Source organism: Boeremia exigua, assembly GCF_020726555.1.
Source record: "Boeremia exigua strain MPI-SDFR-AT-0100 chromosome Unknown C7974scaffold_14, whole genome shotgun sequence".
NCBI lineage: Eukaryota > Fungi > Ascomycota > Dothideomycetes > Pleosporales > Didymellaceae > Boeremia > Boeremia exigua.
Window position 1 is genome coordinate 438,412 of NW_025763531.1, and position 136,883 is coordinate 575,294.

The 136,883-nt window shown below is 49.4% G+C and overlaps 28 protein-coding genes across 28 annotated transcripts; 15 read left to right on the forward strand and 13 right to left on the reverse strand.

Moving 5' to 3' along the window:
* The first annotated feature begins 4,370 nt into the window (after positions 1-4,370).
* On the forward strand, positions 4,371-5,885 carry C7974DRAFT_405121 (uncharacterized protein). The gene is made up of 2 exons (XM_046143018.1): positions 4,371-4,778; positions 4,837-5,885. The coding sequence occupies exons 1-2, from the start codon at positions 4,397-4,399 to the stop codon at positions 5,574-5,576; spliced, it is 1,122 nt and encodes a 373-aa protein (XP_045991754.1). The 5' UTR covers positions 4,371-4,396; the 3' UTR covers positions 5,577-5,885.
* Positions 5,842-7,076, reverse strand: C7974DRAFT_444630 (O-methyltransferase-domain-containing protein; the record flags this gene model as incomplete). The annotated part of the gene is made up of 2 exons (XM_046145517.1): positions 5,842-6,731; positions 6,788-7,076. 2 exons carry the CDS (start codon positions 7,074-7,076, stop codon positions 5,842-5,844), a joined length of 1,179 nt encoding a protein of 392 aa, XP_045991755.1.
* Positions 7,077-7,877: 801 nt separating this feature from the next.
* C7974DRAFT_444635 (uncharacterized protein) lies at positions 7,878-8,453 on the reverse strand (the record flags this gene model as incomplete). Its single annotated transcript, XM_046145518.1, has 2 exons — positions 8,138-8,453; positions 7,878-8,078 (listed from the first exon to the last, which is right to left on the reverse strand). The coding sequence occupies exons 1-2, from the start codon at positions 8,339-8,341 to the stop codon at positions 7,878-7,880; spliced, it is 405 nt and encodes a 134-aa protein (XP_045991756.1). The 5' UTR covers positions 8,342-8,453.
* A 1,806-nt stretch (positions 8,454-10,259) lies between these two features.
* C7974DRAFT_428796 (uncharacterized protein) lies at positions 10,260-12,679 on the reverse strand. The gene is made up of 2 exons (XM_046144610.1): positions 11,589-12,679; positions 10,260-11,539 (listed from the first exon to the last, which is right to left on the reverse strand). Exons 1-2 carry the CDS (start codon positions 12,220-12,222, stop codon positions 10,638-10,640), a joined length of 1,536 nt encoding a protein of 511 aa, XP_045991757.1. The 5' UTR covers positions 12,223-12,679; the 3' UTR covers positions 10,260-10,637.
* Positions 12,680-15,977: 3,298 nt separating this feature from the next.
* Positions 15,978-16,724, reverse strand: C7974DRAFT_418170 (uncharacterized protein; the record flags this gene model as incomplete). Its single annotated transcript, XM_046144134.1, has 2 exons — positions 15,978-16,109; positions 16,158-16,724. 2 exons carry the CDS (start codon positions 16,722-16,724, stop codon positions 15,978-15,980), a joined length of 699 nt encoding a protein of 232 aa, XP_045991758.1.
* An 843-nt stretch (positions 16,725-17,567) lies between these two features.
* C7974DRAFT_380788 (uncharacterized protein) lies at positions 17,568-18,164 on the reverse strand (the record flags this gene model as incomplete). Its single annotated transcript, XM_046140536.1, has 1 exon — positions 17,568-18,164. One exon carries the CDS (start codon positions 18,162-18,164, stop codon positions 17,568-17,570), a length of 597 nt encoding a protein of 198 aa, XP_045991759.1.
* A 2,775-nt stretch (positions 18,165-20,939) lies between these two features.
* Positions 20,940-22,409, reverse strand: C7974DRAFT_418171 (uncharacterized protein; the record flags this gene model as incomplete). Its single annotated transcript, XM_046144135.1, has 3 exons — positions 20,940-21,068; positions 21,136-22,202; positions 22,268-22,409. The coding sequence occupies 3 exons, from the start codon at positions 22,407-22,409 to the stop codon at positions 20,940-20,942; spliced, it is 1,338 nt and encodes a 445-aa protein (XP_045991760.1).
* A 707-nt stretch (positions 22,410-23,116) lies between these two features.
* On the reverse strand, positions 23,117-24,896 carry C7974DRAFT_444655 (cytochrome P450; the record flags this gene model as incomplete). Its single annotated transcript, XM_046145519.1, has 4 exons — positions 23,117-23,227; positions 23,278-24,105; positions 24,155-24,520; positions 24,675-24,896. The coding sequence occupies 4 exons, from the start codon at positions 24,894-24,896 to the stop codon at positions 23,117-23,119; spliced, it is 1,527 nt and encodes a 508-aa protein (XP_045991761.1).
* A 1,292-nt stretch (positions 24,897-26,188) lies between these two features.
* C7974DRAFT_75468 (O-methyltransferase-like protein) lies at positions 26,189-27,432 on the reverse strand. The gene is made up of 2 exons (XM_046147221.1): positions 27,114-27,432; positions 26,189-27,065 (listed from the first exon to the last, which is right to left on the reverse strand). The coding sequence occupies exons 1-2, from the start codon at positions 27,322-27,324 to the stop codon at positions 26,518-26,520; spliced, it is 759 nt and encodes a 252-aa protein (XP_045991762.1). The 5' UTR covers positions 27,325-27,432; the 3' UTR covers positions 26,189-26,517.
* Positions 27,433-28,241: 809 nt separating this feature from the next.
* Positions 28,242-29,978, forward strand: C7974DRAFT_405132 (MFS multidrug transporter-like protein). The gene is made up of 3 exons (XM_046143019.1): positions 28,242-28,516; positions 28,568-28,951; positions 28,999-29,978. Exons 1-3 carry the CDS (start codon positions 28,263-28,265, stop codon positions 29,906-29,908), a joined length of 1,548 nt encoding a protein of 515 aa, XP_045991763.1. The 5' UTR covers positions 28,242-28,262; the 3' UTR covers positions 29,909-29,978.
* A 7,341-nt stretch (positions 29,979-37,319) lies between these two features.
* Positions 37,320-39,020, forward strand: C7974DRAFT_405140 (uncharacterized protein). The gene is made up of 3 exons (XM_046143020.1): positions 37,320-37,770; positions 37,819-38,213; positions 38,269-39,020. Exons 1-3 carry the CDS (start codon positions 37,715-37,717, stop codon positions 38,817-38,819), a joined length of 1,002 nt encoding a protein of 333 aa, XP_045991764.1. The 5' UTR covers positions 37,320-37,714; the 3' UTR covers positions 38,820-39,020.
* Positions 39,021-40,123: 1,103 nt separating this feature from the next.
* On the reverse strand, positions 40,124-41,697 carry C7974DRAFT_75516 (uncharacterized protein). Its single transcript, XM_046147222.1, has 2 exons — positions 41,066-41,697; positions 40,124-41,017 (listed from the first exon to the last, which is right to left on the reverse strand). The coding sequence occupies exons 1-2, from the start codon at positions 41,472-41,474 to the stop codon at positions 40,173-40,175; spliced, it is 1,254 nt and encodes a 417-aa protein (XP_045991765.1). The 5' UTR covers positions 41,475-41,697; the 3' UTR covers positions 40,124-40,172.
* A 2,584-nt stretch (positions 41,698-44,281) lies between these two features.
* C7974DRAFT_75525 (heterokaryon incompatibility protein-domain-containing protein) lies at positions 44,282-47,152 on the reverse strand. Its single transcript, XM_046147223.1, has 2 exons — positions 46,239-47,152; positions 44,282-46,132 (listed from the first exon to the last, which is right to left on the reverse strand). The coding sequence occupies exons 1-2, from the start codon at positions 47,026-47,028 to the stop codon at positions 44,433-44,435; spliced, it is 2,490 nt and encodes an 829-aa protein (XP_045991766.1). The 5' UTR covers positions 47,029-47,152; the 3' UTR covers positions 44,282-44,432.
* An 816-nt stretch (positions 47,153-47,968) lies between these two features.
* On the reverse strand, positions 47,969-49,952 carry C7974DRAFT_322140 (uncharacterized protein; the record flags this gene model as incomplete). The annotated part of the gene is made up of 3 exons (XM_046138841.1): positions 47,969-49,436; positions 49,492-49,624; positions 49,673-49,952. 3 exons carry the CDS (start codon positions 49,950-49,952, stop codon positions 47,969-47,971), a joined length of 1,881 nt encoding a protein of 626 aa, XP_045991767.1.
* A 6,398-nt stretch (positions 49,953-56,350) lies between these two features.
* Positions 56,351-58,109, forward strand: C7974DRAFT_368878 (cytochrome P450; the record flags this gene model as incomplete). The annotated part of the gene is made up of 1 exon (XM_046139916.1): positions 56,351-58,109. Exon 1 carries the CDS (start codon positions 56,466-56,468, stop codon positions 58,107-58,109), a length of 1,644 nt encoding a protein of 547 aa, XP_045991768.1. The 5' UTR covers positions 56,351-56,465.
* A 2,480-nt stretch (positions 58,110-60,589) lies between these two features.
* C7974DRAFT_380799 (uncharacterized protein) lies at positions 60,590-61,155 on the forward strand (the record flags this gene model as incomplete). Its single annotated transcript, XM_046140537.1, has 3 exons — positions 60,590-60,905; positions 60,983-61,084; positions 61,136-61,155. 3 exons carry the CDS (start codon positions 60,590-60,592, stop codon positions 61,153-61,155), a joined length of 438 nt encoding a protein of 145 aa, XP_045991769.1.
* A 1,279-nt stretch (positions 61,156-62,434) lies between these two features.
* Positions 62,435-63,857, reverse strand: C7974DRAFT_368881 (putative short-chain dehydrogenase). Its single transcript, XM_046139917.1, has 3 exons — positions 63,083-63,857; positions 62,920-63,024; positions 62,435-62,870 (listed from the first exon to the last, which is right to left on the reverse strand). Exons 1-3 carry the CDS (start codon positions 63,828-63,830, stop codon positions 62,740-62,742), a joined length of 984 nt encoding a protein of 327 aa, XP_045991770.1. The 5' UTR covers positions 63,831-63,857; the 3' UTR covers positions 62,435-62,739.
* A 3,387-nt stretch (positions 63,858-67,244) lies between these two features.
* Positions 67,245-69,201, forward strand: C7974DRAFT_418181 (uncharacterized protein; the record flags this gene model as incomplete). Its single annotated transcript, XM_046144136.1, has 4 exons — positions 67,245-67,314; positions 67,374-67,580; positions 68,502-68,882; positions 68,939-69,201. The coding sequence occupies 4 exons, from the start codon at positions 67,245-67,247 to the stop codon at positions 69,199-69,201; spliced, it is 921 nt and encodes a 306-aa protein (XP_045991771.1).
* Positions 69,202-75,294: 6,093 nt separating this feature from the next.
* On the forward strand, positions 75,295-76,664 carry C7974DRAFT_466744 (short-chain dehydrogenase). Its single transcript, XM_046146338.1, has 3 exons — positions 75,295-75,550; positions 75,640-76,380; positions 76,439-76,664. The coding sequence occupies exons 1-3, from the start codon at positions 75,475-75,477 to the stop codon at positions 76,564-76,566; spliced, it is 945 nt and encodes a 314-aa protein (XP_045991772.1). The 5' UTR covers positions 75,295-75,474; the 3' UTR covers positions 76,567-76,664.
* Positions 76,665-82,701: 6,037 nt separating this feature from the next.
* Positions 82,702-83,769, reverse strand: C7974DRAFT_380805 (uncharacterized protein; the record flags this gene model as incomplete). The annotated part of the gene is made up of 3 exons (XM_046140538.1): positions 82,702-83,040; positions 83,348-83,698; positions 83,755-83,769. The coding sequence occupies 3 exons, from the start codon at positions 83,767-83,769 to the stop codon at positions 82,702-82,704; spliced, it is 705 nt and encodes a 234-aa protein (XP_045991773.1).
* Positions 83,770-84,747: 978 nt separating this feature from the next.
* On the forward strand, positions 84,748-86,710 carry C7974DRAFT_444679 (uncharacterized protein; the record flags this gene model as incomplete). Its single annotated transcript, XM_046145520.1, has 2 exons — positions 84,748-85,359; positions 86,132-86,710. 2 exons carry the CDS (start codon positions 84,748-84,750, stop codon positions 86,546-86,548), a joined length of 1,029 nt encoding a protein of 342 aa, XP_045991774.1. The 3' UTR covers positions 86,549-86,710.
* Positions 86,711-96,359: 9,649 nt separating this feature from the next.
* On the forward strand, positions 96,360-97,575 carry C7974DRAFT_476186 (uncharacterized protein). The gene is made up of 2 exons (XM_046146672.1): positions 96,360-96,743; positions 96,798-97,575. The coding sequence occupies exons 1-2, from the start codon at positions 96,379-96,381 to the stop codon at positions 97,504-97,506; spliced, it is 1,074 nt and encodes a 357-aa protein (XP_045991775.1). The 5' UTR covers positions 96,360-96,378; the 3' UTR covers positions 97,507-97,575.
* A 3,252-nt stretch (positions 97,576-100,827) lies between these two features.
* Positions 100,828-103,734, forward strand: C7974DRAFT_466745 (cytochrome P450 3A17; the record flags this gene model as incomplete). Its single annotated transcript, XM_046146339.1, has 5 exons — positions 100,828-101,327; positions 101,377-101,907; positions 101,960-102,573; positions 102,629-102,858; positions 103,712-103,734. Exons 1-5 carry the CDS (start codon positions 101,268-101,270, stop codon positions 103,732-103,734), a joined length of 1,458 nt encoding a protein of 485 aa, XP_045991776.1. The 5' UTR covers positions 100,828-101,267.
* A 1,036-nt stretch (positions 103,735-104,770) lies between these two features.
* Positions 104,771-106,460, forward strand: C7974DRAFT_418186 (uncharacterized protein; the record flags this gene model as incomplete). Its single annotated transcript, XM_046144137.1, has 2 exons — positions 104,771-105,097; positions 105,144-106,460. The coding sequence occupies 2 exons, from the start codon at positions 104,771-104,773 to the stop codon at positions 106,458-106,460; spliced, it is 1,644 nt and encodes a 547-aa protein (XP_045991777.1).
* Positions 106,461-112,539: 6,079 nt separating this feature from the next.
* On the forward strand, positions 112,540-112,947 carry C7974DRAFT_380810 (uncharacterized protein; the record flags this gene model as incomplete). The annotated part of the gene is made up of 1 exon (XM_046140539.1): positions 112,540-112,947. One exon carries the CDS (start codon positions 112,540-112,542, stop codon positions 112,945-112,947), a length of 408 nt encoding a protein of 135 aa, XP_045991778.1.
* Positions 112,948-114,711: 1,764 nt separating this feature from the next.
* C7974DRAFT_368889 (kinase-like domain-containing protein) lies at positions 114,712-116,193 on the forward strand (the record flags this gene model as incomplete). The annotated part of the gene is made up of 2 exons (XM_046139918.1): positions 114,712-115,371; positions 115,396-116,193. The coding sequence occupies 2 exons, from the start codon at positions 114,712-114,714 to the stop codon at positions 116,191-116,193; spliced, it is 1,458 nt and encodes a 485-aa protein (XP_045991779.1).
* A 3,666-nt stretch (positions 116,194-119,859) lies between these two features.
* On the forward strand, positions 119,860-120,572 carry C7974DRAFT_418188 (uncharacterized protein; the record flags this gene model as incomplete). Its single annotated transcript, XM_046144138.1, has 4 exons — positions 119,860-120,013; positions 120,071-120,169; positions 120,220-120,257; positions 120,402-120,572. 4 exons carry the CDS (start codon positions 119,860-119,862, stop codon positions 120,570-120,572), a joined length of 462 nt encoding a protein of 153 aa, XP_045991780.1.
* Positions 120,573-136,432: 15,860 nt separating this feature from the next.
* Positions 136,433-136,820, forward strand: C7974DRAFT_405157 (uncharacterized protein). Its single transcript, XM_046143021.1, has one exon. It carries the CDS (start codon positions 136,439-136,441, stop codon positions 136,646-136,648), a length of 210 nt encoding a protein of 69 aa, XP_045991781.1. The 5' UTR covers positions 136,433-136,438; the 3' UTR covers positions 136,649-136,820.
* The last annotated feature ends 63 nt before the right edge of the window (positions 136,821-136,883 follow it).

Genomic DNA, 136,883 nt, shown 5'->3' on the forward strand with positions numbered 1-136,883 from the left:
CTTAAAGCACACTAAGTAACTAGCGCACTAGATAACCTTTATGCGCTAATTCTATAGCTAACTTATAGAAGCTAGATAATAATAAGGAGGAGGTAATTATTAAACATGTTCTTAAGCTAGATGCATAAGGGTTTTCCCCTTAGCTCTTAGATATAGCTACTATAGCTAATTCTTTGTATACTAAGTATAATCTAGGTTCTATTAGTATAAACTAGCCTAGTATATTTATTAAGTAATATCTAGAACTTAAAGTTAAGTTTAATTATAAGTATAACTATAAGAGAGCTCTCTATAAGGATCCTAAGGTTCTATAGGGCTAGTTTAGCCTAGTAGCTAATACTAAAGCTAAGTATAGCATCTAGAATAAAGATATATATAACTTTAATAAGATAGGCTTTATAATAGGCTAGATCTCCCTAGGAGCAGTTATTATAGCTTTAGAATAATAAGGTTAGCTAAAAGCTATCTAGCTAGGTAACTAGGAGTAGGCTATAGCTATAGTAGGTATTAATGCTAAAGAATAGGCTATTCCTATCTTCCTTATCTTTAAGGCCTACTACTACCTCTCTGCCTAGTATAAGGAGGAAGAACTGCCTTAAGACTAGGTTATTAGAGTCTCTAATAATAGCTAGACTACTAATAAGCTTAGTATAGACTAGATAAACTACTTTAATAGGTATATAAAGGAGTATACTATTAGCACCTACTATTTACTTATTATTAATAGTTATAAGAGCTATAACTCTCTTAAATTCTAGTAATACTATAAGGATAATAAGATTATTACTCTTTGCTTGCCTTCTTACTTATTGCACCTTATATAGCCTCTTAATATAGCTTATTTTACTACTTTAAAGAAGGTATATAGATACTAAGCTAAAATACTTATATATAACTAGATTAACTATATTATAAAGATAGAGTTGCTACTATACTTTATATGCGCCTATAATGCTATAATTACTTCTAGTAATATTTAGAGAGGGTTCTAAGGCGCTAGACTAGTCCTGTTTAATCTATAATAGGTTATAAGCAGCCTTAATATAAAGCTATGCATGCTATTACTACTACTACCTATTAATAATAAGCTCTAGTAGTTATAAACTCTAAGCAATACTCTTAAACTTAGGTTATAATTAATGCTTATAAAGATAAGGATTTAGAGGTATATAGATAGCTTGCCTACCTCTATAGTTAAGGCGTTTAAGAAGGTAGTAAAGAGAGTAGTAATAATTGCGCATAAGCTAGTATTAGTATAATAGGAGATTACTTAGCTTTAAGCTACTAATAAGGTAGCTATATAATAAAAATTATATAAAAGATAGTAAGTTAAGAAAGAAGGTACTCTAGTAGTTAAAGAGGGCTAGTAATTAATAGCTCTAAAAGAGTTTAGGGCGCATAGTAATAGTAAGAAGGCAAAGAAGCAGGTATGCGCTAAAGTAGGTAAGCCCTCTTAAAGGCGCTATAGATAGTATAATTAGACAGGATATAATGCGTAAATATATAAGAAAGAGATAGAAGTAGTTTCTAAATAGTATTATAGACTATACTATATATTATAGTACTAAACTAGGTTATTTTATATTATAATAGGGTAGAGTTTAGTAGGGGCTTAGTAAAAGTATCTAACTTGCCTATTATCTAACTTGCCTATAGGGTATATTAAAGAGTAAACTATCTAGCTTAAAAGTTAAGTTAAAATCTAATATTATAGATTAATACTTAGGTTAAATATAAACTATAAGAGTTATATTTCTACTTACTATATACTTAAAGATATTCTATAGTTATTCTAGTATTCCATAATATACTAATATTGAAATACTTTAAGATATTATAGAATTCTTAGAATAATATATAATAGATTTTATAGTAGCGTTCTACTAAGGCTTTTAAAATAGAAGAAGTTATATTATTATTAGTTTAAAATACTAACCTTTTTAAAAACTTTTAAAGTACTTTTAAGTATTATTACTTCTTCTATCTCTTATCTTCTACTATACCTCTTTATTAAGGTTATACTTTAAGCAAAGCTTATAAGCACTATTTAATTAGTTCTTAGAGAATAATACTATTAGAGAAACTAAAGAGGTCTTATACTAAGGAGTATAGATATAATCTATCTATCTTAAAGGCAAGAGGTAATAATAAGTAGTATAGAGTAGACTATCTAGCTTAAAGGTTAGGTTAAGATCTAATATTATAGATTAATACTTAGGTTAAACATAAACTATAAAGGTTATATTTCTACTTGCTATATACTAATACTAAGGCTTGCTTATTAATAAGTATTTAATAAGTATTTAATAAAAGGTAATAAGAGTACTTATTAATTAGTAGAGTTATACTATACTTATTAATAAGTAGTAGTCTATATGCTTACTTATTAATAAGTAAGTTATATAACTATAATTGTAAGTCTTACTTGCTATGCCCCTATAACCTAGAAGAAACCTAGTTAGTTACTTATTATACTGTGCTATACTCCTTTGCAGGATTATAACACTCTTCTAAGGTTTATAGCAGCCTATAATAACTTAGAAATAGAGTTAAAAGCATCTTTCTATTACTATTAGATAGTAGGTAAAGCAAGTTATAGCTATTTATTATATTTATTACTTAAAAGACCTAATAGTAATTTATATATTAAGGTTATACTTTTAAGCAAAGCTTATAAGCACTATTTAATTAGTTCTTAAGAAGAACTACTATTAGAGAAACTAAAGAAGAGACTTATACTAAAAAGTATAGATATAATCTATCTATCTTAAAAGTAAGAGTAATAATAAATAGTATAGAGTAGACTATTTAGCTTAAAAGTTAGATTAAAAAGTAATATTAAAGATTAATACTTAGGTTAAATATAAACTATAAGAGTTATATTTCTACTAGCTATATACTAAAAAGTATTCTATATATCTTATATATTCTTATAGTTTCCTATAAAGGGCCTTGTAAGAACTATAGAACGTTTATAGAAAGTAAAAGATATATTCTATACTTATCTTATAGTCTTAGTATAAGGCCTTCTATAAGAACTATAGGACATTATATAATTATTTAGTCTAGCGTTACTAATCTGTTGCGTTCTATTAGTTATAAGCCTTTAGCTCTGCATGCATCCTTTAAGATTATAACACTATATTACTAGAGATAAAGAGAGATATTTTTAGTGCTATTATTTTAATATATATAAAGCATATTCTATTAAAGCTAAGACTTGCATAAAGTAAGCAAGGCCTACTAAAGTAAAGTATCTAGTAAGTCCTTAGTTATATAGTTAAATGCCTTAGTAAACTTTATATTATAATATTAGATCTATATTATAAGCTATTATATTCTTTTATTAAAAAGGTAATGCTTATTATTAGGCTAACTAACAATTAGGCCAAGTATTAGACTCTTGCATAACTTAAAGAATTAGTTACTTCTATCTTATGTTAATAGCGTGTAGTAGATACTAAGATGTTATCTAGTAGTATAACATCTTAAGATATAGGCACTACTAGCTAGAAAAGTTTTATAAACATTATTAACAAAGTTGCACAACATAGTAATATAGCCTACTACTTATACTACATATTAAAAAAGGATTGTTGTCTTGCTAGATAACACTAATAACTATTAACCTGCTAACAGAGGCTTATGTTTGGCCCCCAAGGGTTTCTGCCACACCAACACTAGAACGTGTTCTTGCGCGAAATCAGCAATCCTGTCACAATGTTGACATCACTCGTATCTGTCATCTGATCGATGCAAAGAGCCTGAGTGTCAACTCTCAATTTGCAGGCCATGTGATGAAGAATCTCACAGAATCAAAGATACATGCCGAAATTCAAATAATAGGAGTCCTGTGTATTAGATTTTGGTCGCGCAAGGAGGTGCAGGAAGCGCGGCTAGCTATTAGTGGAAGTGTGTAGCTGTCTATATACGGTAGCACAGTTTTATTTTGAATCTCTAACGCGAATTTTACGGGCTAAGACTCCCCAGGCTTGTCGAAATCGCGTCGCTTGGGGCTTACACGGCGCTGAAAAGTGATACCGGATGCGTACGCAAGGAGGGACGCGGCCCGTTCGCGCTTGCCCGTGCGAGGGCGTGGCGCAACATCGTGTCTGGGATGGCGGGCCCTGTGCGTGGAATCAAAGCGAGTTTCTGTCTCCTATCGCAGTGCATCTCCACAAGTCGTGAGAGTTGAGCCGTGGTAGCGTTACTCGCAAGTATCGTATAGTTCAGAAATTCGTCTAGTCAGCAGCTGTAATCACCATGGTGACTGGGCACCGCACGGCTCGCCACCCGCACAATGCGTGTGGGGCGCCCCGCCCCGCGAGCGCGTACCAGACGCGCACGCGTCTCTCGTATCTCAGCCCTCACGTTCGCTATTGCAGCCGTCAGTTCGATGGCTTTGCAACCAAGCAGAGCGGACCAATATATATATCTTACATATCGCGATACTTTTTGTGGCAGCAAAGCCCGTGTGCGGGATCGCAAGGTCATCCGTAATATCGTCCTTAAACACTGGGCTCAATCTGGGACTCCTCCTGACGAACAACATCTCGACAAGACAATCTCTGTGTTGAAGACGCTTCTTAAAGACCGCGTCTTCGAGTTCGAAAGGCGAGCAAGGAAGGCTTTCCCAGATCTCTTTGCCAAATCGCCTCAATCACCGCATGCTGTCGCGCGTTCAAGCATTAATGGCGTAACGTCGAATGAATCCAAGAACACTGATCACAGAAGGTGCAAAGACAACATCACAAGTCTAGACCCTCAAGTATCATATGGTATGTCGCATGCAAACCATATGTTGTGCGTTGAGTGGACTCATGAAATCGCGCCTAGGAGCTCCAACCGTTGAGTCGCAACTTATACAATTCCCTTACGAAGCCCAGCACCATGTGCTATCACGGGTACAGCGACTGCTGGAAGAAACCTGCTTCTGCTTCATGGAAAGATGGTTTCCTTCCACGCTCGTTCTGAACAATTGGACCTGTGCAGCTGCCATCGAGCTGACGAAATCCCTCTCAATCATCAAAAATTATCTCCACATGCTTCCTCCCGGCTGCATGGATATTCCAAAACAATCTTTATTCCTGGAAATCGCTCCAGACATTGCCCAACTTCGTCATACTGCGGTACATCGGCTGCACCTACAACAAGATAAATTCTTGCAACAGATTGACTGTGCCCGTACACTAGCAGGTCTCCTGCAACATTCTGATAACCAGAATTTACTGCAAACTTTGCACAGCCAAGTGGACGCACAAGCTAAGAAGCTGGAGTACGATTCAAAAATTGTGAAGCAAAAGGCGGACTGCATACTTTCTCAGCTGTCAACCCAAAGAGAGGTACTTGCGCAGAGGGAACAGCAATTGCGCGACTTTGTTGCAAAAAGATTTGTTGAACTTGCAGCGGTAGCGGGAAGGGAGCTTTTGGAACCTTACAAAGCTGTCCCATCTACTGGCGGTTCAAAAAACTTGCAAAAGTGTGATGGAGCTCACAAGACAATTGGTTTTGGAGCGGTTGTTGACGAAAATGATATTGAAAGTGATGAGGATCGATTGCAAGCGGAGCTAGGGTGAATGATTACTCGTGCGAGGCTCCAACCCTTTCGGTGTACGGAAGTTGTGAGGATAAATACGCCAATCAACTACCTTTCACTCACTCGCTTCTAAGAGTCGGGATTCAAACGACTATGTTACCTAAGGCTATGAAATTCATTTAGGTTGCGCAATGTGAACCCTTGGCCTGAACGGCGATCGCAATTTGCCAAAAGGATTTCGTTTTGGAATACCGGTAGACCAAAAGCCGTTACTGTTTGCGTTGCGCAACGCGACGTTCTAACATTCAAGCTAGCTCTGCCTCAATAACACTTTCCACAGAGTGAGGTGGCCTCCAGATGTTAAGCACCTTTAGCCCCGCACTCTCCACCAGCGCCCGCCACTCAGCCTCCGTCCTCTCCTTCGCACCAAGGCACGCCATCATGGTGATGTCGGACGTTGTCACACGAGCGAGCGGCTTCACAGAGCTAACCAAGCTTTCGTGGATGAGCAGCTTCGAGTACCCAGGTTCCATAGCTTCGGCAAGGTGAGAGAGAATCTGATTCGCCTGTGTGTCTTCCCAGTCGTGCAGAACGTTGTGCATGAAGTAGACACGGGCACCTTTCACGGGCTGTGGTTCAAAAAAGTCATGAGGGTAGATGGAGATGGTGTCGTCAATGGTCAACTTCTTGAGGATATTGGGGAGGTCTTGGAGCACCAAGCTGCTCTTGGGGATATCAGGATGACGCAGATGAAATTTAGTCAGGTCGTGGCCTTTGCTGCCACCAACGTCGACGACTAGGGGCCGGTCAGGCTTGGAGTCTCTCACAAGAGTCTCAGTGGGGTAAACATCAACCCAGGGCGTCAAGTTATGCTTGGAGTGACTCTCCATGGCATCGTTGAATTCCCTTGCGGCGACAGGGTTCTCGCTCAGGGACTGGAACAGGTTTTTATTTGATTCTCTCATGAACTGCCAGTTACAGTCGTTGGGATTAGTGGGGACCTTGTATCCTGTGTTCCGGAGGTAGGCTGGCAAAGTTCTGAACATGGGAGAATTGACAAAGCCATAGAATTCACCATAGACGTTGGCGAGGGCCTGATCCTCAGCGAGAGCGCGTACCCAGGGTGTAGGCTTATAGGTGTCCTCGGCGGTCTCAATGGCAAGATTTTGTCCAGAAATTTGCCGAATCATGCGTCCTGTATTGCCGTTAGAATGCGCATCATGAGTGAAGCTGAGCAGATGTGTAACCTACGAATAAGCACCACATCGGCACCTGTTAACTCGGCCAGTTCCGCGCAGGACTTGTCTCCGCCTCCGGTTTCAATCCATCTGCTGAAGACACCCGCGTCAATCAACGTCTTGACGCATGCGTTGGTGGCCGGATTGACCCAACAGTGCTGCCAAACAATGTCCCATGGCTTTTGTACTTTGCTTAAAGCTAGGGTCAGCGCGTCCATAGCACGCATGCGCTCTGCTTCGTTAACAAAAGAGTTCGCGTCAAGGCCTTTCAGGGCTCCGATAAGTTGGTCTGCTGTTGCCATGTTGGGTATGGGTATCAGCCGTTGAGGAGAGATGTAAATGGAAACAACCTGCGGTTTACTAATTGATAAAGGAAATGTTTTCATCTACCGTGAAATCCTGGTAACCGGTTGACTAGAGGGCCTCAAAACTATAGTAGTTAGTAAATCTCTTGTAACAGATAAGCGCATCCTAAGATCCACTTTTCTTACATGCACTTTTCCTGATACGTAATCTGTCCTCAACGACCCGGTGTGGCCAAGATTATACAGTGCTGTTTGATCACGCGGCTACTCGATAGAGTAATGAGCCCCGGAGGACGTTAAAAGCGGCACAGTCTGCGGGTTGACTTGGTTAGCAATGATTTGTCAAGGTTGCGGTATCCGAGATCAGAATGAGCAAGGATATCTCAGGGGCAGACCCACCTGTTCGGCCGCTCTTCTCACGCCACTTTTGGCAGGTCGTGTTCGGCATGCAGCCCGTCGGACCTGTGCAAGTAATCTTACCAGGACCCACCAGTTGGACAGATTGTAGCAGTTTTACTTTGGTGTTGCTGGATGGTTTGTATGAAGAACTCGAATCTCAACAACATCATATCAACAATACCAAAGCTTGCCCTATCAGACCATGATCACGATACCGCTGCCCTGTGTTGCGTGTAGATACTTAAGGAAAACGACACCAGGCTATGTGTCACGATCATCAATCGGCTTCGCCCTTTGATCACCCTTTGCGCTCATAATCACCTTATACTCAAGTGTCTTGTAAATGATCCGAGGCGTGGAAAACAAGCGGAATGTCATCAATGCTCTCATCTGCATGGCTCAATGCCCTCTCTTTGTCATCCAACTGAGGCCCTTGGAGCTTGTCCCATCTTCCGCTGGTGCAGGATTGACCTCGGTGGATAACGCTGCTGCGTCTTCCCTGGCTGACGGTCCTACTGTCATCGCCATTGCGACTAAGGATCCGAACTTTGCCTCTGGCTGAGCGGAAGAGCGGGCCCAGTGTGGGTAAAGGGGAGCAGACTACGAGAATACAACCCTCTCCTAGACCAAGTATATCGAGAAGCGGGACCGGCTCTTACCAAGTTAATTCCGTGCTGAGGAACATGTGGGGCGAATACCTCACAAGTAGGGTCCTCCGCCAGTACCGCAAAAATATCTCCAAAAATTGTGAGTCTGTAGATGGCGAGCGTGAAGGCCAGGATACTGAGACCCGGCGCGATCGAGACCAGGATGCGGTTTTTGAGTGGCATGTTGAGGCATATGATGAATGGAATTAGGTACATAGCGAAGGACACATCTAGGAAGGCAGAATAAGCCGAATTGAACTAGCCTAAATCTGTGTCCATCGCACGATAGTCGGCCAAGTCAGGAAGCTGCGCCTCCAGGCGCGAATTGAGACGGCGCAGCCAAGTCTCAGGACGACATGAATCTCCTAGCAAAGTTGCCCTCACAGTCTTGTACATGTCCTCAAAGATCATTGATTTGTTGAAGTTGTTGTGCGAATAATGCTCGCCTGTTCTGTACACCAGGTCAGCAAACTTAACATCCGAACCGTCCACGTGCTGTCTGTGTGTCAAGCTGGTCCCAATAGATACGAACCAATCGGGATGACTCAAATCGGGCGCAATTTTGTGGCACTCTCGAAATGCGATGTCGCAAGGGTTGCGTTGGCTCAGTTCTGGTCAGTTCTACCAAATTGGAAGGTCTCGATGACGATACGCCAATTTTCTGGGCTAGTTTTGCTGTCCCTCCTACGCCATCCCAGATAGAATATTGGGACCAAGTAAGGAAAGTTTGACTGAGGATTGACTTCCGCATTAGTCACAGATTTGTACTGTCTTTCGGGAACCCAAATCACTGTTCCTAACACCCTCAAGGGTGGTGACTGTAGGTCTTTGCACATCGGGCGCCATAACAAGGTGTCGCTCGTTCCGTCTTTAGTCGTTTCACTTGCCATAGAGCTTCCCCGGCAGCCAGAATATGCAACATTAGCTACTCTGTTGGATTTTAACCTTTGGATGACCTTAATGAAATGCTCGCAAATTGGACATAGTGCACAATTCTCTGAAGAAGCGTTAGGCTGTAGCGTTATTCAGATAATATCCCTAATGCGAGTGCCTTTGGCCACATGAATCGCAGTAGAAGCCACAGGATCAATACCAAAGATTGAATCTTTACAGTAACTGGACCAGTCGCTCTCTGGGTTGGGGTAAACTCAGTTGGTAGTTTTTGTTCATCAATGATCTGTACGAGTAAGCTGCTAACTTTGGAGTGTACCAGATGAAGCACAGGACCGAGCCCCTGATGTTGAACACCGAGAAATGGCAAAGGTTGGTCTTCTCCACGCCATTCTTTCGAGCGCCGTCCCAGCCTCTGACAAGAAGTTCAAGCGCATGACCAGTGAGAACTCCCTTTTCTCACTGCACCTAGCAACATCATTGTACGCATCCTGTCGGCTGTTATGTACTACTTGCACGCCAACCCTTCGAGTCTTCATTGTCTCAGGCAGATTCTCGTGCAGGACATATCGGGCGCATGCAGTAGACCCGACCTCGCAGAGATCGAAACACTGCCCTATTTACCCTCAGCCCTCGAAGATTGCCTCCTTATCTCCGCGTTCATCACTACCCGCGCGACTCTTATTGCGCCAACTAAGCTGCTCTACTACAATGACAGTCATCATGCCGAGCACCCCGGTTCGCACAACGCTTTCCCCTCTCACTGAGATGCATCTTCATCTTATTTCCCAGCACTTCCAAGCAGAGCTCAAGTCAGGCCCGGGCCGGTATCCCAACTTCGTTGACAGTGTGCCTTTGCGTCGTGGACATAGGGATTGCAACGGCATCGTTTTGACCGGGTATCGGATGTATTTGTTGAACTGATGAGGAGGCTCGACTTCACACTGTTTGACGCAACTAAGGAGGGACGTCAATCACCGTTGCAGTCGTGTCCCGGACGAGCGACGATATGATGCTATGGGTGTCAGAGTGCGGGCGCAGGATCGACTTGGGGGGTGTTTGAGATGCGATGACGGGTAATAACGGTGCTGTCACGGCATGGCGCGAATAAGGTGCGTGGCTGGGGATGGGGGAGTCATGGTATGACAGCGGCAAGACGCACCTGAGACTGCTAATTGGACCTACAAGCGTGGTCGGATTACGCAACTGCACTCACTGGATGTTCAAGGCACTGTTGAGTGGTGGGAATTGATGGTTGCATCTACGAACGCAATGACCAGACCGACTTTACCTGGGTATCTCACTGTCCAAAAAATTGCGAGCAAGGCCTTGCAACCACCACCAAATCCAATTGGACTGTAGGTCGATATCTCTTCCTGGCTGGCATTCTTTCCGTTCGTCGAGCGTTTCGCGCGTCGGCTCCCGCAAGATTGGTCAAAGTATTGCTCTAGAGATTGATGCCACTACCTCATGAACGGTGTCCCTCTGGCTGCACAACTGCATTGGATCATTTACCCAGCTGTAGAAGGCGACTCCTGGGGTCGGGCGACTGTGACGACCCGCCATGGGTGCCTTACTGGGGTCAGAAGGTCGGCCTCGAAGGGTGAAAGATGTGAGCTGCTCATGCGGTGGGGTGAGCCTGGCCTGTACACAAAAGCCACCTGAGCTGCCTTTCTGCATCCCGGTGGCTCTTTTGCCAGGCACGCAGTGGCTGGTCCGACGTCCTCTCCCGCCTCCCCTGCGCTCTGCATCCACCCTTTGCCTTCCTTACTCCCCTCGAGCGACTCTCACCACGGACGTCTGGCCGCCCCAATTGCCGCGCAAGCTCGCACTCCACAAGTGTTCTGAATGGCTGTGCATTGACGTTCTTGATGAGACTCTTCAGTGCCTGCCTTTCGAGGGCTTCGAGTCTTTGCCTGAAACGCTCTGCCGCAGCATTCGCTATATCGTCCGCTGCACTGCTTACCTCTGCAGAAAAACGGAACGCGATATCATTGCCTTCGTCTTCTAGGTCCTGTTGTAAGCCTTCGGTTTTCTCGTCAATCATCCGCATCATCTCCATCTCGCCATCCTCCTTGACTGTGACCAGGCCCAGCCTCAAGTCGTCAATGTGCTCTTCAAACTCAAGCATGGCCGCTTCTCGCTGCTCACCTGTGCGGCTCATCGCACGTTCCATCAAGTCCTGGATCTGCGGCTGCAGATGCGCAACGAGATGCGGAACAAAGGCTGCGCCAGCGGCGGTCAGCTCTAGTTTTGAAAATGTGGAGGCATCGGAGGCGAAGCAGTTGATATCCGAATCAGGGACGGCAAAGATGGTAGGAAGGACGGCGGGAAGGGTGGAGGCAAGGATAGCGGGGAGCTCGCGGAGGACGACGCGTCGGATGGCGAGAGTCTGGTAGTCTGCTTCAGAGCCCGGCTTGGCGTACTCGGGCGGCGAGGAGGCGACTTCGGTGGGGGACGGGGCAATAGGGTTGTCGGCAAGCGGGCGTTTGGCGGGCGGCGAGGGCGTGGACAAGCCGGAGACTGTTCTGTCAGCTGAGGCGATCTGGTGCTTCTGTCGGTGTGTGCCTACCCGATCTTGCGCGCTTGTTCGAAGCCTCTGGTGTAGGAGAATGCGCAGTGGCAGACGCGGGTGCAAAGTGAGTCCAGTCCTTCCTTTCCCAGGTCTTGGCAAAGTACTTGGTGAGCGGAAAGCCGTGGAGGGCCAACTTCCCTTTGATCAGACGCTGGACTGCGGCACGAGCGGCACCAGTGAGCCACTTGTAGTCGAACACAAGGTGAACGGTTGTGGCTCTAGCCAGCTCCACGAGCTCATCGAAGGCGACTACAGAATCAGCGCTGGCTTGAGGGGCCATGATTTGGTCTCGTGGGCACCAGACTGGTGCAGGTTGCATGAGACTCAGGGTCAAGGTGGTGGTCTCAGGATCGACGTGCCGAGCATATTCTGCCAGGCGATCTATGGGGATGTGTTTGGAGATGGGAGGGTGAGATGCAGCGGGGCGATTCTCTCGGTGATTGTCAGCGTCGTACTGCATGACAAAGACCTGCTGTTCCGCGGCGCGATGCAGTGTTACTGTTACATAAAGCGCAATGGAGAGGTTGCTGTCGTTGTTGTGAAAGATGCGCATACGACACGATTGTGACAGAGGCTGCGATGAGAGATACGCCAGGACAGGCACGCTGTCCTTTGGTCTTGGATTCGTCATAGCTACTGGGGTCCAACAGGTGTATGTATGTATGATACTTACCAAAATCCCCCTTGCAGCGACTCACTGTAAGGGATCCCGCCCGCCCAGGCTTCTTGCGAGCAGCCTTGACTCGTGTGCTGACAGCAGATGCCTGCGTCCACCGCTGCCGTGCCGCGTCCGCGCGCCGGAGCAAGCCTGAGAACCTCCCCCCCGACGGCCACTTGCCCGACGCCTGTGCTGTGCGGAGTCACGCGACGCAGAGACGCCGAGTGTTTGCCGCCTGGGGCCAAATTGGATGGAGGACTGAGGACGAGCGAGCGGGTTGCGGAGTTGGCGGTCGGCAGCGGCTTCGGAAGACGTGCACTGTGTGGTGTTTCTGGCGTGTATCATGCAGCGCGATGAGTTGTGCAGTGTGTGTTGGTTGAGAATAGGTGTGTTGGTTGAAGATAGGGTGGCGGTGGTGGTGTGGTGGTGGTGTCGCGGTGGTGGGGCTGGAGGTGGCCGAGAGCAGAAGCAAACGCGCCAAGACTCGTCGCGTCGCGTGCACGTACTAGCGCTATCACGTGCAGACCAGATAGCCGAGATGTGCAGCTGTGGCAGCTGGAGCCGAGTAGCCGACGATTCACCGCAACATCAAAAGTCGATCCGCAGCATCATCAAAGGCGTCTCGACCACAGGTCCGAAGAGAGTGTGAAGCACGCCCGGTATGCAGCAACAGGCTGTCCAGAATGTGATGGCTGTAGGAATGGCGTCTCCGTGAGCAAGATGTATGCGCACGCAGTCAAATCGCCCCAGAACACGCAGAGTGAAATTGTCTCGACGATGCAGCCACATATCCACCATCCAGTCTCGTGCAAACATTCGACCACGGCCTTTCCGGCCCGGACGGAGCGGCGCGAACAACCGTCAAACGTCTTTGCTAGCCTCAGGGTTGCGGCTCAATGTGGGGCAAGCAGCCCCTAAGCTCACAACCCTAACCCAGGGTCCTGCGATATCTGCCTCAGCCTGACTGCAACATAGCGGCCGTCTTTGAGCCTGCTCCTACCAGCAACAATGACGTGTGCGTCGACTCAGAGGGCACGGACCTCGCGTGCTCCGCAGCGACTTGCAACATAGCGACCGGGCCGTCCACGCATCTGCCGTGCCTCGACAGTTTCCTTACCGACGTCGATGACATCAATTTGGTGCTTGTAGTCGACTAAGAGTGTCCCGCGCCAGACTTGGAGGATGCTCTATCGTTGCTGTAGTACACTTGATCTTAGTGAGTGAGTGATTGACTATCTTCTTCCAGGGAGACACGCTAACGAATCGGGCAGCACCTTCCGCATCGACGCTGTCGAAACTGCTTACAAAAAGCACTACATTAGCTCCCCAACACCTAGAGCGCCCGTAAGCGTACTGGGAGAGCGCGCCCCGTTTGCGACACCAGCCCGTGCGATTGCCCTCGTCCACATCGAGACCTGCAAGTACGAACAGCCTCCACGGACGGCATCATGTTCGCTCCACGACAGCAAGAGTGCCCTCAAGCCTGGTGAAGGGGCGCGCCATACGATTGGCACAGGCGAGAGCAGTGGACTCACATAAGATATCGACAATCTGCCGAAGTCGAGCAGCAATTGTTGTGGACAGTCGAGGACGTCGAGGCACGTTGGCCTATTTTCCCATGGCCCCGAATTCATGGCTAGTTCCAGTCCAAGCATAAGGCTATACTTCGCCACAAGCGGAATGATACTGGCTTAGGCGAGTCGGAAGGGCCTGATCCAGGAAGGAAACCCGTCAGCCAACGTCTTACTTGTATATGTCTTGAGTACGCGTCGAGCTACCAAGTGTGGCGACTCCAATGAGCTCACGAGCAAGGAAGGGGCCGGACATGATGAAATCGGTTCTAGATTGCATTATACTGGCAGCCGGCGACAGAATAAACCTCTTAGCTCGAAATGCTCGCCAACAACAAAACGACCTGCCAACACAAACGAGGGAGACGGTCATTGTTCCATTTGTCGTTGCCAACGCAGTTCAGCCACTGGCTGGCCTAGACGTGGCTTGTCTTGTCCGGTGCTTGCAACAACCTGAGGTCCTTCTCGAATACTGCGCAACCCTGGCTATGTGTAGTACCAATCTCCCATCAAAGCAAGGGTGTTACGTTATGCGCCGGGGTCGCATTTACGATCATGGTTACTGGTTGCCACAAAGACATCTCGGCTCGTGTTTCTGACTGTCTTAATTGATCTGACTGTCTTGATTGACAATTTGGAAGATGAATTTCTCACAGTTACATCAATCGTCACCGAGATTCGTACTTTGTACCTTCACCGTGAGAAGTCACTTGCCTTGTGTGAACCGTGTAATGGCGATGCTTGCCTCCTACCCAACCCTTTGGCAGCCTTCTCACTCATCCCGCCGCTTTCTAGAGCGATTCTGTCCGAATGGTTCCGGTGGTACCTCCGCTGCCTTTGCCTTCGAGCGGAGGTGAAGCTCGCTAGCGCTACACGTGTTCCCGGCACTTACATCGCTACAGACACTTCCCACAGCTCTTTTCGAGTTCAACAGCATCAATATAGTCAGTGTGAGTCCAGCCTTCAGAAACATACCTGAACGTACGGCGAATCATGTCGAGGCTGTATTGAAAGCACTAAGAGCTAGACATATCCCAAAGAAGCACGCATCCTGCTGTTCGGATCTGTTTTCCCCGCCTGCATCGCAATCGATGGACTGACAAGCTGACGAACTCGCGAGTCCAGAGATTGGTCTCCATCAATTCACCATGCCGCCCAACAAGGACGTGTGTCTGCGCAAGAAGGCACTGCAAGCCACGCTCCAGCACTCCGCTTTGCCGAAAGCCATTCTAGACATTCTGAACGGTGCAGCAGCGCCCAAGTCAAACAGCACCACCCAGAGTATCGACGCGCCTGCCGGTTCAGCAACGAAATGCGCGCTTTGCCCCAACGACCTCAGCGACAAGGACCAGATTGTCGTGAGCTGCTGTAGTATGAGTCCGCTCCGCCACGTTCACAATGATGATGCTAACATTACCAAGAGGAACGGATACACAGCGCCTGCTACGATAAGCTCATCCTCGCGAATCGGAGGAACATGCCTCTTCCCCCGTGCCGCATCTGTGCAGATCGCAGGAAGCACGCCGAGGAGATGGATGTTGAGAGAGCGCGGCAGGAAGCGGGCCATTCGAACGGCAATGAGTCCAGGGAGAATGAACAACTGGAGCGGGAGCACATGGATCAGATTGACTTCATTGAATCGATCTCGGGCGAACGTTGATGGCGGCGGACCAGCGCAAGCGGGCCGTGACTGTGAGATATGGATATCCCGGCATCAACACTATTAAGGAGCGGCCTCGGAGTGCCTGGGAGACATGATTCAATATTTTCACAAGCGCTGAGGATCTGCAGGGGCGCTATGGACCCTGCTTAGTCGACGAGGTGGCGTTCGGGCTTGGATTTGGTACCTGGGAATGAGAGTCTAGCATTGAAGACTCCTATCAGCGTGCTGAAGCAATCTAGTACTTCGGCGCAACGCTCTCGACTTCGCTGGACTTTGGCCAACGATGCTGCAAGCTCGGCACGACTGGTTCCAGACTTCCGAGGCAGCTTCGGTAGAGTCTATGGCTGTGTTTATCTGGACACGTAGCTTCGTGAAGAAATCCTATCTCGCTGTTTTGACACTTCTTGAGTAGCCTTGCAGATGTGATCGGTGCTCAACAAAGATTTGCAGTGGTACGCAGGCCGCACAGCATAGCAGAGCTCCACGTCAACAGCCTACGTAGATGTCGGCCCCTCTTCCCATCCATGGCTCTGGCCAACTGAATCATCCCGAGAGCGGCTGCGCTTCGACTTGTCTAGCGGCCTTTTCTTTTTCAGGAAGTGCCTGTAGCTTGCGTTGCTCTCCTTCTACGCTCCGTCAGCACCTGCGTACAAGGCAAGATCAGCATTACCCACTTTGCGCCGGTGCTCGGGTCTGACGAACCGCTCTGTACCCTCGAAACCGGAACCTCGCGGTGGTGCCGTCTTAGTCTGGCGACGCTTGTGTGCATTGTTTGTCTGCCGCGACGAAGTAATACTGTATGCGAGGTTGTTCGTGGCATGATGCTCAGCCTTCACCAAAGCAGCCTCGAAAGATGAGGGGACCTTGTCAAATTCTTCTTCTTCGTTGATTTCGTCCACCCAGTTCGCTTCGTCCTGATCTCGCTCGTTTTGAAGTAGCCGTGACAAACTTTTTGGATCAAGTACCGTTGCCTCGACGTTGTGGGGACAGCCAACTAGGCCGCTGCATCCACCATTCTGCTCAATGCTAGAAGAATCGGCAAAGGGACACTCGCCATAGTCGGACTCATAAGTGTTTTCTTGGGACACGAAGGTGGAAATAAAGGGCATGATGGCAATATCTTCGGTCTCGAGGGACTCTGTAACGTCGGCGTCTGTACTGACTGTGCTGATGTTCTGCCTCGTGAGTTGTGTTTGGTAGACAGTGTCATCGGTGAGTATCTTCTCCGGAGTCTTGCGCATCATGCTACAGCATGGAATTTGTCTTGACCTGCTGCGAAGTAGATCAAGAGCGAGGAGGCCTGTCCTTAGCATTTGCGCGAAGGGAAGTCACACGCGCTAGTACGGGAGCTTAGCAGAGACAAGTGAAAGAAGGGTTCAACTTTTGTTGCACAGATGCTTCTACTATGACAGAGGCTGTTTCCATCCCCATGGTCTTTCCTCATGCTACTCGTCAGATGACAGCTGACCGGTCACTGTGCAGACCACGCGTAGAACTCCACCTCGATGATGTGCCAAGGCCGTTCCTACGCGCAGCGGCCTTTCATCCTAGGGCTCGATCTGATCCTCCACAATCGTAGTCTCAATGCCTGAGGTCTCATGATCGCCTTACATCTCAATCGTTTCCCGCGGGCCCGGTTCTTGGGCGATCTCAAAGCGCCCACCTCTTCCTCACTAGTCATCTCCCAGCAAACTTGTCCCATGACACAACATGTGTGAGGGTCGGTGCATCATGTATCTTCTTCAAGATTTTACTACTTTGCCGTACCAGGACAAATAAGAAGATGTCAAGTTTGCGAAGAAGCACGGGGTCGTTGAGCCCTCAGCTGCGGCCTGTTTGCTTTCGTGGTGCAACGCTTGCCCAAGCCAGCCTGGTCCTTCCTGCCGTAGTGGGCCGGTCCAGCACGAGCCCAGGAAAGCCTAGAGGAGGCAGATTCAGGAGACTAGGTGTAGAGGAGTCTGCTGCAATGTTTAGATACGTGTTGCAGCGTTGCCACAGCTGCAGGCTTGCAGGTGTAGCTGTTTGGGCGCTGTTGTGGTGCGTTGGCGGCAGGTTTGGTGGTCGTGGCCGTGCGCGCGCTAGGCTTAGTCAGGAGGATGAGGCTGATATCGATAAGCCATCCTTGGCGCGGCGTCAACGGACGGGCAGGGCACACGAAGTACTCGTTCGTGTGCAGTCATTTGCGCAGCAGTCTTGCTGTTGCGTTGCTGTGCCGGCTCAAGACCACGGCCGTCCATTGCCACCACGTCGTCCCCTGACGCCCTCCGCTGACACCCTCCGCTGACGCCCTCCGCTGACACCCTCCACCCGCGAACTCGCTCCTTGAGACTACATACCGAGGGAAACGCAACGTCCCCATAATGCGGGGCGGGAGGACTCAACTGCCCACACAACCAAACGCTATGCAACATTACCGCTGGCCACAAGACAAGGGCACGGGAGGAGGGTGGCTTGGAAGAGAAGCTGGCAGCGACATACTCTGGCTCCCGCTTTCTTCGCTCGAGCTGCAGCATGTGTGGGCACCATGTCTCGTCTCGCTGCCTTGCTGGAAACGCAGACCCACGGTCCCCTTCGTTGCTTTTTGGCAAAGAACTTGTCTCAGAACGTTGCTGCCCGGAAAGGTTTTGGGCTGCAAGAGAGCTCGCGACGTTGCTGACCAGCAACAGAATGGAGCAAAGCATCACGCTCACTGCCGACCTGTTCTTCCGTCCTTCTTGGCACGACAATGTCAACCAAGAGGAAGGAGGATCTATCGCAGCTCGATATTGGCCAACAGAGCTTTCGAAGCAGTACGGTTTACTTGTGTTAGCAGGCACTTGTAACACTTCTCAATAGATAGAGGACTCTCAGTTTAGCTTTGGAGTCTTTGGAGTATAATAGAGCTTTGCCAACACTGCCGATGCTTCTTGCCCTTTGTGTTGGCCTCGACCCAGCGCCGTTGTCAGGAAAGCGCTCTGAGTTCGGAAGTCGTGCTCGTCCTACCGCCAGCCCTCCTTTTCACGCCTCCTTCCGCCAGCCTCGAGCTGGATAGTCTCGCTACTGGTGCCATGTTGCCCGATTAGAAAGGCTTGAGCGCCGGCGTCAGTGCGTCAGTACGTCAATACCCGTCGCTATCAACGACATCCTTGAAGACTCAGCAGCGACTGTATGACGGTCACGAGTCGCATCAAGCAAGCGCAAGGTGATGTGTATGAGATGGCTCTGGGATTGGAGGTTGCCGCTAGGTAGATTGTATAAAGTGCCGAGAGGAGCGTGAAGATACATCCTTCAAGGCGAAACTTCAGCTGCAAGCTCCCAAAATTCAATACCCCGCATATCCTCACGCGACCGCCTGTCAAGACCCTAGCTGCCCCGCCGACATCAACCTTCGCACGTCCAGTCCACTACGTGTGCCGCCAGCCAACTGTTGGGCGCTCTACACACTCTTTAAGTTTTATAAAGCATCGTCTGTGCAGCGGCTCGTTCAAGCCAGGAAACAGCCGTGGCACCGATCTGTCAGGTGACCGAGTCGCGATCAAGGGTACATACGATTGCAACCTTGGCCCACAGGACACATTCAGAAGGCGCTATCTCACCGTTAGGGCGCAATAGAGGAGCTCTCGCTAGGGCTATGGACTACGGGCTACGGGCTCGGCTATGTATGGCTAAGCAGCGGCGGCTGCTCGTGGGAGCTGCGAAACGGCTGCCACCTACGACACGCGAACTAGTGCAAAGAGAACACAGGACATGCAGCAACGATGGAATTTACAATGGATCGGCGGCGAGCAAGTTCAGCGCAGCGACAGTGGCGTCCAGCGGACGAAGTATAACACCTTTAAAGTCTACAGATCATTACACAATCACAATGCCGCAAGTCTCTGATCCGAGATCAAGCTCAGACTCTGACAACGTTCTGTTATCGTCTTGAACATCAGCGGCTATCACGGCGGAAGAGAAGAAGCAATTGCTGGAAGGTCTGATCCTTGACAAGAGGCAGGCTGCTCCACCACCAGGTTCATCCACAGCTAGGTCCGCAATGCACTGAACCACGACGAGTCTAGCCAAATCAAGGTCAAGGAAGTTACAACGAAAAAGGCAAGCAGAACAACTCAAATTCGGAACGGCGAAACTAAGGGAGCAGCAAAAGATGTCTAGGATTGACAGTCTGAATTGCTTTTCAGCAGCCCCTGCGTAGCAGCCCGATCCCAGAGGAATGCATGAGTATGAGAAGACTACAGGTATGAGGAGCAGGAGAAGGAATTAGCCAAGAAGGATAGCCTGGCGCGTGTGCCGAGCAGAATGACGCTGCCTGGGGCTATGCTAGGCCATCTTCTAACCCAGGATCGCCCCTCCACGACGCGAAGCCAGCGTTGGCGTGCGGCTGACATCGAAGCCGTGCCTACATGGCGACAAGATCATGGAGTTGACCGACCACACCCAGACGACTGGCAGGCTGACCTGGAGACCGCCATGTTGCATTCGTTAGGGAGGCTCGTGAACAACAGCGTCGTCTGCAGCATGACGGCACCACATTACCTTTTCAGACATGCTCTTGAACATGGACACAAGCACCCCTACAGGTGAATTTGGATCTACGAACTCGCTCATATACAGAGACTGCAGCATATGTAATGCTAGGTGCGAGGAAAGGTTGCTAGACGAGGTAGCGCAGGCGATCAAGCCGCAGTTCCAGGACCTAAATAAGGGCAACGGCATGATCAGGTATCTGACCAGGCACCTCGGCAATGATATTTCCATCCAAGAAACTCTACATTTTCAACTAGGAAGTCCAGTGGTCCGTCACCAAAGCACATGAAGATCACCGCCCGCTGCGCTGCATTCTCCAACGCACACTGGTAGCATGACGCAAATTTTTGTTCAGCGCCTGAAGGGCTTCTTGCGGACGCCCTGACCCAGGAAGTATGTGTTGTTTTATAAACAGCAAGCATGTAAGAATGCTTTACCTAGGCTAATGTTCCAGATGTCTGTAAGCGAGGGCGACCGATCGGATATTGTATACATCGCCCCCGTTCACGCCACCCCGCAATCTTGCCGCCTAGATGGTGTTTGCTGTTGTGACTGCCTAGTATTATCTCTTATATTTCCGCCTCACTGCGTCCATACCACAACACAAGCCACAACACAACCACCACCATGTCGCACCTTAAACCTGTGTACATGTACGCTGACGCATTTGCTGCGCTATGCGACGGAACCGACAGCACTCTGCCCGCTAAGCCCATCCCCTCAAGTGGCTCTGAGCTCCGCACCCGCCGCCGTTCGCTCTTTGGCACGCCGCTCCCCTCTTCAGCTGAAGGGAATGCGTTTGCGGACTTGTATAGCGCGGACGGACTGGAGATGACGTTTCGCTCACTTGCTTATGTGTGACACGCCGCTCTCTGCTTCTCCGCAATTTGTAGGACAGCAAGATAAGACCAGTCCAGCTGCAGCGCGTTGCCGGTAATCCGCCTGGTCTTTCACTCGACTTCCCAGGTGAAGTTCCGTATCCGCAGAGGATCGAGCTTAACTTTCCCTGGTGCATTGATGCGCCCGGGCAGCAGCGCGATGTCCACTTCGCCTTCGCTCTTCTTCTCCAGGCTTGTCGCCTACTGCAGTCCTACCGTTAGACATGCAACCTGAGCGCGCTTTCGGCAGAGGAATGTTTGCAAGTACGGTCTGCTTGATGCGTGTGAGGCGCTCATTACTGACATAATCAAAGATGCTGTGCAAGCGGTTCCTTAACTCAACAACAAGAGGGTTCTCGTCGGCATTTGACCATGGGGCCTCCAACGTTCCTGTGAACTCGCGTCGCATGTGATATCGTGGCGATTCGTTGCCACTCTGCTCACGCCAGACCACGAAGAGCTCAACGGTCTTTGTATCGCAGACCAGCGCCCAGTGCATGGTGTCTACAGCATCTGAGCTAACGCCGGCCTGCACGTACAGTCGATGGGTGTATTCGCAAGCAGCTATACTGTTTCGGCCAAGCTGAATTTTGCCTTGCTTGAGGCCAGCGTATGCTTCGAAAGACTTGAACTCGATTGAATACCATGGACAGAGGATGTATTGGTTGATTGGTGGGACGTCCATGTTACCCAGAATCTTCATCTCCTCCTCTTCAGTGAAAGCTGGCCGCAATTTCTGAGCCCTTCCGTGTTGGATGATTCCGCGCGACATGTAGCCCATGGCCTTGTCGACCCTTGGCTGAGGCAACACGAAGTTGGGGATCACGCTGTGCATGACATATTTACGACTGAACTCTGTCTCACTACCCATGTGGTTGAATTGCGCACCACCAGGCTCGTCTGCATTCAAGAAGCCGAGATGCGGTGCAAGGTATCCCATGGCATCCCATTCGTTCAAACGCTGAGCTAATGGCGCCTTCTGGTGCAGCAGCTTTGCGGCTGGCGAGCTAGGGCCGTTTCTAGGTCTCACCACAACGTTCCGTATGAAGTTCTCCAGCTCTGAGGGGTAGGATTCGTAGGAATCCATGACGAATCCATACTGCGCAAGCTGTATTTCGGCATCCCTAATGGTGGCTTTGACAGCCTCGGACGAGTCGTTATTCGAGGAAATAGCTACAGGGAGCTCCTCGCTGGGATTGGTGTGCTGGGTATGCGCACGGAGGTTGTTCTCTGTGAGCGCGTGAATGGGAGGAGGAAGCCAGAGCTCGGGAGGGTTTTGGTGGTTCGGATTGACCAAGTCTACTCGGATCCGCGCTGTTGTGTTCTTCTTGGAGCCTATGTTTTGCGTCAGTACAGCTCTTGGCACCGTGCATCGCGCATCTTGAGTGCGGCTGACTCACCCTGTGCAGTCTTCGGCTTCCTGGGCGTCCGCTGAGTCTTGTTGTTAGCCTTGTGGACGCGGACCACGATCTTCTTGCTGCCGAGGTTGATGCGATTTCGCGGCTGCTGTAGGCGAGCAGACGTATGCCCAGGTGACTCCATAGTGGGGCTGTGTTGAAGTTGCAGGTGAGAGAAGCGTTTGCGCAACGCTGCATTTGGTGAAACCCAATTGCTCACGATAGCAAGCGCAGCGAGGAAGTGCGAGGAACGTTGGCGGTAGCGGCGTCGAATGGTTCCAGGCGATTGCGACGGCGTGAGAGGTTGAAGACACGGGCGACGCTCCGATGTTTTGTCGGAGCTGTGTTTGTGTTGACCCTGGATTTGGATTCTAAGTGACCACCCGTGACGGCACGTAAAACCAACGACGAACTACAACAGACGCACCTTGTCCGTAATTGGTTGCGACGTGCTCCATATCATGGCTGTCAAGCCTGCCGTGTTGGTTTTGACAGGGTGTCCTGTGCATACCTATCGACATTGAATAAGTCCCCCACCAGCAACTTTTTTCCAAGCTGAAAGTATCACAGCCACGTAGACTCGGCTTGGTAGACTGTCTTAACCATACAAGGGACTGACTTGTAAGATTTGGAGTATGGGACTAGGTAGTTGACTGACCTCTCGATTGTTGTCGCCACATAGCAGGTTCGTCGTTTGCTCTTGTAACGCACGCTATGACATTGCTTCTTTAATACGGCCAGACCTACGCTACGTTCCCTGGATTGCAGCAGTTTTCCAGCAGATTATCAAATACACAAGTTGTTCATTCTTTATGGTAGCTTCTTCATTATGCTAAAGCAAACCATCCACATCTATGCTGGCTTAACAAGCGTTCGGTTCTTGAATTTTACCTTGAATTCTACTGGTCTAACAAACCAGCCGTTGCGAAACCGAGGCTCGCGAGATCCCTCGTCTAGTTCAATCTGAACCGACAGTTAGCTTTGAACGAAAACACGTTGCAACTACTTCTTACCTCAAATCTGCGAAGGACTGCTGGAATAAGCTTGTAGACTTCCATCATGCCAATGTGCTTTCCGAGACAAACGCGCGGCCCTTTGCCAAAGCTCATGATGCAGTAGTCCATCTCCTTGATTCTTGCAACTTCCGCATCCCTGTCTTTAGAAGTGTCCACGAGCCAGCGCTCGGGTACGTAGTCTTCAAGATCTTCGCCAAAGATCTCTGGCCGACGGTGGATCACCCATGCATTGCATCCCACAATTGTGCCACCCTTGATGATCTCACCGTTGATATTGACGCCCTCTGGAGGCACGACCCGTTCGAATGGTAGTCCAGGGGCAGGATGCAAACGAAATGCCTCTCGGATACAAGCGTCCAGATATGGCAGGCGCTGACTCTCCGCCCACGTAAGCGCGCCGGTCTCGTTGTCTTTGAACTGGCCTTTCAGCGCTTGGTCATCGAGCTCTTCATACACCTTCGCCAGACATCTAGGGTTTCTCAAAAGCGAAGCAAAGACTCCACTCATGGTTACTGCGGCCGGCTCGGAACCCGCAAATGCCATGGAAACACACATGGTCACCACAAGCTGGTCGTTGAAGAAGTCCGGCCTGTCATGTTTGGCTTGGATAAATTTCGAAAGGAAGTCTTGTGGCATATCCGTCTTCTCCCGTTTCCAGGCGAGGTTATCCTTGGAAAAGACTTCACCGGACGGATGCCGTTCGGCCAGACGGGCTTTTGCAAAACGCGACACTGGGTAAGAAGAGTCGATTAGGCCGTACTTGGAGGCCAGGAGCTTGAGCGGATTTTTCTTCCAGAATTTATCTAGGAGTGGGATTTGTCCGACCTGTTTCTCCAAGTCAGTCGTTGATGAACACTACAGCTGGATCACATACTACTGCTGCATAGTCGAAAAGCGCAGAATTGCCTTTGACAATTCCCTCAATGTCGTGGTTACTCTCCAGGAACCCGTGGCGTCGGGAGTAGACTAGATCACCAATAACGTCGAAGGTGTAGAATTGAAGCCATTGATAGAAATCGCAGTAACTCCCGGTATCTGCAAAGCGCTTCTGTGTCTGTTCAAGGAAGATCTGATTGACAGAGTCGAAGACAGGCTCATATTGCATTTGTGCGGACATGGTAAAAGCGCTATTCACGCTACGCTTCAGTTGCGAGTGGTATTCCTCTGATTGCGTGCTGAATAACGTTGGTAGCCTCTTTCCTTCCTTCGAAGTCGCCATTTGCACGGGATAAAAGTCTGACTAGTACGTGTGAGTATTGAAATTAGATAAGTAGGATAGTAGACGCAGGATAGCAGACGCAGATGCACACCTTCGTGAAGCCTTTGCCTAAGGCGTATATAACTTTGATAGACTTTGGATTGCTAAAGGAGAGGCAGTTAGGTCCAAGGCGCACGATGTCTCCATGTTTGTCGTGCAAGTCGATGTGCCACCTTTCGGGCGTTCTTTGCCAGGCTTTGAAAAATCTGTACCAGTCGGTAAAAGAGCATAAAATGGGCCCTGGGTATTTATTTAATCCCCCTTTCAGGTAGTTGTGGGTTAAGTAGGAGCATATCGCAACGACAACTGCCAGAGGCCAATATCGGCAAAGCGCGACGAGCAAGGTGTTTGCGATCATTGTAGATGACTGTGGCGGCTAAGATAGTCCCTGAGGACGCTTTTATAGTTGCCTGGCTTCTACTATTCGAAGCATATCTACCAACAGTGTGCCCAAAATTAACAACGGGGCGAGTTCTCATATGCCGTCCTCAAAGCCGTACATCGTATCACTACGTGTCGCCAAGGAGGTTTCCCCGCAGCAAGTGTACTTGGAGCGAAGAAGAGACTGGGCGTTTTCAGATCGACTACCGTAAAGACTCGTTGCTTTCGCCCCAAGCTAGCAGGCAGCGGGTATCTATGGGGCTTTCATGAGTGAGCGAGTAGCGAGTGGTAAGTTTTAGGAGGTCTCCACCTGACTGTGACAAGTTTAAAGCTTTCTGGTCTAAGCCTAGTAAACCTCACCTAAGTTATCAAAGTCCGTTAGAGTCTACCCCGTACATACTCGCCCCCTGCTAGCTTAAGGCGGAAGCAACGAGTTTTCACGATATGGCAGTGCTTGGCCATAACATTGCTCATGCTCCACACAACTTCAAGATAAACTACATGCCTTGTGCTTACTGGCTGCAGAATTGGCGCTGATTGTACCCATTCATACTCGTAACTTGCATGCCATGTTGCGTCATAATCTCAATCTCAAACTCTGGGCGTTGGCCTAGCTGCTTGACATCGTATAAGTGCGAGACATTCTCGGCCCGCACGTTTATAGTCCGAGAATTCTCCCTCATGCCCTGTGCCAAGGGCTTTATCCGTATACTCGATTGGAAAAGATCCATGAAGGTCACTTCGTATGGCCAATCTATCTTGAGTCGGGCCGATGCTTCGATGTAGCTCAACCGAGCCCACAGATATTCCAAAGAACCATTGGACGACAGCTCCCAAGAAGTAGGAGATCAGGCCACGGTATCTCTCGATGTTCTTTACCGAGCAGCATTGTTCTCTGCAAAGCAGCAAAGTATCAACTCTAGATCGAGATTGCGTAGCAAGCCTCCAAGCTGTAAAGTACTGTAGAAGTTGACATTGATCGTTTGCATCCTCGGTGTGTATGTAGTCACTGTAGATGACTTGATAATATTTAGAGACTAACACAGATGTAAATGGTGCAGATATGTGAACGACCATTGGTACGGGTAGGGTACTCGATCTGTCAGTGATCCGTGCTTCCTATGCGTCTGAAAAGTCGGGCCGGAATAATCCTACAAACTTGGAGCGTCTAGTTAGAAGACTGTCATATAGATTCATCGTTGTTGATGCATGAGTTATAACAACTAGTGTGTTGGAATCTGTTCGGTTCACGGTATCCACATTTTGTATCCTATGTTCATTGGCCCTTTTAGGATATCCCGAGTAAGCCATCTTTTACACTAGCTAGGAATCTCTAAAATGCGTTCTTGAAATCTTGCAAAGGGGGCTGAACTTCTGGAGCAAGCGGGGTAAACGTCTATTGCAACAGTTGCTCTTATAATCGAAATGCTTTCACTATCTTCTAATGGGATCGTACGGCAAATTGTTAAAGACAAGGAATGAAGTTGAATTCAAGCCATGCTTGGGTAATATATCTAAGTCCAATGCAACACATGGGTGACATGTTACCACACTATCCTCAAACAACCATTTGTTGGTTCGACCAGCATTGTTTCTACCTAGTCGAGAATACGACCCATGCCGAGGCCGTCGAACATGGGTAGAAGGAACGTCTCGAACCTTGGATGTTTTGCCAGAGCTTTGTTGAACTCATCAAGCGAATTGAAATCAGCCGAAGTCCAAGTACGTTCGCCAGGCTGTTTGGGGGCTGTGGTCCATGGATTGTTTGGTGATGAGTCTGCGATCAACCCTCGGCGAAGGACATTATCTGCCAAAATGATCCCTCCTGTTCTCAAAAGCCGGACGTTACCAGATGTGGGATTGGAGAGTGATTCTATAAGTTTGAGATATTTTGGGTATGACGGCTTGTCGGCATCGATGAATATCATGTCGAAAGGCTCCTGTAAGGTATGCGCCAGCTTCATCAGGGATTCTCCAGCGTCTCCAACAATCACTTCAGCGTTCTTCACTCCCTCCCTTTCAAACAGCTCCTGTGCGATCCTGGCATACTCTGGCTCGAATTCCAAAGTAGTGACGTGGCCTGAGGGACCTACTGCATCGGCCCATGCCAGAGTCGAGAACCCGATATACGTTCCAATTTCCAGAACTAAATGGTATTAGGGCTGATGATACCTCGTACGCTTAATCGACTTACTGCGCTTGAATCCCATCGCCTTAGCCAACCATATGTGAAACTGTGCCTGCAATGGCGAGATCATAAAGAAAGACTTCTCTTGTGTCTTCATTCCCCAGTCATGAAAGGCAGATACGTTAGAGGGGAGGACAGATGAATGGTTGAATGCATAATCCCCGACTGCTATTCCAACCTGTTCGTTGGGATAAAGCTGAGTGTGGATCTCACGCATCTTGATTGATTTCGAATGGGACAATGGAAATCGAGAACCGCTGAAGATATAATAAACTTCTAAATATCAGATCCAGAACAAACCACTTCCTTTAAATACATGTTCAGCTCATTGGCAAGACGCATGGCATGATTCAGTCTCTTTCTTGTCTTTCATACATAGACGCCGAAAGGAACCCTTGCTCAATAGAGCTAGCAAGAACATGATGTAGGGGTGATCGGGAGAAGGCCCGACTTTACCCTAGATGCGTCTTCCATTAACCACAGAAATTCAGAGCGCAGGTGTAACAAAACTCATCTCCGGGGCGAGCCGAGCCATTCGGACCTGCTTAATTAACTCTCAAATCCAAGAGCGGAGAATGACCCTATACAGGAGGGTATCGCATTCTCTGGTGACGAGCAACTCGGCTAAGCGCTTTGGGAGCGATTGTCAAGCCAATCGTGCAGCTGCTATAGGCCCATTATGGAGCTGAACAGATGAGATTGCCCCATAATAATCATATGACACCTACGCAATTGGCTCAACAATCGTTTCTAAAGCGCTTAGCCAAGTTGCTTGCCACCAGAGAATGCGATAGCACGTCAGGCTGATATAGTGTGCTGGCGCGGCATGCACGTCAGAAGCTCTAGGAGAGTTTCGTAGCTGTTCTGTATTGGCCAAACTCCCAGCAGGTACCCGTGAGCTAATAACTTGAGGCTGCACCCCGCTGTACTAGTGATCTCGTCACGCTCTGCGGGATGTGTTTCGGTAACTAAGAAACGGACCGTATCCTCTGGTAAACAGATGTTGCAGGGCCAAGAGAAGACAACGCAGCAATGAGACCACATCTGTCTTCGGTCTGACGCACCGATCCTTGTGCGGAACAAAACTCGGCAAATCAAGAAAGGGCCGTATTTCGCGCCGATGGAAAACTATGAAGCTACTGTCCAGCGCTTGTGATGGGAGGAGTTTCTCAATTTCTAAGGTCTCTTACCTACAAACAAACTTCTTCAAATTTACCCACACCTGTTCTTCACATGACAGACACCACAGTCAAGACCGAATCTGCGAACGGAAAACCGGAAGTCTCTATCGACATGGGCACCACTGCTCTCGAGTGGAATGGGCCTGACGACCCAGATAATCCGGTCAACTGGCCTAAGTGGCAGAGATACTGGCACATCGTTCCGCCCGCCATCATTTCGTTCACGGCGTAACGTCTCTTATCGACTGATGTGCCAAGCTCAGCGACTGACACTTTCAGGACCTTAGGATCTTCGATTTATACACCTGCATATCCTATTATCCAGGAAGAATTCAAGCAGAGTTCAACGGTAGCGCTTCTGCCTTTTGCATTGTACGTTCTAGCTTTGGGTTTCGGGCCCTTGATCGCTGCGCCGCTTTCAGAAACCTACGGGAGATATATCGTGTACACTGTCAGTACGCCAATTGCAGCTGTATTCACTGTTGGCGCTGGGTTCTCGCAAAACATTCACTCTCTTTGCGTTCTGAGATTTCTCGCAGGAATGGCCTTTAGCCCTTCACTGGCTATTGGAACAGGAAGCGTTGGTGATCTAACGGTTCCTGAAAAACGTGCTGTTCCATCGGCGCTATATATAATGAGTCCATTCTTGGGTCCAGCATTTGGGTAAGCTGTCCATAGTCGTACCCGTTCATTGCTAATGATTACGAAAGGCCCGTTATTGGCTCGATTGTGACGGTTAAGATGTCCTGGCGCTGGACGCAATGGACTCTAGTGTTTTTTGCCATTCTTTCAATGGCAGTGACTCTCTTGTCCCAGGAGACATACAAACCGATCATTCTGTCTCGAAGGGCGAAGCGGCAAAAGATCTCACTTCCTTCTGGACCTTCCCCCTTGGCAAAGCTCAGCCTTTTCCTGACCATTACACTTATCCGTCCACTACACATGCTTATCACCGAGCCAATTGTGGCCTTATTCAGTCTTTACACCGGTTTCAACTTCTCTATCATATTTGGATTCATGGCGGCCTACCCTTACGTCTTCCGAACTGTGTATGACTTCGACACAATTCCATCAGGATTGATTTTCCTCGCTATCGGGTTCGGCGGATCTTTGGCAGTGCCGACTGTCCTGCTTTGTGATCGCTTCCTTTACCAGCCACGTGTCCGTGAGTCCAAAGCTGCTGGTAGAAGCCGAGCAGTTGCTCCAGAATATCGTCTGTATCCCTCAATGATTGGTTGTTTTGGCCTGCCTTTAGCGCTATTCTGGTTCGCATGGACTGCTCGTCCGTCGGTTTCCTGGTGGTGTCCTGTTGTTGCTTCAATACCTTTTGCTTGGGGGAACTCGACAATCTTCATCTCTGCGACTGCGTACTTGCTTGATACCTATCAATCTCTCTATGGAGCCAGCGCAATGGCGGCTAATGCTCTTGTACGGTACACAATGGGGGCTGCTCTGCCACTTTTTACCTTGCAAATGTACAAGGGCATGGGGATCGACTGGGCTACCAGCCTACTGGGGTTCGTTTCTGTTGTTTGCATTCCGATACCTTGGATTCTTTTCTTTTACGGCCACAAAATCAGATCGAGAAGCGGATATGAGACAGCGAAGTCATCTGTATAACAGTAGAGTTTGTAAATTAGGCAATAGTTGTTTGGGTTTTCGTGCGTCTGATATTCAAGATATTCTTCTATATCGTCAGAGCATTGATTTTGAGAGTTGTGAAAGTGCACTGAGTTGATACATACTGATCTGGAGACTGAGTTCTCCTTCCAGAGAATGCAACCTTACCTGACCTTTGCTATAGACTTCTTCACACAACCTTTGGTGGACGTCCAAAGTCTGCTGTCGGTTCGCGCTTGCGCTGCTTGTGTTAACTAGAAGAAGCCTCATCGTCAACAATTTCGAGCGCCCAATTGTCTCTCGTGCTTGACAAGCGATGGGTAAATAGAGCTATAAGGGTTTTCGAGCAAAAACCCTCCCCTCCGCGCACTTCTGAAGTCGACCATCATCTTCAAATATTCACAGACGGACATAACTCTTCTCAAGGACCCCTTCTCTCTCGCATGTTTTCAAATCTGCATTCCAACCTCCATATAGCTCTAGGACGTCATATCTAGAATTTCTTGAAACACCACGGGTAACATGACTCAATATCCGATGTTGAGCAGTACACTCGGCGCGTCAAACAAGTGATTTTGTCTCACAATGTCAAACGAGTTAGTTTGCCTCACGATATCGAGACAATATCCCTGCGATTGAACCGCGATGAAAGCTCCACTTCAAAGCCGTCCTGGATGTAGCTTTCACGCACAAGCACAGAAAGTGTCCAAATGTTGCTGTTGAGGTTGCCTTCTCTCAGAGCATTGAGGACTCAAAAGAGGAGTCGATGGGATACGTGAACTTGCCCCGAAACCGAGAGTATGTATATGCTGCACTTGCAATCAAGCTGTCTTAGCAGAAATGGTCTGTTCGTAGTAAGAGAAGTGTCTGAAAACGTAATCATGTGTGCGCAATGTACCATGATATTGGTAAGAAGCACAGAGTCCTAGAGATTGAGATTCACTGTACCTAGTTATGGTGTATATACGCAGGACAGCCAACCGACAACCCAAAATACGTGCTGTATTTCTCTAGTTTCTACCCGCCTAGCACTCTTGCACCGCAGGATATCCAAGCAATGCCGATCAGCTCGTCTAATTAGTCAGATGTCACACCAGATAGCAAGAAGGGGACGAGAAAGATACTGTGAAAGAGAGGTATGCACATGACTTCAACTCAGTGATAGCCGAATCAACTATTTCCACGCAGGAGTACTCTACCTGAAGCAACGTCACAGACAGCCAGCCCCCTTTGGTGAATCTGACACCTCAGCGATTCGTTGACGGGCGCCACGACTGCAAACTCCAGCACCGGCATAATAGGTTTACCATCTCTCCGTCATTCTTCCTAGTCCCCTGTCTGTACAGGGCTCTTCGACAACTCTTTCGCTATATCACAGATGGCAGATATTTCTAAGACTTCGCGCCGACGTAGCCAGGCCGTATCATTCTCTGAGATTGCCTGAGCGTGGCTCCGTGAGCCGAACCAGGACCCCCGTGCAGCCACAACGTCAGAATAGTACCCGCAAGGTGCCCACTCGGGTTCATCTGTGATCTGTAGGATGCTAGGCTGTTGAAATAAGTTCGTACGTGCGGGAGGCATGTCGCGTGATACAGTTGAAAAGATGGATTTTAGTAAACAAGCGGAGGGGTGAGTCGAGAATGACTGGGATCGGGAAAACAAGTCGCCATTGGAACAGCTGTGCGATGACAAAGCCACAATTTTGTTGTCTCAACTGTCGATGTCGATAGATGCTTGTTCCGATGCACGGCATCACCGGCAGCAGCCACGACTGAAAAGAGCTGCTAAGCGATTTTGGGCACGTTACCAAGTGGGGTGCCCCTGGCATCCAAACTCAAGCCTCAACACCAACACCCTTGGAATGAAACGCACGTCTCATCTCGGCAATGATATACCTCAATGTTCGATCTGGCGACTGATCTTACTGCGCTTATCATACGCTGACTCGCCCACTCGGCGACAGCGAGCCCTGTAACCTGTCCGTTGTGTCGAAAAACGGAACCCTCACGCCGTCGCTCGCGCATCACCGGCGGCACCCTTCGCTACTTCAAGGTACCAAATTAGTGCTGCCATCTGCGCCACAAGCGATCATTTGCGCGCATGGCCTGCTCAGACCGTCAACGGACGCCAGCACAGCTATTGCAGTGACCGGGCATCCCACACATCATCTGAAGACACAAAAGCGGGCAGCGGTGGCGCAAGCTCAGGGACTAGATAGTTGGGCAGCCTTGGTAGCCGATTGTTGGTTGCGAGGGCGTCTCGGGGCTACGATTGATCTTGCGGTCTGTGGTCCGGATTTTGTATTAGTCGCTGATGTAGTAGACCTTCGAACTGTCGGATTTGCTTTCATGAGTTTCAAAACTGCTACTGCTATCACGTTTCAGTGCAGAGATGATCCTTCCAGAGCATATCAACAATCTCAACCTGCTGGATTGATATGCGAGCACAGGTTAGCTTTGTCCGTTTCCCATTTTTGGAAAATCGAATGCATCGAAGTATTCAGGGCCTCCTTGCCAATCAGTGCAAGAGTACTATTCTTCTCTCTGCTTCATCTTGCGACCAGTAACATTCTCGGGCTAAAGCTTGCGAAGAAATGGCGATATCATGAAAGTTTTCAGTGAAGACAAGGGTAGTCACGTCTGTCTGCAGCGGACTTAGAAGGTATGTGCAATAAGAGCATACTTGACACAACTACATGATTATTGAGGCGGCCCTTCAGAACCGGGAGCCACTTAGGTCAATGCTTTGTTCAAAGATTCAGGGACACTGCAATTGACAGCTCAAAGAGGTTGAAAGAGAAACAGAAGGGGTCACAAAACGACTAGCGAGTATGTACTGCTATGGTCGGCTTGATGTCTTTCCCGTATCTCATGGATTCCGAGGACATTGGCATCGCGGTACATACGAGTCCTTCACACGTTATCCTAATGTCCTGGCCCAGGCCGTACGTGGCCCTAGAGCTTGAAAGGCTTCGGCAGGCGAGTGCGACGTGGGTTCTGCGGCTATATTTTATACTGAAAGTCATAATCAGTCGCAACTGGCTGTTTTCTTTTGAGGTCGGGCAGTAAAGATCGGAGCGACATTGCTCGTTCCTGCGTTTCGCGCGATCTGAAAGGTTACATAATTTACAAAGAAAACATGTGTTAGTTTTGCAAAGCCTCTAGTAGTCGGACCTGGAATCCAGGGGTGATGGCAACGGTTTAGTTCTTTGGCGACGAGACAACAAAACAGCTGACCTCACAATGCAACCTGCCATTACGAATTGTAGAAATTGTGCCGCGGATTTCTTGAAAGCCGCCCGGGCCGATACCACACGAGGCTTCCGCAGCACTGGCACAAAATGAGGCAAGGGATGCTCCAAACTCCAGACGAGGAAACACATGGTAGCAGATGATTGGCGATGATGTGGACTGAGAGCAGCTACTACCAAAGGAAGAAGGGAATTACGTACACGGTGGAGTTGCATTACCTCTAGTCTAACATGAGTCAAAGTACGGGCTAGACGAGCAGTTTCACATCACCCGCCCTCAAAGACGCAGCTTCTGTGGAGTCGAGGCCAGTAACTGCGCTTCAGATTCAATCGTGAAGACTTACCGTTACTGCTTTTCTATTCGAATTGATAAGGAAGTAGTCAGTTTTCGAATTGGTTGACCGGACTCTGCTACATGATGTGTTTTACACGTGTTCGATGTCGTGGCGGGACAAATGGTCCGCTCGAAGTCGGTACAACATTATCGATCTCGACTTCCCTCCCACATAATTGATCCTCCATTAAGAGCCATCTGTTTCCATGACTTGTGTCGTGGTGTGGCTTGGAGCTGTGCTGACTCAGCAACTCCGTCTCTGATTGCAGTTCGCCGAGCTCGCGGTTGCCGGGCGTCCCGTCTGGGGATTAGCCAGGCTGGAAGGCCTCGACGCTTACAAGGGGGGAGCACGAACAGAACGGAATACGAGGTGCCCCACAGAGGTTTCTCGAGGTTTCTGAATAGTTGATACCTACATCTGAGGGACTCTATTGGTTGTTTCCTGATTGACACCCAAGTTCGTATTCCAGTCCGCTCATGTTCCCCCCTTGTACTTCCGCGCCTTGGCATTTCATCGATGTTTCCGAGGATCCTGCCCTCCATCATCGCTCTGCCCACTTTTCGAGATTCCACATCACATCTTAGCTTTGGTGGGCGTGCGGCATGTGGGGACCTCTTGAACGACGAGGACAGTTTATCCAAAGAAGACCAGACCGGAGCATTCCCCTTTACTTTATTACCATTTTATCTCATAGCGCAGTCTCATATCGCTGTCTCACTCTCTGTCTGGGACGCAAGAACAGTAAAGTCGCGCGGACACCTTGATTGCTCGGCGACTGGGGACTTGCTCACCGAAAGACTCTCCCCGAGGCCTAACTGGCGATCATGCTGCATGACGTCCACGGCGCATTGCAGTCGGCCCGTCTCTTGTGTTTCCACGTTCGATGGCTCAACTCGAATTGCCGAAAGAGGCATCTTCGCTTGCGCTGATATGCAGCCGGGGCAGCACTGAACAATACCATGGCCAGTAATCTGCTCGAGCGCTGGAATGTTGATCTTGTTTCAGACCACCATACGTTACGAGCACCGCAGTCGTTGACGCCATTTGTCAACCCCGGTAAGGAGTGAGTAAGCAGCTTACAATAACAATGTTCTCGTAGTAATCTCGAGTCTCTACACATCAGCTTTGAACAGTTGTAGGTGTGCTTCTGCGACGGAGCGCAGTGCCATCCTGTGGAGGTGCTCCGCTATTTATCGAACACGAGCGCAATGTGAAAAGATGCATTTGACGTTGAGCAGCCATCTATCTCCTTATTGCGGAGCGGCGACCAGAATCACTGCTTGAAACAAGGTCGTCCCCCATGCGGGCATCGGATCCTGATAGTCATTTCTAGGTTCGACAAGGTTCGCGTACAAGCGCCGAAACGAATGTTATTGGCCTCGAGAAGGAAAGCGTCGAGCAGCCGTTGCATACGTCACAGATTGCTACCAAGATGTACGCCAACACAGTATGAGAACTTTTCGAGACTGCGCTGATTGCTTTAGGTTATTGGGGACGCTCTGGTCGGGATCACATGCGTGCGAAACCTTCTCCCGCTTGTTGTGCTCTTCTTCTTGACACCCTGGAATGCGGCAATGGGAGTGCAAGCTGTATTCATCATCACGGCCACTTTCTGCTTTGTAATTTTGTTGTTGCCTGTTGCTCTGCTGCTGTGGGGAAAAAAGGTTCGAAGGCTTACAGCCATGAGATATAGGCAGCTCGCTGCGCACTGAGCTATTGTAGAGCGGATAGTGCGGGGCACCGAAGTAATATAATGATTTCCGAGACGTGCGATACCAGCCTCGCAGAACTACGCAATAACACAGGCACTTCTGTCGCCTTGATAGGGTCGCCCGGTATCTCTCTTACATCAAGACAGCTTTAGGGCCCCTAAGCATTGCTACCATGGCCTCCCTCTCCTCACAAAAATCTGTCATGCAGTGTCGTCGGCCACAAATACCTCCAATTCCAGCGACAAGAGAGATAGATGTCATGATGTTTGATGGGGATCTGGTAGCTTGAGTCAAGGGATCCTGCACTGCATCATATTGCGAGTCCCTCTTCGCATGAATCTGCAGATGCTTACCTCTATCCCAAGTCCTTGATCTTCCAGTGAGACAGTGCAGTGTCTAAGCAATTCTTTTCGTTCCCTGGACTGTGCGTTGTCCTATTCTAGTCTTGAAGCAATATTTGGCGAAGCGTTGTCATTGGCCAGAAAGGATTTCCACTACACGAGCGCAGCACGTGAGCTTCCAAGAATGCCACTTCGTTATGCTACCCTTGGGCATCCAGTTCTTGAAACAAAGGCATAACAAGATTGCTTAGTGACAGAACAAGATTGCTTCCTGGCGAAGATTGCGTCGCCAGAAGCACCTCCAGATGTTGGCGCTTGATTTGTGACTGGAAGATAACCTGTGGCTACAATGAGGCGTCAAAATTCGCTTCTCATAGCCCTTCATTGGTTGTGTAGTCACATTCAAAACTCCGTGTGGGATAAGACTGTACAAGAAAACTCGGTTTGCGATTGTGGTATGATGCGCGGTTACGCAGCATGGACGATCTCCTAACCCGAACTCTCTTGCAGATTCTTTTTTCTTACCAAACCCGAATTGCTATGCTAATATATCGAAAATCTTCGCGTTGAAAATCACGTTTTGCGTATGTGCACGAAAAAGCTGAAGTTTCTCTAACCTGGAAGTGCAGAAGCGTTTCCACGACAGACTGCGTTGCGGACTCTGGTTTCAAGTATCTGAGCCTGTGTCGATGTTGCTGCGATGGGGTTGCCACAGTTCCACTGTTCAGGAACAAGCCCGTGTTATTGAATGAGTCAAATGGCAATGACTTTTGCGTTCAACTTCGATCAGCCTGCTGCTGCTCTGGAAGCACAAACGGCCACATGACACGAATGTGTTCTGCAGCAAATAGTTTCCGGTGGCTAGGTGTCACAGTTAAGATCCAATTCTCTCAAAGTGTCTCCAGGCCCACCAAACCTCGCCGTCGAGATCGTTCAGATTCGATTGTTGCAGCTTCATCAAGCACATGGGCGCCGTGAAGGTTGTGCGTTACTTGACACACGCAGTAGCAGCAGCCAGCGTACTCTATCCGGAGCCAGTCCATGTACGTGGCGGCGGATTTCGGGTCGAGAGGAAATGTCCGGCGTGGCAGACTGGGAAGCGTGTACTAGCGATGGAGGAAGTTCGCCGTTGTCGTTGAGCGGATGCGATTTGCCGTCGCCGGCGCAGCTGGTGTGTTGCGATGCGCAGTTCCAGCATGAGCGATGGTGGACCTGCCTTCGAACATGACGCCAGCCACGATCCACCTGCCGAACGGTTTTTCCGCGCCGGGTGGTTGATGTGGCTAGTGTGACTGTTACGGCTGCTGTGGCTGGCGCACAACTATGCCACTGATTGGGTCTTCCTATTCAAGTCTAGCGCAGCACACATTGGCACGAGTCAGATACATCTTATCTCTTATCTTAGTCCAGCCATTTCATCTGGTCATCAAATGTCTCTCAAACTCCGCGACTCCACATCAAGCGCCATCACCAACCGCGAAACCACTCATCAGAAGCAGATTTGGACTTCATTCGAAAGACTTGTCTGGGTGCAATAGGACCTAGCGGGGTCGCCCCTACCAAACCTATTCGCCATCTTACGCTGGTTATCAGTGCATGGCATCAGCGGCCTTTGATTAGCTAATTGTTGCTGAGTAACCTAGCACTATATGCAAGTCAGCAGCAACGCGCATGCACGCTCTTCTAATCATACCTCCAATCCACGCCTACGCTAAGCCTGACATGCCCTATGCGGCTAGATGGCTCAATCTCGGTGCTGGCGATTACCGAGAAGTGCACACGCCAAATGATGGTCCCGCCCCCAAAAACGTGGCCATCATCCCTCGTGGACGCCTTCACCCCACAACACCATGCGGAACACCAGAATTGGCTGGAAAATACCTTCAAAAACGGGCCGGAGCTTCAATGCAGCCTCGTGGTCATGACGTGCAGCAGACCGCAAATAGACGTGAAGTAGACTATTGATCCTCCCAGATCGTGAGCCACGAATCTCTTTTAGAACTCTAGGCGTCCCATACCTCAAGTCCGCCCATGATCACGGAAATTATATCTTAGGCGGTCCAAGTCCTCGCAGATGCTCACGACTTAGATCATATTTGTGACAAGATCGAGGAAAGGATACATATCTGACCCCAAAACGTCTCAGAGTGCCTGCAAACAAGCTGGCAATGCCGCAAAATGCAAGCTTTGTCAGTCAGGGCGACTGCAAGTCGGATTTATTGTTGTGCGTCTAGTATGGTTGATACACAGTCCAACACTAACGTGGTTCCAGTATCTTCGTCGCGTTCGGTGCTGTCGCATTATGGTCAACAGTGCCACTCACCATCCGAGTCTTGACTACACTGAACACCCGGTCAGGCATGTTCTTCTGGTCTCTCATGGCAACTACCTGGGGTCTATGCCTGCGTCAGATCGGGTTCATTGCCAAGTCTGTACCCGGCAAGTGTCCGTGGCCGCTTGCGCAAGCAATGCTGCAAATCGGATGGATCGCGATGGTTTCGGGATTCTCAATGGTCCTGTACAGTCGCCTCAGTATCATCTGCCACAACAGGAACGTGCGGCGCGCAATTCTTTTCATGATCATCTTCAACGGCATAGTCTGGCACAGTTCCATGACCATTATCTCGTTTGGCAAAGTTTGGACTCGGAATGGCAAACGGCATGATCGTAAGATGAACTGGTCGTGCTATCGCATAGCAATGCATAAGCTGACGCAAGCTAGTGCTCAGGATATGGGAGCGGGTCCATAATCCTTTCGAGCGATGTCAGATCATCTTCTTCACCCTTCAAGAGACAATGATCGCATGCTTCTACATCCACACCGCGTACAAGTACCTCAAGAATGGATTCGCTCGTAAGCGACAAAAGCGCACGGCCATCACCTTGCTACTTGTGGTACAGCTCATCATTGTTGCAATCGACGTAGCCATGATCACAATCGATTTCCTCGATTTGATCACGCTCAAAGTCTCGGTCCACTCATTCTCATATGCGATCAAATTGGAGCTGGAGTTTGTGGTCCTTACTCAGCTGGTTGAGCTATCTAAGCTTGGACTAGCAAATAGTCCTACCGGGCAGCGCCAGTCCCGAGATATGGAGCAGGGATTCGACAGACCTGGCTCACATGTTTCCCAGGCACAAACAATTCGAATTTCTCACTCTCGCTGTTCGAAAAGTGGCTCATGGGCATCTTTGACGGCCTCGGAGCAGTCCAGCCTCAAAGTCATTGCCGTGTCAAAGCAGTTTGGTGTCAGTAATAGCAGTGTGCCATAAGAGAGACGAGGTCGCTAGATTGATTCCTATTGCCAGATCCTTCACTTCAATGAGATTGTGGACGACAGATTTCCACACGTGACTGATTGAGTAGTACAGCTGTTGTCGAATCGAGCTTTTAGCCAATCACATAACAATATCGGTATTGCATGCTTCGTTGCTCTCATCAAAGTTCATGTAGACGTGATATAGATACCCGAGATCCTCAACTATCGTGCACAGTGACCCAACGCCCGTTTATCACTAGTTTTAGTTGCATCAAACTAAGGTTATAGAGCTTTACCACGCAAATAGAGAGACTAAATCATTCAGTACAATAACATACAAAACAAACACCAAGACTGCTGTAAAGTTTTAGTCGGTAAACCATGTTATGAATACAACTGTTGAAGATGAGCAAGAAAGTGGAAAAACTAAATCTTACTTTTGACTACGCTATGCAAATCTGGCCTGATTTCTTACTATGTCATCATGTATTCTCTTTTTTGAGTGTAGTATATCTACTAAGCCCTAACTAGGTACTTACCCCGTCACCCCACACCTCTATGCTAACAGACAAGTGGGGCCCCGTCAATGTAGACTTGATCCTTTGCCCCGCCAGCGCCTATCCAGTCGCCAAATGAGCTTACAGGTGAGCTGACCCAGTTTTTGGCACACCAGTTGTCCTTCAAGGTTATCATTGTCCTAAGCACTTCGAGTACCGTCAACGCTATAACCTCTGTAGAGTTCACCACACAATATGGCTAATCGCTTTCAGATCGCTTCGCGAATGTTCGCCACCCAGAACAATTCTCCGCCTCCATTGTTGTTCGCAAGTAGACAATCATGATAGTGTTTCCACAAGACTAGCGAATGCTGGATGCCTTCATCAAACTCATTTGTCTAAGCAGCAGGATAAGGCTTGCCCTCTCATCGTTGTTATGCGATGTCAATCAGCATCCCACGCAATCTATCTCTTCCGTCACATTTCATGCTCACGGGACGGTCCAGTTCAGTGTAAGCCTGAAAAGTTACAATTCGTAGCGGCAGATGATACTTTATTACGCCATCATCTGATCTCGTTGGAAACACTGCAGATTCTCATCCCTGGAAGGATGCAAAAGAATTGCGGAACCCTGTCAGTAGCATTACGCAGAGATGGAAGACTGAGACAACTTCACGGAGCGAGCAAAAGATGTTTGGCAACTCGAGTCTATAGCACGCTCCGACAGAGTGTCGTTACGAATCTAGCGTGTTCGGCAGAATCCCCCAGCTAGTCACGCGGGGACTCCTTGGTCTTCTAGCCTTCTTGTTTCTCTAGCCTTCTTGTTTCATTCCTTTGTCTAGTCCTGACCCCGAATCTTCCCTAATAAATCAAGATTTGGGATTTTGGTTACTGTTTAAAGCTTGGAAGACTGCTTGTCTCATATCAGTCCACCTCTGCAAGTCGGCCTTCGAGCTAGCCACACTGTGCGCTTGATCCAGACGTCCAGATAGCTTGATACTTTCTTTCATCATCGTCTGCGAATAAATGGCTCGCCTAAGATGTTCCAGATCCGAAACCGACTCAGGAAAACAAGTCAAGTCCCACAAAAGATAAGGCGGGGTGCACGGATTCAGCCAAAGCTGATGTCGGATCCATTCGAGCGTCACTTTTTGGTTGTGATCCTTTGGGCTTGTTTTCAGGTTTGGATTGACGCGTTCCCATAGTTTTTCTATCCGGGAAGTTGTGTCTGGGTCCACTTTAGGGTATGAAATGAGTATCGTCTTGAGATTGGGCAGAGAAGAGCAGATCTGTCGCAGAGAGGCTTTGTCTGCCATTTGCCAGGAATCGCGGAGTGAATCCTTGCGAGACTCTTCGGTAGGGAGGATCTGGATCTCGAGCTGCGTGATTCGACGTCCGATCCTAGAGTATGAAAGGCTTGTGTATCGATCTGCGTAGTCCTGTTCGGTGTCGGTTGCAAAGTGGTGCTGTGTTGCTGCGGAGGTTGTGACCCTGCTGGCCTTGATTAAGAGAACGCTTCGGTTGAAGCAGTGGTCGTCAACCTCCTCGTAGATCTGTTTGTTCGTACGCATTATGCTCAGATTTTCTGGTAATGAGCCGTCCCTCCTAGGAAATTTCCGAGAGGATGTCGGAATGTAAGGCACATATGGTACAAGGTAGTCGTATACTTGAAGGCGAAGTTCAGATGGTAGCTGGAGGAACGGAAAGGGTTTGACTTGGTGATGATTAGAACCTTGTTTGGGTGATACTTTCACGAACTTACGATTCTGTTCTGCATTTCGAAACAATTCGTCGAGTGATGTTTCACAAATAACGTCGAGTGCGGGTATTGCGGTGTTGATGGAGGAGAACGTAGGAGCAAACCTGTTAGCGATGGTCTTGGCTCCGATTGGAGGTCTTGGGAGGTATACGTTGGTGAAGTGACGCGAGCAGAGTATCTCTGTGTATGCTCTGACATATACATTGGGAATCTCTTCGGGCCGTAACAATTTCTTAGTGACAAGGTAAAGTTCCTCGGAGCTCTCAACACAAGTGGAAAGCGTGACCTTTTCTAACATCTCATCGAAGTTTAGAAGCTTGTGCTCATCAAAGGGAGTCCGGATCAGAGCATCGTTCAGTGTTTGTAACTTCGTCTTTAAGAGGCCAGCCTCGGCGGCCGTATATGAACCCATGGAGCCAGTTTTTCAGTAGATCGCCCGTGGCTAACTTCGTTATCGGAGTTGCTGGCGTCGTAGGAACCATGTATGGACGGACTCCGTTATCTTGTGTTGGACTGAGGCAATGGCCCAGTTGGATCAGCAAGCGACAAGTCCAAGATTCGGTTTGGGAAGAAGGATTATACTTGAAGAAGATGTCATATACCAAGCATCACTGTCCAACAGGCAGCAATATTACCGGCCCGAATACACAAAATTTGCCTCAACAAAACCTTGTTAGAGAGATGGGAACTTTAGGGCGGATATCATCTCGTATTCTATATACTAGCATTAAGCGAGTTCGTTTATAGGGTCTTAGAGCGGGCGGCGCGACTTGGCTAAGGCTTGAAGCAACACGATAATCGCAAATGGGTCTGGTCTTAGGTTGCAACGCTGCGACGTAATATTTAGCTGATTTATTTGCTCAAACAATTATGCAGCCGTTTTGCAATACCATTTCCAGGAGATCATGCAGAGCGCCCCTTTCATGAGGCGTTCTGCATGGTGTTCTGATTGGCTACACTTATTTGGTTTGAGAGAAGCAACAGTCCGGGAGACATCCTGTAGGGTAATAAAGAGGTTTCTGCTGAAACTCGCGAGCCCCAGCTCCCCTCGCTCTCGTCATAACCCAGCATGTCACGTCCGGAGCCATTGCCTTGATAAGCTTGGTTGCACGTCTCATTATACCGTATGCAGATGCCCACTCTGACAGGTTCGATGGGCGGTCCACACCGATATTTTCCTATTTCGCCTGTCCACCAAGCCTAACCGTCACTATCTGGACAGATTACTCAAGCTCATCTGCACTCTTCACCCCTAGACGTCTTGTTACAGACCTTTCGCATTTTAACAAATCAGCATCCACCTTCGACCTGCCACCGAATACTGATCTAAAACAGGCGATTGGAAATAAGCCATCGCTAGAACGCGCCAAGATCGATACGTGCATCCTTAGCTGGGAACAGATTCGTGCCTGGGTGGCACAAGAACGATGAGCCTGGAAAACCAACCTTTGCGGTGTACAGCGATCATTCGAGTCGTTTGAGTTTTGCGGTTTCGCCGCTTCAAGCCCTTCATTGTAGTACTTCATGAACCTGCGCAGGTCTTGGTTGTTCCCAAATCCTCGTAGGGTTCTTGAAGGATGTCGTAAGCATGCCGCACCGGTTCTCTGAGTGTTTCTCGCCACAACGCCGCGCTTCCTGGGAGCGGCCCATGTCAGCCAAGGCCATCCTTTCTTCTCTCATCTCACTTCTGGTAATTGAACTCGTCACACACAACAAAGACGATATAGTAACGACGACCGTTCCCCTCAAACACTTGGTCGAGATTGTAGCCTGAAAGCGATACGTGGTTCTCGTGCTCCCAGCCGCAGGGCCTGGCGCGCTGCGACATGGCGCCCGGTTTGGGAGCCATGTGCCGTGAGAAGTTGTCTTGTACGACGGGATATCGAATCTAGTCTGGTCGTGGCACGCCATCAACGAGCCAGTATAGTGATGACCATGTTTCCAAGGACTGTTTGGACGTTTCCTGAGCGCAGCTCACCTCGTTCACTAACAATACCCCAAGATGGTTGCCATTCTACACCCAGGCGCTCAAAGGATGAAAAGACTGGATGAAGCTGAGACCGCGCATGCCGGGACTTCCAGGGCGCATACTAAAGCATCGATGTTGCTTGGCCATGACTATCATGCCGACGGACGACGACAGGGTCAAGCGTGTTAAGCTGGGGACGAAGCACCTGCCAAGCGAAAGAATCGTCCAAGGCCGACGGGTCTCAGTCGCCGTATTGAGCCTTCCAGACTTCCGTAGAGCGTGGAAGATAGGCCATACCCTTACTACGGTAGATGAGCCAGCTTCATTTGCAGTTATCCTGGATCTATCATCGGCTTGCAATATAGCGCAACATTCGACAGGTGGAAAGGACTTTTGTAGTCAGAAAATAGTTTGACAGTTTCCTGCAGCGAGACGTGCAGGCTATCTCATCCGCCAAATCGTTTTGTAGAGGTTCGATCTCCTCGCTTGGACCTGGTCACCCAAAAACAGCCGGAACGGTGGTGAGTAGGCGGCGGAAGAAAGGGCTTTGATGCTTCTTTGTCTCTATTTGCACTGTCGCGTATACGGAATTCTGGATTCTTCTGCCACGGTCATTGGAAGTTCGGGTCTGTTCAGGTATATGGTCAAACTTGTGCAGTTCAGTCATGCAAATGCTGTCGCGGACAAATCTGGGTCGTGTGGTACGTCCACCTCAATACATTGCACGCCGCGGGAGATTGGGAGGGCAAATCTCCAGATTGACTTTTGTATCTCAACTGCAAGATTGTCTAAGACTGCTATGGCTAAGGGGAGCGTGTTGTCATTGCACCGAACGTCTGTTCTGCGTCAGAGTCGGGACAAGGCTCCACGGATCCGAAGAGTTTTCTCGATCCGGACTGGGACCGAACTGTAAATTTCTCAGCACGTCGGGGTCGGGGTTAAAGGGTACACCACGTTGCTTGGCTGTCTCGAGCGCGTTCGATGTCTGCGTCTACTCGTCGACTGCGATGTTCGTAAACGGTCTTGGCGCCCCACCTGAGATTCGAACGCACAAATCCGTCTCTATCACAACGCCGCCATCGCAATCTCGACACTTGCATACAGCCACACTGCAGCTATGTCCTTCCCTGGCTTAAAGGGCACGCAGGTGTGGAACACACGTGAAAGGGGCTTCAGAAGGAGAGCCGCGAAGCCTCGCTCGGTGATGCGCATAAGCAACACGGCGAGCACTGCACCTGCAGCATACATTCGGCTACTGCAATAATGTGATCGAAGCCATGAGAGGGCATCTAAGACGGCGATCTGAAGGTGCTAGCAAAGGACCAAAGACTGCGAGTACCATGACGCACGTGAGCGCAAGGACAGCACTCGCCATACATCTGCCGCCTGCACCCAGCCTTTTCAGACAATGGCCAGTTCCCGAAAATCTCTGGCTTTGTCAAGCTCCTCCTGCGCATTGCAAAGCTTACAGTCACCCACAAGGCGATACTTCCCGTTATTGTGCTCGCCATCGCTGATGGGCCGTAGTACAAAAGGTGTCTCCGCAAAGGCGATGAACCGTACCTCGTCACCAGGAGCCGCCAGTGGTGGAGCAAGTATAATATGACCGTTCTGAGTGAAAGCTACTTTCCTTCCCATGGTGTGTCTCGCAAGCTCGTGACCAAATTCTGCGTTGACGGTATACATGCTTTTCATAGCCATTTCCAACTGTGGAGGGGAGATGGCGCTGATATTGTCTGGAAAAAGATCCTGGGCAGCAGACCCACTGGCCGATTTGTTGAGTCGATTGGATGCATCGACAACCTTCATCATTTGCTGTGTGAGCTGACTCGCATCCGCATCTTTAGGTTCGCCCTCTCCGCCCGGCATACGAAATTTCATTGCATAGCTCCCAAACTCATCCTGTTTTATCAAGAGAGCCAGACAGTCATTGTAAAATTCAATCTCATCACGATCTCGCTGTCGATCTTCGAGTAAGACTCTCCATAGTGCATCGTCTCGGCGTATTCCCGTCGGATATGACATGGGAACATACGTGCTAAAGTGCTCTTGGAAATCCGTCCCGGCCCTCGCCATTTCCGACAGTGTATCAGCAGACAGGGATGCAAGAGTAGGTCCAGACTCGGAATCGGAGCCAATCAACAGAGGATAGTCGGTGACCTTGACGATACGATCAACCTTTGCTGAATACACTGACAGTATACAGGAATCCTCCTGGTGACTGGGTCGCAGCCCCGCAACATGAACAGAATGATGTAGCTTTGGCAGATTGGTCTTCTTGATGTCGAGTCCCCAGTTGGGTGTCCAAGATGGCAGCTCCTCATCCAAGATACTCGAGTGCCGGGAATTCAACGAACGCGGCCCCCATCCGATGCCCGCAAAATTGAGGCACCATAGGCTTTCAGTCATCAGCTCGCGGACTGAATTGATGTATAGGTCGACTGGTCGAATGCGATAGTTTGGCTGCAGCGACGGGGGAATGCTCTCGGAACAGAGACCCTGGAACGCAAAGACATTGTCTCTGGGGTCTGTCGCTCGGTACTTGGGGCCACAAGATAGGACGGTGCGGATGTCTAGGCCCCTGCTTTGTTGGAACGAGTCCCTCATCCTTGAGACCTGGAGAAGCATCAGAATCTGCTGGAAAGGGATGTCTACCCCCCTGAGGAAAGTCCCGAAGACATCCAAATTTCCATCGTTTCCTCGGTCCTCGAAAGCTTCCACAAATGGGACAAGCTCATCCCAGCGAAACTCGTTGTCGCCGAAAATCACGACCAGTTCTTTCGCTAGGACAATCTCTTGGACCACCCACGCCCTTCTCCAATACTGGCGCTCGAACAACTTCGCGATAGCCTGCCATCCAGGCGACCCGCGAGCATTGAAATTGTGTTTGCTGAATCTTGCCCACAGGCGATCCAGTCCCCATTGCGGTTGCTGGAGAGATTTGTTGGTCTTCTGCAGATGGTGTGATGCCAAGTCGCAGACATCATAATCAACTGGGCTGGCAGTGTTGAGGAAAGCTGTGACCCGGGTGGCACCAGAGTAAATATCTCCCATCAGTCTCACCTGTGAGGCTCTCTCATCCCTGTCGTTCTGATTGATGCCTAGAAACAGTCTCGTCAGCCAGACGCACAGGTCCGAGACGAGGCCACGAGTGTGAATGACAGACGCGCAGCTCTCAGCGTATACACGAGAAATGAGTCCACTCACAGATGAAGTCGCACCAGAGGTAGATATATCCAGACTGAGGCGCTAGTCCACAGACAACCTGGTAAGCACTTTCGGTGACAGCAAGCTGCTTGTCCCCAATGCGAAGGTTGAATGGCCTGACCTCCGAATTTGGACCCCATTCGTAAGATACGGCGGTGTATTCTGGACACCTGGCATCGTCCTTATCAAACGTCGAAAGACTGCACTCCATAGCTATCATAGCGAATGGGCGTCCGATTTTGAGAAGGCGAAACTGGCGGCCCTCAAGCCCGTCGTATTGGTATCCGTCGAGCCCCTGCACCATCCCTTCGGGCGACTGCTGATTTCGGAATGAATGTCCGAACCTTCTTTCATGTCTCTTGAAGTTCTTGATCAAGAACCCATCATGCGCATGGGAAATCCACACCAAAATTGAGACGAAGGGGCTGTGAGAAAATGCGTTCAAAACTCGGCGAAAGAACCAGGCGAACCGCTTAGCTAAACTAATCCATATGCCGGGCCATGTGATGGAGAGAATCCACACGCAGGCACTCAGAGATATTGTGATATCGAGTCGCGCAAGTACGGCCTTGATGAGCAGCAGCGAGAGTGAGAACAAGCTCATGGAAGTGGTATACCTGTAGACCGCCCATGTCGTAACGCTCCATATCAAGGTCCCCGATCCATCCCACAGCCATTCGAATACAGCTTTGTTCCAGGGAAAGTATCCTCGGGCTGCTAGTACGGAGATCTTGATCATGCGAAGGTTTCCGGGCATGAGTAGAAGAACGAAGAAAGAATGTATCGTCATGATAGCTGCGCGCCACCTTGGGACTAGGAAGCCTGCGAGATGGTATAGGCTGCCTGTATGCCACGAAAAAGCGTTCTGCAATGCTACTGCAGCAAAGACCACGCACCGTCCAACAAACGCTGAGAAGAACTGAAGCGCCTCATATTCGTGGTCAGAGAGGTATAGCAGAGACAGATTTTAGAAAGACATGGCCGGTGTAGCTATCGTATGTTGTGAGAAAAAGTGACACCGGCGTGTTGGGGTAATTTTCAACGCATGTTATGGACTCGACCGGTCAAGGTTGCCTTGTAGGACAGCTGCGCCACGGCGCATAGGCGCGGGGTCGGCATAGTGATTGGTCCATGACAATCAAAAAAGCAAAGCGCGAAGGTACTCTCATGTCCGGAGGCATACCATGATACGAGATACGAAGGCGTCTCAGTCGATGTCTACCTGGTGAAATTGACGGAGCTCGTGGCTGAGTTCGTGTTGCGGATAACCCCGCCCCACGTGCCATGATCACGTGACTCACCAGACCTGTTGAACATGGCGCGCCGTCGTAACTGAGGACCTCCAATCAGTAGCTATTTATATGCAGCGATGTACCAAAATCATGACGCTTCTGCTCGTGATGCAAGAATCGATGTATGGCGCTGCATTAGATCACGGCTTCCGCTATGCCCAGAGCAGTTAGCAACGGTGCTACATACTCTTCTACAAGGCTGTTATAGGTATTTCCGACTCTCACTATGATCAATGTCATCTGAAAAGCGGCTTTACTGATTGCTTGATACGATTTTAGGCTTGTAGAGATGCACATGCCTGTACGAAGCGTTGCATTTTGGATAGCGAATCAGGGTCCGAGATCAGCGACATGTAGATTGTGCTCTATATAAATCCATCGTCAGGTTCACCCACATACGATATACTGCGCTCCCTCCAGAAGCAGAAATACACCAACCTACCCAGCTACCAGCCTCAGCGTCCCGCTCTTCCCCTCCAGACTCACACTAGTCGACTTCGCAACCGCCTTCATGTCTGCTTTCCCAACTGGTCTCTCATTCGTATCAATATCCACTTCACAGAAAATCGCCGCAAGAAACGAGCTCTTCCAAAGACGATCGCTCTCCACCCCGCGATTCTCGAACGCCACCAAAGCGAGAAACAATCCAGTTAGGCTGATCAGAATAGCGGGGAAGGTGATCCAGGGCCACCGGATAGACACACATGTTGTGTTGGTCCAGACAAGGCCCTGTGCGTAGTCAGGAGTATACGTCAGAGTGCCGTCGCCTCCGGCTGTGCGGACCACGGTGGTCATTGCGGTTGCCAGGTTTTTGATTTGCGCATCGATGGTATTGTGTGTTATATTGCCCCCTTGGAACAGAACACGCAGGTGTGCGGCTCCCATCACGCCGCCCTTGCGACTATTGGTGGCCTCCTGGAGGTTAAACACTTCTCCCAAGGTCTCGGCTATGCTGGCGGCTGAGAATCTGTGTAGTGACCAGATACAGTTTCGCGGGTAGTACCACCACTTCCATCCAGCGCTTGGATTGGTATGACCGGTAGAGTTGACATAGGTCGGCTCGTCGCTGCTTTTTGGGAAGTAGACCAGCCCGGATCTGTTTTTGTCAGATCCCTCACATTGCTCCTGCATGCCGTTCCTTGTTGTGAGATTCGTGGCCATCTTGTATGTCCACATGAACTGCATGTTCGACAGATCTATGTCCACCACAGGGGGTGTTACGAATTGTTCGCTAATCGATCGAAGGGGGATGCTTTCGGTAAGATTCTCATCAAGCCTGGCGTCTTTGATGCTAGCTGCATACGTGTTGACGGTTGGATATAGCGAGCAATTGGTCACTTTCCAATCCGTGACGCTGCTGTTTGATCTGAAGAGGAAGTATATCGTGGTCAGATCCGAAGAAGCTGGAGACGATGACGAATCCACCCATGACTTGACTACAATCCCACCCATATCTTCGAGCCATTCAAAGGCTTCGTTGTCGCCATAGTCGATTCCTAAGTACTTGCTATCAGGTGCCGTGGAGGAATTGCGGGTCTCGTTGACGACATGGATTCGTGGGGTAAGATCTTCACATGTATGGCTGATCGCCACGGTAGAGAAAGATGCATTGTTGGCATCAGAGAATGTACAGTTTCCGGTGCTACACCCAGAAGAAAGTGCATTTGTTTGGTCGCCGGTAGGTTGAAGAACGCCAACATTGATCGCAGCCAGCATCTGGGGATACTCGGTGGCAACATTGTTCTGCGCTAGGCCCCCAGTCTGGGAGTAGGAATTGGTTCTTGCTATGTCAGCGAAAGCATCAGCATCCCTCTCTAGGCACCCGTGAAATTGCACAAGCTGTTGAGAGAAGAAGCCGGTGAGTGAGGCTAGAATCATGGTCATTGCGCCCAGTGTAGCGATGTAACTTTGATACGTCAGCTGACGATAGTTTGAAGAAACGTAGATTGGACTAGACTTACTATGCTTGCTTTGGTCTGAAGTGATACAACAAAGTGAACGCGCCCCAAGAACCACGGCTGGCTGAGTCCAGTCGCTCGATATGATCCAACTTTTTCGCTTTCTGATACCAATTCCACTTACACTGGCTGATACCTTTGGACTGTGTCAGAACTGTGCTAACAACTCATGGATATGACATACCTTCAGCCAACACTACGCCCACGCAAGCTCTCATCACCAGGGAAAACAGCGATATAATCGAGTTGATGGTGACGAGCTGTGGCCATTGCGGAAGTGGCTTGTTTTGATGCACCAAGAGTGTAGCTGTGAGTCCTCCAAGGGCTATGATTGAGACAATGTAACTGCATGTCTCTGCTGTCCAGCTCTTTCCCCATAGACCGGTCGCACTCTGATGGTGGCGCTTCGAGTCAGGCCCTAAGCTGCCAGGCGGGCCGGCGAAGTGTGGGCGGTCTGTCCCCATATCGTAGGTCAGGTCTTGTGTTGCAATCGTTGGCGCTTTGATCCCAGGTCGCAAGTGAGCGGAGTCGTGATCTTCAGTTGTTCTGTCGCCGCCAGAATTGGGAAGGGCTGATACTAAACGCTGAGACTGCTCCATCGCAGGAGTTGTAGAGAGTACTTTTGTAGCGCAGTCAAGGATACATTCTGTATATCATCAAGTTCGTTGGTTCAGCGAGCTGTAAGCTCATGTCAGCCGTAAGGTCACTTTTCACTCAACGTGGGGCTCATAGCAGGGCTGAGATGTCTCAGCAGGATCTTATTGGGCGCCAAGTGGGGATAATCTTAATGCTGACATGCACGGCCGGCCCAAAGAGAGTAAAGTGGAGCTTGGTGTAGTAGTGTACACTGACGAGCCATCTTGCTGTTGGTACCTAGCTAGCGCCCGAGGCGAAATTGTACTGTACTTCCTATACACATGCAACTCGACATTTGCTGTAGAACGCACGGAATTGCGCGAGTGCCAAAGAGCATTGCATCTACGCGTAAGTATGTGGGCAGCAGTCCTTTCGCATGCAGACCATGTCGAGAAATGCTGTGGCGCGGACGATGCTGTGCCGAAGACAAGGCGGTGTCGGGAGGCTGAGCGGTGGGCGACGCGGGCGCTAGCAGGCACTCGCGTGCAGGAGTTGCAGCCGCAGCCGCAGCCGAGGCCCAAAGCATGGGGCTCAGCGCTCACAATGGCAGGGTAAGTATTCAATTGGAATCTCGAAACCGCTTGTGTTCTTTTGCGGTATGAACAGACATGCAGCGGCAGGTAAAAATACCTACAAGAGTCAATAATTCCATGAATACCTGTGCGCAGCTGTCCCGTTACCGCTGCTGCGACGCCCGTCGCTCTTGCCTGCTTGGGCTGGCCGCTGATGCACTGCCAACCTTAGCGCCGTACATAAATGGCAAATGCACCTTTCTCTCAGCACGATTTGCTCACTATGTCAATGCATAGTCGACGGCCTGAGCACGCCCATGGTGTACCAATAGGTACAATGTATTCGTTCAAACTACACGAGTCAATGCTAGCAAGCCTGTGAGATGTCTTATCAAGTGAGATCCTCGAAGCAGTCCCCTCGGGTGTTGGCGAGCGGGTCCCTGCCAAGCCCGACGCACGCCAGATCAGCGGCTCGGAATTTCCGCGCAGCCGCAGGCGCCCACCCTTCAACTCGCACCCATCCATTTCACGCCCGACTCTCGTCGCATCGTCGCATCGTCGCATCGTCGCATCGTCGCACTGTCGCATTTTCGCACTGTCGCATCTTCGCATCGCCCCATTGTCAAGCTGCCTACCTCGCTCCGTCAGCATTGTCGCGCCACTCCATCGACGCCCAACAACGTTCTCGATTTGTCTCGACCACCACGCCATCGGCCCCCTTCGGCCTCTGGAGAGACAAAGCTCCCATCGAGTGCTCAAGCGCCGCCCATTCATGCCGTCGCCGTTGTCGTCCGGCCTTGCGAGGACACAACGTGGAAGTCGTGGTGGTGCGAGCGCAGGAGAGCGAGTTGGAGAGATGGAGGATGCAAATGCAGAAGCTAATGTGCATTGCTGGAGAGATGCAGACCATCTGTAATGTGCGTAGTCGCCGGACTAGTCGCTGGACGTATCGCAGGACAGAACACGCCTACGAAATGGGGTAGCTTACAGCAGCATGACAGAATCTATACTCGGCAGCTGCTGACGCCTTGAAGAACCCGGATCAGAACTCGTCTCTGATCCCTCCCTACCACGCGAGCGATTCAGATGCAAATGGACGAGGTGGTGACACCACCTTGCAGTTCCAAAACGTTGGATGGAAGCAATCATACCGACCTCAACACGAGATCCCACTTGCCGCACTTCCAACACAGCTCACAACTCGCCTGCAGCCAATTGTCGTACCTGTCCAGTCTCGACATAAAATTGGCGCAATCAACACTAGATTGACAGAAGCAGCGCATGTCTCTATTCGCAACATGAACAGACCTTCACGGAGCGAAGCCACCCATGCCGTTCTCATTCATCCACTCGAGGAAGTGCCAGTGGCCTGGCATCTTCCAGGCCGTACTGCCGACACTAATCTGCCACCTATAAAGCCACCTACGGCCACCAAGGTACGCGAGAACAAGGTGCTTATAGATGTGTCAGCTGCACGCAACCAACAACCCCCCTACCGGATGTCCCAAACTCTGTGCACTAGGAGTGTCGTTTTGTTCCGGCCTCTAGGATTCCTTCAGGCCGTTTAAATGCTCCTCAAAAGCCTTTTCGTTAAGCGGCCCCACGAAGACCCCTCGAAGTAGGCTATCCTGGTTGCTGGTTTCTCTCGGAATCTGATGTAACAGTAGCTCCCCAAGGCCACAGGAAGGTTTTGTTTGCCTCTCGACTGATAAACGTGTGTATGGGAGCGGAGACTTGTGTATGACCTCAAGTCGAGTTGGAGAATGGTATGCAAGTTCACAGAGCCATGTAACGGTTTTCAGAACTTCTCGATCATACACGATTCCGTCATTGTGGGTGATCGTCATCTCGATAGCTCGTACGTCCCGCGAGTCGTTGTTCCGTGGGCTAAAAGTGTACAGAGGCGAAGAAAGGTCCTGTCGGCTGTGCTGCTGATGCCTCCGTCTGCCACGCCGAGACAGCTTCTCAAGACGGGTGAAGCTCTAATAAGCGCGTAAGCTGCACTATAGTCAACAAGATATCGTATAGGCTAGAGGTTGCAGCGCTCTGTTCGGCATGTAGGGATCTGCGAGCTTCTTTGTTCATAAGGGGACAGGTTGCTAGGATCTTAGCTGCAAACCCAGTGTGCAGTCTACCGAGGGCCAGGCAAGAATCGCACACCATGTCTGCTTCCTTTCTTCACACCTTTTCGCTGCTTCGCCACTTCTCCACTCGTCTCGTTTCCACCTCCCAATCCCTAACAAGCCCTGCGCTTTTGATCTCGAATCCGATAACCTCGGCGCGATAGACTTGATACAAGCGCTGATAATCAGGGTCAGAGCTCGACACGTCTGCCGAATGGGCAGGTTGGTGCGCGATGATCTGTAACGAAGTAGGTCCTTGAGTTTTCGCGAAATGGATGCCACGATACGCCCATACATACAGCCATGACTAGATTTGTAGCTGTATCTGTTCCTTGTCGCATATAATATCTTGAAACTATCCATGGCCACTCTCACATTCCGCCATAAGCATCCGGTCTCATCAATGGGTCATCGTCCTGCTTCCAGGTCGAATACTTACACCTCCCGGCACTCACCCTCCGCGCAGCCCAGCTCATTGGCAACAGCTCCATGTTAACTGCTATCCATCATTGATACCACGACCGCGCCTCAATGCCCGCTATGCTTGACTTGTAAAGCTGGACCAGACCCGCATCACTCACCGTCAAGGCGCGACTAGTGTCCGAAACGGTTTAGCTACTTATGGCAAGACTAGCGCTGTTGCAGCAATCTTGCTTCACTCGCAGCCAGTTCGATCTTGTAAAAACTTTCACTGAACGCGCAATCGTGAAGCTCAATAGCATCCCGCGCCTCTCACTTCAACCTCTCAACAACCAACCAGATTCTCGCAATGTCTCGTCAAGTCCACCATCGCAGCCAGAATCTTGATCCAGCGACTCTAGCGGCCCCACCTCCCACTCCTCTTAGTACGCTCGGCATTGAATGCGCGGCTTCGTCGCTGACACTTTTCAGACAATCAATCGGTCTTTGTAGCCAACCACTTCGAGAAGCTCGCCATCGAGCTCACCAAGCGGCTGCTCGATGTCACCAGAGGCTCGCATGGGTGCGGTAACGGTGCCACAGATAGCGAAGGGCAGTGAGGGAGTCTCACGAGGCGCTTGGCGGGCGTGAGTCGAATCTCAACGCTGAACATCGCACAACGACGGTCAACATGAGCGAGAGCTGCAAAGGCGGAGATATGCTCGGGAGGAGATTGGGTGGCGCAGTTGGATTTCGCAACTGCTCTGCAACACAACGAATCTTCCAAGTCTCATGCTGATATTGGTCAGTTACAATGCATTGGAATGTATGAGAAACCTCACTGAGTAAAAGTGTACAGGTTGGACGCTGAAAATCACCGCCCGTCAAGTGATCCGCTTCCAGTGATGGTGATCGGGAGCGTACCAGCGTCTAGTCGCCAACGTTTCTTTGCAATCCGCTACACCTTACCTTCCGTAGTTCGAATGGACAATCAGCCCGATGCCTTACAACTTTCACTCGGTGAAATTCTGATGCACCCGACATCATGGAGACCAAGTGCCGCTACCTCTCGTGTGAATCCAGATCGCCAGAACACGCCCGTCGTGTTCAAGATCTGCGGCTCGCCGAGAAGCTCCAGAAAGCGCTCGAACTACTTACTCATCATCGACGCTAAGGCTCCACACGAATCTCCCCATGAAGCGTCTGGTGAGCTAATAGCAGTCAATACACCATCAGATGTCTCTTGTGCTCGACTTGCTCCCAGTAGACACGGAAGTAGGACCGCTAAAAGGTTAGGTAGATTTCAGCGAGGAGGATAGCACTGACAATCAAGCGACCCACGAAGACACTGGCCAAAGAATTAATCTCACAGGCAACGATACGGATTCCCGCATCGGAGCATACGTTGTGCAGTCATCCACCTAGAACAACACAGACACAAACAGACGTCGAAGAACAGGGATTGATGATATCAAGTCAAGTTCTGGTGACGTCTCTTAGTGGGAAATCTGGATTGGAGGACATCCATAGGTATGTGGGACTCTTGTGCACGAGTCATGGAAAACGTTATCAAGACAAGCTCCTCAGCATGCATGCAAGACCTTCTCGAGAGTTTCGGGGGTGACAAACGTCTCTCTACAACTGGGTGCATCTATTCTTCCTGAGACCTTACTCAGTGTCGTCAGTGACCGTAACGAAGATCTGTGAGGTGGTGGAATGGTACCGCGTGATCGCGAGAAACCGGTGTCTTCTGCTGCTAACTCCAAGTGCATGCCTGCATACTGAGTCGCTTGTATCTAGGCTTCGGCCTGCTTTACTGGATCGAGGTGCACTCGAAGTAGCCACCTCTTCTCCTCTACCATGCTGCTCCTGAACGGGCAACATAGCAACTGTCGGAAACCTGGAATTGAGATTGGTTTTGTCGAGAAATTTTTCACATACGACCATAGGACGTTGAAAACAAGGCTTCCCGTTCGCTCAGCCCTATTTAAGCAACGTACCGGCAGATTAGTACTCAGGTGGGTGACCACTGGGGAATACCTGCTGTTGTATGTTTTTGTTGATGCATACGGTTGACAATTACGTTTTTGTACCTAGAGGGTAAGTAAGCCTGTGGGTAGATGCGTGTGTGGGCGGCAGCCATAAGAACGCCCGTGATGCTAGTGTCCATTCCTACATACAGATCATCTTGTGCAATAAAAAGATACTCAGCTGGAGGGCCAGTGCAGGTGGTGCACACGGCATTTTCTAATATATGCGTCAGGTGTACCTCGTGGTTGTTGTGAACAATCTCAAGCGCCGTATCATAGCAACATCGAGCCACCAAGCTGCAAGTGGCCGCCCTTCTACCTCCGCTCACGCATCTCAGGACCTCTCATCGTATTGTCTAGCCGCGGCAGTCACATTATCATCCACCATCCGCTATCATTGCCTTGCATACCCATCGCAACCGTCAATTGCCCGCTAAAGCTACTGCAAACCATGCTGCCGCATGGCCTATCTATCGAAGATACCCGAGACGTGTCTTAGCCATATCTTGTGACTGAGCTGTGCGAAGTGTCTATGCGCAATGCGTGGTGAGTTCGCATCTGCCTAATTGTTATGGTCTGTGGTTGGGATCAGTTTTTCAATCGTGGGACACAGAGTCACGTGATCGAGTGAGACTGTGTGGTTGTCAATGAATGCCTGGGTCAAGTACGAGTCACTGGAATTCACGGTATTATTCGCAGAAAAGTAATCGTATCCATGATGTCCAAGAAGATAGTGAAGCTTGAGCTGGGGCTGAGCAGGCTCTCAAAGTCTGCAGACTACTTACTATCAATAGTCTTCGTTACGAGAGTCTGTAATCAACGTCATTCTGGTCAAGATTGTACGAGAAATGGGATTCCCGGTTCGGTTGGCTCATGATTGATGGAACGGGCACCGTACAACACCTCGGCAGACAGTAGCCAATCAGAACGAACACGATCATCGTACAACGATTGGCCCTAGCTCTCAACGCTTCGCATGCAACTTCGGTCACAAAGCTAGATCCGAACGTCTCGTCCTAGTCCCAATAACTGAATGTTCACAAGGCATTAAATGGTAGGCACCCTGTCTGCAGTGCTAACATCCGCGAGCTTCCGCAGATCTAGACACCGGACCATCTCCAGGTCCAATCAGATCCTGAAAGTTCTCCACGACCATTGCAGTCTGAATTTGCGGGGTATGGGGTCATCGTACAACGACTTCACTCTTATCTAAACTACGTATCAAGTCAAGAATGCTTAAAGCAAAAAGGGACGCCGATTGAATTCGGGACATCGCCATGGCTGCTTCATCACTGCCACTTTTGGCTCTCCTCAGTGCGCTACTTCTTTTAGTTCTGAACAAATTTCGACAGAGGTTCTATGACATAGGCAAATTACCCTTACCGCCAAAACCATCTGGTCTACCCCTCTTGGGCAACGCTATTGACGTGATCCGATCGACAAAAGCGAGTTCGCAACACCTATTGTTTGAGCGATATGCTCGCGAGCTGGGCGAAATTGTACAAGTTCAAGTTGGGCCCTTCACCCAGTACTTTGTCAACAGTGATGAGGCAGTAAAAGCTATCTTTGATAAAGCCTCTGCAAGCTCATCCGGACGCCCGCGCTGGATTGTCAGCAACGAGCAAATCTGCGACCAGAAAAACGTTCTTTTGCTTAGTGCAAGCCATCCTCGATGGAAACAGCAGCGGAAGACCATTCTGCAAGGCCTGACTAGTGTCCCACGTGCGGACGCTGGAATCAAATACTTGCATTATGAAACTGCCAAATTCCTGCACCAGGTCGCAAATGATAGCCAATTGGCCAACAACAGCGTTGATCTCTTTAACGAGATAGGGAGATATACATACAGCAGCTTTTCCAGCCAGACGTTTGGCATGGAGATTGCGGATGAGAATGACCCAGCAATCGAGTACATCTTCCGGAGTGGTTTGGAGCAGATTCTCGGTACGCTTCCTGGATCGTACCTTGTCGACGTAATCCCTGCACTCGACCGGTTGCCCCTGGCTCTCAAGCCATGGGAAAGAAAGGGAAGAGCCCTGTTCCAGGACAACAAAAAGTGGTGCGATGAACGCATGCATCGTGTACAGATGGCCATCGACGCGGGTACAGCGAATGACTCATTCCTGGGGCGCATCTTACAAGACGAGAAAAGCATGAGCCTTGAAGAGCGCTCCGAAGCAGCGTATCTGGCTTTCATGCTCATCATTGGTGCTGCAGATACGTCGAAAATGTCATCATGGTCATTCCTCGAAGCTATGATGCGCTTTCCAGAGGTCCAGAAAAAGGCTTTGGAAGAGATTGAAGCTGTTGTGGGGGTCGCCGACCGACTTCCCGTTTACGAGGATCTGGAGTCTATTCCATACGTCCGTTACATGATGAAGGAACTCTGGCGATGGCGGCCACCTGTTGCACTTGGTCATCCGCACATAACGACACGTGAACTGGTTCACAATGGCGTCCGTATTCCGGTGGGATCTCGCATCCAACTCAATGCATGGGCGATAGGCCATGATCCTAATCGCCACGCTGACCCGGAACGCTTCTGGCCTGAGCGTTACGAGGGGGATCTCACGAATAGCGAGCAAAGCAAAAACTCAGCCAATGTCAAGGATCGTGACCACTTCGCCTTTGGTTCTGGAAGACGCATTTGCCCAGGGTATCATGTTGCAGAGCGCTCCCTGGCAATCGCGATCATGAGGGTAGTCTGGGCCTTCGAGATCACGCCGTCGCCAAATGCGAAGCTTCCACTAGACTCGAGGGACTATCCAGGGGAGATGCCGGGAAATCCAGGGGAGCACATGCCAGTTACACTGAAGGTGCGAAGTAGTACAAAGAGAGATGTCATCAACGCGGACTATAGTGAACTAAGGGCAAGCACCTTCTCGCTGGAGCCTTTAACTCTAAAAGCGCAATCGACGTAGCTGAATCCTAGCCTTTATCTTGTTAGTAATCCCCCGCTCCTGTTTAAGAAGACAATTGCAGGCACTTCTGTCTGTCTATGTTCCTACGGACTTCAGTCCGAAGCAGACGCAACTGAGATATAAGAGATCTGAGGACCTTGTAACATCCTTGTCATTGCACAAGCATGAGCGCTTACAATTGCCGGATCCGCTTGTATTGTTGCTTAGTATATGTAGAAGCATCCCCAGTTGCTCGACCTTCGCTATCTACCCACGACTTCACCGCACTATATCTATCATCGGAGGTGGCCATCACCTAACACACAAATGAAAATGGCACAATGTTTTTCTTGGAGGTATGAAGACTAGATGCAGCGTACGATAGCTGGCGCCCTCTCCGAGGGAGTGTCTGCTCGAAAGGAGTGAATCAGCAGTAAGCAAATTCGTTGAAGGTTGATCGGGCTTCTCTATCAAGATCTGACTTGTTACGACCGTGCTGTTCCTCTTTTCCAAACTGTGTTGCGTAGGATGGAAGTAAATTCCGAGAAGGTTTGACCACTTAAAGGCGATGAACTAGCGCCGGGTTGCGGCATGGGAGCTAGTGAAATATTGCAATGACCAACCAAAGGGAGGAAGAAGTTGTCGTTACCAGATCTCTGGAGCTGTCAAGTCTTCTCCTACCGAAGCCTCATCATGATCGATCCTCGGCTCCAGGCTGGATCGTCAATCTCCAACGGTTGTGAGAGTACGGCCATATTAAGGACTGGAGCGAATCTGTGTTCTCTAGCAAAGTTTCCGAGCTTGAATAGATCAACGCGATGCTTCTGCCCCTGTATTAAGCATGTTTGAGTCTTTGTCAAAGGATCAGAAGCCTGTTCGGCGAGATACAAGTGGTGGTCAAGGGCGTCTTCGCCTACGCATCTCCCAGCTTCGCTTTAGGGTGCGATAAGCTGCAAGGAAAAGACACAGACACTGCTCAGTAGGGAATCACATTTGACTCATGCAAGGAAGTGGCAGCTGCAGGACCAAAGACCTAGGAATGGTTGTGGTGGGCTAAGACTGTTGCAGGCAGGGCGCTGTGCTCCGTGAGGCTTCATATGAACATAGTCTGTGCAGTTGCTAGATGTACATGCTCAACAACACCCACTGCGCTAGGTGAGCTTCATCCGCTGGATGCTACCTGGACCTCAAATCGGAGATAGAGTAGTGATGTTGACAAGGCTGCTGTTTCTGGCAGTTTCACTGCGACAACTTGCGGTAGTGGTTAAGCTGGCTTTATCGTATCCGGAGTGATGAGCAGAACGGTAGGCCGTTGGGTTTGCATGCCGAGCCAGACTGCGCAATAAGTGGGACGAACAGCAGCTAATACACTGCTGTTGCTTTGAGTAGCGCCGATATGTTTTAGCAAGGAGCAGCATGATGTAAGAAGAATGAGAAGCCATGTCAAGAGTGTACAAGATTTAACATGGAGATGCGACTGCAGCGTGATGGTGTCGGATCATGATCTATTTACCTTGACCTTCGCCTTCTGTGCGTCATATTTCAAGCAAAATGTGGCCAAGGTGCGTTCTGGTGGCTTGTTATAGAGCTAGTAACTGCACTTCAGAGCTACAGTGAGTGTGTTGCTTTCGTATCGTCTTCAGTGATGCCTAACAGCTCAGTACACATGGCATCGTCAGTCATCTCCATATCCTTCCGCCGCCAACGAGAGCTTGTAGCAAATCCTGCTTTGATTATAAATTAACTTCGCTTGACGTCTTACTTCGCTACTACCTCTTGGTGGTTCCGAGTCTTATGCTCTTCGGAATCACTCTGGACTGGACGCGCGGAAATCGGGCTTGCGGTTACTCGAATATACTAAACTTGTCCGTGAGTCAATGCATACATGCTCATGTTGTTAATCGTAACATCCTCGCGCGCCTGTCTGTTCATATCACTCTCTCAGATCGCCCAGTATGATGACGCTATCTTGATGTTGTGTTCCATGGGAAACTACATTGCCATTGCACTCAGTTTTCGAGACTAAGTTCTGCATCCAGTTCTGGCGTCTGGCTCGCTTATGGGACACGTTACATCACTAGCCACAGTATCCTCCCAAATTGTCCTAGTATCCAAATTCTTTATTTCTCACCTGTGGAATTTGGAGACGCTTCTTCTTACGTCATTAATAGACACGTTCTTGATCCTCCATTCTATTCAAGTGTCAATGTTGACCTTACACAGCTTGTGCTAATCTCACTAGGCAAAATACTCGGACAATAGAGAACAAATGCCAAGCTATACTCAGAGCGACAAATTGCTCCCAGGCCGAGGATTGCTTGGCGTGTCTGCGATATGCCTCTGAGGAATCATTAGATTTCATATTCTTTACGAAGGATTGGGGCACCCCGGAATATGTCGCCGACGACGCAATTCTCAAGCCGAACACTTCAGTGCGTGACTGAGATTTTGTGCGGGTACCCCTACTCACTGGTACCAACCGTGCCGAAGAAACGACATTCATGCTCCAGGCCGGTTTCCAGGCAAATTCGTCTGTTGATGTTGCCGACTTCTTAGCTCAAAGAGCCGGCAGAGCATCCAACAGAACGATTGATAGGCTCGTTAAGGCCTATGGTCTCATGAATGTGACAAAAGAATTCGGTACCGTGTCCTCCGATGCATATGGAGATCTGTTCGGTGTGGCTTCATTCACCATGGCGGATGTCTTATTCGATGCGCCGAGAAGGCTGTGGGTCGAATTGTGTGATCGATATGGTTTGCCCGCCTACAGCTACCGCTTTAGTACTATCTCTGCGAGTGTTTCACCGGACAAGCTCGGTGCGACGCATTTCCAAGAGATCCCTTTATGTTCTGTGGAACATCTGGCTTGGGTCATGTCGTTAATCCATTTGCAGTCAAGCCTGAGGATAGGAAAAAAGGATATGGAAATTTCTCTGAGCTGACGGCTCGTATGTGGATTAGTTTCGTAAATACTTTGTCACCTAGCATTAACGGAAGTAAGTAGCCTGATCTCCAGCTGTGTTACTATCTTACTGACTCATGCCTAGTACTGGATCTTTCGGAGTAGTGACCGTCCTACTCGGAGACGAACCCAGTCAACATTGTCTTTTGTACCCATCGATTGCTGTATGAATAGAGACAAAAGATGCTGATTCCAAATTTTGGCATGCAGTCCACTGCCTATCTACCACCCCATCATACGTAACAGAGACGGCATAATCCCTTTGATATGACTGCATCCTAGCGATAAAGCCCATAAATTAGATTTGATGTGCTACAGTGGCATGCAAGTAGATTGAGTATGACGTGCAACTGATTTGATTATATACAGCCAGACGAGAGAGCCCCAAGAGGGTAGTGCCTATCCCGCATGCTAAACAATGTTGAAGTAGTACTACGTCAATGTTTCCGAAATAGCTACCTAATTGTACCGCACTACCGATTTGGTGCCTTACCAATAGCAGTCCAGCCAAGAGATGTCCATTCAGAACCATCGAAAGCTTTGAAGATTTGCTTAGGTTTCAAAAGTCTGTTCGCACAGACGCCTATGCCACCGCAGAATATATGGACCTTGACTTTGAGGCATGACAACTCTACACAACGTAGACCATTTAGACAATATCAAGATAGAATTTACAGTAATATGTCTAAATGGAGTGTGGTAGCATTGCCGTTGTCGTACGGTGTCCAGGCATCGTAGCATGAAGCTGGTCAGTCGGTCGATAAGTAAATTAGGTATGCCAGCCCATGCCTCGTGCAACCCCTGGACAAATGCCTCGCACTCGGCTTTGAAGTGTTTCAGAGAGTCAAACTCGGGTGCAGCTCGCGGGAAGTTCTTTTGAGTTCCCACCAGGTGCGTTCAATAGGGGGCAGATTAACATTTTGAAACACGTCAACGGAGGTAACACGATGAATCTCCAACCAATCTCTTAATGCCAGTGCAATGTGGCTAGGTATCTCATCTTGCATGAATGACTCGCCTGGCTTGTAATACGGTAGAAGCGCTTCTTCGTCGTTCTGTAGCTCCATCCAATTCAACACCATGAGTGGACTGTGTGTAAAAGTCGATCTCCTGAAATAGATTCCGCAGCTTACCAGCAGTAGAAACTTTGTCCACCATCATGGAAGCCAGTTTTTCACCGGGCCATTGCTATACCCAGGCTTAGTTGTGACCACTACACTCGTCGCTACATCTGAACACCTGTCGAGCCCGGTTGGGGCCCAGTTGAAGCAGAATGACGAGTGAGGAAGATCTAAGCAAATGTTCGCTGGGCAGCTACTCTGACTTTTCGTAGTCTTTCGGTAGCCATTACTTCATGTACCGCTTTCACGAAAAGGGAATGAATGTCAGTCATTCTGTTCTGTCTCCAAATCGAGCCTTTACTGAATCATATTGTCGTCCATACTTTGACTGAATCAAACTTGGTGTTGAACTGTACAATACCATATAGTTCAATGTGCACATAATGAACTACATCACCGTGCACATGTCTAGAAACATGCCAAGTCCGACTCTTGTATCCATAGATGCCTGAATGAATACCACCTCATAAACCATGTTCAAAAAGTCCAGAGAGCTGTAGTTAAGGCTTCGATTCAAGACGTGACCTGCATCTACAAGTTGTCTGTCATCAATGCAGACATTTTGCAATCAATAATCGAACTCTTGGCCAACTAGCTTCTCACTGAGCTTCCAGAGTTTGTCAATGTCTTCAGGGTTTGTGGCGGTGGGCTGCAGGCGATCGGAGACATTGCCGTCTTCAAGATAGGCGCCGTTGTATGCTGAAGGCGTTAGGACAAGCTAAGATTATATGGTTCGAGAGATACCTACGCTTCAATCTCGGATCAAATGCAGCAGCCACGTGTGTTGCAGCGCATTCATCGAGGTCTTTCATATCGAAATCCTCAGTCCAACCAAGCTTCTTGTTCATTGCCTCTAGAAGTTGCGTTAGGTCATAATTTACCTCGAAGCTTTGGTGGAAGGCCGTGCTTACCCAACTCAGCTATATCTTCCTTTGAAAAACCTCCTTCTACGGCACCCGAGAGAGAAGTCTCCAAATTTACGCCCGGATGAAGGCTGTACGACTGCAGGCCTCTTGAGCCCAGTTTTCTAGCCAGCGCCTTGGAAAAGAGAACATTGCCCGTCTTGCTCTGTCCATATGCAACCCATTGATTGTAGGTCTTTCCGTCCTCGAAGTTCCAGTCTTCGAACCGGATGCCGCCGTATCGGTGACCGCCACTGCTCACGTTCACTACGCGTGGATGCTTGGCCGCGAGAAGCTTGGGCATGATCAAATTTGTGAACAACCAATGTCCGAGATAGTTTGAACCAAATTGCAATTCTATCCCTTCTTCTGTTTTTCTGTATGGTCCACCCATCAATCCAGCAGAGTTCACGAGTACATCGATGCACTGTTCTGAGCTTTCTAACACTTCTTTTGCCGCATTCCGAACGTTTTGCTGGGATGAGAGGTCCAACACCAGGGCTTTTGTTTGCACGTTGATGGTTTCCTCACTGTTCCTAAGCTTGTCGATTACAGATTGGATCTTGGAGGCATTACGGCCGGCAAGAATAAGCAGGGCGGGATTGTACTTTGCGATTTCGAAAACGAAGGTTGCTCCTAAACCACCAAGGGTAACTCCAGTCGTCAGGATAACCTTGCCGGTGATGTGCGCGGCATTATCGGATGCTATCCGGGACGCCAGCGCGGTCTGACGATTGTAGGGAAGAGGTTTAGACATGACGAGTATAAGTCAGGCGAAATAAATGTCTGAATGTAACTGTTGTTTGAACGACCAAGGACAAGATTTAATTGTCGTGCGCTTTGGTCCAGGCGTGCTGCTGACACTTATCTCCGACGTTGTGCGTGCAAGAATGCAGCGTGATCGTCATGAAAGCGCACGATTTGCCGATCTTTTTCATACCCGTATCCACAAAAGACGGCTTGCAAGGTTGCGTTTTGCGGAGACTATGAGCACGGTCTTCTACTTGGTCGGAGCAGGCTTTCGACAACGCCACGCAGATTCTTGCCTCCTAAATCCTTGCTTAACGCCGTTCAATGCCAATTCCCTGACTCTTGGCATGAAGTGCTTAGCGAAACACCGATAAATATCGGAGGTTACGTCAGTTGATCTTTGGCCTAACATGCGCCTAGTAAGATTACAACAGGGCCGGAGCTGAGATTTGCGTTCCGGTATCGGTCCCTGGTCGGGCCTGATCGAGCTTGACATCATCTGCCACATGTTCGACATCCCTGCTGACGGGCGAGCCACTCACGATTGCCAGACCAAGGCCTATTGTATCTACTTTGCAATGCTGCGGAGCCACGGAGCGGAGGGCCTCTTGGGTGCTGTTTGTGTTGGCTTGTGATTCTTGGGCTTTCTGTGATGACTGGTCCAAACGGCGAAGGCGCGCAGACGGCCTTGGGTGAATAGTATAGAGCGGTGAGGTAGGCTCAAGACAGGTGGGAACGGGTCTGAGGTGACTAGATGCATTGGTAGGTTCAATACGTTGAGACTTACTGTAGAAGGTTGACGGGAGGGAAGGCCGCACAAGCACCGCAGGCGTTCGAGTCGCAGGTTGGCATATTTGATGGTAGTACGACGCTGACTTACCACGCGCGAGGTCACAACCTCGTCCCGTTCGAGACCCGTCGTGACGCCGTCGAGCGCGTAGGCGTAGCTGAGGGCAGTCTCGCGATCCACAGCACGTCTGACAGAGCCGAGGGCAGGCGGTTGATCGCGAGGCTCCTACTCGTGGCGTGGCGGACGAGCGATTGCGGTGGGATAGGAGGCGAGTGGATCTGAGTACCAAGGACTGCGGATTTGGGGTGTGTGGGCGTGGGCGCTGACACATGGAACTCAGGCTTGGGGAGCGCAGGATTGGTATGGTCGATTATCTGCGGCGTTGTGTGCTCACCTTGTCCGCGCCGCTATCTGTCCGCCTTGTTCGTCTACCATGATTACCGGCTGCAGGATTGCGGAGACGGCGTGGCTGCAGCTGGTAACGTTAAAAGCGCCATTCATTCTCTGCGTCCGCACCCCGACGACCGGATGTGTGGTCCTCGACCCGTCACGGTGCTTCTACCGCTGCAAACTGACGGTGGTGCGACAAGGACAGGGCGGCATGCGGTGGCGGGGCGGCAGTTGTGCAGATATACGGGTCGCGCGCCCAGGTCCGGCAGCGGCAATAGCAGTGTCTTGAGCATTGAGTAGATATCTCAGACCAACCAAGACCTGTGGTTAGTCTGACACACGAATCGTGATCTTTCCCTGGACTGGACTCTGCGAGAACGCTCTGGTTTGTGCTATTGAGCATCTCGGATCACGCAATTTTTGCTAGGTTGAGACACATGCCAACAGCTGCTGCAAATCGACTGCACAGCAAGGCAAGGCACAGCACAGGCGAAGAGAACGTCTGACACCGAGCAAGAGTCGTAGCAGGGCTTCCTTCGACCAAGAGCTGTAGCTAGTCTCAAACCGAGTAAGGGTTGTAGCAGCTCTCTCATCAATCAAGAGTTGTAGTTGCTCTCACACAGAGTCACACTAACCAATTGTTGTAATCGGTCTCATACCGACCAAGAGTTGTCTTCAATCTCGCACGAGCCAAGACTTGAAGCTGGTCTGAGCTACGCATCTATGAGCGCATAACGCATGCCAATCGGCACAGATGCGCGTGCGGCTCGAGGATGCAGCGGTGCGGCGGCGCAGCGGCGCGCAGTCACAAGGACCGAGTGCGGCAGGAGCAGGATGCGAGAGGCTTAGCGGCGCCTTGCGTGTGAATGTGCGCGGATGTGGAGGACACGGGCGCTTGTGATGCGCGCAGCCTGTAGGAGGACGTCGCTGGCCTGGTTGCTGGGCGGCGAAGGGCTGAAAAACGACAGGCTGTCGCAGCGCAACAGCAGCCGACGATCAGCTCATCGCAACTGTCGCGAACTTCTGCGCCAGCCCTGACGACCCAACTCGCGCATCATCTCCTGCGTCAAGCTCTCCGCCAACCGCAGATGACGCAGCCCCGACAGTCCATCTGCCTTGTCGCGCGCGTGCTGGAGGGTCTCTCGTGCTCGGGTCATTGAGCCGGACCACGGTCGACCTGCAGCCTGCAGCGACCGTTGTCGCGGGACAGCGTACGTGGTCACGGGTCAGTACCCACGTCCAGGCTCACTATCGCCGCCAGATTTCAGCCTCATCGCCGGTGTTCTGGCGGCGTGGCCGGTCCACGCGTGGCCTAGCGAAGCTCTCGCTTTTGACGGGAAGGCGCGGCCCGCCACGGCGCGGCCCGCCCCGACGATGCCCCGCCCGATATCTAGTCTGCGAGTCAAACGAGGACGTGTGCCGTCGGGGTCTGCTGGTAAGATTGACGAACGGGGGCACAGATGGTATATGCGAGCCGGGCTCTGGAATCGTGGATGCTATTCTGGGAACGCATGCACGCCGTAGCTCACCCAGCGCAGCTAGCCAAGTACAAGCATTTCTATAACTTCATGTCGCCTCTATGAGTCCTTTGCTGGATGTATTCATACATCAAGCGTTGTTCTGGCCGGTTCTCCGAGCCTTCCCATTCGCTCGCTCGAGAGATGTCGCAGACTCTTGGCCAGCGACTGACCACCCAATTCATGATACCTTCATCCATGCCAGGTCTTCTGTGGCCTTCTTGTGTTCCCATCCAGGAATCAATATGCGGGCGATAAGTTGGTCGAACAACTTGACAACTCGATCTCGGTGTCATTTGGACATTCCGTATGAAGACTTCATCGCCACGCTCTGTCCACGAGATGCTGAACTCTTTGACAAAACGAGTGCGTTCAGGTCAAGGATAGATTTGAAGCGTCTACATGGCCTGTCTGCACTACTTTCAAGGTCAGGGTGCAGGTAATCTGCAGATTCTCACTCAAGTCAACCCTGCACCTCCATCTCCAACCTTCACCTGCAATGCATATATCCCTGTACCACTGACGATCACAAACGGTAGTTTCGGTCTTGTCAGCAGAGACCAAATAGAGTGTTGCTGTCGTCGCTAAAGCCAAGATCCTCAAAGCGATCGCTTCACTTCGTCGCATCGTTCCCCACTCCCACTACAACACCATCGATCGCGCCACTATCGCCCACCTCCTTCAATCAGACAATTTCTCGCCCCGTCCAACATCCAATTCCATAATGTCCACCCACGCCACCCACGGCACCACATCTCCCACCTTCCCTCCTGCCCCACCTCCAAGCCCAACGGGTACGTGCGCCCCCAAGTCGACATGCCACCATACCAACCCCACCGTTAACACTCACCAGCCGCTTACTCCCGCGATATCCCCACCGAGCTCACCCGCCGTCTACAGCTCCTCCGCGCCGGTGGCTCTCCCCCTCAATTTCCCAACAAGTCTGCCGACGCGCTCACCCGCACCAATGAAGACGTCGCCATGGAGCTTGTACGGCGCTTGAAGCTCCTCCATGACGGACCCCCGCAGGTCTCCGCCAAGTCTATCTACGCGCTCGCCGGTAAGAGAGGTTGCCACGACGCTACCGACCCCCCGCTGTCTCGGCTCCGGTGCGCGGCGCTCCGACAGCGCGTTAAGCGTATCGAGTGTTCCTCGCCTCCATTCAAAGGCGCATTTCGCGCTCGAGCCTGGCAAAGCAGCGCGGAGGCGTCGACTGGAAGGGGGCATTCTGCGGTGTAGATGGGGAGTGAGGTGTTGTGGACCGTTGCTGATGTTTCTGGGGAGGCCTTGAGTAGTGGTGCGCTGAAGTGCTTGATGATGTTGGCAGAGTCGGGCGGGCTGCCTGTGTGCTAGGTGAAGAGACTCTTTGGTGCAGAAGCTTTTGTTTTGTTAATTGATGGCGTCACGGACTGGCGGTACGAAAGTCAAGCTGGGCTCTCTTTTGATTTAGGAGTCGGCTCTCATGGACTCATGCCATTTGCTGCCCTGTGACGAGCCTTTACCTTGCGTAGCCATCATTTGGTCTTCACTAGCTTCTGATCTTGGAGGTCACTAAAAGATTATCATCCTCCAACTCCTTTTGTAGTTGAGTCCATTGGTGATAGACGCGAAACTGAACATTTCCTCCCAAGAGCTCAGGATCGCTAAATCCCTTCCCGCGCGGCCAGACACCGAGTACACATGCATCAATCTCCCGCACACGATTCTCCGGCTCCCGGACTATTTGCTGGCCCCTACCGCGCTGCGGTGAAGTGAAAGGTCCGCGTATAGCGTGGCAGCGCCCGACACTACTCTCGCCCAACACCGCTCTCACCCTCTCACCCGCGCCCACATTTCTTCTCACAGCTAGCAACCATGCTGCCCGCTCCTAAAGCGACCCAGATCAATCGCAAGTCCCGGAAGACCAGTACGTCTACCCACCCCACGCATTCGCGGCGGCGCTGGTGGAGCGGAGCCGCAGCTAGTTGCTAACTACCACTAGACGAACCCACGTACACTCACTACTACTCTTCTACTCCCGACATCGATTCCCTGTACCATGTCCAACAGCCCTGTAGTGGGCGCGGTAGTACGTCCATGGCGTCGCTCGTCGTCGAGACCGTGTCATCCAAATCCGCCGAAAGCGCTCACAGCTCAAGAATCGCTGCCCGCGGAGTCGAAGCGTCTCGCAAGGCTAACGGCGGGAACATCACGGCCTGTAATCTCCCAACTTGTGTCGAGGAGACTGTGCTTGACCGTTGGGCTCAGGAGCCGGAGGAGAACGAGCTTGCGGCCCTCAGCGCGCTTCCGCGCAGTGGCTCAGCTGCGCCGCTCGCCCCCACCAGCGCACAGAGCGAGGTCGGTGGCGCCGAGTTTCCAAGGTGTATGTTCTGTCGCTCTTGCTTGAGCGTATTGGATACACTAACTTTCGTATCATAGTAACCCCCAACATCAAGCCATCAAGTCGCCTACCCCCGCCCCGAGACGTCGACACCGCCCACACCTCCCACATCGTCGGCCTGGTTCCATGCACGGGTAATGTCTCGCCATCGATGGAATCGTTCGACGGTGGGATCTGGCTCGTCTCTGAGGACATTTCTTCAACGCCAGTAGGCAGGGCCTCTGCAGGTGCCGAACGAGTGGGTGGAGGCGAACAGCAGTCCGCGAGCGGTGTCAGCGCGAGGTGGCTTCGCCTGCTCTGATCCAGGGATGGAGGGTTGATACGAGTGGCTCCGGGCGAAGTCTTTGTGGAATGTTGCTGACTGCGTTGGAGAGGGAAGAGACACTGGGGTTCGTATCGTCGATGGCAGGCTGCGCCATAAGACAGTAACTTTGCTCGAAGTTTCGCACAATTACAGAATTGTCCCTTTTTAAGCTTGTGGTTTGGCATGTGGTTTAGCATGAGAGGATTGGTTAGACTGGACGATGGCATCGGTCTGAGAGGGAGAGAATCTTGGTGGCGCATGCCTATGACACTGATGGAGTAGAGCTGTTAGTGGACCATGATACTTTGTCGCGAGCAAATTCATGAGAGGACGTTCAAGCATTATCACCGCGTCGAACAAACAAAACAACAACAGTTGTGTTTCTTCACTTATTGTCTACCTTCCGCTTGTTCGATCAAGCAACGACTTGTTTGTCACTCGCCCGTGTATAGGTAGCTGTTTCTAATCCTTTCGTTATCTGTTCTATCAATAAAATATCGCCTCCGTCGAGCATGTGGTATCTATCATAGCGGATGGAGGTAAGGGTTCGCTCTTTCCCCACAAGTGAACAGACCCCTAACATTGCTAGTATCTTACTGCAGGTCTTGGAGGCACATTCCAGCCTCCAGCGTTAATCGCACTTTCATTTGTATTCACACCGCTTCAACTACCTCATCTACGTCCCCGTTGAAATTCTACCCACGCTCAGGTGTTATTGTATCGCAAAGCCGCGTACCCAGTCATTCTCAGCTCTGGTCTACTGTCTCTATATCACGAAGCAGGGCCGCCATACGCGAAAAAGGTACGGCGAAGAAGGCCCGATGTAGCGCTCGTTTAACATCCAATGAAACAAATCGCCTGAGACTTTTTTATCCGAGGCAAGCCTAGCAAATGGTGTGTATATTGCGCTCAGAAGCCAGAAAGGCCTCAGCAAAAGGTGGCCAGTAGTGTGGAAGGCCGGCTAGAATTAGCCAGCCTGGACATTCGGAATACACTACCTCGCAGACCAAGGTGAGACCTGCGGATGTTCTAGCTTTCCTCTGTTGTCAGGGATGTTAAGAACTCCGAAGATGAGGTTGCTGTGTGCGATCTCGTCGACGATTGGGCTATCAGAATCCAAGCATGTCCCAGCGGAACAAACAAATATTGATCTCTGATCTCCTTTGACACCCGGTTCATTTGACCCTATTCTAGCCATGCAGAAGACACACTTCGCTCAAGCAGATGAAGCTTTAGGCACTACTTTCAACGTCAAATATCTCCTTGAGCCGTATCTTGGTATTAAAATTGTGCGCCGAGGATAAACAATCAATATTCAAAGCATTCTGGACTTTGGATCCGTCTTTCTATGCACAAGACCTACCCGCCACACTCAAACCTTGCCAATCACACCACCAGCACTCATTTTTCAGCTTCGAACGCGACTTCAACCTTGGAAGACTTCCAAATCTACTCAACCAATTCTTGTTAATCATTTTTCGTTATTCAACTTGCGAACCCTCATCATGCCGGAAGAACGATCCCAGACACCACAAACCCAAGCGGTCGACCCTATTATTACCCAGTTCCTGCACAACTTTCAGATTCAGCTCGTCAATCTCACCTGGATTGTGGCTTTTGCGGTCTTTTTGTGGCCTCGACGGCTCTAGAGACCGCGTTCGAATCCAGCACTGAAGGCCGCGATAATCTTGCACCGATGGAAATTAGTCACCACGCAATCTCCATCACGTTTAAACTCGGTCTTGCAGCCGGTATCAGCTACATTGTTGTGAACTGTGCGCAGCCAAGGCTGCCACCGGGCGCGCAATCGAAGATGCTGTGTATCGGAACACTGTCAAGGAGCGCGTGATTTAAGACGCCATCGAGCAGAACTCTGCTAAGCACGAGGCAGCCCGTAGATAGATTAAGACCTGGTACCAAGCCCTCCTAGCTTCGACAAATGCTACGCACAAAACTCTCGTGAATTGCTCGGACTAGGACCATGAGTGGGCAGCGAAGGAGCTCCAGGCAGAACTCAATAAACGCCAGCGATGCAGTGCACAGGCAGAGAGCGACGGTAGGATTCGTACGGCGGAACTATAAAACCAGATTCAGCACCTAAGAGATCAGCTATGGTCAAACAAGGAGGTAACCGAGCAGAGATAGAACGCTGATGATGTCGACGCCAAATCTGAAGGCTTGAAGAATTCCTGGCTCGATTTTGGTTGGGAGACTGATGAATGTCGCGTATTGGTTGGATATATCCATTACTAGTATGCCACTAACATCTGACAGACCATGTATTTGCAGCTATGGATGATGTTCCTTTTGAGTCAAGTCTAGACGGAAACTGTTTCAAGTGAGTGAACAACGCAGTTGACGAGGCGCCTAGTTAGAACAGTCCTTTTCTTCAACCCTGATCGAATGGTTCAAATACGAGCCCTGAGTCTATGGGGATATACTGTTTACGTGGTTTGTGGTTCATGAAACTACCTTTTCTGTTGCACACTCTTCGGCTTCGATGACAGGCTTGAGTGACGCCGTGACTTAGCTAACATGTTTTTGTAGAAGAGAGTTCTGAGGGCAAGATTGCACGTGGAAGCCAATTCGGCGCGACCCTACTGCTCATACTACCTTGCTTTCTTACATTCTTCTCTGTGCTCACAACTATCTTGTGGAAGGCTAGACGGCTCATGTGGCTGACCAATGTAAAAACAAGTGACAGAACGCATCCAATAATATACTCCACTCTATGTGTGCCTGCACACACGCCTTTTACTCAAGTTAACTCAGCGTACTGTTCTAATTAGTCACTCTGGCCCACTTAAATTCTTTAATGCTCACGAAGTAGTGATCCGTCGAAGCTGTAGACCATATCGATACTTTTGGACACCCTCCAGGCTCGCAAGGTCGTTGAAATACTCAATCAGCGCGCCCGATCACAAACTGGATAACTTCGATTGCTACCACTGTCATCACGGCGCAGATGACCGGCCCAGGCTGCGATCTGGCGCAGCGCCGAGCGGTCATCGCTTGCGTAACTCCCTCTTCCGTCCTCCATCATTCTGTCCGAGCATAAGAGTAAGCCATCTCCATCCGACCGCCCGTTGCGACTGCCCTTCCTGCGTACACCCGCTCGAAGTGCCAAGCACGGGCAAGACATGGATTTGTAAGCGTCGCGCTATCCTTGAGCCTACTCGTCAACTTGGCGCAGCCGGCAGTCAGCTACAGATTGATGGCGGTGCACACGGAGCCCAACACACCAGCACCAAGATCTGAATATCCCTGCAACGCCCGAGGTGCCGAGTTTCTGAATGCATATGTCAGAAAGAGGCCGTCGATACGCTTGGTGACCCACACAATGCCGGATCGCGATCTGCCGAGCGTCATCACGGGTTTTTGGCCTTGCGCTCCACCGCCATGAGTAACCAACGTTCAAAGTGAGTGGTGCACGCCAAGTCCAATAAGGTAGTCCTCTACGATAGAAATTTTCGATCTCCATTCTCTCAACGTGTCTCGATGGGTATCTAGACTGCTCGCATGTGCCGCCTTCACCTTCTCGAGACACCTTCGACCCAAGATGTACTACTGCCCCTTTATCTACAACGACGCTTCTCTCCTGCCTCGAACGTGGAGCCAACCGCTCCACAGCATTGCTGGACCGCTTCTAATGCTGCCGACCACGCTCTGTCACGCTGCATCTGCAAACCCACGCGCCACGTAAACACAGTCTCCACGCAGCCTTCCCACTTCGGTGTTGAACCCCTCTGTGGCCAGATGGTCAGTGCGGTCGTAAGAAACCCATGGCGTGCAAGGAGGCACCATGCATGTCGACGGTGGACGCATGTCTAGTCCTTCTCTTGCCTCTCGGCTTCTACTACTGACTCCTCTCTCGCCCCTCCAACGTACCTGGACCAAACCGCTCCAAGCGTGTAAGGAGCCGGTGCACGGCAACCTTAGATTGCTTCTTCACGTGACCAACCAATCTCTGGCACCGTGACTCTGCACTGCCACGAGCAGCGACACGAACATACGCTTCATGCAGGATATCCTCTTCTTCAGTATCGTATGGGTCTGCAGTCAGTTAGTACAATGTTTTCTCAAGGACTCCATGCATTAAGAATGGCGCACCAAAATGCAAGGCGGTGACGGATTCGTAAGCGTGGGAGTAAACAGAGCGGACTCGCACCGTAGCCTCAGCAGCTTGGGCGTGGAGTTGAAGCTATGCATCGCGGTCTCGCGCTTCACTTATTCGCTGCTGTGTGTCTGCGCGCCAAGCTGGCCATGCGGTTTGGCGTGCATGGCTGTGCAAAGTAGAGTGTGTAGGCGGGGATGTGGGTGATAGCTCAGTGGCGTTTCGGGCGGGCGAATCGCGCAATGGGGAGTGTCTGTTGCGCCTGTGCCCTCTAGGATCGTTTGCGCGCCAAGCCAAAGAAGACGTTCGCGGCGGGTGTTGTGGCATCGCTGGCGAAACTGACGACGTGTGCGAGACGTTTTCGGGTCTTTGAGCGAGCTGGTCGTGGAGTTTGCAATGCCTGTTGCGCTTGTGTCCTCGAGGATTGGTGTCGCTGATGCGATAATCAAAAGACGGCGGATCTGGTGTTTTATTAGCGGTTTGCCGCCAGTGTTGGTGTATGTAGATCAAGCGAGGTCATACCGATACTTGTCCCTGTGACCACTGGCGAGTAGGTGTGTACCATGGCGGTAGAGATGGTGAAGTGGTTGAATTGGTAGCTTTGAGGTATCGATGGCACGATCAGGCGTAGGCTTAAGACATCAATGCGCGTGATCTGTGGCTTAGACTATATAGGCAGCAGGGCAGACTGTGTTTCCGTCTTCACTTCCACTGTGGATGCTGCTAGGTTCGCGTTTGATTGCATACCTGATCGCGGTTCTTATTGCCATCAAGACTGCGGCCACGGGTAGAAAGTATGACAAGTGCGACGGTCGACGTCAGAACAGCAACAGTCACTGCGACACGACGACTATTGCAAGAAGCCAACGGTGCTCATGCTGGCAGAAGTGGATGGTGCGAGCAGGTTCACGACTGCGTCGTGGTTCTACGTCCTCTTGCAACTTCTCAGCCTTGACGGTGTATTTTTAGAATAGAATGCTACTAATGAGTTCTGAGCTTAGTCAGTAGCGCTATCGTGAAGGCAACAGACCGTGTTGGATTCATTGGATGTCTACACGAGGCTAAACTATACTTTTCTTTCAAAGAATTAGCTATATTAGCTATATTTAAAAGCTAAGAAAAATACTTTTACTAAACTTTCTTAAGTATATAGTTAGTTATTATTTTTTTTTTATATTACTTAGGTTCTATAAGTTAGCTATAGTATTATTTTACAAAGGTTATATAGTATATCTATTATATAGAGTTACTTATATTTTATTATAGATATATATAGTATATTACTTAGTAAGCTTAAAGATTTATTTAGTTTATTTAAATAGATCTATTATTAAAGTATTAGTATTAGAAGAGAGTTTTAGTATAGTCTTAGTAGATACTTATAATTTGCTTAGGTAGATAACTTACTTATAGAGTAAAGTACTAATAAAACTATATTTAAAGCTACTAAATAGCTATTTAAGTAGTATATAGTTATTATAATACTAGTATTAGTTTACTACTGTCTTAAGTTTACTAAGTAATATTAGCTACTACTAGTGTACTTAGTAAAATTTGTCTTAAAATCTAGGGGGGGGGTGGGGTAGGATCACGAAATTAGAACATAAAATATAACCTAGGGGTAATCAGGCCCCAGGCTAGATACTCTGTAGCCTTATGTTTATAGTAGGCGTGAAGGCCTAGAGTAAGCGTTTGGGGTCTCTAGGCGTTCGGTGTCCGTGCACGGTAATCGTCGCATGTTAGTGCGGCTGTCCCTTAGCCGAGTGGCATGGGATATCTCACACATCCGGCCGCTAATACAAACAGCTAAGCTTTGCAATCAGACTGGGGTGCAAGTATAAATGTAAAAGTGTAAAAGTAGGCGTGCAAATGCGAGTGCAAAAATGTCGGCATTATCTCGGTGTGATGATGAATTGTCAAATATTTGTCATTATCTCTAGCATCAGCGAAAGGATTGTTTACCAATCTAAGCTGGAGAAAAAACATGCAGAGCAACTACATATAGGGTGCGAATACTAGCCAGAATGTTGGGAGCAAGTCCTATATCATCAGCCTTGATCATCGGTCTTGAACACCAGCCATACTTTTGATACTCAAATCTCACTACCTACCCTCTTATCTTTTCCACTTCATCGTTTAAACAAACGCTCTCGAAAATGTCAGCCTTTGATTTCTCATCTACCGGGTCTGAAGTAGTCGCTGCTCTCCCAGAGCGAGTCTCAGGAAAGACCTGTATGTGTATTCTGCTCTGAACAGACTGAGTTCTGCTCTTGCGCACAATCGGATAATCCTTCAACTGAAAATAGCTGACGAGATTTTAGTTGTTATCACCGGAGCCAGCTATGGTGGACTTGGCGCGCATACAGCTCTCTTCCTTGCAGCTGCAAAGCCTGCTGAGGTCATACTTCTTGGGCGTTCTGAAGACAAGATTGCTCCTGTTTTAAAGGAAATGAAGGAGAAGAGCCCTTCTACTGCAGCACGATTCGTCAAAATTGACCTCTTGTCCTGCGCCTCAGTCCGAGCTGCAGCGGCGGAAGTCAATTCACTTGTCTCTAAGATTGATGTTCTTATCAACAACGCAGGCATCATGGCTGTCCCATTCGCCCTCACCCCTGAGAATGTGGAGAGTCATCTGGGTGCAAACCACATTGGTCACTTCCTACTTACAAATCTTCTCGTTCCGAAACTTGAAGCCGCAGGCGGTGCACGGGTTGTCAACGTGTCCAGTGCCATGTACCAGTTCAGTCCTGTGCTCTTTGACAACTACAACTACTCTAATGGCAAAACGTACAATGCTTGGGAGGCCTATGGACAGTCCAAGACGGCAAATATCTTGTTTTCTGTATCACTGGCGAAGAAACTGGATGTTAAGGGAATCAAGTCCTTTTCGTTGCATCCTGGTGTCATAGCAGCAACAGGCCTGGTATCTGGGGTAGATCCGTCAGCGTGGGCCATTGTAGGGCCTATGGTTGAGAGCAAGAAGATGGAGATGCCAAAAGACAAGACTATCGAGCAAGGGTGTGCAACCTCACTTGCTGCTGCCTTGGACCCATCGCTTGACAGTAAGTACACTGCTTATTGTTTTTTACTGTTAGAACAGACACTTACAAGGCTTTCTAGATTATTCGGGTTCGTACCTTGACGACTGTAAGCCAAAGGAGGTCCAGGGCTACGCCTCTAGCGACTCGAACGCAGAGAAGCTTTGGACCCTGAGCGAGGAAATTGTTGGAGAGAAGTTCACCTACTAGTCTACAAGCAAAGATGACAAAGATAATCAAAATAAATAAGCAGGGTAGAGTCTAAATTACAGTAGACATATGTGGTTGCACCGTATATATGTACGTAGCTTAGCTCTTTACTTAGCTTATTCTTAACTTCGTCTCACCTTTGATCTTCTTGCCATCTCCCCGTTGTACCATTTTCTACATGCTGGTTCGAGTGGTACTTTGGAAGCCACGGCTTCATAATCGTTATTAGTAACTAGTGTAGTCAATAGTCACCACCGGTATCTGTCGCAGTGGTGCGATCCGCATCAATGATGTTTTAGCTGAAAGGAGGACTAGATCAAGCGCAATCTAGGACGAATCTTAGGGGCAGAGCCTAGATGCGATAATTTGAAGGATAGTTAGAAGAAAAGAATAGTGTGTAAAACTTATAGCGAGTTATATTATCTCTAACTATGTGCTGATGCTCTAGCAAATCGCAGTCTGCAAGGCATATGCGTTTACTTTGAAGATAAAGCAAGCGTTACCTAGTATACAATGCTCTAGTAATTTAGCCCCTTAAACATCGCATATACTTGATTGGCATATACTTGATTGCAGTCTGCAGCCCTCCAACGTCTGTTCCATTGCGGTTGCATCGGGCTTCACATCTATGCAATCGTTTCAGCTCCCTGCTCCTGGTTTCTCTTCGAGTACTTCCGTACCGAACGTTCGCCGCCTACCAAGGTTCAGGCGTTCGTCCTAAATCTTGTCCTGGGAGTAGGTATGGTCGCGCTTTCTGACCTTGGAAGCGCGATCGTGCTGCTTGCTACTGCTGAGTTCTTTGATAAGCTCGTGCAATCTATCTGGATGTAGGCACGTAAGTCTGCTAGCGAAAAAGTCAATGGTTGTCTGGAAACAGACGCGAGAGGTTTTGTCATGTAAGACAACAATACTGTTCATCGTCGTTGTGCTCACTAGATTAAAAAAATGATCTGTCTCAGTTCTACTATTGAAGTCCCCTTGACGACGATAGCCATCTTCATCTCCTACGCCATGACTACATGTGTAGCTATGGTAAGATAGATGGTGAGTTGTCCTGGGTGTTTGATCTTTGCTAGCGCTCACTCATCCGTCGAAGGTAATCGTCCACTGATGGAACAGTAACCGACGCCCTCTTCACTCTCGCAGGAACGCACAAGTCATTACTAGAAAGAGAAATTGGGCTGAAAACTCGGCGTGAAGGCATCTCTATAGCACTGAAGTCAGCGCAACCATTTCTCCACCATAATGAGGTGGTTCGACAACGAAGCGACATCACTGCCTAGACGTGCCCGAGAGGAAGCCGCTATATGACATGGACGGCTATTCTTATCCAGGAAACAGAGCTTGATAGACGCTGTATTCGAACAATGTTTTGGAAGTGCTTCTTCCTTGATGATCTCGACAGCTACCTGCAGGGCTCTGGTAAAAAAAAGCGAGAATAGAAGGATGAAAGAGTAGGGTTGTGTGTTGTAGTCGGGGTTCTTGGATGTAGAGCAGGTAAGGCGCATTCTCCATGCCTTTATTGCAGCCTGGACGCCCCCAAAAGGATGAGAAGAACAGAAATAAGCTATCTGTGACGTGCCGCTGGCTTGTTGGCAGGGATTGTGAGTATTTATTGCAGATTCACGAGCATGACGAGTACCGTAATAACCACTTATGTTTGCGTAGGACTGGTCACACGATGATGGCGAAAAGAACAAAACGCGCTGGTGGTGAGGTGTACCTAAGTATTCTAGAATCGTCAAGCTGGGTATGGACGATGGGATGACTTGGCCGCACACCGGGAAAAGTATCTTCGTCAATGCACGTGCTAAGGGCGACATAGGCTGCAGTACTACGAAGAATAGCGAAACTGACTCGGAGGAGGCAGCCGCGCGCTGGAGACACGAAAGTGGGATGGACTAAGTTAGGCACAACGTTCCTTTTGTGAACACTGAGGTTACTACAACAAAAGCCGTTCAAAGCCATGCAACAGGGCACAGCTTGGTGAAGCAAAGACGAGTCTCGTTGGTAATGCTCGTTGACTGCAGTAACATTTGGGTGTGCGCTCGACAGTACACTGTGAGCTTCGTCAAACCCTGCTGGAGTGTCTAAGAACGGCCAGCCCTTCCATGTACTTGCTTTTCGCTGCAGCCTATCCATCGACATGCCACGCCTCGAGGGTCAGGTCAGTAATATAGGCACCATGGGTGGAGCTTGTTTGCCAGTTCACCCCGTCAACTGATCGTCGCGATATTCTCGTTCGCCACAAAGGCCTCGACCCGGCCAACTGCCAATGCTGGTTATAGTGCAGTAGCAGAAGTTGAACAGAACGTCTTAGACAGTTGGTTGCACGTGCGAGAAGGTCGGTTGCACCCATCTCTTGAGCTCTATGACTCATTATTATCATTATCGAACTCGACGGCGTTTGAACTTGGCGGTCCCAGATGAGCGCCGCCTCAATACCCGATCCAACGATTTCCCTGAGATGAGATCAGTGAAAGACAACAATGTTGCTTTTAATTGGTTCTAAATATTTGGCTGTTACAAATGCACAAATGGTAGTTAGCCAAAATGAGGGTGCCGGGGTATGGCATAAGCTTAGGTGTTTTCTCGAGTTCTTCTTTTCGCGCTATAGGTTCAGCACTATGAAAAAAAGTGATAATAGTAAGGCACTAATAACTCCGGTTCAGATGGCGCTCTTAAAGGAACCAGTCTCTATTTTCTATATCACCTTGTTTCTGGCTCACGGCTGTCCAAATGTGGGAAAGAGCGGGTAGCTGTTGTCCTGCATACGGCAGCTGGATTACAAAACACGCTGTAGCACGTAGTGCTCCCAATTTGTTGCTGTCCGCAGATTGGCGTACAGATCGTACTGGTCTGCGATCTTTCCCTAGATCGAGGACCTTCGTTCTACATGTGTGAGATGTAACTCAAGGCTTGTTTCTATAGCCAGGTCAACCACAGCGTGCTTAACGCGCGCTGCACGCTGTACAATCCTTCCGCAGAACACTGGCTTGTGGATTGCCCAGTCCAACATTCGGCAGGCTGTGCTGCAGTGCACGGTGCGACGGTATTATCCACACCAACTAAAAGCGTTTGTCTCTGTCGCTTCGCAAGTGTTATATTCGCTGGACGCAAAGCCCTATACTATAGTACAAAAGCGGTGTAAAAAACACCGCCGAAGTGTAGTTACGCAGTGTGCTAGGTAAACAGGGCTATTTACCTATTATATAGTAAAATTACCTAAAATTGCGGTGTTTTTTACCTAATGCCTAGTTCTATAGTAGGTACGTAGCTAGGTACCTCCTTTAGCTTATAGCCTACTACCTCTCCATTACCCCTCTTCTTGTCGTTATATCGCTCTCCTCTCTCTCTCTCCTCTCTCTTTCCTCACGCTCTCTCTCTCCACCCCCTACTGTCCCTCCCCCTACTGTCCCTCCCCCTACAGCTCCCTCTTCTCCTTTACACCCCCCCGCCTCCTCTTCCTCTAATAGATAGATAGATTTTAGACAGAATAATCAACCCGTGTAAAAAAACTGCTATGACGTGAAAAGACACTGCTTAAACAGGTAAAATACACCTCCGCTGTGGTGCTTTTGACGGACCTTCTTCTGTGAATTGTACCCATCAAAAGTGCAGTGTTTTTTACCCAATTTCATACCATAGTGCTAGTTTCTGGTGCATGAGTTAATAAGAGATGCTTTGGCCCGATAGAGCTCTGTCGCTTACGCGTGCGTTGAGGACATAAAGCGGTAGATGATACTTCAAGAGCCGAGGGTGGTGTGAGAGGGTAGTGGCTCGGTGAAGTGAAAAGAACCATCGGCAGAGGACGCCGCTTGACGCGCGATTTGGGCAGCGATTGCGGCGGACAATATAGCGTAAAAAAGGGCCGTACTAGTGGTGCGTATGTGATAGGCAGGTGGTATTAGTTTGAAGTGAGGACTACTGATCTGATCTCAGCGGTCGCGCAGATGCAGTTTTAGGTGTTGCGCAACCACCTTTCCAACAGCCTGCTAGTCAGTTCTCCGGATGAGCCTCGCTCTTGCACCGTACTGAAGAGAATAGGCGTGACCCATTGACAACACAAATGTGCAGCAGCATGGCTACGCCCATTATACGATATACACTAGAGAAAGGTAGAGTAAAAGCTGAATATGTAAAGAGAACTAGTTCACGGCATTTCATTGACGAACTCTGTGGTTCAATCAGCCCTGACTGGGCAGAGTGAGCGCTGAAATGCAGTGAATTCAGGGCGATGGAAGCGAGTAGTTGAAGTACGATACCTACGTGCAGGTAACATGCGCAGTATTGTTCTCACTGGTGGTCTCTTTAGAGTTGATTTCGACTGTTCCTCAGATGTGCGAGGCGGATATGGGAGCCTCCAAGAATTGAGACAAAACCAGAACAGGAACAGCTAAAATGGACCAAATGAGAACGCTTTTAGGTGGCTGGCCTTTCAGATACTCACGCTGTGTTGTATGGACATCTGAGACACGCACATTTCGAGAGGCAGGAAGGTCGAAGTCCGATTACAGGCCGCCCCAGCCACCCAGACCCACCATTTTCGCATGGCTCGACGCATCACAACCGTTGTATGACACCGCGTATCGAACATCACATGCGTGTGCGAGACCCGACCGCCGCGCGCGCACAACTACGACGGCAACCTTCGTCATCACTTGTGTACAATCGCCGCCCGCCATGCCGGAGTTCCATCTCTCGTGCATAATAGCGACTCGCCCGGCAGCGGTTAATCACTGCATCCATCCCGTATACAGGTGCTGCTCGCGCCCCAGCTCCGGAGCCTACCACATTCTCCGGTACGCCCTTGTACGAGAAGCGCACCCACCCCAGGCTTGTATGCTGTGTGTTACTTGGAGAGGAGGGGAACAAGTACTGTAAGTGCCCGTTCCGGTGGTTTGACACAACTGACCTTTGCAGAATATTGCTATCCCTTGACTACCTACAACCGACCGGTCTACAATCCCCGACGATGCTTCCCGATGGCTATCACGATAGACGTTCTCCTGCTGACACCTGACACTGGTCAGTGCAGCTCCTTGTTGCCGCCAATTGAATGCGGTCTCGACAACTTCGGCGGTTTTATGAGATGGCTGGGGCAGGACTGAGGGCGATATTGGTGGCGCAGGCCGCGGTCAGGGCAGCCAGAAGATATAGCGGCTGACACGCGCCATTGGGGGGGACACCACAGACGGTCATACTTAGGAACGAAGCGTGGATTGCACCGTACGGGCGCCACGCCAGCTTTGTGATAGTTTCGCTGCTATGCTTAGTTGACCCAGTACAATCTTAAACCCTTCAGCATTTGGCCGAGATCGTGTTCGGGACCGGCCTCAACCTTAATTGACGACAGTGAGCACTCATACGTGATACCCCGATCCAAACCATCAACTCTACTTGCGAGTTCCTTGCGACAAATCTGGCACAGAGTGAGGTTCCAGCAGCTTCATACCCAACGACGTCCTTCCCTTCGCCGTGTACTTGTACCGGCCTGTGTAGGCCGATCTCTTAGCCTCGTCGACGTTCTCATAAGCGAATCTTGGGTTTTGTCAGCATCGGTTCCGCGGGCGGATCAAAGTCGCATTAACAGCTTCGCCCACGGCTAGCGTTGGTTCCTGAGGAGATGGAGGCCTCTTCGCTGCGTACCTCTGTCTCTCAGACTTGCGTTCAATCTTCTACCTCAACAACCCCTTTCCAATCTACCTCCCCCGTTCTTGCGTCTTACCTGACGTGTGAACCTGATTACAGCAACGTGATTCACTTGATCTCGTTGCAAAAACCATGAACCGCGATCTAGTCCGGACCCTCCGTATCGCATGTGAGCTATCTGCAATTGGTGGCGGGCGTCTACAGCCAGTGGTGTCCGTGGTCGCGAGGCTGAAGCAACAGTCATCTAAATCATGCGCTAGGCAGTCATACAGCCACGCCACGGCTTTGCTCATGTCTACATACCTATCATTTGTTGACTTTCCTTTCCTAGTCCATCGAAAGTAGCAGCACGGTTGTTGCCGTAGTGAAAAAGGAATCTACTATGTCATCGCTCGCTCTCGCAATGTCCTGCCTCCATGCAAGTAACGCCAGGCATCCCGCCAATCATGCTTTCCGAAGATTTTTATGCGTAGTACAGAGCGCTTAACTCACACCAAAGCCAGTAACACGCACGAAGCCTAGCTCATTCAGAACCATCGCGAGTCTCCAAGAACCCATCCAAAGCTCCCCCACATATCCACAATCATTGGCGCCGGCCTTACCAACGGCCCCGTCCTCCTCGACCAATTCACTCCCGGCGCCGAATAGAGCGCACACTAACTGACCACCTTCGCGCTCGAAGCCTGCGCTGCCCTCTCTGAAGTCGTGACTGACGCTCGCTCCGCGCATCGACTCGCAAACGTTATCGCGCAGTGCTACCACGCTGCAAAGCGCGCTGTCATGCGTGTGCTTAACTAGGCCATGGTCACGCGCGTTGCTCGTCTGGTCCACGCTGTATGCGGTGCTCGCGAGCTACGGGAAGCCCGACGGCAGTCTGCGCTCCAACGCGGGCGGCGGGTTCGACACAGCGCTATTTGAGCGGTGGTATGCGCAGTGGGAGCGGGAGGGGAGGCTCGAGAGCGCGGTGGATGCGCTGTGCTGCTTCGTTGAAGTGGATGCCGCGCTTGAGCGGTGGGCGTGCTACTAGGCTGGCGGGCTGTTGGGACGTGTTCGGTGCGGCATGTCACTCTTGAAGTCGCCTCGTCGCGCCCTCACGCTGTCGCCATGCTAAGTCGCGTCGACGGCCTACCGCCACGAAGCCGTCACGTGCTCCCCACGTCCTGCCACGTCCTGCCACGTCCTGCCACGTCCTGCCACCGAGGCCCTTGCCCCGCCGTCCGCACTCACAGAACCCAGTAGTCCCCTCGTCGCGCCTGCACGCGCTGCGTACTCGTATGTCTCGCCAGAGCCGAGCTGCCTTCTCTCCGTCCTCACGATGCGACACGCTCCACCGAGTGGAAGGAGACGGGGTCATCACACAGCGATGAGGCTGCGGAAAGGCGCGTACTGAGGAGAGGCGCCGCTTCAGATGGATCATTATTGCTGGCAGAATACAAGCCACGTCGTCGATATCGATACGCATCGTTGTAACGCCGGGACACTATTACAAGAACACGGTTGGCCGACTTCGGCACGCATGCACCAAGACGAACTTACCATCGATGAAGCCATGCCTCGCAACTCCAGCTAGACTTATCGTCCTCACGGATCACCAGTCTGCTCCAGATGAGCATCGATTTTGGAGCGCTGGCCGTGCAGTTGCTCTAGTTTGCAGTCCCAGGACACGACGTTGGCCCGACGTCCCACAAGCCACAGTACGCCGCTAGTCCAGATACAGCGCTGGTGCATATGGCACCGTGATTGTTTGCTACTCGTGCTGCACAGCTCAGCTCTCTCTTTCTCTCTCTCCTCAGAATGGCCGTGCGTCAGTGCGTGAGCTGCAGTGGGCATCCCCATCAACGTCTTTTGTGTGCCGCCCACATCTCATCTGTAAGTCACAAATGTTCCTTCTCACTCAAGCAGCGCTGTCAGGCCTCAGCAATTAGCAGAAACTGAGTCTTGCCTTCTAGAACCTACCCTGCTGGAGCGACGAGGCACTAATCATCGAACAGAATCACACTCCCGACCCTATTCATCGGACTTCTTGATCGACCCTCGGAGATGGGAGAAGAATCTCTGTCTCAAGACGCACACCCATGGACGCTCGCGAAGTGCAACACGCGAAGGCACCTATCTACGAGCTGGCAAACGACATCTGGTTCGAAGTCTGCGGGTACCTCTCGCGCGAAGAGAATGACACCCTCGCTCTTGTCAATAAGACGCTGCGCAAGGGATGATTCAATTCTACATTCCACCAAGTCGTCCTGAACGAGTCTAGTCGTCATTTATTTGGTCTCTTCGCAAAGTTGGTCTTCAATGGACAAGACATGGAGCGAGGGCCAGATTGGCCGACGTGCGCAAGCGGATCGATCGATCTGGGCGAAGGGATAAGTACCGAATCCTTTCTGGCCCTTGCACACGAAGTGTTCCTTCCCATACGCAATAGAGGCCATCAAAATAGTGTTTAGCGATAGAACAGACATGTTTTCTGAGTGGAGGGGTATGCCCTCTGGTTCCGCGAACGAAAGAGGCGAGCTCTACGTAGCAATGATGGCGTTCATGGTTCTCACTGTACGTAACCTGAAAACGCTGATCTGCGGTGTACCACCGGCTGGATCTTTCAGCGTGCTGAGATTGGTCCTCACGAGTCCAACCTCATTTGCCATATTCCGCAAGATTACGGGTTCGGAGCTCGACATGCACTACTATGCCAAAGGGAGGACCGTCAGCATAACTCTGGCAAAAACAACGGTCAACATGAAGGTCGTCAATGTTATGGTTCGAAACCCCATTGATCTCAGCTTTAACTGCACACCCGGCAACGGTACGGCACAAGACCCCTTTGGCTCCACCATGGACACACACCCCGAAGAAGTTGATACAGGACAGCCATTGGTGCTACACCTAGAATCACTTGCGATTGAAGGATACTCATCCACAGGCCACCTAGACAAAGTTCTCAAACACGCCACATGTACTCAACTGAGAAATGTTGTTCTAATAGAACAAACGTACCGTACGCTGTTTGACAGCTTTGAGGAGTTCCCTACGCGAGTACAGCAGAAATGCCCCAGTTTAAGTTCCTTCAAGTGGGATGCCTCACGAGAGCCCACACGCCCGTCAGAATGTTGGACCCTTGAAGAACTCAAACCCCTCCAGCAAGTGCGTCATCTTTCCACACTCCGTCCGAAGCTCTCCCTACTTTGGGGGGAAGACCGGGCTCAATTCTTTGTCTCCATTGGCGGGGCTCTTTCCCAATTCCAATGTTTACGCGGTCGGGTGGAGTATGCGACAAATAGTATAGAGCAGATCTATCTGCATTCTGGCGCTGTGTCGTTACGTTCAATGAGGGTCATCATGGAAATGGACCAGCGGGATAGTCCTTCCATGACAGTTTGAAAAAGATACGCATTCAAGGACGTAGACTGCATGGTAGAGTGGTCACCGCCGCCTTGACTCTGAAAATCTACTATCGAGTCATGCACAGCACACAAGAGACGCGCATATTCATCGAAAACGTCGCTGACGATACCTTCTTAGGCCAAGAGCTCCATCGGGGATGACGGGAACGATCAGCAATACCTGATCAGCTTGTTCCCGACGAGAGGCTTGACTGGGAGCACATGAACGCAGGTAGCCATTACATAACGTGTCCATGCCAGGCCGAGATTCCCTAGCATACGCTGTTACTATCATTGTATCAACTCTCTGTTGTTGAAGTCTCACAGACATTGTCATGATCGCCACATCAGCGGTCTGCTAGTTCGGTCTTGTCAAGTCATAACAGTCATTTCAACAATTTTCCTCACACTTACATAGATACCTTGTCCGTATCAAGTAATCCGCATCGTTATCCCAAGTGCAATTACTACTGAGACCAACCTTTAAAAGGTCATAATGAGACGTGAACCCTAGGGTTGACATCTCTAGACAGAGCCTGCGCGGTAGCTCTGCTCACACCCACTGTGTGACCAGCTCTGTTGATGCTACCTCGAAACACCACTCGAACCCGGTTGTGCAGCCCAAACGTGGCACCAGCAGCACCTCGCGCCCCCGCCATCGAGGCTCTGCCTCTCCACGCAGCGCCCAGGACCCAAATCCCTCATACCCTTATAGCGCACGACGTACTGCCCGCCACAGCGTGATATCCGCCGCCCTGCCGACCGTGCCAAAGTTCGAGCTCGGGGTCCTGTCCGGTAAAGGCTGGGTATCGACCGCGAGGCACGACGGTGGAGGGCTGCGAGGCCGCGGCCGTGGGCGGGAGATGGGAGACGATGGTGAACAGTATGCGTCGCACTGCGAGTTTGGATACGCTGACTGGGTGCGCGGGGAAGTTGAGGGAGGCGTGTAAATGGGCTAGAGCAAGCGGTATGTGGCGGGTGTTGTGTGGGTCTGGTGCTGCACGGCTAGCGGCGAAGTTTGTTCGTGGCTGTAGGAGATGTAGGAAGACGTGCCGACGAGGGCGACTGTATCGATCCAGGAACTGGTGTGTAGACTTGATGCGCAGATCTCGAGGGAAAGGCTGGGCGGAGTGGCGAGACGAGGCTGGGGACCGCATCTATAACGCTTCGGCCGTGTTTGCGTCCAACCACTGGGATTGGCTATGTTTTGTTTAGCAGTCTCTCTGGCTTCGGAGGGTCTGGAACAGGATTCCTGATTCACTGCGTTGCGATGTCGGTCGAGTTTTCGCTGCCAATAGCCACCAGGTATCATCGGGCCTACTGGATACATTGGACGACACACACCCCACCCCACCTCTTGAAGTAGTGCCACGCTGCTTTCTCTAGGCAGCCTGAATATTGCCGAGCAAGCTCTGTATCGATTTTCATGAGACCAGATCTGACCTCCGGTGCGAGCGCCATTGGGATAGAACTTGACAGCATCCTGTGTTCAGTGCTAATATGGACTGAGTTGAGAGCAGTTCCAAAATGTTGTCGAAATACGCACTGATAATCAGCCGGCTGCCGGAACTAGTGTAGGGTTGGTAGCTTGGGGAATGCAGCAAGCGATATCCGCTCATCAAAGCGCTGTTCATGTAGCGAGAACGAGATTGACATGGGACGTCGAATTGAGACCAGGCAGGCAACTCGACCCTTGACACATTATTCTATCATCTTCGAATTTACGTACGCGGGACAGCAAGAAAGCGCCCGAACGGGGTTGCTCACGTTGAGTTGGTCAAAGACATATTGACGTTTGCTCATGGAAGTACATGATCCACGATGCATCCCCCAAGTGCTTGCTTGTGGTGACATGGCTGCTCAGTTGTAATATGTACAGCAAACGCTGACACGACCAACAAAATTGTTCCCAGCGACGACGCGCTTCCGCGCAGACCCTTGTGTTTGCCAGTGCAGATACACTGCTGGTCAATGTAGAATCGGAGGATCTCATAGATTCTCGCTCCGCCTGCTTGACGTTAGTATCCAGAGCCATCGGCGAAGACATCACACGTAGTTCTTCGTAAGCGAAGCTTTGTAGGTGTGTTGAAGGTCGCAAGGACGTAGGTTTAGGCAGCTTCATATGCCCGGAAAGGTACATGTTCCCACGTGTGAGCAGGGGTCTGAGACTTGATGGAGTATGTTAGGCTCAGGCGTTTTGATGCCGAGCAGGTGTAATACTCAGTTTACATGTGCGCGTTGTGGCATTGCGACGGACGCGAATTCAGTCAAGATCGATGTTTATGATACGTATCACTGCCTCACGCTGATTTGGCGAAGGCACAGTCATCGTCGTGAAGCTACCATTGCAAATTCCAGCGCAGCCACGAGCAGCGATTATAGTTGGAAATTCTGGATAGCGTAGTTATACGAACGGAATCTCTGGAGTCTTATCCAGGGATTGCCGTTGTTGCAACCCTTTGATTGTAGAAAGTTGGAGGAACAGTCGATGGTGGGTGTCCGTATTCTGGTATGGCGCCGGGGTACGAAAGCCAGTACATCGCTCCTTCCTATCGAATTTGACAACACAGCATTGATCCAGAGTCTTGGATGCAACGTGGGAGATCATGAACGTCTGCGCTGAAAAAGCTGTTGCCGTGGTACTTCCTAGAACCGCGATTATGACCTATGGAGAGGTGAGTGCGGGTGTAACGGGCAACATGACGGGTGGAGTCACTCGGCCTGAAGTAGTAGCGGCTTGACCTCTGGCCTCCTATGTCGTATAGTGGGACGAGTGCAGATTCGAGTACTGAAATCGCCACGGCATGCGTCGAGGACTTTTTTGCTGACCCTGCTTCTGCTCAAAAATAGGCCATATATCATCAGGTTGTAGTGTCTCAATGTCAGAGCGACTCGCGGCGCTCCTAAGCTGAGTATATCTCTCGGTGTTGCCAGTTGGGGTATGGAGACATGTTGCTTGGGCGTGCAATGAAGCCTTGTTGTCCTCTTCCACTCCTCACTATCTAACATTATCCAACGATAGCCGCACACAGTTGTCCTCGGTATTGGCAATACAGCGGACTGTGGTGTATCGGGTATCTCAATCGCGTCAGCAACGGCTCGTGGCAGGCGTCACATCGCATCGACGCTATGAAAGTGTGTCTGAGGCTCGGGGAGACTTGTGTGGGGGCAGTACATCCGCAATGCGGCGGTCTGGTGGTAGATATGGGCGGAACATGTGTAAGCCGTGGGGGCATGCGCGTGACGAGTCGATGCGTCAACGAGGCAGCGAACAGCTATAGAGATCGATGCGTATCGGGAGCTCGACGGCCATGGGCAGAGGTTGCGCCGCATTCTTCGACGTGGTAGCTACCCTTGGCTGTACTCCACGTCAACGAAGACGCCGCAGACCTAAATCGATGGGACAGCGTAGCAGCTCAGCTTATGATTAATGAACGGCGGCCGGCCGTGAACGATAGAAGTTGTTTGTCTCATCAGAGACTCAGAGATGGCAGAGAGCGGCGGCGGGTTAGGTCGACGGCGCGGACTATGTGCCGTTCAGTGCACGCGCAAGTCATTTTCATACAACATCTGGACCTGTTCGTATTGTTCCCTAGAATACCAGAACCGTTGCCATCTTTTGCGCCCGTTCCTAAACCTTATGATGACGTCATACCACTCATTGCCACCTCGGCAGACCCCGATCGCTCCTGTGCACTTCTAGATGCTAGTCGCCAGCCTCCAAAACTCCCGCCGACCGCCAGAACCAATCTCGAACATGGCCAACAGCGAGGTCCAAAGCATTTCCGCGCCAACTCAAGTTTCTCCGTCCTCAGGTCTGGCGAAGCTGTGGTTAAGCTGTGGCGAGGCACACGAAGCCGCACTAGTCTCTCCAGCCTTTGCGTGCAGTCTCAAGCAGATGTTGTGTGGTAGTGAAGATAGTTGAAATTTACGAACGTCTGGTTCAGCAACGTATTGCCTAGCCAGTATCCGAGAAGCTGTGCGCCTTTTTCCATCCGCAGTCCTGCCATCTTACATATGTTTGCCAGTCTTCGCGCCACACTTTCGTGCAGCGCCTTGACTGTGTTCACATTCTTCTGCCGGGGTCGTTCCTTTTCATTCACCATAACCTTGAATCAAATGGTTTACACTAATTCTCACATCGGCACATGCAACTTGTCTGTTCAGTCCCCTTGTTCTCGTCTGCATCGGATGCTGGCGACGACGAAAATGTTATCTCAAAGGCAGGCCACTGATATCAACGACTCTTTGCATAATTTCTTTGCCGAGAACTCGGAAGCACAGGTATACATACTCTCTTGCCTTCATAGATCCCTAAGTCATTGAATAACAAGGTCGAGGATCGCCCTGTTCGTCTATTTCTGTGCCGCACCATCAAGGCTTAAAGACTGTTCTTTGATTCAACTGTTCGCACTGTGAAATCGCAAGCTCGGCCATCCTTTGGATGGTTACAAAGATTCCATAGTCGCGACAGCTTTGGTGAAGATTTGCGACGCGTCTATGCACAGTCTGCGGTTGTTGCTGATGCTCAGGAAGCAAAGCGGACAGTGGAATCTTTTCTGTCAAGTGCCCACCCTTCTCTTGCTGTATCCTTGTTTGTAAGATTCCCATAACGCGCGCATATGGTTGTAAAGAGTCCCCAATTCAAACCACGTGCCACAATCCTGGGAAAGTGATTTCGAAAACGGCTCCAATGCCACCTGAGTATTTAAAGCCAGGCGCAGTTTTGTACTCGATCAGAAGGGTCCGAAAATATTGCGAACACGGAGATCAACCCACCAGACCTCCAAAAGAATGCTCGTGCACTTTACACTGTTGTAATCACAACTGTGCTGTTCTCAGCACTTGAATGATCAGAGAGATTTGCTCACGGACGTAAATAAGTTGACGCGCGGCCCTGAGCCAGTGAAGGTATCTACCCGCAACGCAGCCCACCTTTTGTGGTCACGAAGTCGGGCTCTGACTCGAACATCTCTCCACCCCACTAGGTATCGAGAATTTTCACGGGCCCACCCCTTCACCACCACTCTATCTTCGCTACAACACTAATTTACGAGGAAGTCACCCAGTTGATGATACAGGGAGTTCAAAAGATTGTGCGTGACATGGCAAGAGGGGCTTTGCAAACATCTACTGAGACTGCTGGAATCGATTGCAACGGCCAATCCAGTATCTTATCGCGCAACGAGAAAGGGAACACTGTTAAGAGAATAGCGGACGCCAGCTTCAGATTCGTTGACCAACGTATGGTGCCAATCCTAGTGCTCGGGGGTTGATTATCTCCAAGATGAGACAACCTTGTACTTGTCGATGGCGCAGTATATGGTCGCTTCCAAGGAAGAAGTGGGAACTATCATCGCTACCAAAGTAGGATGACAGAGTCCGGAGGAACGCAAGAAAAGAGAAGCAAGCCATGGTTCTTAAGTTATCCACCGGTGTGGTGGTAGATTCTTGGAATCGTGTGTTTCTGGATGGTAAGCTTCCGAATAGCGGATAGCTAGTCGCATTGTAAATAGATAGTGAGAACTACCTACAGAGATGAGACTAGCCCACTAAATCGCCTTCACACAAGTCTCTGTGAAGTCCCGCCGCAGGAGGTATCCTGACGAAAGTCCTCATCGTGGCTGGTCAGGAAGATGCGATAGAAAACGCACTTTCCGTGTGTCACTGTGGACTCTTATCAGCACCTCGGAATCCCGAAGATTCGAGATCCACGCATAGTCGGTCACATCGAAAGACCCGAGCTCAACAGCAAGATTGCACGCGTACGTGTCTATGACTGAAACGCAAGGGTCTGAAGACTCCGACGCAGACAGGCATCGTGCAGCGCACCATACGAACAGCCTCTGACGTCAGGCCTTCAGCAATGCGCGACTCTGATGCCATACCCCAGCATCAGAAGTACCCCAATGATGTCCTCAAGTTCGTATTCGTGTTTCCAAGTCGCTGGCAAGTGCCGAGAACCTGGCGGCTCGGCGGCTGTCTGGAAGAGGGCGCGTGTGGTGCACTTGGAGTCGACGCGGAGAAGGCGGTCTGTACAGTTGCGCAGCTGGGTTGGTTGAGCGGGAAACTGGGCAAAGTGAGGTAATTTTTTCGGATGCTGTAAGGCGCTTGGCCGGCATGGTCTGGCGGTGCGGGCGTGGCATCGGGCTGGCTCATATAGAAGTGGGACATGTGGAGTGGGACATAGGGCTTGGAAATCTGGCGTAAAGTATCAGCAGGGACAACAGCAGGAACTTCAGCGCCGACTTAAGCATGCCGTGTAGCATGAGATGTGTGGTTCGAATGGGCATTGTCCACCACGAGAGTTGTGATAGAGGAAATCGACACAATCACCGTGGCTCTGTGTGTTTGACCTGTTCTTTGCAGCCCGGAGAACAAAGTCGACAGCTTGAGCTATCCCTTTGAGTCCAAGCTAATGCACGATTATCCCAACCGTCCCCTCACCAGGACCCCAGATATAGTTTCTTGTCCTCCATGGCAATATTGCAATCCATGACTCAAAAAGGTACTCGCAAAGGCCACACTCTCAACGTAATTTCACGGTATGGACGGTCTCTTCAACACTCCGGCATGCCTGACGGCATCTGAGGACTTCGAACTTCTCAACGGTAGGGACAAAATTGGTTGCCTGAGGTTCCACCGGGAGACCGAAATTTGGCTTGAGCGTGGTGGCCGAAAGCTTAGAGTGAAGGACAAGAGAAGGTAAGCGCGATGTGGGAGACAGCCTGCGACTCGGATCCTCGCTCCATAGGCTTGAGCTGATCAGGACAGTTTAGCCGTTGCGAGTGAGCCAATACGAACGCGCCCAGCTGTCGGTACTGATTCAACCGCTAGCTCGCCGGCAGTTGCTTGAAGAAGTCTCTAATTCTTCCTTGCCTGTATCAGTCAGCCAGTCTAAACGATATCGCCTCAAGCTGCCAAGCCCGGCTCCACTGGTCCAAAGCAAGTATCGGATGAGGCGCGTATCCGGTAGCCTACCTTCTATAGGGTCTCAATGCGACGTATGCCGAAGCTCAGAGCGAATTGGTGTCTGCTATCGACGTGTGGTTTGGCATGTCTACACGTCGGGTTGTTGAGTGCGATGCTGCTGAGAACCCAAGATGGTTTTTTTGACGAAAACGAGGCTGGCTAGCGTGGCCAGGGTACGCTCCGCGTCCAATCAAATCAGCGGCCTTCAGCAGCTTCTCGAACGTTGGCTGTGATAATGCGTGTTATCGACCGACGCGCCTTCAGGGCTGCCGTAGCTTTCACCGATGCTACATAGAACCTTTCTGCCGTGCGTCGTAAGCCACCTGTAGTGCGTCACATGGCTCAATCCCGAGGAGAACGAGGCATGGTGCACGAGGCGACCGGCACATCAGCCCTAGACTTGGCGCTGGTAGATCCTTTGATCGCGCGTTGCCCTTTACGCCAGCTCCGTTCACTGAGCGCGTGCATCGATAAGCAATGGGTGCCAAGTTGCCCATCCACTCCGCCCGCACATTTTCATACAAACGTAAACTCTGTCGCTTTGTCACTTCCTCAAGTTGCAGTTCCAATATACTCCTGCTCTGAACACAAGCCGAGACCACACGCCGCAAGTCACACAGAGGCACATGTTGCAGCGAAAAGCCGCCGAAGAGACAAGACCTAGAAGGCATGAGTCAACCGTCGACACACACAAAGGGCGCAGGAACGACCCAAGAGCAAGAACACCGCGACGAGCCATTCTCTAGAGCCCTGGCGCATCTGAGAGCTGCATGACGGTTCCAAACAACATGTCCCAACCGCAACGATCGCGTTTGCTAACATTTGCCGGCTCACTTCCTAAATGGGACAGCGCCTGTCTCCGTTGAAGTTGACCATTTTCGTTCTCTCGCCCATGCGATTGGACAGCCACGAGCCATGCAGCTGTGCAACCACGACCGCGCGCTGTGACGTTATCGCCCTTCGACGCAGCGATACTATCACCGCAACAACGGCCTCGAGGTCGACAATGCACCAAAATAGCGCGCTTGGGGGCAGCATGCCGCATGAACTTGTATCGAGCGCTTGACTAAGCAGCGCGTATCTGCTATCGCCCGACACTTGCGCCTGCCCTTTGAGCCCGGGGCGCAGGCCTCAGCAGCCAAGACGAGAGGATACTGTAGACTGTTCTCCGTTCTGCGCGTCGGCCCTGTCGACGCAGGGGAAGGAGAGCATGTGCTGCCACAAGCTCTTCGGATGAGGCGACATGCCGTATGGAGTCTTTGCCACGGGGAGTATGCAAGCGCCGCGGAGGGAGCCGGGCTAACGGAAGCAGGGAAGAGTCAGGAAGGAGATGTATGTTATCGCGTCATGTCAAGCCATTGCGTTGAACGCTAAAACAGGCAGGGCTGCGTCGTGATACAAGCAATACTTCTGGCAGCTGACAGCGCATCAGAGATGCGGACAACTGAGCGGGAGAACTTGGACGTCAGGACTGTACCGCTGACGGAAGAGGCGCGGTCTGCCTTTCGCCATGATTTTTCGCTTGTACATATAGGGCGGTGTGTTCAGGTTGAGGATGACCGAGTGGAGCCAACACGGTTTACGTTTCTCCGTGAAGACAAAAACGTTGGTGTGAAGTAGAATGTTGCAATTGCGCATGCAGACAGACAAGCAAGTCCACGCGTCGTCAATCAAGTATATGAAAGGTGACCTGTATAGCGATTACCTTATTTGTGTCAATAAAACTCCGAGTCGCCTTGAATCAAGCTGGACATGGAGCTGCTGTACTTAGAGAGACCGCACTGTCTGTCCATTCATGCACACACTCCTGCAGTTATTCCCTGTCGAACACGGCGTCTCTGTGATCCAGCGCAAAAAAAATAGCAAAAGAAACACTACCTGCCTTAGGTCCTCGGTACCGGACGAACAGGGCGTCCCCTGTTCGTCCGGTACCGTGCCGTAGATATGAAGTGTCTGAAAACCCGCGGTTTTATCACGACTCGAACCGGCGACCCTCCACGAGGAAAGTGGAAGGGTTCGGTCGGCCGCTAGGCGGGTATTCCAGCCGGTCCTGGATTGATGGGAATACAACCGTTTAAGTAGATTATATAGAGCAGATTAATGGTTTAGGCGTGGTGAGTGATATAAGCTGCTGTTCCGGGCGTCTGATGTTTTGTTGCGGCTTTGAGAGATGGAGTTGCGAGCGCGGAGCTGCTTTCACCTTGATGACGTCGGCGGGTGGAGCGTTTGTAGCTGAGATGGCGCGTTTGCAGCTTATGGACCGTAGGGGAGATAGCTGATTGATCAAAGCGACCTGACCAACATACATATGCAGGCTTGAGCAGATACCCCACGGATTCAAGAGAAAGCAAATGAATCAGTCGAAACGAACCAGTGATGTAATCATCAGACCCGCATTTTTGCACAAGGACGCAAATCCTGATTAGGATGACTGCGTACATTGCAGCGTCGAGACCAGTTCAACACGCAAACTCCGCTAGACTCATGTTCACTCCACCCACGATCATCGTGCCGACTCTTTTAGCTTTGGCTGCTTGCACAGTGTGCATCTACGGTCGTTCATTTTCCTCTATCTATCCAAGCCATCGACATCTACTCTATCGATGTCTTTCACAAGTCGGGAGCAGGCGAAAATATGACTGCTCTGAATCAGATCACACGAGCTGATCCACTTCAAATTGAATTCTTCCTGTCCACTGCAGACGCCTTGTGACTTTCGTATAGCGGGATCTATTGAGCGTAATGTTGCAGCTATATGAAGTCATTGCGCTCAGTTCTCAGACCAGATCGTGATGTTGAGTGCAGTTATAAATCACATACCCAGTACAAGTAGTGCGCCGAAATTGTGTGACAGTCAACGCACCGTCCAGGTCGCGGACACGGGCAATACTGGCCGTGAATCGTATCAAGGATGCATTTTAGTGGACTGTATGATGATCACGGCCTTCCACGTTCAATGTTAAGCCGCTTGATTTGGATGTAGGTATTCTCTTGTATCGCAGGTACTGGAACATGACAGCAGATATAGGCACGGTGTCGGTTCGTAACAAAAGCAGACCTTTGTGGCTTTAGGGAAGCACGCATCAATCGCCGGTATAAAGCTTCCTTTTAGTCTCGTTCCTCTTTAACACCCAGGAGGAAAGGAGAAATATACACGTAACGCTGTCACAGAGTAGAAGAATGCCATAAACAGGTGTGAAAGGATCGATGCTGATTTCTAGGTTCTGATTTTACTATTAAGATTGGACACCCCTGGGGCGATCGAAATCACTGTGGTGTGGACAGGCTCCTACAGCCAACATCGCGCTGCGCCTTCAGCTGTCTTACCAAGAAACAGTATGACTTGCGGAACTATGACTGATGTTAACCGCCCACTGAGCGCGTCGGTGAGTGTGGGCAAGCAGGTTGCCTCAGTCAGCCTTTTGTCGCTGCTAACATAAAAGAGACTAACACTCAATAATCACACCTATTCAGCTCCCTTAAGCCCCCAGATGCTGTTAGATAGGTATGGTGAGCATGTAAAAGATGTGTAGATCAAAATACTGACCTCCATATTCGCTTGCCTTTTGTGCTATTCTTGGGATAACATTCTCGCAATTCATTACGCAGGTCGTTAGCACAGCCCAGGTGCAGGCGCCGGCTTCCAGGTGCACTGCGGTAGCTACTTTCCCGGCATCTATAAATAGACATTACCCCTCAATTAGCGTCAGTTAACTTTCTATATGGACAAGTTGCTTTAGACCCCTCCTGCGCTCTTGTTCCCTCTTTCTTCTACACGCCTGTACTATTACTAGCCATCTAAGTTGTAATGCCTACACTACAGTGTGCACTATTAATGGCGCCGCTAGAGGTTCGCAATGAGATCTATACCTTGCTTATACCAAGCCAATTTCACATGAGCCTCCAAGGGGATTCCTTCTGCTTAGCACGATGCATAGAGCCGCGTCAAGACAGGGACGATAAAAGCCGTCGACACTTTGTGTACGACCCACCAGACGCACTAATACGAGACGAGGATCACTACCGCATTCGTGCAGACGAAGTTTCTACTCCCCTGTGGGCGCTGCGTCTCGAGTCTACCTGGGGACCACATTGGAAATGCAAAGAGGCTGCTATAAACGGAAGTGTAGAGAGCCGATTTGGTGTTTCTCTTCTTCTCTTGTGCCGGAGAATGTACGTACATAACAGCTACCTGGAGCCTCTCTATACGTGTACTGACTCAAGTAGTCAATTCGAGGTGATAGACCTTCTATGCCGTACCGCCGAAGCCCATGTTACTGATATGGAGACCATCAACTACTTTCATAATCCTACACTCGTGCTGTCAACGATGCCCAGCATACTCCCGTCCTTGTTACAAAGAGTCACGCAACTGAACATCACGCTTCGGCTTCCACTGCCGTTCTTCCAGCGATTAGAGCGCCTGGAGGATGCTCCATCTCCAGATCCAGAACTAGAAAGCCTAGTTCAGGCCTGGCTAAGCCTTGGCTCTAGCCTGCGTCGCTTCCCAAATCTTCGAATAGTTCGGTTCTGGCTTGACCACGATAAACCGGACTGTTGGACGACTGTCAACGAACGAACTCTGCTTTCTCCTCTAGCTCGTCTGTTCCAAGCCCAAAAGATAGACGTCTCCTTTTCCTTGCCGCATCTCCATCCAAAGCGCGAACAAGAGAACCGTCAATTTATCCAGGGAGCTGATCTCCGTTTTGCTCTACACCGAAGGCTGCGACAAAGGTACTTCAGAAGCAGCTCCACCCAAGGGAAGGTAAGAATAATATTCAAAGCGACTTTCCCGTTCCTGGTAGATGCAATTGATCTTGTAGAAATGACCATGGCAGAGATTGAAGAAGAGGAACGGTCTATGTGGGAAGTCGGGTTAGATGTAGAGGACATGATCGCTGGTTTTTTACAGTTGCCAGCAAGCATGCTTGAGTAAATAGAGCCCTGGCCGCGCAATATGTTCATTGTAAGCAGCAATTGTACCTAAATGGCAATGCTAGAAGCCTTAACGATGAACAAGCGCCAGCTTTGCTAATCACTACCTGATGTGCTTCGATGGACAGAATGCCACCTTGTGACGTCACTAGCATATCCCCTCTTAAGTGCCTGCTGTGCCTCTCGCTTGCGGGTTTTGGTGCTTAACAACACTGTGCCGCCGGCTCAGCATACAGTGCTCCCAGTCGCACTATACGGTGTCGATGGCTGCTTTCATCCCTCGCTGTCTTGTTTGTCTCGGTCATTGTGCGGCGGTCGTTGCCAAATGGTCAAGGCCGGTTCAGAGGAAGTCAAAAAAGGGAGACTCTGCCACTGTCCTATCACATCTCATTCTGAATTAAAGAAACAACCTTCCGCAGCATGTACAAAACGACTTTCAACCACTTGTAAAAGTGCCTAACACACAAGCCTATCGAGAAGAAGTGTACTTTAGTCCCTGTTTGTGCAAAGTCCAACTGCTGCTAGAAGGGCCTGGCATGTAGGCGGACTGGCTGTCGTGCCAATTGTTGAATTTTTAGGCAATTGCCTTGCCTCTGTATACTTCTGGCAGCAGATGCATATAATACAACAACTACAGGCAGCGCCTCAAAAGTCTTGTCACGCTACGACTAGCAGCTCCTCCACCAAATCCAAGTTACGATTCGTGGCACGCCCAAGCAGAAATTTTCCATTAGACTGCACCGTACGGCGCCTCCTACATCCGCCAAAGTGTAGTCAATCTGTCAAATACCTGTTGGGCCAGGTCAGCGACTTGAACGTGGTGGGGAGAGGGGATACTGCTGCAGCTTCGACAATTGATTCTACATTCCATTCCGTCTAGACCGCAAATCTGCAAGGCGGTTCACCTTCGACCCTGGAGCGTGCTTGGCTGCTACCACTGCAATCAGTCTTACCAAATCAGGAAGCTCCCTCCGCTAGAGCACTGACCATGGCGGGATTTGAGAGGCAGCAGTAGCTGCTACTCGTGGCTAAGCCCATGGTACAGCACTTTCAATAATAAATATTTGAGAGATGCGGCTATAGGCTACAGGAACCGAGCAGGCCCAGGGCCAACAGTACAAGATAAACAATCAATGGCTGGAAACCTCACAGCTCTGCCGCCTGTGCCTACGGAAGAAGGCAAGTGACGTGTAGCAGAGACACAGCCGTAGCAGGCAGAATGTAGAGTTCAGATCGGCGAGCAACCACATGCACGCTCAGACGTAGGATATGGGCGCACACAGCTGCGCGTCGACATTGGGACCGTAACGATCGGAACCTGAATGATTAAGTTGTGCTTCTGGAGTACGACACGATCTGCAGATGGGCGGGAGACTGCTTCGAGGAACCTGGGGGAACAAACTGCATCTCGATTGGCCTGATGAGCGTAGGCGCTCCACCTCGCCTTGCATACCTAGCGTCAGAGACTAGCGACTTCGATCCTGCTACTGTGATTGGATCGTAGTCATCGCAGAAGAGACCTGTCATAACTCATCACGGATATTTTGTTAACGCGTATTGTAGACAATGCCACGGATGAGATTCCCGCACTCAAATTCGCGGATCGAGCAGCTGCGGGTTGGTTGTCCCGTAAGGTGATTGGAGTGTTGACAGGGTATCGTTAGCAGCCTGATGGGCAGACTACTGGCGGCGCGCAACCTCCAACCAGCCCGCGACCTTCGGCCAGCAAGCGGGCTCCGATCGGCCAGCTACACTCAGCCACACCGCAACATCTGATCCGCTCAGACCTGCGATCGCGTGGAGTATCCCATACCATGTATTTATACCAGTGACGACAGCAGCCGCACGCCACAGGCCGACCTCGCCCCTGCCAAGAGAGGCACCAGGACAGCGCTTCCACACAAGTGCCCACTATCTGACAATATTTGTAGCGAAACACATAGCTCAAGGACTGGCCACCATATCGATCCACATCATGAGCCACATTTTGATGAACTCGTCTACGAGTTCGACGAACAGCGATGGATACAATCACAATCGACAAACTCTCTAGCGCCGAAAATACGCGTTCATTCTTCATACGTCAACTCAAACGCGCCAGTGGCGTAGCAGCCCCCACAACCTCCTACTCCTACTATTCTCTACTCATGTGATCAGGCAATCTCAGCACCTTGGGGAGTACTCGCCATCTGACTCCGACCATCCGTGAGAGCGATAAACATAGGACTCACTGTCAACACTGCAGCACCAAAATGATATCATGACGCGGATACTAGCCTATGACGTACAAGATTGTGGCACAGTGCTCCAAACCTGGTCATTTACGCGCAACTCGGTCATTCTGTGGAACAAAGTGTATTTTAGCTACTTTGTCTCTTAAGGGCCCCCAGTTGGACGTTGTATCGATGATACTTACCTCAAGGGCCATTTATCGCCATGTCTCGTTCATGCTGAAAGTGCTGAAAAAGCTTCACACTGACTGGACTGTCGTACCAAGTCTATCTTGGAAGGACGTTTTTGGAGCGCAAACACTCTAAAGCATCACAATAGCTCTCATTAAGCCCTTGTTGTACGCTTCCGAGACTAAGAAGCACAACTGGAGTCCGCACGTTGTGCAAGGGCAGTGCATCTCTACATCGACTTAGTTACCCAGGGTAAGTCTGTCAAGCCTTTCCTCGAGTTTCTCAACGCGATCAAATGAGTTGTCGCATTTTCTATCTTCTATAGGGCCAATTTCGCTGCACTGAGATTCTAGTTTATAGTTGACCTTGTGGGCATGTACACTACGGCACATAAGAGTGTCCTTCACGCCTAACTTGCATCTCCCTCTACCTCGTACATGTCTCTTGCGCACTTTCAGGTTAGGCCAAGATAAAATGAGTAGAGAGGTCACCTTGAGATGAACCGGTGCAGACAGTAGTGCTGCTTCTCCCTGCTTTCATTTATTGCACAAGTAGTGTGTACGGCTGCCGAACATCTTTAAGCTGGAGCACGTTGGTGGCGCACTCCACTAGTCACTTCCCCATGCAAGACACCCACCCGCCTATTACAAATCTTGCGGTTAGTGATATTGTCAGAGCGCTAGACGTTTTGACGTGAATTCATTGTTTAGCAGCACGAGGCAGGTTATGCGTGTGAGCTTGGTTTGGGCACAACACCGTGTGGTGATTCGTTATCTGCGCTAGCTATTTTAAGTTCATCGCGGGCACGGAAACGTCGGGATCCGTTAGCTCGCCGAATAAGGGTTAGCTCATCACACACAGCCGAAGTGCGGGGCGGGATGTGGGGTCTGACTTTCGCCACGAAGTACAGCTTGTTCCCACCTCTTCAATAGAGCCGGACATTCCCTTTCTTCGTCAAATTGATTACGATCTCGCTTGATACCATAGGAGAATTCAGGGGTCTGCTGAACTAGTCCCAAAGTATGACGGCGAGCAACATTCAGCAAAAAGTCATCTCAATGAGTCCAACCAAACTGTGGTCATGTAAAACGGATGTTGACATGTTGCAAACATGAAGTGACTTCTCTCAGATGATAAGGACCAATGCAGTCGACTGATTTTCGCCTCTCTGGGCAGTCTTTCATACGACTGCATCATGCTTTTTCCTGTGTACAATAGCGGGCAGCGCATCTAGTGCAACGCCTTAGCTTCTCCCCACATTCCGACTGAGTATATAGATCTCCCAGGACTCTCGAAATCGAATGCCGGCTACATTAATAGGCGGTATACAATCCTGTTTTCGGGTCATCATCGATCCACAATGCCGTCGGTTCATCTGGTAGCGGCGATACTGTTGGCCATTGTCGGCTACATGGTCAAGGTGAGCACCGACGACAAGTCTCGCCTCCATTAATGTTAATATGGCTTAGATCTTGCTGGCTGCTCAGCGATCGTCTCTTTCCAAACTGCCTGGCACGTGGCATTCCAGATACACCGACCTCGTTTTGCGTTTCTACACTCTATCAGGTCGCCGAATCTTCTACGTGGACGGTCTACATCAAACATATGGCGACGTCATCCGAATTACCCCTGACCAAGTAGCTGTCGCAGACATTGTTGGCGTGTCGCAGATTCACAAAATTGGCTCTGGGTTCCTGAAGTCGAACTTCTACATGGATCTCACTCCTACGCGCGAGCCTGGCATCTTTGCCATGCAGAATGCTCATGATCACGCTGCACGACGGAAGCTTTTCGCCCGAGCATTCAGTAACTCTGCATTGAAAACAAACTGGGAAGCCGAGATCAGGCGCAAGACTACTCTTGCTGTTAGTCGAATCAAGGATGACGCGACGCAACGAGGAAAGGGAGCTGATGTGCTAAAATGGTGGACGTTAATGGCCACGGATGTGATCACCCATCTGAGCTTCGGTGATAGCTTTGGTATGCTCGAGCAAGGCAAAGTAGGTATCCGACCCCCGCATTTCAAAGTCTGAATCTGATATCCGTTATCAGCAAACGTCCTACATTGATGCACTTCAGGCAGCCCTGCTTGGTGGTGTACTTCGCGCTGAGTTTCCGCTCATGTATACCATTCTTCGATTCATTCCTCTGAAAGGAGTACAGAGAATGGTCACCGCTGACGATATGGTATACGAGCACGGCGCTGTCGCTATCCATAACATGCGCGATGGTCAGGGCAATAACATGAACCTGTTTGGTCAAATGCTGGCCGCGAGTGATGATTACGAGAAAGTCGGGCTCACAGACAAGGCAGTGAGAGAGGAAGCTGGAAACCTTATTGTAGCCGGGTCAGATACCACCGCTGTGACTCTTACATACCTAGTCTACGCCGTTCTCAAAGATCCAGAACTGCAAGCTCGCTTGGAACAAGAGGTAGTCGGGCTCAGCGATCAGCTGAACATGACCGAGCTGGAAAGCGCACCTGTGCTCAACAGTGTGATCGAGGAGACCTTGAGGCTATACGGAGCTGCGCCTGGAGCCCTACCGCGCATCGTACCAAGTCAAGGTTTCGACGTTGCTGGCTATCGAATTCCCCCTGGGATAGAGGTCAGCACACAAGCTTACACACTCCATCGGGACCCCAGAATCTTCCAGGAGCCGCTCCGGTAAGTTGAGATCTGTCTTATGCTCGGAAGTACCCTATCTAATGTGACTTGATAGCTTCGACAGCAATCGTTTTATGGACAAATCGAAGCTTTCTACACAACAGAAGGCTGCATATATGCCTTTCGGAGCCGGGTCGCGAACATGCCTTGGTATTCATCTCGCGTACTTGGAGCTCCGTCTCGCAACAGCCATGTTTTTCAGGGACTGCCGTGGAGCAAGATTGAGCGATTGTATGCGGGACGAGATGATGGAGATGGACAATCGCTTCTTAATCGCCCCAAAGGGTCATTGCTGCTACGTGACCTTTTGTAAATCTTAGTAGGATCTGCCTAGAAAATTTAAGACCCGTATGTCCTGAGACTAGCTTTCCCGACACATTGGCGGAAGTTCAGCGCAATACAAAAACCAAAGCTTTTAGCAGAGATCGAAAGTTCGCAGGGCACATTGATGCGTAATGCAAGGCCTTCTATGGTAATTACAACTAGCAGATAGCTTATGCGGAAAAGAATCTGAACTACTTGACGACATCTCTGGTTCACGTCTGCATAGTGAACGCCAATCTCCCGATCTGGAGCACCCATAAGCGAATCTACAATGCTTTGACCGCAGAAGTGTTGCTTACATGTGTACCGCTCTGATTGCAGCAGCTTCTGTGTACTAGCGAAGTAGAAGGTCTTGATCGGTGCACGTAGATTGAAGCTCTGCAACCTATTGTACTCTGTAGATCTGGCTTCACGTTCCGCTACTTTCGAGACACTTGCAGAGATTCGTGCGCCTTGTGCAATGTGACCGGGGATGAAACATGCGCTGGCAAGCTCCAGAAAGATCAGAAAGCAAGGCCCTTGGCAGTTAACCTGTCAAGGTGGACAACGTCCAAAGCGGCCAAGACACTACAATGACCGGCATAGACAGAATGCTTAGTGTCAACAATTTAGCCGACTTGAGGTGGCTTTCAACCGGCGTTCCGCCAAGACGGCTAGCCAAGAACAGCAGCAGTGTGTCTCTGCGGGTGACATGAGCCCTCGCCATGCCGAGTTGCATGTAGACCCGGAGCCACTGACTGGCAACACAAGACTTGGCTGGGCTAGTAACTCAGGCTCCGCTTCTTCAAAACCAACCATCAAAAAACACTACAAGGTCGGCAACAACTGCGACAGTAATGGTGGCGGTTTGCATGGCGATGGCAATACGGTAGCACCCAGCCTCGCAAAGAGAGAATTGCCGCTCTCGTACTCATGATAGACTCTTGAGGTTCTAGAGGGCGTCTACAATCTTGCGAGTTGTGTGCGCCATGTTTCAAATGACTGATGATCACTCTTGTATCTAGTAAAGATTCAAAGTTGAGATGTGGTGATGAAGATGTGGCATGTGAATTCTGGGCGCTACTCACGACGCTCATCCAGGTTTATACAGAAATTTTCCTGAGCTCCAGACGATGCAATATCAGACCCCAACCCAAGTGAAGTTAAAGCAAGTCCTCACCCTCCTGCCCCAGGTTTGAACCCAGAGAGGGACGCTTTCTGGTTCGTTCCCCAATTCGCGGGGCTGCTTCTCGTATCCCCGGATCCTCACAGACGGTGAGCTCCTGTGTCGTTCCTGCCGTCGTCTCTTTGCCTCGCTTCTTGACTACGCGGTAATGTGCGGTTCGTTAGAGAGTGTGCGCGTGAATCGATCGGGAAGTTTGTGCTCGAGTGCGGGGAAGGTTTCCAACGGCAGGGCAAGCTCCTGTGACGTGGTACGGTCCTCGTGCCTGATCGACAGATATTGATGGCGGAGGTGTAGCCCAATCGGTCGCATTGGAGGGGACAGTCGCGCTTACAGAAGTGCAGTTCGTGGTGTTGTTGACGCGTCAGCGCGTGTCTCGGCCCACAACAGAAGTCGGTCAATGCTCGGGGTCGTCCTCAACACCAAGAGTCGCATCACTACTCACATGCGCAAGTAGAAATCAACGCTCGGCAGACCCCAGAATCTGTCGCGTTGCAGAGTCGTGCGCATCTGAAGCCCATCTCGACGAGATCGACTATAACGCGTTGCCGAATATGCCACATGTCTGCCGCTATTAAAACAGGTGATGCTCCCCTCAATGTTGCTTACAAACGCGCCTTCCTTCACTGAACCCAAGGGGTTGACTGCATCAACAACACCGAAGATCAACCACCACTATTCCCCTCACCTCCCCACTTCACGCAGCATGCCATGACAACAGACACGCCGGTCAACGCCCTCACGCGTGAGCTCGCGCAATACCTCGAGAGCGCTGACGTCAAAGGCACGTCCATAACAGCGCAGCGAAAGCGCTGCAAGGAGATTTTCCAGCGACTGGAACCCTTGCGCGCCACAGCCCTCTCGGCCGAGATCGAAAGTCTTTACAACGTCGGCGCATGGTATCAGTTGTTCGGCTATCCTCCCAAGTTTCCATCCTGGGCGGACCCCAACGACGCCAGAGTCTTCGCCGGCAGTCGCCTCGTCTCCGCTCTTACCAGCTTGAAGAAAGAGTGGAAGCAGATCGACACCGTCCCAAAGGTATGCCACTCACGATCGACATATGACCATGCACTGACTCTGCCAGATACGTGCAGCCGCGCGTGACGAGATTCCACTCCCCACTTGGCCGGGCCGCGACTTTTTGGACAAGCTCGTCAAAATTGCCGGCGCTGGTGCTGCAGGCTACCCACTTGACACTTTCCTACAAGAGTTTCCCCGCTTCCTGCATACCAAGATTGGGGTGACACACAAGCCGCAGTACTTCAGAAAAGAGAGCCGTCGCTGCGTTCTCTGCCCAGAGCTCAACGAGTTCTACGATAACATTGTCCAGCCGTGGATCATTGGTCTCGCGAACCCAACGACATCTTCACGAAAGCGGCGAAAGGCCGATGTGGTCGGCCGATCGATCGATACCAGCTTACAGGCAGGAGACGAGCCACCCGAACCCGAGGCCTTTCTTTGGTCCAACGAACATGAACACGAACTGGGGCAGACGATCCTCGAGTCAAGTCCAGGTCTCCAAAATACAGAGTCCATCCAGCAGTCCTCCAGGTCCCGTCCACAGCACAGTGATCAAGAGTCTACCGAGCACGAAACACAGATCGAAGATCCCGAATTAGAGATAACAATCGATCACTCGCTCCTTGACGACGACTCGGGCCAGCAAATCTCCGACGACTACGACGACCAGATTGGAGTTCAGCTTGAAGCGCAGCAGTCAATACCCAAAGACCACACCAGCAAGGCTCCTCGCAGAGCTAATGGCGCGAAGGCAACTCAAGACGAGAGAGCTCAGAAGGAAGTCGAGGGGGCGTTCGATGTCCTGCTGGAGCTTGATGATGACACTCAATATGGCGCACGATGGTTGGTCGACAATACCAAGCTTCGCATATCACTTCGAAGGCAGATCGAAATCGCAAAGGTATCTGTGGATGCTGCAGCCGATGACTTTGCCAAGACGGGCAGCGAGATTGCCTCCAGACTACCTCCCAATACAAACCTGTCGCAGTCCATTGCGAACACCGAAGCCCGGCTTGCCAAGTTCACAGCTAACGAGGTCCGGTTACTCGAGCAACAGAAGCTGTTGCAGGCGCTTGCTGATGACATGGACGATGACGACATGTGCATCCTCAACACTCGCACGGTAGTTAATCAAGACGCTTTGGTCGCACGGAAAACAGGGATCGAGCACGAGATTGCACTGCTGAAGGGGTGGGAAGCTCAGCTGAACGAGCAGTACAAGTCGCAAGAAAAGAAGAAAAAAGACCTAGAAGAGCTTCAGGTCAGACTCGATGAGCGCAATGAGTCCCTGGAGACCATGGCCCTGTTGTTTCGCTTGGCGACGCAGCCTTCATCATGTGGGGCATTTGAGGTATATGTAGCAGCAAAAGAGACAAAATAAGAAGTATAATATCCGAGGTATTCATTACACGCCGTGCCTCGATAGATGCTTTCTGTGGCACTCCGCTCCAACATTACTGTGATCCTAGACACCAGGGGCTACCTGTCGACCCAACGCAAATTGGCATTGTTGTACAATCATGATTTTACCTTTTTTACTTACTGCTACTTCTAATGTAACCACGACAGTCTGATAGATGCTGACAAGATTAGTTGTACACAGCTACGTCATGCTCAGGTCATACGCAGATCGGCTTTTGCAGTCTTCACGAGCACAGCGCGTGAAACACAGCCGATGCATCGTCCCGCACGGGTTGTGCCTGCACGGGGACTGCACTCCAATCTTGTGCATAGAGCGGGGTCTGAAAGGCAAGCACCACCAGCACGTGCACCGGCAGCTTCATTGCAGGCTGTACACCTGAGACCTCACGGGTAAAAGCGTATAACTGCAATAATGTACGACCAACAAGCCCCCCGGTATGAGATTGGTTCCACTCTGTAATGTCTAGTATGACAAGATCTCATCGTATGACACTTTCTTTCCTCCAGACGGGTCATCTGAGCAAGAGCTAAAGCCGTGTCACAATGCTCGACCCGCCTGGAACGACGAGCAGGATAGCTATAATGATGAAATTGCACGCCAATCTTTGCTGATTCATGCTCAAACCTTGAATGCGCTGCAAGATAATATTCTGTGTTGTCTGAGCGTCTTTCACATGTCTATGTAAGGTCTGAGGATCTTGACCGCCTCGTCAAGATCATTGTGACTTTCTGGGCTGTGAGGAACCTATGAGTCTCTCAAGCCAGATACCATCGAGCCTTGGGGGATCGCTCTGTCGCTGATCAACGGCCATCTCAGTACCCACAGGATAGAACGCACCATATGGTTGCCGTCACAACCAGTTCCGTTCTCAGACTGGTCATCGGCTTCGCCGTGGGTGCAACTCGACCTTTTCAGTCGCTGCAATCGTATCTCTGCTACCCGTCCTCTCCGGCGTGACACGCTTACGATTTGCGGGGGCCCTGACTGCTGCATAGTTGCTGATCGATTGGTGGGAGCGCAGAATATGAATGACAAGAGTAAAGAAGAATTTGAATTGCGACTGAGCAGTTTGTTTGCGTGTTAGCTTTGTCAAGTAGGTCCATGTAACACAAGGGTACCACCATAAGCGATTCACAGATTTACGCGAAAATCATGCACGGCATTCAGGGAAGGCATGTAGATCGCTAGTGGGGATTCACCCTCAAGCTTTCGAGCGTTAGGTACACACTCAATGAATCTCACAAAGACGGCAATACACTCACGTCGTGCAAACTCTTCACTCCAGTGGCGATTTTCCTGAACTGTTCGTATCCTTATAGCAAGCCGTTGTTTAAGGAGGCCAGCCCTACTAGCAGCGACAAAATGACAAAAACGCGACAAGGAAGATGACTACTGCCAACTGGAAACGACAGTATCGCGACTCCCTAGTCCCTCCAGTGATCTCAATAGCCCGATCTTCTATACAGTCTGGGGCTTGCACATCGCCAAAGCCATCATAGCTTTCCTTAGCACGGTTTTGCTTCTTACGGTGACACTCTCCAAACCAGAGATTTGGAAGGCTAGCGTCAATTGCAATGACTCCCTTGTGCCTCGGAACGCCGCTTTAGCTAAATATACAGTCAACATCCAGATCGATACATCTCTCGGAGCTCAAATGAAAGAACCGAGAGATAGCACATTAAGGCTGCGAGGTGGGCATAAAGATGATGCCGCACCAGGTAGTCGTCTCGTGTATGGCTAATACAGCCTGCCTTTCCCGTTCTCTCCGGACTGGCTCGCTCGACTGTGAGTAAGGAGGACGTCAGCTTGCAAGCTGGTTCTGTAGACAAGCTGCTTTTTTCAGACCATCTCTCGGCAATGTGAGTTGATCGAACGGGGATCCAGCACTGGCGCGCTGAACATACCCGAGATCTTGACGTCATAGACAAGATCATGTCACATGCAACGACCCATTGAAAAATACACTGTGACTAGTGGATACTGAAAAGCGGTGAGACACAACTAAACTTAACACTCATGCCTAATGCATTCTGCGCTCTCGCCTAGGAATTGATCAGACTAATTTATTCACATGTTTCCACGTCAACAGCACTATACACAACCTCTGAGCTGCCACCGGGTGCTTCTCCCAGGCTCCATTCGTTTTTTTTGCGCACGTCCTTCTCACTTCTGTAGGCTATGTCTGTGAGATTAGACGGGTCAGGATCCCCTCTCGAATTCTTCTTTTCACATGTTTCGTGAGAACATCCAAGCTGGATGGGACGATCTTTGTCGAACTCGATCAGATACTCGTCTCGACAGGCCGATAGTAACCTCTGAGTGAATAGACGTGACGCGTTCTGCGGGTCGCACGCGCAACAGCGAACGCAGCGGGTCACTATCTTTGAACTAATCGATATGGCATCATCAATAACCTGAATACCTTGTTGGGAATTGCCGGACTATATTAGTTCGTGTGAAGCACTGCAGGCGTTGTTAGATCTGCTCAACCACCCTGTACATTTGACTGAGCACGTCCATCAAAATTGTACCCGTCCGTGACTTGCTTGTTTGGACGAACTCGCCATGAAATCTTTTAGAGAAGACTCAGATGGACTGTCGATATTGATGAGGTCATAGGGCTGCTACAACTTCAAATCCGGCCACGAACTATCTGTCAGTCCAGATCCGAACTACGTACCTCTTCTGTATCGACCACTGCGCGACGACCAATTCTCCCTCCGCGTTGGCACACCAGTTATCTTGACTTCGATTCGCGACCCGATGTCCAACACCACGTTCCCCTCGTCACTCTCATGTATGCACAGGGACCCCTTGCACGGGATTGAAACGCATCTCCAATGCGTCTCGTTGCCACCTGCATGAGCTGAGATGTGTCGCGGTACTAAATAGCAGAAGTTACATCCAGGAGATGCAGATCAAACTACATGCTGCGTCTCCAGACCTGAATCCAGATGATAGCACACTCGTAATCCTGACGAAGGCTTACTCATGTGGGCTCCGACTGCGACTTTTCCAACATTACTGGAGGATGTCTTGTTCCGCGAGTGCGATTTCACGGCATCATTTTCGTACCAATTTACTGTAGACTGGCGTTAGTTCCTCTCTTGATGCCTGCTCTAGCGCGTGCTGCTGACGCTAAAAAACCAGGATCTGATTTCTGAACATCTGTCCAGGGGATCGAAATGGAAATGTGGTTTTGTCGTCGATTCAGCAGAGATTTGCGCAGGAACACTCGATTTCTAGGTCTTGACCTTGCCAGAGCCTTGCCTGCATATGCCCGCGGGGAGGCTTGACACTCAACTATGCCGTGAAGCTGTTGTCGACAATTATCGCACAACTGTGATTCACTGTCAATCTCTTGCCAGTCCCATAATCATCTGTCAGGAGCCATCAATGTATATTATGCACTCAGCAGTATGCGGTACACATCGTCACGCCAACGCCTTCTCAGCAAGCTGTCCCGTCACGATGCAACGGGGCGTTGTACGCCTACTACCCCGCGCGAGAAAACGCCTCGCGAACGTCTCAGTCCAGCGTCCAATAACCCATATTGGAGAGTCGGCGGGGTTCAACTCTCGCTATCCCGTCAGCGTCGGAGAAACTGCCTCTGCTTAGAAGCGCGACCATACGCCTTTCGGCCACCACTGTATCTGGGTCCTGGTCGGCACAACCCGAGATTCCGACTCGCAGCCGCACTGAGAGCGGCAAAGTCGCGCGCGGATCGCCGACTCTAGCGGCTAACTTCTTGTCTCCGAGTGGCAGGGGGCGACGAAACAGTCTGATTAGTTTTTTATGCGACGTCCGCGTACTCATGTTACTGACGCGCGAAGGCCGTGTCCAGCGTTGTCGCCAGCCCGACATACCCAGCCGGTGACGTGGAATCTTCCAAGAGTGTGGGTGTCGCGCAATGGCAACTGGCCCACTGATTTTCGAGACGTGTTTGACATGAAAGGGAATCAAAATCGCAACGCGACGTTGCTGACGTGGCGATAGCAGTGATTCCGCAAAATCATCAGTGCAGTGGTTCCACTGACGGTGTTGTGGAAACACTCGTTTGTCGTCTGACGGGCTGGCGAGTCTTAAAGTGATCTTGAAAGTGCGATTGGTGAGTGTGAAATGCGTGGTCCATCGTTATTTCATCCGAACCTTGGCTGGCGCCTGGGCGAGCGATATATCGAAGAGGGTCGCACAAGTGTGGCTCTCAAGTAGGACACGGAGTGCTACGTACGTATTGAGCATAGTGATGATAGTGCGGCTGCGTGCTAGGGGTTGGCTTAGGTGCTTTCGCAACAGAAGAGCGTGGCGGTTGGAACGATACTGGAGCATTGCAGGCTCTCTTCTATGTTGGCCGTGATCTGTACGTCTCTTATCTTCTCATACGTCTGCACACGTTTATGTCGAACCAGCAGGTCTACTGCTTGTCATTCACGGCCATAAAACGCGGTCATGCTGCAATCAATCTACCAGGCCATCACACTTGTAAGGTTATCCTCCAATGGCGCAATATTTTGAGCGCCCACTCTCTTGATTGTGACCGCCCTGCTGAAGCCACTCCAGCGTGTCCCAGGCCGCTGTTAGAGTGTACTGACGGCTGTGAGTCAAATTCAGCAAAAGAAATCCCACTGAGAGTGCACGACAAAGCTCGCCCGTTGGAGCGATTTGCTCAAAATCCGAACACCGGATTACAACTCCCACATCAACACCGGCGTCTCTATGACCCGCTACGCCGGTATATCAGCCCTGCCGCGTAGCTGGCACAGGTACCAGATTAATGCTTTATGCAGTAAGTTGATCCACACCCTGCCGCCAAATTCAACCTCGCCTAGTCTGACGCCGATGTACCGCAACCGCAACTTTCCTTCCCCTACCTCCGTTTATGCCAGCTTCCCTCACCTTGCTTTTTCACCCGATCAACCATGTCCACGACCCTCGACCTCCTCGCCCCGCCCTCGCCAACCACCGAAACATAATACACCGGTTTCATCACCGCCCTCACCTCAACCGCGCCGTCAGACGCAGCCATTTGCGCCGCATTCGCCGCATACGTGCACATCGACACGTGGGTCCGCAGCGCACAGGCAGAACGCTCGCACGTTACGGTGGCGGCAGGGATCGCGCTAGGCGCTCGCGCAAGCGAGGCGCAGATCGAAGGCATGCTGAAGGGGATGTGGGAACAGCGCGAGGCACTGCTGGGGGCGCATAAGCGGCTTTTGGAGATGCACTGCGAAGTTGGAGCGTTTTGGCGGGAGATGGTGTGGCGCAGGGGGGTTTGAGTGATGTTTAAGGAACTGTGCTGTGAAAGGGTCGTGGCCGAGTCGGACTCGATATAGGAATCGGGGGCGAAGAGTGTGAAAAGTGCTGAGTTTTGTGTCATGCCCGATCTGCATCACCGGCAGTGTACGAGCAATCTCATGTACCGTTCGCACCCTCGGCCTCAGCACAACCAGCCCTGCCCTCCGTGTCTGCCCCCTTCACGGCCCTGTATCTCCTGTCTCACATTCCCACCCTCGTCTCCCCACCCTGGAATGTCGCCACGCCAAGACATGGCCTAAGCTGCTGCCTGTAAAGGACAACGTGTTTCACATCGCCTGCTCTTGTCGGCGCTGATATTCGCCTTGGCCGAGCGGAGGCTGCGGAGGAGCGGCGGTCGGCCGTGGGAAGTCGGAGAGGGCAGCAAACGTAGGTAGGGGCCCTGCGTGCGTCGGTCGGCGGTCGTCGGTGATCGGCTCGGCGGGCGATCGGACTGAACAGATAGAATTGCTGACAAGATTGTCACTGGCCTGCCCTCGGGCCCTACATCCACCGGGCGATTCTTCCTGGCACGCGTCAGAGCGGGCGAGCAGCGGACCGGACAAGACAGATTGGGACAATGGGCAAATGAGCCGAGCCAATGAGGAGAGGCGGCTTACCAAGACAGTCTGCCAAATGCAAACGTTCGCGGTATGCAGCGTCGCAGGTCGTTGCTGTCGCTTGAGGCGATTGTTGAACAGCCACCAGAGGCTTGCGCGCGGCAGGCGCTCCATCCGGTGCGATCATGTCGTCCAGCGGCTTTGCTGCGCCATTTGCTTACGCCGCTGCGCACTCAGCATCGTTCGAACGAGACGCGCATCGTCGCTCCTCATCGAACATGATCTATTTAGGGTGTGCAAGCAAGGTCAGTGCGGGCAGCAGAGCGAAAAGGGAGATGCTGGAATTGAACCGCGCCGTTGCACACGCTGTAGGGTGTTGGTGTGTACCTGAGCCTCACTTTCGCGTAGCACAACGCCTCGGGGCATGCGCCGACCCGTCCAGAACCATGACGTCGCCCGCAACATCTGCGACATGTGCAAAATTTGCGATTTCTGCGACTTCTGCGAGCTCTGCAAGTGCAGCCCGAGACAGCAACGCCACAATAGATGCAGCAGGAGATGACGTAAACACGCAAGGCGGTGGCAACGACTAAGGGCGCTGTCACTGCAGAGACACCCGAGCTGCGTGCGAGTCTGAACACGGGAGGAGATGAGCTAATAGCTCGAGGGGTGGCGGCGCTGTCGTGGCCGGTGGTCGGTCCGTGGCGCGCTGATTGGCTGTGTGCGAGGCGCTGCGAAGGTACGAGGTTGACTGGTTCCCGGAGGGTTGTCCATTGTCACTGTACCTAGTACGGCGCTTCTCCTGCGCATTCACTCGCCTTGCAAATCGCCCGCCGAAGCCACGACGCAGGCTCGCTTTCTGGCTGCCAGCACTGCTGGGAGCTTCTCGTTGATGTGGCCCTCAGCTGAGGTAGCAGGTTCGTACCATCCAAGAACGACTGAGCTGCCACCGACACGGCTGCAAGGGACGAGACAAAGAATCAGTGAACCTTCGTTATGAGCGCAGTCGTGCGTAGACACCGACATTTGGCCTTGACCCACATGCCTCCTAGGTGTATCAAGAAAATTTCAGTCCTCGACAACTGCAAAAAGGCAACTCGATCAGACATGCCTGCGGCGGTACTGCTTGCCCACCGGCCCAGCAGCCAGCTGCGGGTACGGGTGCGACGCCATAAGAATAGCTGCTCAAGCCAATACTCGCGATTCTCCGTCCGTTCGCTCCACGCCTCCTGCAACGAGGACCTTGCTTGTGACTCTTCCCACCTACCACTCTGTTCTACCTTGACAGCGCGCCCGGTATGTATGAGTTGCCTCTTCAATGAATCAGCAGGAAGATCCCCAGATGGAGCCTTCAACAGTCCTGCGTGGTTGCGCGGAAATCATGTCATCTGCCTCGATCACTGTATCGATATCAAGAAGTGATTCTGTCATCACTATAAACTATGAGACCTATAAAACTATACAATCGGCTGTAATGACTGGATATCCACAACGATTCCCGGTAGGGTACTTCAGCGTCGATTCCACCCAAGTCTGCATCGAGACAGCCTTGTGTTGCTCATTCATTTGTCTACGAGAATATAACAATATTCTCGGCTTCAATATCGCAGTTGTAGCGAATTGGCCGAACACGAAGTTACTGTAGGCGCCAAACCGGACCAGTGAAGAGTGTGTCACCGAAAAACACTTTCACTGCTGCGTCGTTCGCTTTCACCATATCTCTGCACTTTTCCGGCGCAATCTGTTGCTTCCAACACTCGACTCTGCCCACTTGCGAACGCTTCACCTACATCATCTACTGCCAAGCTCTCGTTTTGCATGGTTTGTTGAATTACAATTGTTCATCAAGAGCTTGGAATCGTTGACACATCAGCATACTTGTGGTACTTTTGCCATACGTCTTCTCTCTGCCTGTTGGATTTCGCTGGCATGTGCAGAGAGAACGAGGTCAAACTGAGTTGATCCACCCAAGTACAAACCGTGCCAGACTTGATACACCGGCGCCAATGGAAGATCAGCTCCCGTCCCCACCTTCTTCTCCCGGCGATGGGGAATCAGATCACTCACAAGTTGAATCATGTATCTCCAAACCTAGTGCGGCAATATCAATCTCTGGTCTCCCGATCACAGCCTTTGCTGTGCTGATACCAGACAACGCTCCAGCCAAGGTGGCTGCACATCGCGGTTTTGAAAGATCGATAGCATCAATGCCTGATCAGTACGGGAAATTCCGATACTGCGAGCCGGAAATGTACTTCGACCAAGGCGCAGCCGACCTTCTTTCGACGCAACTGGAGCCAGAGTTGAGCCAAGACAGCGCAAACAGTGTGGAAGAGACCGAGGATCGTAAGTCGCGTATGTCCATCTGGGATATCAAGTTTATCTTTGATCTCGCCGCTCTTGACCCGCGCATGTGCTCCATGTGGGCTGGGGGAATGGGCAACCAGCTCGAACAAAGTAACGTCCAGTTCTTACTAATTGACAACAAGCTTTGCCAGGAACACATTGTCTTTCAGCTGTCGCCAAATTCTGGGGGCATCACTATTATCTCTGGCTCAAAGGTCGCCAAAGAGCTCTACGTCAACGGCGATGCGGTCAACGACGGCCAGACAGTCTTGGGTGGAGTCACGCGGATATCTATCCATGGTCTGCAGTTCAGATTGGAATATCTCCCTCATTCGTACACGCCAGAGTGGCATATCCAGCGCGACAACTTTATCAAGGCAGCACACCGGGGCAAGGTCGCCGATACGCTTCATCTGACACGTTCCGCCCCGTCTGAGAGTTGGCGGTGCGCAGGCTGGACTCTTCAGAAAGAGATTGGCCGCGGTGCAGAAGGAGTGGTGTATGCAGCGACTCACAAGGATGACGTTGTCGGTGTGTTCAAACGCGTTGAGCGAACGCCTCGCAATGCTCAGGCAGAGGCCGAAAGGACCGAGATGCTGACTGACTTTTCAGCGGAAGTGGACAAAGCTGTGAGAGGCGGAGTGCGCCACTGCGTCATCAAATTGATTGCAGTTTTCCCGCCCTAGTACGAACAGCTTCACGAAGCGACACTCGAGATCGAGGAGAAAGAGGCATTGTACTATGCGTACAAGGCGCTGTGTAACGAGACACTCCATGATCACACCTTCTCGACTCGCGATCCTTGCATCCTCCGCAAGCGAGCAATGCTTTTCAAGAGTGTCTTGCGAGCACTAGACTTCGTTCAATCGTGCGGATATATCCACCGAGATATCAAGCCCGCAAATATCGGCGTAAAGGACGGCGGTCATGCTGTTCTTCTCGACTTGGACCAGATGATCCTCCAAAAAGGCCATCCCGACATCCCAGCTTCACCCGGCGTTTGCGGAACACTCGCCTACCTGGCACCCGAGAGCGAGATGATCGCGCACAGCTATCTGGTTGATGTGTGGTCCGCAGGCCTCGTGTTGTTTCAGATGATGTACGGCTACCACCCTTGGAAGTTCATGACAAACCCGTTCCGAAGCGATGAGCCTGATGAACTGGTACGCTCGCTATTCGATCGGCAGTACGACGAAATCATCGCGATGCTCAAGAGGTCGAGAAATCCGCTCGACCCGCTTCTCGTCCGTCTGCTGGCCCATGAGTACTCGAACCTCAACCCAGGACCCCGTCCGTCCGCGAAAGAGGCGTTGGCCAATCCAGTATGGATGAATCTAAAGCAGTGGGAGCAGGCAGACGACCTAGACGGCGACGAGCGTCTTCTGGGATTGGCGTGCTTCGACGGTGGTTCGACAACAGTCGAACTGTCGATCGAGAGGAAGATTGCTGTCGAGTGGAATTGCAAACACAACCCTGTTTTTCGAACTGCATAGACCGCTCGGAGTTGTAGGCTACCGTTTTTGCGACGGGCGCTACTCTCGCAGCACAGCGCACGGTGAAAACGGGGCGCATGGCGGGCGCGACAGCCAGCGCGGCGAAGTAGATCGGGAGAAAACTCACGGCGGACGCGATGCCCATGAGCCTGGAGATGATGCTGGAACCGAGTCTGATTCTTGTGGCGGTAAGCAGCACCGAGACCGCTGTGAGCGCCGATCCGCGCCTGGTCAATGATAACTGAGATTACCTTAGCAGAGCGCTCAGCGCAGTACAGAGCCGCACTCGGCCCCTTGGAGGTGGATTGGTTCTTACAGATGGCTTGAGAGTTTTGTTGATGAAGTGATGCATCAGACCACAGATCTTGTGCAGTGGGTGGAGAGTGATAGACCTGTCGAGGCTGTCAGTAGGCAATTGTTTGCGCAGCACAAAAAGCACTGCTGATCCAGACTCCCATTGCGCAGTGCACCGGCCTAGCGCCAGGCATGTCTTCGTCGAGCTGCTCGACACGGTTGTCCCCCAGGCTGCATTGCTGGTGATGGATGGCGCTGTGCTGCGTTTTGCCGCACGCCACCTCTTTGCCATGTCGGTATTTATCCAGTCGTCTGCCTCGTTGCGGACCTCCAGACGCGGTGATTGGCTGAGAGCGAGAGACGTCCAGGCGCACCTCGGCCTGTCGTCAACTGCAGCCCTCAGGATCGCAGACCGCCCAGCGCCAACGCCGACATGCCCTCCAGTGACCCGGCCGGCGCTGAATGCGAAGCTCGGCTGCGTTGCCGCTGCCCGCGCCGCCCAAACGCGTATTCACTGTCGCTGCGTCTGCTGTGCCGCTACGCATGCATTGACACATGGTACAGCCAGTACTGGCGTCAGAGTCAGACACCGGCGCTGCAGTGGCGCTGGCACTTCCAGGCCCTCGAAACTCGTGACCACGCAGAGCCGTGGAAGCGCAGTCTTGCCAGCCGGACAAGCACGCATTCGCGACGGCGATGGCGGCATGACGTGCTGACTGCTTGTAGCGCTGACTGAATTGAGCATGCCCCATCGCCGGGGACCCTTTGAGGACCATGTCAAGAGTACGTAGCTTCATGAGCGTCGAGCTTGAGATCCACTGACCCACGACGCTCTGGGCATACTGGTACTGATCTGCCTCGTACCTGCGACGTCCCCAGCCCGTTCCCGGCCCGTCCCATCCACACCGACGCTCTCGCGCAGACCGTCGCGCGTCGCACCGTGTTGGCACACAATCTATGCGCGATGACACGATCGATACCGCACAGTCGCGCCTACGGGACTCTAGGGATACCATCACTACAGCCGAGAGGAAGACATGACGCCATATCGGCCACGTCGATCGCGTTGATGGAGCCTGGCATGCATGGCAAGATGTATCCCGTTACGGTCAACACCATCCAAATATCAAGGTTTTGGGTGTCACATTAGAGCAGTTATGCAACTCAGGAATTGCCCTGCCGTCTGCACCGTACAGTCCTACCAACGAACCGCAACATGTACATTCAAAGCGTAACGAAGCTCTTCGTTCTCTCGCCTTAGATGTCTGATCTCTCTTCTACCGTTGTAATCGCTCAGTATCTGCATTCGACCTGTTTCCTATCTCTATCTGCCGCTCGGTCCCCTTTAACTCCTTCGCTCATCGAGACGAAATGCGACATATGTTTGGTTTAGTCACAGTCAATCGTTTGACCCACCTGTACATCTGACGACAAGACATGGCTCGTAAACTCCCCGTGCAGTAGTCACGTTGATGATATGCTCATGCCGTGTTCCAAGCTCAGCTCGGTCCGTCATACTACACTGCGAACTCGTGTGCAAATCAGTGCAGTATAAGTGCTGTGCGAATACATAGAGCAGAGTACAGCTTGTTCTCGATGTGTAGCTGTCAAGAGGGTAACAAGCTACGGTGGTGTACGGAGGGTGGCAATCTGCGTGTCATCGACATATTGAGCAAGCAGCGAGGCGACCATCACCGCAGGTGGAAGCACCATGCCAACACCCACCAGCCAAATCAAAGAAAGTGGCACTCACAAAATAAGCACACTCAAGCAGAAGACCAGGATACGCGCTCCAGGCCCGCCGCAAGCAAAAAAAAACGCAAAAAGTACAGCCAACCTCGGACCAGTTTGATCCATTCTCGCCAACTGCTGAAAGCTTGTGCTTTATCCAGGAATCGAACCCAGGACCCCTCAGCAAGTGCTCACGAATCTTACTTGCGAATGGCGCTCACAAAGCCCAGTGTTTGGCCGAAACCCCCAGGCGGTATTTCAACCACTCCTGGATTTGATAGAAATACAACGGATTTGCCACTATATATACGACGTATTATTGTTGTAAACTATACTGCGTGAAAGAAGCTGGGTATCACATGCGGCAGCAGTGCGCGCGCGCAAAAGGTGGGCTGCGCGTGGGCGATGACGCAAGTGAAGGTGAAAATCAGTACGGCGGGAACAGTGTCAAACACGTCCGGGCGCGGCGGTCAACAAGCATACTTGGGGCATCAAGATGGACCTCTGCTTTGTTCGGAGTCGCAGCAATACAAGCAACATCGCGTGTACTGCAAGAGTTTATGCATCTGGTGGTGACTGATCTGTCAAAAAGTGCGGCGTGACTGACCAAAACGAGAGCTTGCTTGTGGTTCTTTGCGTCTGCAACATCTACAAGCTACAGAGGCACGAGACACTGTTGTGTGCTAAAATCGCTTGCAAACGTTGGCACAAACCATAACAATCGCCCACGTGTTTCTGCAGCCACAAAGACAATTGTCGCGGTAGGCGACAAGCAAGCACAAGCCTGTTTAATGATATCGCGTGATCGATATGATCGTCTGGTTCCTATGTAACGGAGCTCGCTTCTACCTGAGCCTTTTCTTTGCTGCCGCATCTCCACCTCCCACACTCCTCCGCTCTTCCCGGACCAGGTATATAAGCATGTGACCTGTTCATCATTTCCCAACGCGTCTATCTTCCTCGTTCTCTTCTTCTCTCTATATGTAGGTATGCGATCTCCCATCACCGTTCTAGCTTAAATGCTAACACATCAGTGTCCAAAATTCGGCTTGCCGGTGCAATGCGTGCACCATAGAAGGCAACTCACAACAGACTGCTGGAACTTCATCTCTATCCTACCAGCCGGGACCAAGCAGCTCAAGGCAGCAAGGTCGAGGACGACCATGCTCTTCTGTATGCGCTATGTGAGTACTGAACATCCCCGCCGCTGCGATCTTTATCACACATACTGACACGCCAATCTTGGAGAACCATTTATGATAGCGCCCACATGCTCTTGAGGATCATGCCTGTGCGCCATTCACAAACCGTCAATTGGTCGATGCTGTAAAAGACACTCAGTATCCAACTCTGCCGAGAGACACATCACTGACGCTGGTGCTGGGCAAAAGGCTGACCTCGTATATAACGCGTCCTCCCCGCACCACACCTCTTCCCATCTCTGCGTTACTCGTCATATCAGCTCTGACTTTCTCGCATCGCACGCCCATCGCTACACGGCAGCTCTCGAACCTTCACCTCCGTACTCAGCTACCCACGAACTGCATAAAGTCTGGCGTTACTGCCAATCTGGTTTAGATATTGGCATCACATGCTCCGCCACAACCCGGATTCCCTATATGTATAAACTCACGGTAAGCAATGCCACTTTCTGATCTTGGAGAAGCTCACCTGCTACAGAAGCTACAAATAAGGACCCTGGCCTTTTGCGTGCTGGCACTCACCGGACGACGAGTACCGGAATTGAAGTCACACTTCAGTCGGCTACTCCCCCGTCCGATATACTACGACAACAGTGGCTGAACGAAGCCCCGCGCTCCATACTCCCCTAGACACACTGCACCTTTTGAAGCCCCGAAACACGATCAGCAGACCAAGTCTGACAACTACAACGAGACTTTAAAGACTCTTCGGCTTGGCTGTTTCATCTTCTGTATCTACACTTTACTTGGTAGGCATCTTGGGGATTGTCTAACATCACGCAACATCTAACGTCTATAGGCACCACAATCCTATTCGACTTCACGAAGGCACTCGATGTGAGATCGCCACGACATTCCCCTGCGAGCCAGAGAACCCCGCCACGAACAAGACCCTCGTGATAGCTTCCATCCATCATCGCTCTACCTTCGAGATATTCGTCCACGCGACTCGTTAAACCGCCCAGTATTTGACACGGGAAGACAACCGCAAAGGAGGGGGCGCAGGTAGATCTGGGCACTGTGCGCGACGTCAGCGACGACGACGACAACGATGATGACCATGACGACGACGACGGCGATCAAGCTGCAAATCACAACGAAGAGGACGACGACAATAACGATGACGATGATGATGAAGAGGACAAACAATAACGATGACGATGAAGACGAAACTTACTGCAGACGACAAGTACAACAATCGCCATAACCCCAGCACTAGCGATAGGCCGAAGCAACGCACTACCGACCCCAGGCCGCTTTAGCTCAAATAAGAGGAGAAGCAGGAGGGTAGAAAGGATAGTTTACTGCGTGGGTCTTGCAAGAACTCCAATCTGTTTCCATGCACCATGAATAAGAGCAAGTCTGAGCTTCGTTTTGTCCCGGGCCTCACGACCTTTCAGATAATTCCACGGCTGGAGATCGTACCTGCATTGTCCTTGACCTTTGTACTTCTGCTTGTGGAGGGAGGTTGTCTTGTTAACGCGAACCAATCTGTTGTGCCGTAAGGAGATCAGCTAGCAGAGCAGCTAGAGGCTGACATAAAACTTGAGGTCGGGCGGCCGAAGCTGAGCAGGCATGATTATGGAAGGGGCCTTCTACTAGACGTCTCAGGTAGTAGCTATCGATCATCTTTGCTTAAAAGAACACAGATCTCACTCTTCACGTTCGTGAGATCAGATTCCGCAATCTGTCAATCCTGATTCGAGGTCTTCTAAGACCAGGTGTCGGATAAAATCAGATCTATCCGCACCGAAGATGGCAGAGATCGCAAAGACGTGGTCCTCACTCTATCTCAACTCTTGAGACCGAGAGTGAGAAAAATCGTGCGACTGCCCCTCTCGTCGCATGGTATGGTATTACCACCTTGGTAATTGGCGCCACCGTCTACCTTGCCGCTAGCCTCCCACAGTTGTGGGTATTAGCGACAGCTTTTCCTCCTCACCACCTTGTCCGCACTGTGTATTCTGACACCCCAAGCGGACGTGAGGGCCGCCCGTGTCTTCGTCAAAGAAGTGCAGACCAAACTTCTTGCTATCGCTAGTAGCAACGTTGACAGGTGTCTTACTTGCATATGTCTTAGTGTAAGTACACGTTAGTTTGTCATGATATCCGCCAAACAGACTATTTCTATAGAATATTGTATCGTTGATCCTTTTTCCTCGCTATTCTACGACCACTCTAGACCTGACTGACAAGCTTCTGCTGGTGACTCTACATAAGGGCGGTCACTGCATTCGATAACTTGGCTACGCACGTATCCCTTCCACCGACCACGATGACCTCGCATAAGTCGCGAACGATACACCGACAGGCTCATAGCTCAATATCAGCGGCGTACCATTTAGCATGTTCGCGCTGTCGGAGGCAAGGGTCGAGAGCAAGATTGCCGCAAGCTTCGTGTAAGCGTGATTTGATTCCAGTAGTGTTCTGCAACGCCAATCGACCGGGTGCAGTGGTTGCAGGTAACGCGATTATATATATCTTATCAGCGTTAAAACCAAGTTCCTCCTTCTACTTAGACCTGACAGTAGCTACATATGCCTCTGACGCGCATCGCAGCGACGCACGCTATGTTCAATAAACGTCACTACAGGTTCGTGAGACAGAGATTATGGAGTCTGGTCAGCGCTAATACTCACCGTATTCGAAGCGAATTCGAGCCCAACATGGGTATACATGGACTAGCCCAATTACCGTGTCGTGCAAGGTATGGCACAAAATAACATTAACGTAATCAACGCATCACGGCTGTCTTATGTCGTGGTCTAACAGATTGGCTTTCTGCAATGCGCCATAACCCAATTCTTCCTTAATTCTGGGCTTAACTGGCAGCTCTCTTGCGACGATCGAGAAGGAGTTTAAAGATACCGTGGTAGACATGACGCAGGATCGAGGAGGAAACAGCAAGAAGCGTGACAGGAACGGCACTGCTCATGCTACTACAGGCGGATGGCAACCATGGTCGAGGACTCAGAGAGTGATCGAGACGGCTGGTTCTTGGAAAGTCATGGACAACAGGGACTTAATCTCTTGATACATGAGCTCGTGTTTGGCGAGCGTGACGGCTATCTACGCTGGGGTTGTAAAAGATTCAGAACGATCAAACCAATCAATGCAGCTGCGCAGCGAGTAAGATTACTGGTAGCATGCACATTTGCGACGCTAGAGCTCATTGCTGAACCAAAACTAGGTACTTTCTAACCGGTGTGACGTCACATCAGTACCGACACCGGTTTTAACAAAGTGTTGGTATAGCTGCACAATCACGACTGCTTGGTAACATCTACACTGGAAGAATAATTGGTATGAGTGAGAACCAATGTTGGGTCCCGGTCTCAGACGCGACTTGATGCTCTAGCTTGTGAATAGCACAAAAGCTTGGATCAAGCTCTTTTGCCGGCGAGCGCAGACTCCCTCAATTCAGGATGTATCGCCGAGCACTGAAGATTTCCCAATCCTTGCAAACTCCATCTTTTACCACCCATAGTCTCGCCAAAGCACTCTCATACAGTTTCCCTTCGATGCCCACTATATGACTCTGAACATTCGAACCATCTCCAATGTGCCCGTCAGGCCAGATGTGTTAATCGTCCTCCTCACCCTCCTCGTTCTTGCGTGCACTCTGAACACCTCACAGGTTTCCCACCCCTTGAACACCACTGACTCTTCGAAATCCACCTGCTAGCACTCTTCGCGATCTGTTGCCTGCTGCTTCCGCCCCAACTCCTGCTCACACCCAATCAAGAGCGCACCAATGCCATCTCACGTCCGCGGCGTTTCTGGAGCGTTTCTGGACTGCCCTGCGGCGGGAGGTGTTGACAGAGGCTTTTCCTTGTCGTCGGTCAAGAGGTAGGTGAACCGCGAGACAGGTCACGCGGTGTAGAAGATGTATCTGCAGGACGTGATGGCTTGAGTCATGGATTCGGCGTTGGGGAAGCGAAAGATGGTGCAAGAGGTGGCGGTCGTATTGAAGTGGTCGGGTGGGAGTGTATTGTAGCGCTGCTGGATGAGTGCGGTGGTGGATCTATCGATCACCGAAGTCAGTCTTGAGAGGATATCGCTCATGTCAGCGGTAGGGTCGTTGTCTGAATCGCGAATTTCGCCAGAGTCTTGTCCGTTGGGAAGTTGTGAGAAGGCTCATCAGTATCGCAGATAGAGAACAACGTATATGTCATTGTACATCCTACGCATAGGCACGGTCCGTCAACAGTTCGATCACTTTGTTAGTATTTGACATTCTATCATAGCTCTCAGACATTGTTGTGCCATTGCATCAAGCCACGCACAGCCACGCGCAGATGTCTCTGGAAGCGTCTTAGTCGGCAAGAAGTCGATAGCTGATAGGGGTTGATACTCATAGCGGTCAAGTACAGAGCCACATGAAGCTGCTGGCCTTGATCGACGTTGGCGTTCCCTGATCCTGGGCTGAATTATTGGCGGAGGTGTTCGAACACCAGAATACTCTGGCAGGTCATCGGGCTTGCGGACTCCTAAAATAGAGCGGAAGTCAGCACAACGTTGCTCAGGAGGTGCTGTGTGTCGCCGTCGTAGATAGTCACGTGAGAGTGATGGAAGCAACGGGTCAGTACTAGCCGGCCTGTGGGTTATCCTCTCGGCACAGAGCGCGTTGGCGGGCCCTCGTGGGTGAAGCAATATGTGGTCTTAGGTACGGCGCACTCGATGGCCTCGTTCCCTTCGAAGGGCTCGGATGTGTTCTGCTATAAGTCAAGTATCTCTTAAGCCTCTCATCTGATGTAACGAGTGTGAGGAAACAATAGCAGGCCGAGGATTCTGATTGGCACCTGGGTTCGACAGGGCCACAACTGAAACCTTCAAGCGTCGTTTCAATGGCACCGCGTGACAGGATGCTAAGGCAGGAAAAGGTGGGCACAAAGGGTATCTTCGCGCAGCTTCTCGTCATTCACGCTATTGTAAGTTCTGCACTGAGAGGCGCAGAGCCGAGGTGGCTGAGCGGGACGCGTGGGCGACAGGGACGCGGACAAATGATGGACTCCGGCACGACAACAGCGCCGCCAGCAGTGACCCAGCAGCGCACACTTTGCCGCTGACACTACTCATGGGGCTGCCGCTACGCCCTCGCCCCCATTGCGCGCCCGCTGCCGCTCACCGCGTCGCAATGCCCATGTGCAGTCACCACAGCGCCACGTGCAGACGTCTGGCGGCCGCAGGCGAGAGCGTCGCTTGAGCCGTGAATCGAGGGCTTCCGCTAGGCCAACTACGGCATCTCCAGTCTGGACAACGTCTCCCCAGCGCTGTCCAACATCTCTGCTATCGTCCTATTTTGGATACAGGGGTGTGATGTCTCGCCGATCGGTGGTTGTTGGCGACTGCGGGCTGGGGTTGGGTGCGTCGCGCCTTCGGTGCGGGTACACAGTAGGAGTAAGGCCAGAGCAGTGCAGGTCATACCAGCCCCAATCAAACCACTCGCTTGGAGACGTCACGCCTGACCATCAGCAGCCACACGTCTAGCACTGAACGCAGCTTCCTGTGTTGCGTAAGTCTTGCATGTCGTAGTATTTGGGCGCACATGTGCTGCAACCATCAGCGTCGTCAACGCCTGCGCCTCCACCTTCGCCTTTACCCTCGCCTACACCGGAAAGAGACGGCTAGCTTACCTTGAGCGAGAACTTGTCACGGCCGCCGTTGGCCTAGAGAACTATACGTGGTCCGTGAGGTAGGAGCGCCAGCGCAGCTTCAAAAGTAGTGATGTCATTTCGAACCCCTTTGCGGCAGAACTCGTCGCTACGTCGGAATACCGCGAGTCCTCGAGACACATGGCGCTATGTCTCCCATACACGCGGCATGATCATATACGAGGCGCTATTGCTGACGACCATATGTCAAGCCACACTGCAGCTGACTCACTTGCCCTCTCGTTCAGTCGTTGTCGATGCCTACGCCCCTGCTCTCGCCCGCGCCAAGTCCAAAATGAACACTCCCAGCCTCGTACCGCCGGGGCCGTCGCAGTTTACAATACAGAGAGCCGTCGAATTGACGTCGAAGCAGGATGTTGCTCCTGAGGATGCATTTCCTTCACCTCCCAGACGCCGAGCCCGGCTCGAAGCGTAGTGCAATTCATACCAGAGCAAGTTGGTAACTTGGAATTTCACACGGGTATGGATATCTTCCAGCTTACCTCCTGGATAGCTGCTAACGTGGTCAAAGTCTAGGCTCTGCACGAGACTACAAAACATGCTGGTCGCTGACTCCGATGCACCAAGCCGACATCATGGCAAGCTTCCGACCGAACTCTGTCAACGCCGCACTCGCGCCCGCGCCCGTCTCAAAACATTCTTCTATATCCTGTCTGAAAAAGGAGGATGCCAGCTCGACAGGATGCGCGTCGCAGCCTTAGTATTCATCGACCGCAGTCCGCGCGTCTCCAAGAGTACTTCAGGTCCAAGATAAGCACAGTTGGCAGAACAGAGAAACAGCACCACAGAACATCTCATCTGCTCGGGGAATGCCGAAAAGAACAAGGGCGCCGACATTCTCTCGATCGTGCTCTCGCAAAAGGCAAGGCGACTAGGACGACGGGGATGGTTTCGCGCTGACCAGAGAGTGGAGAGGGGCAGTCGACACTGAAGTCAGCTTGAGGGTGAGAATGCTGGACAGGTCTCACAATCTCTCTCGATCTTCTTGTCGACCCTGCCGATCTTCAGGCCACAAGGTAAGGACATGTCATGCATTCTACGATCGAGGTCCGAGAATGCAACTGGCATGAAAGACACGATGTCGCGGCGGCACCCCGCTTTCATTTCTTAGCGACGCCTTGACAGATCTAGTAAAAGGAGCCTGGTTATAGCTTTGTCGTATCGAACGTTTCGATGCGGTCGCCCAACAATAAGCGCATCCACTGAGCGCTCTGCTCAGCGGGAGAGAGCGTCGTGTTCGATACCCTTTGGGACGCTGCATTCAAAGCGCAATGTAGTTACCAGGCAACGGACGTCTTACCTTCTCATCTAGGCATTAACTGCTATCCTTTGTCCCCGGCGGAGAAGTTTGTCGTTTGAAAGCCCGTGACGCTTTTGATCTTGTGCCTCCAACCGCCGTCCATCCTTTATAGACTTCAATAGACGCTGTGCTCAGCTAAATTACGCAGTGTTCGGTGTCGCAAGCACAATGATTTGAGCTCTCAATTTGCTTTGAAAGTGCCCACAAGCCTGACTGATATGAATGCCGATTGTGCGCACACCTACGAAGCCGGTCCCAGATCTACCGCGGTGCTTGTTTCATTTCTCAGCTTGATCCTCGTGATGGGTGACCAAGCGAATCGAAGTCGACTGAGAGGGCACGAAATCGTTCCAGTCCGCAATGACCTACAAAACAACGATATTCCTTGTCGCCAACTGCTGGAAGACGTCGAGAACAAGTCCGACACATCTGTCATCTTTCTATCAGAACTCTCTCACAACCTCGAAGTTCGGTGACGTCTCAACGCCGTTAAGACAGCCTCTGGTCCGAGTATTCCTCGGAACTGAAGTACTGAATCTCTCAATGCTGAACCCGATCGAGACGCTCAGCGGCGCAGATATCCGTACGTGTACTCCTCCGACTCAAACGCGGTGATGAAGGGCCGTATCCGCGTCAAAGCGCAATAGTTGAGAACATTGAATTGTGACCTGCATAAAAATGCTCATAAGGCTGGAGCGATGTGGGAGCTCAAAGCTATCCTTTGAACTTCTCCCCCAAACTACCCAAACGAAGGTAAAGCCTCAACGCGGACATGGGCCCACAACTTGCTCAGTCCTGCAATGCGCGCCTGGTCCTAGATGAACAATATGTCGCTTTCATCTCGATGTGCTGATGGCGGAAGAACACCGGAACACTAATCAGATTCAGCCCAAATCATTTCGGGGACTGAGAGATGCCATATGCGTCGACCCGCTAAGACTGTGATTCACAATGGATGTGAGTGAGGCATTGTGTTGGGTCCACTAGTCACGAGGCTGATGGTGGCGCGCGGATGGTGTTGTGTAGTATAGCTTGCCATGCAAGGGTGCCACATCTTACTCTTCTTTTTCACCAACAACGTTCTTGAACAGCTTGAACAAAGAGCAACCGCCCAAGATGTTCAACCCAGGGGTATGACTGGCGTGATGGACGCAGGTTCGTTACGGGACACCCCGAAAGCTCCTGAATCTGTCAGAACGAGTGTTGTGGCGTTTGTATTGTAATATAAAACGTGGTATCAACACGTCCCACATTAGAGCTTTCCTTCCTTATCGCCTAGTTTAACGGTCCAGGCAAGATGCAGAAAAGCTGGCCTGCACGGTGTCTCTATTGCTACGTGTGTGGGATCCACAGATAGCGTGCACAAGTTGGTACGGGCGTCAAGGACAACAGACGAATCGGTCGGAGGACTGCGGAAAAGCGAAGGGCCAGGGTATTCATGTGACCTGAGAGTTGCCGTCAATATCAACCAGTCGACAGTCATTTGCCACAGAACCTTGAGCAGCTCAGCGGTAGACCGCTACCAGATTCAGGAGGAACGTACGAGACTAACAGGTCTTGCGCGATTGAATTAGATCGCGGCTTTCCGCCCTTGCTGACCTGCGGTGAGCCGTGAGGCATGTGCCACGATCAATCATGACGGTACTGTACGTTCCACGTTATCTCTTAGCCACCAATTGTCCCCCAACACCAGTATTGGCGGAATTCGACACAAGCTGATATCCTGGCTCGGGAAGGAGGCGTTATTGTAATCTCCAGTCACCTCTGTCTGTCTTAGATCAATCTGCTTCGTACGACTAACTGCACAGGAAGGTGCTGCAGTGTTCGATGGCGCTCTTGGCTGTGCGATGCATCCCAGGGTGCTCTCCGCACGTGCTGGCAATGATTTTAGCATGACTCGAGTGATTGACAGCACGGTGGTCGCTTCATTCTACCTCATCGCACGATGATGAGTGTGGAATTTCGTGGGTCGACGACGCGTGCTGCGGTCGGCAAATTCGCTCTGTATGCGTGGTCAAGCTAGTTGACTGTGAGGATGGTGACATGTGGAATATAGTCCAGGAGTAGCAATAGATCAAAGGACTGGTCTGCTGTTGTCGCTAAGCTTCTTCGGCAGTATGTATCCATATAATTCCCTCGTCCAACAGCAAGTATAGCCGCTCTTGCTAGATCATGCACTCGTTCGTCAAATCATCACCCTGGTCACAGACTGCAAACATGCGTTTAAATGACTGGACTATACCAATAGGTCTGAAGGCCCAGACAGCATCACCTGTCAGCATCAGCTCTGCCCTGTTTGCTCCAGCACTGGATAGCAGAACATGCCGCATTAGCCGAGTACGATTTTCGTGTTGGACATGGGTGAGAACTCAATGATGTTTGAGGTGGACGCAGCTGGTATGTGTGACAGTCTTGATAAAATCGGGGCGAAACGCTGAGGCTGAAAATGTGGTGATCTTCGAGAAGGTCGTGAAGTCAGAGGTCAATGGTTTCTTCCACTTGTAGTATTAGCTGCCGGTAATGTTTTAAAAATATCCTATGGATGTCATGATATCTGCAGCCTGAGACAGCGCGGGCGTGATTTCTTCAGCTCAGGGACACACGGAATAGGGGCTGCAATCATTGCCGTAGGAAGATCCTCAACTCGCCATACCCGCTCTGGCTGTAGTCTTTGGCTGCACAGTCCACGTGTTTCTGCTGATTACGACAACTGAGGACATTCGCGGTATCTAATCACCACAATCTTTCCTCATTTGGCTCAATTGATACTGCTGGCAAGATGGAAGAGAGAAGACTGCTGGATACAGAATGGCGACTGCATTTTGAAGTTTTCTTTTTGCCTCACCCGGCGAAGATTGGTGCATGTTGCTTCTGAGCGTTGGCAATCGAATTGGTGAAACACTGGCCGCATGGAAAACAGCGTCGAAGAGGCTGCAATTGCGTTAGCTATAGCGGCAGAGAGACCTGCGCTTGATGAACCCGGACCTGCGCAGGCAATGGGTTACCAGCTTGTTTTGCATATCCAGAGCTGCTGCGACTTGGACACTGCTACGCAGGACTAGTAAAGATTGCAAATCGTGTTGAATTCTGGATGAGTCCGCCTTATTCTTTTGATGCCCTCTCATGGCTTGGGGGCTATAATCTTCAGCCTCAAGGCTCCTTCGATATGAACTGTCACGGTCTCTGTGATAATTCTGTGAACTGTTTTGATACACTTCCATTTGTCCAGCTAGGTTAATCTTCTAGTTACAGCTTATTTAGCTATTTAAATATCTAGGTAGGTGCTAATAGCAAAACTATAAATTAACTAAATAAAATATAAATAGAAGATACTATATATAAGAATTTTAAAGTAGTAAAGTAATTTTAAATCTATAGTATAGAGAGAGCCTAGAGCCTAATCTACTCTAGTCTATATATTATATTCTAATTTTATAAACTCTCTTTCTCTCTAGATTTTACGATAAATTTTACTAAGTATACTAGTAGTAGCTAATATAACTAAGTAACTAATAATACTAGGTAAAAGAGATAATACTAATACTATAATTATTAAGTACTACTTTAGTAGCTATTTAATAAGATATTTAGTAGCTTTATATATATTCTCTATCTAAGTAGTATAGTTATCTACTAACTTAGTAAACTAGTTATTTTAGCTATAATTTTAAAGACTAAATTACTAAGTACTACCTTTTAAGCTTAATATATATAAAGTAGATACCTTTTTCTCTATCTTTTATATAAGTAGTAACCTAAGCTACTTTATATATATCTTATTTACTCGCTAATTATACTTAGACTTAACTTTTCTACTTATAATTATACTTTAAATAATTTAAATTTACTATTTTATATTAACATTCTTCTACCTAGTTAGTATAAGTATATAGGCCTATACTACTTTCTATAACTATCTTCTATTTAGTAGCTTAAAAAAAGAATTTTATACTATATTTTTATATAAAGATAGTATATAAAGCTATAAATTTAGTATATTAATAGTACTAGTACTAGATTAATAAATATTATTATTATAGTAAAGGTAATAGTATATATACTATTAGAGTTTACTATAAGTAGTATTAATATATTATTATAATCTTATTATAAGTATATAAAAAATAGAGATATATAATAGAAACTTTTTATATAATAGGCTAAGGCTCTCTAGCTATAGTATAGAAGTTTTTTTATACTTATTATATTAAAGTATATTCTAAGAATACTAAAACTTATATATATAAATTATATATAGTTTATAAGAGCTTAAAGAACATAATATATACTATTAATTATAGATTATAAGTAACTATATTAATTAGTAGAATAGAATAAGTAATTAAGTAAATTAGTTAGGTTCTCTATCTAATCTAAGGTATTATAACTACTTAAATATATACCTTATTTAGAGCTTAATTAGGCTAAAATACTAAGCTAATTAGAGAATATTACAGCCTAGACTTATTATCTAGTTATACTATTATAACTATTCTTAGCACTTTACTTAATTAAGTATTTAAATAATTATACTAAGCTATATAGTAAATAAATAACATTACTTAGTATACTTACTTACTTTAAACTCTAACTCTTTTAATTACTTCTTATATAATATAATTATTCTTTTTATTCTAATTCTTAAGTAATACCTATTATAGGTTAAATAAAGAAAATTACTAGTCTAGTGATACCTACTAATACTTATAAGACCTATTCTTAAAGTTTTACTAAGAAGACTTAGATACTTACTTCTAAGAAGTAGTAATATATTTCTAAAGCTAATTATTCTATAATTATAATTACTTATTCTCTATAATCTAAGCCTACTACTACTACTACTACTACTACTAATATACCTAAGGCTTTAATTATAATCTTAGACTAGTTTAATTAAGAAGTTACTACTTCTCCTTAGTAACCTAGTGAAATTTAAACTAATACTTATTCTAGCTACTCTAAGCAAGTATATACTAATAATATACTATTTTATAATCCTAATTATAATATAGTATATAAGAATAGTAATTACTATATAGAGTATAGTACTTATCTATAGATTAAGTCTTATAATTATATTATATACTCCTACTAGGTCTATCTTAATTATACTAAGTAATTTTTTCTTATAAGTTTAATTCTCTTACTTGTTTATACTAGCTTATTCTAATTATTTTAAGTTTAAAGAGTAGTAGCTATTCTTTAAGTACTTTTATTATAAAGTTATTAATATAACTTAGAATACTCTTTACTCTAGTATATTTCTAGCTAGGTATAGTGCTTAGGTAATCATGCTATATAATCTTCTAACTCTAAGAAATATTTTCCTATACTTACTAAGCCTATAGCTATATTAGTTCTAGAGATATTAATTATTCTATTCTTAGTAGTATAGAGAAGCTTCTAGAATTAGCTTATAAATATATACTACTATTATTAGTAGAGATTACATATATAGACACATAATCTACTTATAAATCCTATTAGTATATTACTAATAAGAAAAGTCTATAATTATCTAGAATATTCTACTTAGTAATATTATAGGGAGGAAGAAAGTATAAGTACTCCTATTTCCTCCTATATTATTCTATACCTAGCAACTAAGAGTATAAGCTATATATACTATTATATATCTTTTGTAAAGAAAGTAGAGGGAGGACTAGTCTACTTTCTCCCTAGTCTAGTAGACCTAGACTTACTAGACTAGTAATTTCCTAATAGGGAAGCGTATAGCCTAAAGAGATAATAAAGATATAAAAAAGAGTAGATAATAAAGATATATAATAGTATATATAGCTTAAACTCTTAGTTGCTAGGTGCAGGATAACATAGGGGGAATAGGAGTACTTATACTTTCTTCCTCCCTACTATATTACTAAGTAGAATATTCTAGACAATACTAGAGTATTCTTATTAGTAATATACTAACAAGATTTCTAAGCAGATTACGCGTCTATACACGCAATCCCTACTAATAATAGTAGTATATATTTATAAGCTTATTCTAGAAGCTTCTCTATACTACTAAGTATAGAACAGTTAATATCTCTAGAACTAGTAGAGCTATAGGCTTGGTAAGCACAGGAAAATACTCCTTAGAGTTAGGAGGTTTTATAGCGTGATTACCTAAGCGCTATACCTAGCTAGGAATCTACTAGAGTAAAGATTATTCTAAGTTATCTTAAAAACTTTACACACCCCCTTAATCTTTACTCTGCAAACTAATCTATACTTATAGAAAATAGCAATTTAGTTTCTATATTAATAGTATAGATATAAATACTATAAGTAATAGAGTATAACAATCTAGAACTCTTATTACTATATAGTAGCCTTAGTAGTCTTAATATCTAAGATTTACTAGGTTTAGCCTACTAGTAAAATCTTGAAATTTAAGATTACTAGTAGCTTTAGTTAGATTATCTGCTAGTATAGTACTAGTATTTTCATATACTAAGTCTATATTATTGCTTAGCAGGTTTTCTCTAACAAAGTGATAGGTTATATCTACGTGCTTAGTTCTAGCATGATAAACAGGGTTCTTAGCTAGTTCTATTGCACTTAGACTATCTGTTTTAATAGTATTTAATTTACCATTAAATATATTATAGTCTTTTAAAGAGGTATTATTAATAAATATCTCTTTTATAATATTTTGTAGATATAAGCTTTCTTTAGTAGCTTCTTTTAAAGACATATACTCTGCTTCTGCAGAGCTTAAAGCTACTACTTTTTGTAGTTTAGAAATCCAGCTTATAGCTATAGATTTCTTACTATTCTCTAATAGGAATATATTACCTATAGTAGATTTTCTAGAATCTAAATCGCCCCCCCAATCTGCATCCGATATTCCTACTAGTTTTATAGTACTAGTATTATTACTAGGTATACTAGTTATACTAGTGCTAGTAGGTTTAGTAGTAGCAGATTGGCTAAATTCTAGAGATAAGTCTAATCCTAAGTTACTAGTTTTAACTAAGTAACTAAATATATAGTCTAGAGTATTATAGTGTTCTAGGCTAGGATTAGACATAAACCTAGCTAGGTAGTTAATACTATAAACTAGGTCAGGCCTAGTAAATATAGTAAGGTATATTAAACTACCTATTTGTTGCTGAAAGTTTCTAGTTAAACTAGTGCTACTTTCTTCTAGGTTTTTACTTAGTTTAGTACCTATAGGTAAAGGTATGTTTTTAGGCTTATTATTTTGCTTATTATACTTAGAAAGTATTTTAGCAATAAAGCTTCTTTGTGTAATAATAATAGATCTTTTAGTTCTATTTCTTATTATTTCTACACCTAGAAACTCTTTTATTTCACCTAAATTAGTTACTTCTAATTTAGAAGAACTAGTTAAATCCCTATAGAGATTACTAACTAGGCTTAAATCTTTTGCAAATACTAGTATATCGTCTACGTGTGTTGCAAGTACTATAGGCTTAGTCTTGTGTATAAATATACTAGTATCTATTTTTAAACTATTAAATCCTAGTTGTTCTAGAATTCTAGTTAAAAATAGCTGCCATTGTCTACTAGCCTGCTTTAGGCCATATAGAGCCTTATTTAATTTGCATACTATTCTAGTATAATTCTTTTCTTTTATGCTAGTTTTAATAGTATTTATAAGGTCTATATTATTCTTTTCTAGGCTTTCTAGAGCTTTATTTAATATAAAGTCTTCTAGGCCTATAGGCAATTGCATATAGATATTTTCTATATCTATTTCTGCATTAGGAAAAGCTTGTTTAACATCCCAAGTATATATTTCCCAATCTAGATATGCAAAAATAGACAATAAAAGCCTAATTAAGCTAGGTTTGCTAGTAGAAGCAAAGGTTTCTTTATAATTTATATTATATTTTTGTAAGAAGCCTTTAGCAACCCACCTAGCTTTATATTTTTTAATAGTATTATCTAAGTTATATTTCTTAGTAAGAACCCACCTGCCTTTAATAATAGAGCTATTATTTCTAGGCTTTAGTATAATAGACCACGTATTATTATTAATTAGATCTTCTATTTCTGTTTGCATAGCTTTTAAATAGAAGTCTCTATCTTTACTTAGTAATACTTCTTTATAGGTCTTAGGTTCTTCTAAGTTACTATTATTAGAAGTAGCAAGTATATTCTCTAATATAGCTTTATTATATAGAGATTTCCAATCTTGCTTGTTATTTACTTCTTCTATAGTACTTAGTATAATACTTTCTATAGAATTGCTATTATCTTCTTCTATAATAGAAATATAATTAGCTAATTCGTCTTCAGAATTACTTTCTAGCTCTTGTATTCTAGGCTTATTTAATATAGCTCTAGAATTAGAAGGCTTAACTATACTAGGCTTAGTTATAGTTTTACTAACTATACTAGGTTCTAGTCTAGTAAATATACTTTGTATATTACTAGAGTTATTAGGCTTATAAAAATAACCTTCTATAATTTTGCAATCTCTAGCAGTTATAATTTTATTACTACTAGGATTATAGAGTTTATATATATTAGCCCCTATAAAGCCTATTAAATAGTAAGGCGTTGCTTTAGAGTCTAGTTTCTTAGTAAATAAGCTAGGCTCTTTATAGTAAGTAAGAGAACCAAATACTCTAATATTATCTATATTGGGTATTTCTCTATACTTTAAATAGTAGGGCGTTTTAAACTCTATAGAGCTATTAGGTGTTCTATTATATAGGTAAACAGCAGTTAGTATAGCTTCACCCCACATTAATTTAGGTAAATTGCTATTAATTAATAGAGCTCTAACCTTATCAAGTATAACTCTATTAATTATTTCTGCTGCGCCATTTTGCTCAGGAGTATAAGGAGCAGAATATCTAGTTTTAATACCTTTACTAGTTAGATAATTATCTAGTTCTCTAGATTTAAACTCATTATCTAATTGCAAGGCTTTAACCTTATTATTATTAAAAGGTTTACTAGATTCTATACTATTACTAGTACTAGAATTATTTCTTGCCTCTAGTTCTAATTCAGTAATAGTAGTCCTAATAACATCTATAATACTTTTTCTAGACTTAAGTAACTTAATAACTAAGTACTTAGTATAGCTATCTCTAAAAGTAATATAGTATTTATAGCCTTTTAATGCTTTAGGCCTAATAGGACCTCCTATATCTATATATATTAAATCTAGATAGGCATTTACTTTAGTACTATCTTCTTTGTTACGTAATTTAGTTAGTTTAGATTGTATACAAATTATACAATTATCTAAACTAGTAGAAGCAGTACTTATATCCTCTAGATTTATATAGTCTACTCCTTTAGTAGACTGTTTTAAGTGCTTAATAGTGTTTAGGTTTATATGCCCTAACCTATTATGTGCTAGCTCTATAGTATTTTTATTTAATACTATTTCTTCTAGAGTATCACTAGAACTACTAGAGTTACTAGTATTACTAGTATAACTAGAACTACTAGTATTGCTAGTATAGTCTTCTTCCTCTAGATTATAAGCCTGTTCTATACTAAGGTTATCTTCTAACTCTTCTATAGTATTTAGAGTAGAATAAGTTTTATTATTTATAGTATTAGAACTAATAGGCTTAGAGCTAGTAGCACTAAAAACACTAACGCCTTCTTTATATTTGCCTTTAGCTAATAAAGACCTATTAGGCGTATTAATAAAACAGCTATTCTTATAGAAAGATAAGCTATAGTTTTTAGAAGTAATTAAACTTAAACTTAGTAAGTTTACTCCTAAATCAGGAACATATAGTACGTTAGTTAATCTAACTAACTGTTTAGTACTAGTAAATACTAAACTAATATCTCCTATACCCTGTGCTTTTATAGTTTTAGTAGTATTTCCCCACTTAATAGAGGTATTACTAGGCTTTAAACTATTAAATAGTTCTTTTATATAGCACGTGTGTATAGTAGCACCAGAATCTAATATAAAGTCTATAGTACTTGCAGAACTAGTAGACTTAGAAGAAACTAGAACTTGTTCTTCTTTATTGCTATTATTTATAGCTTCTGTTTTAGAATTATTTTGTTTTCTAAAAAAAATTAGATTCTACATGTCCCTTTTTCTTACAAAATTTACACTTAATAGTACTAGTTTTATTACTAGTTTTATTACTAGTATTACTAGTATTATTAGTGTTATTAGTCTGCATAGACATTTCTATATCATTGCTATAGCTAGAAGATTTAGAATTACTATTTCTAGTATAACTATTATAGTTATTACTAGTAGAACTATTATTATAGTTCTTAGTATTCTTTAAAGATTTAATTCTTCTATATTCATCTAGTAACTGTGCTACTATTTCTTCTAGATCTATAATAGAAGTAGATCTAATAGATTGCGTAATAACAGTTACTATATACTCAAAATCTTTATTTAGATTATTAAGTAATAGAGCAACAATAAATCTATTAGGCAGACTAATGCCTCTAGATTCTAGATTATTAACTACTCTTCTAAAGGAGTTAATATAGTTTTCTAGGTCACCTTTACAG

Coding starts and splice junctions, on each gene's coding strand:
- C7974DRAFT_405121 (XM_046143018.1), top strand. CDS start 4,397: ATGGCTTTGCAACCAAGCAGAGCGGACCAATATATATATCTTACATAT. Junction 4,779..4,836: donor AGACCCTCAAGTATCATATG/GTATGTCGCATG, acceptor AATCGCGCCTAG/GAGCTCCAACCGTTGAGTCG.
- C7974DRAFT_428796 (XM_046144610.1), bottom strand. CDS start 12,222: ATGACGAATCCAAGACCAAAGGACAGCGTGCCTGTCCTGGCGTATCTC. Junction 11,540..11,588: donor GAACAAGCGCGCAAGATCGG/GTAGGCACACAC, acceptor CTGACAGAACAG/TCTCCGGCTTGTCCACGCCC.
- C7974DRAFT_75468 (XM_046147221.1), bottom strand. CDS start 27,324: ATGCGTGAGATCCACACTCAGCTTTATCCCAACGAACAGGTTGGAATA. Junction 27,066..27,113: donor GGCGATGGGATTCAAGCGCA/GTAAGTCGATTA, acceptor AATACCATTTAG/TTCTGGAAATTGGAACGTAT.
- C7974DRAFT_405132 (XM_046143019.1), top strand. CDS start 28,263: ATGGGAGGAGTTTCTCAATTTCTAAGGTCTCTTACCTACAAACAAACT. Junction 28,517..28,567: donor GCCATCATTTCGTTCACGGC/GTAACGTCTCTT, acceptor TGACACTTTCAG/GACCTTAGGATCTTCGATTT. Junction 28,952..28,998: donor TTCTTGGGTCCAGCATTTGG/GTAAGCTGTCCA, acceptor TGATTACGAAAG/GCCCGTTATTGGCTCGATTG.
- C7974DRAFT_405140 (XM_046143020.1), top strand. CDS start 37,715: ATGCCGCAAAATGCAAGCTTTGTCAGTCAGGGCGACTGCAAGTCGGAT. Junction 37,771..37,818: donor TGCAAGTCGGATTTATTGTT/GTGCGTCTAGTA, acceptor ACGTGGTTCCAG/TATCTTCGTCGCGTTCGGTG. Junction 38,214..38,268: donor GAATGGCAAACGGCATGATC/GTAAGATGAACT, acceptor GACGCAAGCTAG/TGCTCAGGATATGGGAGCGG.
- C7974DRAFT_75516 (XM_046147222.1), bottom strand. CDS start 41,474: ATGGGTTCATATACGGCCGCCGAGGCTGGCCTCTTAAAGACGAAGTTA. Junction 41,018..41,065: donor TCGAAATGCAGAACAGAATC/GTAAGTTCGTGA, acceptor ATCATCACCAAG/TCAAACCCTTTCCGTTCCTC.
- C7974DRAFT_75525 (XM_046147223.1), bottom strand. CDS start 47,028: ATGACGATACATTCTTTCTTCGTTCTTCTACTCATGCCCGGAAACCTT. Junction 46,133..46,238: donor CCTCTGGTGCGACTTCATCT/GTGAGTGGACTC, acceptor GACTGTTTCTAG/GCATCAATCAGAACGACAGG.
- C7974DRAFT_368881 (XM_046139917.1), bottom strand. CDS start 63,830: ATGTCTAAACCTCTTCCCTACAATCGTCAGACCGCGCTGGCGTCCCGG. Junction 63,025..63,082: donor GGAAGATATAGCTGAGTTGG/GTAAGCACGGCC, acceptor CGCAACTTCTAG/AGGCAATGAACAAGAAGCTT. Junction 62,871..62,919: donor ATTTGATCCGAGATTGAAGC/GTAGGTATCTCT, acceptor TAACGCCTTCAG/CATACAACGGCGCCTATCTT.
- C7974DRAFT_466744 (XM_046146338.1), top strand. CDS start 75,475: ATGTCAGCCTTTGATTTCTCATCTACCGGGTCTGAAGTAGTCGCTGCT. Junction 75,551..75,639: donor GCGAGTCTCAGGAAAGACCT/GTATGTGTATTC, acceptor ACGAGATTTTAG/TTGTTATCACCGGAGCCAGC. Junction 76,381..76,438: donor CTTGGACCCATCGCTTGACA/GTAAGTACACTG, acceptor AAGGCTTTCTAG/ATTATTCGGGTTCGTACCTT.
- C7974DRAFT_476186 (XM_046146672.1), top strand. CDS start 96,379: ATGCCTACACTACAGTGTGCACTATTAATGGCGCCGCTAGAGGTTCGC. Junction 96,744..96,797: donor CTTCTCTTGTGCCGGAGAAT/GTACGTACATAA, acceptor TGACTCAAGTAG/TCAATTCGAGGTGATAGACC.
- C7974DRAFT_405157 (XM_046143021.1), top strand. CDS start 136,439: ATGTCCCTTTTTCTTACAAAATTTACACTTAATAGTACTAGTTTTATT.